The sequence below is a fragment of the Heloderma suspectum genome, chromosome 12, assembly GCF_057233095.1.
Source record: "Heloderma suspectum isolate Gila_16-S chromosome 12, 16-S_ref, whole genome shotgun sequence".
In the NCBI taxonomy this organism is placed as follows: domain Eukaryota; kingdom Metazoa; phylum Chordata; class Lepidosauria; order Squamata; family Helodermatidae; genus Heloderma; species Heloderma suspectum.
The window spans coordinates 11,324,445-11,455,000 of record NC_139469.1 but is presented as its reverse complement, the minus strand read 5'-3'; the positions used below and the strand labels follow the sequence as shown (position 1 = coordinate 11,455,000).

At 46.7% G+C, this 130,556-nt stretch overlaps 1 protein-coding gene and 1 non-coding gene across 3 annotated transcripts; one reads left to right on the top strand and one right to left on the bottom strand.

Moving 5' to 3' along the window:
- Positions 1 to 9,226: 9,226 nt before the first annotated feature.
- Positions 9,227 to 98,223, top strand: MAP2K3 (mitogen-activated protein kinase kinase 3). 2 transcript variants are annotated; one of them, XM_084818339.1, is made up of 14 exons: positions 9,227 to 9,470; positions 70,185 to 70,217; positions 71,157 to 71,226; positions 75,759 to 75,807; positions 79,919 to 80,032; positions 81,633 to 81,752; positions 82,790 to 82,906; positions 84,169 to 84,220; positions 85,086 to 85,213; positions 86,199 to 86,276; positions 87,952 to 88,091; positions 90,041 to 90,086; positions 94,325 to 97,071; positions 97,197 to 98,223. In XM_084818339.1, exons 1-13 carry the CDS (start codon positions 9,455 to 9,457, stop codon positions 94,406 to 94,408), a joined length of 1,047 nt encoding a protein of 348 aa, XP_084674465.1. In that variant the 5' UTR covers positions 9,227 to 9,454; the 3' UTR covers positions 94,409 to 97,071; positions 97,197 to 98,223. The 2 variants fall into 2 exon arrangements, with proteins under 2 accessions (XP_084674465.1, XP_084674466.1); XM_084818340.1 differs by lacking the exon at positions 9,227 to 9,470 and adding an exon at positions 48,659 to 49,191.
- TRNAP-UGG (transfer RNA proline (anticodon UGG)) lies at positions 77,171 to 77,248 on the bottom strand. Its single transcript has one exon. It is a non-coding gene; the product is annotated as a tRNA-Pro (tRNA).
- Positions 98,224 to 130,556: the final 32,333 nt, after the last annotated feature.

Below are 130,556 nucleotides of genomic sequence, written 5' to 3'. Positions count from 1 at the left end.
GTGGTGATTTTGGTTTTAGATTTCTACCCTATCTCTCCCCGCCCCGCCTTGCAAGGAAGCCAAGGCGGCTTACACGGTCCTCCTCCAACACTTCATTTTATCCTCACAACAACCCTGTGAGATAAATCCTGCTTGTGGGTTTCCAGTGGGAAGATGGTTGTCCACTGTGTGAACAGAATGCTGGACTGGATGGACCTTTGGTCCGATCCAGCAGGGCTCTTCTGATGTTCTTATGTAATTTTCTTCCTCTCTATTTTATCCTCACAACAACCCTGTGAGGTAGGTTAGGCTGAGAGTCAGTGACTGGCCCAAAGTCACCCAAGGAACTTCATGGCCGAGTGGGGACTAGAAACCAGAACTCTCAAGCCCCAGTCCAAGACTACAGCACACTGGCTCTCACTGGCTTTTAAAGCCCAGAAGGGGGAGACGGCAGTCCCTCCGGTCCCAAGTTGTTCAGGGCTTTACATACTAGCTACTGGCCCAGTAGCAAATAGGCAGCCAGTGCAGTTCCGTCAGCACAGGTGTCCTATGGTGCCGACAGGTTGCCCTGCTCAGCAGCCTAGCCGAAGAATTCTGCACCAGCTGCAGCTTCCGGAGCAGCCTTAAGGGCAGCCGCAGTAGAACCGCTTCCCGTCTCCCCTCCCTGGAGAAGCATTCAGCAGCCCGGTTTGCTCCCATTGTGTGTGCGCTGGTTGGAGAGGGCCTTGGACAGAGAAGAATGTCAGGAATGGAGGTGGGTGGAGAGAATATGGAAAAACCTCCCAGTCGGTGTGTGTTATTCACTCACGCAGCTCATAGATTCATTCTTTTCCTGCAAGGTCACCGGACCCTCTCTTGTGTTCCTATGGGGGGGGGGGGAACCACAAACAAGGGAAGGTCCTGTTGGCAGAATGTCAAGGAAGCAGCATGGAGCGGCTGCATGTTTTCCCAGCTCATCTTTTCCTTCCCACTGGTCTTTTAAAAAGCCCATTATACCGAAGAATGTTGGCAGTGGCGGAACATGGGCTGTTCACACAATACGTTAACCCGCACTCAGCGGTTGAGTGTGTGTTGTTTTGAACCATGGGTTGTTTGTTGAACCATGGATTGTCATGTTGTCTGAACGCAGCCGGGATGGCTTGTTAACCATGCAGTTGGGATTATTTTCTCGAACAAGCCACCTTAAGAACCCATGGTTTGTTTTTGGGTTGTTCAGGGTGGTTAACAAGCCACTCTGGCTGTGTTCAGACTAAACGATAACCCACCCTGCAGAAAACGTGCTGCATTCAGACAACACGATAACCCCATGGTTCAACAAACAACTCTTTCTTCAAAAACAACCTACACTCAGCCACTGAGTGTGGGTTAGCATGTTGTGTGAACAGCCCTACCACAACGCGCATTCCCCAGCATTCCCTGGCTGGGGAATGCTGGGAGTTGTAGGAGTTTTTTCCATCTAAACATGCATAGGATTGCTCCCTAAATCTGTTATTGTATTTTTAAATGTTTATACTGCTGCTGGTTTTTTATTTTGTCTGTATACTGTAGTTTTAAATGTAATATATATGTTATATGTCTCCTGTATTTTATGGTTTTAATTACTGTGAGCCACCCAGAGAGCTTCGACTATTGGACAGTATAGAAATGTAATAAATAAATAATTTAGGGTGCAATCCTATGCAAGTTTAGTCAGAAAAAAGTCCTACACCTCCCAGCATTCCCCAGCTAGCCATGAGAGGTGTAGGACTTTTTTTCTCGCTGGCTGGGGAATGCTGGGAGATGTAGGGCTTTTATCTGTCTAAACATGCATAGGATTATGCTATAAATAGGCCTGTGCAGATTTGGAGGTGAGGGAAGAGGTAGTGATTTTCCTAATCCCACTTTGTGGGCTCATGGCTAATGTGAAATTTGAGTCATAGCCATCCCAGCTCGCACACACAATGCAACCCAGTCCTCTTACATGTTTACTCAGAAGTGTCCCGTGGGCTCAATGGGGATTCCGCCCAAACACTCATGCTTTGGTTCGCAGCTTTAGGTTCTAAACTACACCAGCTTTCCTGAAACACAGATATACCCCTGACCATATTTAAAAATATATCTCAGTGGTTTAAAAGAAAATTCAATACCTTAAAAGAAGTGATGATATACATTAAAATACAATGATAATGCAGAATAATTGCTAAAACATTTCTGTAAAACATAAAAAACATGGTTGTTTTTATTATGGTTGATTTTCGGATTTACTAAGCATCTGAAATGCCTATTGTTGTCCCACTGTGTTTTGTGAATATATAGTCAGATGTTTAAGAATGCAATCCTATGTATGTTTAGACAGAAATGAGCCCTATAATTCCCAGCGTTCCCCAGCCAGCCACGTTGGCTAGAGAATTCTGGGAGTTGTAGGGACATTTCTGTCTAAACATGCATAGGATTGTGCCCTTAAACTGGTAGCTAAGACTGCCTAGTCTCCACATTGCTTTGCCACACCACTTAGATGGTTTGACATTTCCCACCGGGCACCTGTCAAAGCCACTCTGTCTTTAGCCTCATTCGAATTGGTGGCAACCAATAATTCGGCACTAGGTGGCAGAATGAACACAACTGAAAACAAGGCTCTGAGAGACTTTCTCCACTGAAATGCTTAACTCTTCTAGATGAGAATCTGCTCCTGAAAAAAACAAGGAAGGGCCTTGCAGTCCTGGTCTTTCCCATCCTTGCAGCAGCAACAACAACAACAGCCCTCTGAGGTAGGTCATGAGGTTCCCATTTAACAGATGGGCAACTATTTGAAGGCGAGAGTGATTTGTCGAAGGTGCAACAGAGGCTGGGAAGGTGGAGTTTGCCACAGAGAGAGAGAGAGAGAGAAAGAAACAAACAAACAAACAGAGAAAGCGTGGACACAAACAGCCTCCCAGGCTTCCTGGCTGGAATGTATACAGGAGAAACCATCACATGCACACACACCCTGGATGGTCTGCATTGCTGTTTCCCATCCTGCCTCCTGCTTCGATCACTCTCTCTTCTGGTTGACTCCCTGCATCTGCCCAGCCAGGTGTATGAGCAGAATCCTGGCACCCCGTTCCCTTGGCTCACGCCCAGGTGTCTGGGGGGTGGGCAGTGAATAGGGGTGCCCTGGCATGGGTTTTGTGTCTTCCTGTCTAGGGCCTGGTTGTCCACAGTGGGCATGGGAAAAGGATCCCACCAACGTCTAGCAAGCACAGGAACAACACATGAGACATGGCAATGGTGTTTACTATCAAAAAAGCCCCCAAACTCCCAATGTGCGTTAAATGCAAAGACATATTTAAAGTTCACATCTCCTTTGGCCCTCTGAGAGTGGCTTGCGATGCGTGCAGATTTCCTGCCCTGTGGTGGCTCGCAGCACTGCTCAGGGAATCCCAGACCTGACAGAGCTGCTAACCCAAAGAGCTTCTCCCTTCCATGCGTTTTTTTTCCCCACTGAAGGGAGGAATTCCAGCCCCGGGTAGGCATGCCACCCTAAGATGGTTTCCACCCAAGATTCCTTCTTCTTCCCTTCTGGCTTCTTTTCCCTATACACCTCTTAAGTTCTATCTGGAAAGATGGAAAGAGGAGGCAGACAGAAGCAGCGACCAGTTCGACTTTGGATCTCCATTTGGCACGATGGTCTGCGTGTGCAAGGGGAGTGTGCGTTAGCTCCAGAGGACCATTCCCTGGGACGGCAGACACTGGCTTCATCCATGGGCTGGAGAATCAAGGGCCGCTGGGATGCCTCCCCGCCTCCCAGGGAACAACACAGCAAGCGGGAGCTCAACCTAGCCCCATACATCAGCCACAGAAGGAACAGCTGCAAGGAGTGTGTTTGACTCTTCCCGGCCAGACATAACACCAATAAGAACACTGAAACTAAGAACTGGTGCCTGGGTTTTGCTTTTTTCCTCCTCCCTCCCAATCTCTTTTCCTTTTGTGCCATGACTTTTAGATTTGTACACCTGAGAGCAGGGGCGCTCTTATTAGTAATCTATGTAAGCCAGTCTGGGGGCGTTTTTGTGGGGGCTGAACCAGTGGGTAAAAATGCTGTCAATAAATACTTTTATCTTTGCTGTAAATCTGAGCTGCGGTGTATGTGGGTGTGTGGATGCATGCAGGCGTGTGCGGGTTTTTGTGTGTGTATGTGTGAGGTATCTTTTGCTCTGCTGTCAGTTTTCACGATGACTATGCAACCATTTCAGGTAATTTAGACATACTGACACTGTCAGTGAGGAGAATCCCCTCAGAATATCTGCATATCCTGTTACGTAATTATTCTACCGTTTGTCTACATCTTGATAAAATGTATGTACTGTGCAGTATTGTGGGGGAGATTGGTATCTGTGACGTACTTTGCCAATAAAGACTGAGTTGGGGACACTTCCTAAAGCCTTTCACATTTCTTTTCTTTTTTTTCCTTTTCTTTTCTCCATTACATTTATTTCCTGCCTTTCTTCCAAGGACTTCGAAATGGCATACATGGTCCCTCACCCCCCACCCCCACTTTATTCTCACAACAACCTTGTGAGGTAAGTTAGGCTGAGAGTTGGTGGGCAGCCCAAAGTCACCTAGTAAGCTTCCTGGCCCAGCAGGGTTTTGAACCTGGTCTCCCCAATCCTAGTCCAACCCAGACTTCCCCCACCCGGTGCCCTCCAGATGTGTTTGACTACAACTCCCAACACCCTGAGCATGCTGGGTGGGGATGATGGGGGGTGCAGTCATTTCATTCATTACATTTCTATCCCACCCAAGAGCCAAAGCTCTCTGGGCAGTTTACAAAGATTAAAATGCTAAAAATCCACAATATAAAACCCAAGTACAAAAATGTAACCATGCTGAAAATGTAACCAGTGCTGAAAAGATGACAGTGTTGGCACTAGGCAGATCTCACTAGGGGAGAGTGTTCCGTAATCGATGGGCGCCACCACCTAGAAGGCCCTCTCCCATGTTGCTGTCCTCTGAGTCTCCCTCTGCAGAGATGCTTGGAGAAGGGCCTCAGATGAGGAGCAAAGGAGTCCAACACATTTGGAGGGTGCAAGGCTGGGGAAGGGCTCCTCTAACCAGCACACACCACTGGCTCTTCTTAGAAAAAACAGCAACAGATTTTCGTGGCACAAGACAAGCAAACTTCATCTTTCCTAGATTATGGAGCTGCCTTATACCAGTGGAGGCCAGTGGCTCCGATTTTAGTGAGGCTGTGAATCCATTCTGGAGCCGTCCAAGGTGGGGGAACCTATTTTGGGGACAGGGTTCAGCGCCTTGGATAGCTCCTCTAAAGTTCTGGCTGGTTCTGACTAAAACCCAAAGTGGATTCACAGCCTCACCGAAATAGGAGCCACCAACCTCCACTGCCTCATACCAGCTCAGAGTATTTGTTCCCCTAGCCTAATGCTTACTCTGAGTAGCTGCGGCTCTCCTGGGTCTCAGGCTGACTTTCCCATCACCTGCTGCCACTGATCCTTTTAACCACAGATGGCAAATGCTGATGCTTGGCACCATGAAAATCATGTGCTCAGCCACTGAATTCCAAAGAGCTGTGAAAGCTTGACCACTACAGCAGACCGTCCTGAGCATCCTTGATTAACCCCAAGTTATCATCATCCTCTAGAGTTGGAATGAATTTACTAAGACTGAAAATGTGCACCCTCCTAATAGTAACTGCACCCCAACACTCCCAGTTATGGGGGTGGTGTTCAATGCAGTAAGTGTGTGTGTGTGTGTGTGTGTGTGTGTGTGTATAGATACATATAGGGTTGTGTGTGTGTGTGAGAGATTGTATATATATAGTGTGTGCATATTGGTGCTTGCAGATGGAGCGGTCCTGGTGCAAACCATCAGAAGGCATTGTGCAGCTATTCCATCATTTCTTTCTTAACACATTTTCTGGTTAGAAAAAGATGGAAGAAGAGGCAGGAAAAGTGGTGGTTCCACATGGACCCATGGCCCGATTGGAGTCCCCCAGGAAGAGAGCCTTCAGCATGGTGGCACCCTTCCTGTGGAAATCCCTGCCTTTGGAGGTCAGGCAGGCGCCAACGTTGCGTTGCTTTTGGCACCTCCTGAAGATGTTGCTATTCTGAGAGGCTTTCCCTGAGTGACCAGGCGCAGTTTATTATGTTCAGAATCTGTTCTTTTAAAATGTTTTAATTGTTTTAATTATGGGGTTTTATTCTTTTATCTTGCTCTTCACCGCTCTGAAATCTTTGATGTGGAGCGGTATATAAATATTGTAAAATAAATAAATACATACATACATACATACATACATACATAGGGAAACACGAGAGGATCACCAATGGATGAGAATGACATTTGGACCCCTGTAAAATTATGTGTATGAGGCAAGGGGATTGCACATTAAAAGCCTTGTCTGGAAGCACGCCCTCTTTCTCTCCGGTCTCTCACAGTGTGTGTGTGCGCGTGCGCGCGCATATTTAATTGGGCAAGTTGCACGTATCTTACGTTTCTCAAGAACAGTTAAGGCGGGGAGGACGGGTGGTTCTCCAGATGTCCTTGGACTGCAACTCCCATCAGCCCCAGCCAGTATAGCCAATGGTGAGAGATGCTGGGAGTTGCAGTCCAGCAACATCTAGAGGACCACGCCTTCCCCATCCTAAGCTACGGTGTGAGGGTTTTGCAAGTTTCAAAGCTGAAATGTGGCAATAAATGTGCTTGTGCTCTTGGGAGCCTGCTTTGAAACCCCCTAGAAGACTCAAGCGCAAACAAGCCCACAGTTGTAGCTGAGATGTTCTGTCGCGCCGCAATCGTGCCTGCTTGTCGAAGGGATGGACAGCCCGATCCTGTACACATTGGCCTCGAAGTGGCCTGATTCCTGGTAAAAGTGTGGAATGCATTCCCATGTAAGCGTTGCAGCTGGACTCTCTGAAATGCCTTGTTGCTAGCCGGTGTGGCGTTTTGAAAGAGCATAGCACTACTGGCTGATGAGTAAACAGGGTGACTGATGCACAATTGGGACGACTCAATATTTGGCTCTAGCCTGACTCCGCATGGCTGCTCCGCTGTGATGCAACGTTGCCAGGGTGTGAGACACAACATTTTGGTGCCACGCGAATGGGCCAGTGCACTTGGTATCACTTGGCTACGGCTGGATGGGATGGGATGATACGCCTGGATGTCATGTGGTGATGCAACACAGATTGCTTAATGGCAGGGATGCAGAACCTCTTTCAACCCAAGAGCCGAATGCCAGTCTTGAGAAGCTGGGCCGGTGGTGGTGGTGGTGGTGAATTCCAGTGGCAGTGGAGGCTGGTGGCTCCGGTTTCGGTGGGGCTGTGAATCTATTCTGGATTTCGGTCAGAACCATCCAGAAGTCTAAAGGAGCTATCAAGGTGGGGAGCCTATTTTGGGGATAGGGTTCAGCACCTTGGATAGCTCCTTTAGAGTTCTAGCTGGTTCTGACTGAAACCCAGAAAGGATTCACAACCCCATGGTCCTCCTCTGCTCCATTTCATCCTCACAACAACCCTGTGAGGTAGGTCATGCTGAGAGTTGGTGACTGCTCCAAAGACATCCAGTGAGCTTCATGGCTGAATGGGGACTAGAACCCAAATTTCCCTAGTCCCAGTCCAACACTCTTACCACCGCCCTGGCTCTATATTCTGGTGGGTGTAACTAAAATTTACACAACCAGGGTCACTTCCAGTTCTGAGCAGCATCCTTCAGCTCACATGGCAGCAGCATCTGGGAACCGCCATATTAATTTCTCACAATGCTACTGAAATAGTATGGTTCCAGGGCATTGTGTGAAATTTCAAGGGTGACTTGGAGGCCGTGGGCTCTCCCACACTGGAGCCATTCAAGACGAGGCTGGACAGCCGTCTGTTGGGGATGCTCTAACTTGGATTCCTGCATTGAGCAGGGGGTTGGACTCAATGGTCATATTGTTGTTGTTCAGTCGTTCAGTCATGTCCGACTCTTTGTGACTCCATGGACCATAGCACGCCAGGCCTTCCTGTCTCTCCCGGAGAGTGCTCAAGTCCATATTCATTGCATCGGTGATGCTATCCAGCCATCTCATCCTCTGCCGTCTCGTTCTCCTTTTGCCTTCAATCTTTCCCAGCATCAGGGTCTTTTCCAGGGAGTTTTCTCTTCACATTAGGTGGCCAAAATATTTGAGCTTCAGCTTCAGTATCTGTCCTTCCAGTGAGCACTCAGGGTTGATTTCCTTTAGGATTGGACCTCCTTGCAGTCCAGGGGACTCGTAAGAGTCTTCTCCAGCACCACAGTTGGAAGGCATCGATTCTTCGGCGCTCAGCCTTCCGTATAGTCCAGCTCTCACAGCTGTATGTTGCTACTGGGAAAACCATAGCTTTGATTAGACGGACTTTTGTCTGCAAGGTGATGTCTCTGCTTCTCACTATGCTGTCTAGGTTTGCCATAGCTTTCCTCCCAAGGAGCAAGCGTCTTTTAATTTCATGGCTACAGTCACCGTCTGCGGTGATCTTGGAGCCCAAGAAAATACAATAAAAATAAAACAGTCATATAGGCCCCTTCCAACCCTACTATTGTGATTCTATGACTGTTCAACCCACCTGCTTTTCCAAAAGGGAGCAGTGGGGCCGAGGGAATAAAATACTACCAACCAAGGACCACTGGAAGGCTCCGCCCCATGCCCCTAGGAAGAACACCACGGCAAGGGAGAAACCAACCTGACCCCATACATTGGCCAGGGAAGGAACACTTGCGGGGAGCTTGTTTCACCCTTCCTTGCCAGAAAAACACCTAGAAGAACTTTGAAACCAAGCAGTGACGCCTGGGCGTTGCATTTTCCTCATCCCTCCCCATCCCCTTTCCTTTTGTGTCGTGTCTTTTAGATTTGTACACCCGAGGGCAGGGACAGTCTTATCTTTCATCTGTGTCAGCCCCTCTGGGTGCCTTTTTTTGGGCTGGGTAAAACTGCCAAAAACGCATACAATGATAACACAACGGCGCCGGGCCAGGGTGGAAACGTGTTCCAACCCCCCAGCGCAGCTGGACACCAGCCAGGCTGCCGCACAACACCCGGAGGGGGAGCGCAGCCTGTCGCGTCGCCACCAGCGAGGCGCACCTGTAAATACAGAGTTATGGCAAGCACAACTGGCGCGGCTGGCCTTTCCTCCGGGGACACCTGAGAAAGAGGGCGGGGCGACGGGAGAGGGGCGTGACTAAAGCAGGCCCCGCCTCTTCGGCGCGGGGAGCCAATGGGGATGGAGAGAGGGCGGGGCGGCGAGGTCCCCTCTCCGCTCGCTGTTGTTGTGGCTGCGGCAAGTCGAGCGAGCGCGCTGGCGGAGGCGGCTGCGCTCGGTCCCCGAGGCTTGGGCGGGAAGTGTCCGGACGTGTCCCGCCGCGGCGGATGTTGCGCTCCGCGCCTCGGCTTTTCCCGTTGCCTCCGCGCCTGGGCGTTTAGCCGGAGCCGAGCAGGAGCCAGACCCGGGCGGGCGCGAGGCAGAGCAGACCCCTCCGTCTAGCCATGTCCTTCCCCAAAGGTAAGGAGGATCCGGAGGGATCTCTCCGCGGTGCGGATCGCCACAGTGTCCTCCCCTGTGGGCCGTCTGGGAAAGCGAGCGGTGGTTTTCCTGTTGCCTTTTACCGTGTGCGTAATTGTGCAGGTTGATTTTTTTCAAAACCTAGTTTTGCACCGGCTGGCGTTTGTTTTGACTGGGATTGTTGAGAGCGTGGTTGGTGAGAAGGGAGAGGATCTCGGCGGCTAAGCAGGGTCAGCCCTGGGGCGTACTTGGATGGGATTCCGCTGGGAATCAGGCGTCCTGCATTGAGCGGGGGGTTGGGCTCGATGGTCTTGCAGGCCCCTTCCCACCCTACGATTCTCTGACATGATTCTGTGATAAGTGCCTTGTCGTGTGAATCACGTTGACAGGCAGCGCTGCGAACTTGAGCGCGGCTCGAGGGCGGGTTTGCAAGACTGGGGGGCGGGCTGAAGATCGCTGTTCTTCAGTTCAGACCCGCTTCCTCTTTGGCTACAGGTGGGAGTGGCTTTGCGCTCTCAATATTATCCCGTGTTGCTCTGGGTCCATCATGTGTGTCCTCTGTGGCTGTAAACAGAAAGTATACACATAATATAGCACTTTATGCTGCTTGCATTATTTTTTTGTTCTTGCATTTGTTGCAAGCTGCTCCGGTATGAAAGTAGAAGAAAGACAACGTTTGATGTCCTGTGCCACTTACCTGGGAGCAAGACCCACTGAATTCAGCGGGACTTCCTTCTGTGGAAAGGGCGCGTGGTGTCAGAGGCTGAGCGTAGGGTTTCCCCGTCGGGTGCGCGGGGGAAGGTGCTCAAGAAAACCCGCTTTTCTCCAAATCAAGCCCTCCTAGAACAACCTCCACGCTTGTGGTTCCGTGACCAATGCAGGCCAAAAATTCCCGATTCCGAATGCGCCTGGGTGCGCTTTGAAAGAGTAGAGGGAAGAGGCGACACTTCTTTTCCTGTTTGTTCTGAAGAGGAGAGAGTTGTTAAGGGGCGTCTGATCTGTATTAAGTGTTCTCTTGGGCTCCTCTTTATCATCGTATTTCTCTTTGTTGTTCAGTCGTTAGTCGTTCAGTCGTGTCCGAACTCTTCGTGACCCCATGGACCACAGCACGCCAGGCCTTCCTGTCCTCCACTCTCTCCCAGAGTGTGCTCAAGTTCATGTTCATTGCATCAGTGATGCTATCTAGCCATCTCATCCTCTGCCGTCCCCTTCTCCTTTTGCCTTCAGTCTTTCCCAGCATCAGGGTCTTTTCCAGGGAGTTTTCTCTTCGCATTAGGTGGCCAAAATATTTGAGCTTTGGCTTCAGTATCTGTCCTTCCAATGAGCACTCAGGGTTGATTTCCTTTAGGATGGACTGATTTGACCTCCTTGCAGTCCAGGGAACTCGTAAGCATCTTCTCCAGCACCACAGTTCGAAAGCATCAATTCTTCGGCGCTCAGCCTTCCTTATAGTCCAGCTCTCACAGCCATACATTACTACTGGGAAAACCATAGCTTTGATTAGATGGACTTTTCTCGGCAAGGTGATGTCTCTGCTTCTTACTATGCTGTCTAGGTTGGCCATAGCTTTCCTCCCAAGGAGCAAGCGTCTTTTAATTTCATGGCTACAGTCACCGTCTGCGGTGATCTTGGAGCCCAAGAAAGTAAAATCTGTCACTGCTTCCATTTCTTCCCCTTCTATATGCCAGGAAGTGATGGGGCCAGATGCCATGATCTTCGTTTTTTTAATGTTGAGTTTCAAACCAGCTTTTGCACTCTCCGCTTTCACCCTCAACAAGAGGCTCTTTAGATCCTCTTCGCTTTCTGCCATTAGGATGGTATCGTCTGCGTATCTGAGGTTGTTGATAATTCTCCCGGCAATCTTAATTCCGACCTGTGATTCATCCAACCCGGCGTTTCTCATGATGTGCTCTGCATATAAGTTAAATAAGCAGGGCGACAATCTCTGCATCAGCACGATTGCGTCTGTCCCACACCCAGGTTGCACGAGGCCTCCCCCTTATAGTAGTCTCTTATGGCTGTTGGGGGCTCCATCCTTTAAGGGATGCCCTCCCTAACCTGGTGCTGGCCAGGTGTATTGCACAAAAACTCCCAGAATCCCAAAGCCAGCAGCCCCAAGGAAATAAGATGCTGTCCTTGGGTAGAATCCAACTGAAGTCCTACTTAGAGTAGACCCATTGAAATGAATGGGATGTAACTTGGTCATGAAAAATTTAAGTCCCATTCATTTCACTGGGTCTACTTTAAGTAGGACTTCAGTTGAATTCTATCCCTTGGCACCCCCACACTTACCACATCCTCTGTTTCCTTCTTCTCTGCGTGTGTTCCTCGGTGATCAATGCCTTACAGAGATGCCTCCCCCACATCTGAAGTTGATTTGGTCACTTCCTTTCTCCATAGGTAGTGATGTAGTGGAACTTGGGCTCTCAGGGTCAAAGCACTGGGACTTTTTCATTCACAGGGACAATCGTGTCATCTCCCGTGCCCACCCCTGGGGATTCCCCTGTTCCTGCATAGCTTAGTTTGCAATTACTGTGTAATCCTCACAGTAGCATAGCTGGGGTGGGGGAATGGGTTTCTCCAGCCACAATATATTGTTGTGATTATCCCTGTTGTATTTTGGGGTGGCTTGGTCTGGGAACAGGTAATTAAGACCCAATAACTTGACAAAACAACTAGAAAAGAGATATAAAATATGCACAGAGATGGGTCCAGTGGAGGCTGGTGCCTTCGATGTCAGTGGGATGGTGAATCCGCTCCAGGTTTCAGTCAGAACCAGTCAGAACTCCAAAGGAGCCATCCAAGGTGTGACCTTGGATAGCTCCTTTGGAGTTCTGACTGAAGCCCAGAGCAGATTCACTGCCCCACCAACACTGGAGCCTCCAGCCTCCACTAGATGGATCAACACAGCTGCCTATGTTTCTAGACTCTCCTTGGGGGCATGGCTGTAGCAACTGTCGTGATAAGCACCTGCACATCAAAATCTGCCACTGCACCATTGTTCGTAGGCTTTGCATTTCCCATACACTCTGAGGTCAGGCTATATACGCCAATGCAGACTGATAGGCTTTTGACACGTGGGACTATTTGCTCTGGGGCAGTAGGACCTTCCCCATTCTGTGCACTCTTCTCTAGGCCTTGGGATCATCTTGCTTCTCTGCACCCCCAAGAAGTTATAATATATTCTTTCTCCCTATGGGGGACCCAGTCCTCACTGAGCCACTGTGCAGCCTTGAGAAGTCACTGCTTTTCTGGTGGTTTGCTTAAAAAAATGTCATTGCCACTTCTCTATTGGCTACTAGTCCTGATGGCTATATGCTACCTCCAGGATCAGAGGCAGTACACCTGTGTACACCAGTTGCTGGGGAACATGGGTGGGAGGGTGCTGTTGCGCTCATGTCCTGCTTGTGGGTTCCTGGTCGACAGCTGGTTGGCCACTATGTGAAAAGAATGCTGGACTAGATGGATCCTTGGACTGATCCAGCAGGGCTCTTCTTACATTATACATAATCGATAAACACTTATAAAATTTCACAAAAGGTAAGATGGAGTCTTAGGGAGTGGGATGCATTGCCTTCCTTGTCCCTGCCCCGACTAGACCTGGCTTAGGTGTTTTTTTGGTCATGCTAGAATATGATGGTTTCATCGTGGCAAAGAGATGGAATTTGTGATATTGAGTTTATATAAAATTGTGTGCTGCGTTGTAAATGCATGTATGTACAGAGAGAGAGCTGTTCATTTATCAAACAAGTTATACCCCACTGCTCTTTATGAAATAGAAAATATGTGTAAAATACCTAAATTACATTAAAAGCTGTTCGAATGAACAAAAACCATCAAAGTGTATTGGTGAAATTATTACCATAGTACCAAACAAAAAACAAGCCAGAACAAAAAGAGAAATGTTCAGTGTGTGAGTACAGCTCAGTTTGCCACCATTAAGAGACCTGGTGTCAATAGCAGTGTTGAAAAACCAAGCAACTAAAAATAAATGTCTCAGAACAAAACCAAGGGCAGGATAAAACAATTCAGCATAAAAAACCAGGCAGGCAGACCTTTAACTCACATGGTGTGCAAAATAAAAAAAACTCTTAGTAGCTCGTGTGAAGCTTAAAGAGAGGGAGCCCAATGCAATCTCTAAATAATGTACATATCATAAGTGTGTGTCTGCCTCTGTATATCTGTGTAAGCATAAATGTAAGGGAGTGATTAGCGTGCCAACTTGACGGACCCAGATTCGAATTCCCACTCAGCCTTAATGCTTGCTGGGTAGTTCTTGAGCCAGTCACCACTCTCAGCTTAACCTCCCTTGCAGGGTAAAATGGATGAGGCTGGGAGAGCCTTCCTGCGCTTCTTGGAGGAGGAGTGGGATCAAAATGAAATGCCCATGTACACTTCGACATGTGTACAAAGACAGTGTGTAGAATTCCTTGCTTGTTCTCATGGCCTTTGGAGGCTGGGGGTATCTCTTTTCATCTTTATTTATTTATTACATTTCTATACTGCCCCATAGCCAAAGCTCCCTGGGCGGTTTACAAAGATTAAAAACATCAGAAATAAAGTATACAGAAATTAAAAGCCATTTACATTAAAATAAATACAAACAGACAATATACACAAAGACAACATATCTAAAACAACTTCAAGCAATCAACCATTACCATAAGACAAATCCAGGATCGATTAAAACTCATCATATTAACTCATTATAATATTAACTCGATTAAAATTCATCACCATAAGACAAATCCAGGATCAATTAAAACTCATCACCAGGATCTTTCCCCTGGGTTGTCAGTGCTTCCCCTCTGGCATATGGGGACTGGGGAGTTTTATATTTCTTCAGTGGTGTATTTTTGCTCTTACCATGCAGCAGCGCTGAGTTGTACATCAACCTTGGTGGGATGGGGAAGTCATGCTTTGTTTGGGATGCTTAATCATGTCTGCTGTAAATACTCTGGCGGCTTGTGTGGGGGCCCATCTGTCTGCTTGTTCCAAGGTGTGAACATTTTTGTCTCAATGGTCTTTCAGTGAACTGTTTTTTTGCTGTTTGTTGCTTGTTCAACAGTCAGCATTACTTTACAGCATGGATGGGGAAACCTGCGGCCATCCAGATGTTGTTGGATTCCAGATCCCATCAGCCCCAGACAGCATGGCCCATGGTCAGGGATGATGAGGGTTGTCGTTGTACCCCTCCTATACTTAATGCTCTGCCACTGAGCTGTCAGTGGTGCAGCCAGGTAATTTTAGACCCTGGATGTAAGGCGCAGTTGTATGCATGTTTAGACAGAAAAAAATCCTACATCTCCCAGCATTCCCCAGCCAGGCTGGCTGGGAAGTGCTAGGAGTTGTAGGACTTTTTTATGTCTAAACACACATAGGATTGCGACTTTAATGATCTAATGGGCACCCCCTTTAGATGGCAGCGTGTATTACTCCAGTTGTGAAGGAAGCAAATAACTGATATCCCCCGTCATCTAACTTCTATTCCATGCTCTAAAACTTATACATTCTTGTTATGTCAAAGCAACAACCTGTTTGCCAACTTTGATTTTTTTAAAAAATTCTAAACATGCGCAGTTTTGCATTTTAAACTCACTGAAAGCATAGCACCCTCATGACTACAGGAATCAAACCGAGTTTGCTTCTGCTGGCCTTCTCATTTACTGCTCTCTGGGTAGTCATTGGGGGGGGGGCTTGGGCTGTGGGCCCCTGAACTTCGACCCCAGTGTGAGCTATGCATCCCCCTGCCTGCCAGATATATGCTTCCCAATGTGAGCGTGCCCTTGAGGATATCTTCTGTGCAGGGACAATATGTGTTGTCATCTGCCAGTTAAGTTTTACATACAAGTTGACATGGGGGTGTAGAAGGGGAGGAGCTTGCAGCTCTCCTAATGATTGTCTGCTCTAGGGTGCCCCATAGAAGAGCTCTGGATTGAAGGATTTTATGGCGTTAGATGAATTTCCCATGCTAGTTGCATAAAAACGCGGTTGTCACTCGAGGCACATCTTACACTGCAAACTTAAACCAGTTTGGAATTGGTTTTAACTATGAAAGAAGTACAGGAGTTATAATCCTCTGTGTGGGTGCAGATAATTGTTTTGTAGAGATCCTAGTCCCTATATAGAACTACAGTTTCCAAGGTTGCTTTCGTAGGAGCCTTGACAGTCAATCCGGTCTGACACTGGTTTGAAGTGTAGTATAATGCTACTGAGGAAATTTGGGCAGCGGACACAGCAGTAAAACACCCAAAACTGTCCTTTTAGGCTGCAGTCCTATGTACACGTTCCTTGGAGGAAGCCCCAGTGAACAAACATAATGGGACTTACTTCTGAGTAAACATACATAGGATTGTGCTGTTAGAAAGTTTTGACTGGGCAGCAGATTTGATCTGTGTGTAAAAGAAATATACTTTAAGGGAATGTCCCTTGCTTGGGATTGCATTTGGAGCAAGAATGTGTCATTATTTGTTAATTCCCCACATCAAAGGCTGGGAAAACCTTTTAAGTACTCAGTTAAAGACTGAGGTATGCACAGCACATTGTTTGCATAGTTAGACATAACAGAGCGATTATTACTGCTCACGTAAGTGGCAAGAAGATACTCTGCTAGATACCAAAATATTTCTCATGTTTTCGTTTTCCTATTTGCCAAGTTTGTTTTATGGCTGTCTTGTAAATAGCTACTTGCCTAATCACCTGGGGTGGGTAAGAATCTTCTGCAGGTGACCAAACCGGGGAAGCTTTTGAAAATAGGAGAAGAGTTGTTCAAGTTTTGTGTCAGGCACAAAAGACTAACATACAGTGCAAGCTTGTACATGTCTGCTCAGAACTAAGTTCTGCAGAATTCAATGGAGCATGATCCACTGTGTAAGATTGCAGCCACAGGTATGTATGGGCAGACAGGTGACTACAAAAATATTGATGGGTGAGCAGGCTATTTGTTTTTGTGGACTACTAACTTTAATGGATTCATTTTCAAGGCTAGGCTGCAGCCCAAAATGCTGATGATTATAAATATTTCTAATTTTCATTTAAAAAGGAAACAAAGGAAGAACGCAGGCATCTAGATTAGTCATTGAAAGCATTGTTGCTAATAAATATTCAGCATCAGACAGCACCCAGGTCCCCCACAAACTATTTTAAAGGTGTGACCCCTGTCCAGAGGTTATGAATCTCTTAAGATCTTGCATCTTGAAAAATTAGCACCAAAAATTGTTTTATTGGATACTTGGTACATGGCTTGATTGCATGTTAGACTAAAGGCCTGTTGAATCAAATTGCTGAGGTTGTGTGTACATTAAAGGGGCCCTAGCTAGGGGAGGGGCTGTAGCTCAGTGGGAGAGTCTTTGCTTTGCATGCTGAAGGTCCCAGGATCGATCCCCGGCATCTCCAGGTAGGTCTAGGAAAGAATCCTGCCTGAAACCCTGGAGAGCCATTGTCAGTGTGTGTAGACATTACTGAACTAGACGGATGAATGGTGTGACTTAGTATAAGGCAGCTTCCTATGTGCCTAGAAGCGGCCTTGCATCCCACTGCAATCTGTATGGTGTTCCAAGAGTAAACAGGAAGGGTGACTTCCAAGGCTGAAGACTGAAGTTCCTCCGGACGTTCATCAGAGTCAGAGCTGGAGTGCCTCCCTGGGGCAATACCAGACATTTTCATTTACCCAGACTAGATGGTGGGGTAGTGACTGAAGATAAGTAGTGGTCCCACACCTTTGGAACAAGCTGCCATTGGAAGTCTGCTGTGCTCCATTATTGTAGACTTTTAAGAAGGCCTTGAAAACATGTTATTTTACCTTGGCCTTCTCTTGATATGACTGCTATTGTTGATGTTACTGCGGTTAACATTGTTGCTGGTTTTATTGTTGGCTTTTATTGTTTTTATCACTTTAAATATTTTAACTGTTTTTATGTATTTTATTGCTGTAAGCCGCCTTGGGAGGGCTGCTGCCCTGAAAGGTGGCCAAGAAATATTTTAAATACATAATTAAAGAAGGAAATAACATTTTTTTAAAGGGAGGTTAGAGAAATTCCTGGAGGGGGAGAAGTCCATGGAGGCAACGAAATGCTGCAGTATGGAGAGTTCAGGGTACCGGCCAGCCATGCTCCATTTCTAGGATACTCTATTCCATTCCCACTCCCCCACCCCAGTGTTTTGTTTCCACCACCACCACCACCCCAACAGCAGGTCCGCATTCTGTACCCACTGAGCAAACTCATTGCATTGTTTTTGGGGTTCTCCCCCTTAGGGTTTTTTCTAAAGGGTTTGTGTGTGTGTGTGTGTGTGTGTGTGTGTGTATACTTTTGCAAATCTTGGAGTTCCCCCAAGCATTCAGATACTTTCCTCTTGTGCCTATATATGGCTAAATTGAACCTCCATGTTCAGTGACTGTATAATTGCTGAGGAGCGAGAGCAGGAAACGGCAACATTGCTGTCATGCCCGGCTTGTGAGCTTCTCGGTGTCCTCTGTCTGACCACTGTTGGAAGCAGGATTCTAGATTAGATTGGCTTTCCCCACCCTGGTGCCTCCAAGCTGCCTTTGACTCCAGTGCCCATAATCCCCAGCCAGCATACGCTTGATTATGAGAATGCTCTGGATTAGTTATTGTCCAATTCTTATGAGCCGTGAACAGACTTTTTAACCAGCTGCAGCAGCAGCCTGCTTAAATATCTATCTATCTATCTATCTATCTATCTATCTATCTATCTATCTATCTAGATATAGATGTATAAGACACACAAAATGTTTATATCCAAAGGGCGGGGTAGGAAATAAATATATCAACCCGGTTGGATTTGGGGAAACTTCCACCTGCTTCACTGGCTAGAGACAACTAGAAGCTTTTGGAAATGTCACAGCGCTGGTGCGATAAAAACAAGAGGTTGTTATGTTTGGGACAGAATAACTTTCAGCACATACTTGGATGCCTGTCATCGCTCAGTTCCTCTCTGGCACGTTTGTAGACGTCTCTGAGAGCCTGAATGTGACACTGCAAGCCACGGAATGCGGTGGACTAAGTCATTTTGACCACTTAAGGAACAGCCACTTTGTATGTGGTTTTAAAATAAATGGAAAGGGATTGGGTCAGTTTGCCATTTAACCCCATGGATAAGTCTATCTCTTAAGCCATTATTTCTATTGAACTCATGACCACTGTTGTCGTGGTGGGAAATCTTCCACATTTATATTGCCTGGTTTCATAAAATTTAATTCGCAACACAATGGCTGCATTTGGATGAAATGATAAACTGGCCTAGGTAAGCCTCCCTCCCTCTCTTTCTCTCTCTGCTCTTGGAAGCTAATCAGGGTCCGCCCTGGTTAGTATTTTGATGGGAGACCACCTGGGAATCAGGCTTCCTGCACTGAGCAGGGGGTTGGACTTGATGGTCTTGTAGGCCCCTTCCAACCCTATGATTCTATGATTCTTCTGCCACGGGGAAAAGATCGGAAGATTCTGCTTCCATGTTTAGATTACCCACTGTTTAACATGTAGCCTGAACCCTAAACTGTGGTTTATCTTAACTATGGTCAGTGATAACAAGCCAGCTTCATAAACTACGGTTGAATATTGGCTTGTTTCCGCTAACTATAGTTTGTCCAGGTTCAGATGATATGGTAAGCTGTAGCTGATAAAAAAAATGGAAGGGAAAATGTTCAAACTCTTCCTCACAACTGTGAGGAAATGGCAGGTGAGTCTGAACCACCCCAATGAACGAGCACAATAAAAGTCAAATTGGGAAACTGGAATGGATAGAATGCTAGCCAGATCTAAAATCAAAGCTGAAATCCACTTTTTAAAGATGACTGCCTCTAGTTTGCACATATATTTACACACACAGCTCTTCCGCCATGCTATCTTTAGTATGCTAATAGTTTCCAGTGCCTTCATTTTTCACCTTTAAAATCTAAATAATGTAAGGGAAGTGTATGCTACTGAATTTTCACATCTTTAAGTATTTACAAGTACTGCAGTAAAAATAATGTTCAAGCAAAGCTTTGCATTTGTTTTGAATGTGACATCGAAGCCACACTAAGTCTGCAGCACTGCATACACACTTACTTAGGAATAACTCTCATTGAACTCAATGATGCTTACCTCTGAGGAGTACATTTACATTTAGGATTGCACTGTAAGTTGAATTCTCACCCCTGGTCAAATATTTCAGGTGAACTACTTTTGGCTATTAGGAATAAAGCTTTTAAACATATGTATGCAGCACATAAAATTAGCATGACATCCATTTAATCAACAGACATTTTTTCAGTAAGTCAAAATACTGGATCTCCATCCATTTAGGGCAGCAGAAAAAATTCTGGAAAACCCGTGCGTGACAAAGGAATGGCCCTTTTCCTGTCTGCTAGACAGGGGCGTTGCTAGGCACTTAAAAGACTTGAGGGGCAGGCCCATAAGATAAAAAATCCACACAGAATCTGCATATGCTATTTTATATCTATAAATGCAAATATAGACATAATTACTAGGATTTATTGTAAATTTCGTAGGAGGCAAATACTTTCAAAGAAAACCAATTCTTCAAACCAGTTCTTCAATTTGCACCCTGGCCAAGATCATTCCAAACCAATGGGAAAAAGTTTCTCTCTCTCAGCTTAATTTCTATATGGGGGAAGATTTGGGGGGGAGGGTGTTGCAGCGTGGCAATTCCGTTGAGAAAAACAAACAAACCACGTTCCGTTGGCACCAATAGACGCTCAGGGCCCTGCGGAATAGATCCATGGTCCTCAGAAATTGATTTGCGGCCGGGGCCCAGTGCCTAGCAACACCCCTGCTTTCAGATGTTTTGGACTACAACTCCCAGCATTCCTGGGCATTGGCCCAGGCTGTGGGAGTTGAAGTCCAAGACATCTGGAGGGTGTTGCATTGGGGAAGGCGGCTCTATTCTCTTCCAAAATAGCATTGTTCCATTCATGCTTCATGTGTCTCTGTGTGTGTGGTGGTGGCTGTATTAATATGAGCACACCTAACCCCTTGGCTGCCTGTTTCTCCAGCATCCTCTCCTCATGAGATTGGCATGCGTGCACTGCAGTGCGCTGGTTGCTGTTGGGAAGGCAGTCCTGGCTTGGCTTGTGCCTTTACAGGTGACTGGGGTGATGATGAGGTACTGCCCTGAGGAATTTTTGAAAACAACTGAACTTGAAACAGCTCCGGTGTGCTAATGGGAACCTGGATTTTAATCGGATGCCTCTGTGGTGGCTCACCGGATGGTTTATTTACTATCACATTTATTTCCCACCTTTTTTCCTCTGGGGCGGCTTACGTGATATATGGCACCTCCAGGATCAGAGGCAGTGTGCTTATGTACATCAGTTGCTGGGGAACATGGGTGGGAGGGTGCTGTTGCACTCAAGTCCTGCTTGGGGGTTTCCTGTGGGCAGCTTCTTGGCCACTGTGTGAACAGGATGTTAGACTGGATGGACCCTTCATCTGAGCCAGCAGGGCTCTTCTTATGTTCTTATGTGATCTTTTTCCTCTCTTTTTTCCTCACAACAACCCTGTGAGGTACTTGAGAGTCAGTGACTGGCCCAAAGTCACCCAGTGAGCCTCATGGACTAGAACCTGCACCTCCTGAGTTCCAGTCTAACACTCTAACCACTGCACCACACTGGCCTCTTAGAAATTAGGAATATTTTTCTTCTCCCCATAAGAGGGAGAAACCTCTCCCCCCATCTCCATTGCATAGAGAAGGGAAAGTAATGGCTACAGGCTACCCCATTCCCCATTGCATCCAATAAAGGCTCATGATAGCACTTCTTTACTGATTTATTTCTTTATTAAGGCCTTGAGGAAAGGAAGTGAGCTTGAGTCAAGATGGAAGCCAGCCTGTGTACCTTGTTTTATTTCTGGCAGGGCCATGTTGGTATAGTGGTTAGAGCAGCGTTCCCTCAACCTGGAGCCCTCCAGATGACTTGGACTGCAACTCCCATCATACTGGTTGTGAATGATGGGAGTTGTAGTCCAACACATCTGGAGGGGGCCAAGTTGGAGAAGGCTGTGTTGGAGTGTTAGGCTGTGACTGTGGAGACTAGCATTCAAATCCCCATGAGGCTATGAAGCTCACTGGTGACCTTGGTCTCTCATCCTAACCTACCTCACAGGGTTGTTGTGAGAATAAAAAAGAGGGGTCAAAGAACAATGTATACTATTTTGAGCTCTTTAGAATATAAATGCAATACAATCAATTACTACAATTCATTTGTATTAATTATAGTATTAATGATAGCACTAACAATAATATTAATGGTATTGATTATAATCAAATGGATGGTGTGTCTTACTCTCGTCAATAACTGCGGTAAGCTGCACAAAAATGATAGATAGTAGCCGTGTTGGTCTCTTTAAGAAAAAACCCTGCTGAAGCTTGGTAGGGCAATATAAGGACCAAAGACAATGTCACAAAGGAGTGAGTGAGCTTTGGAGTTCAGGCTGGTTGTTAAACAAAAGAGCAGGAAAAGGGTGGAGGAGGAAGATTAAACGCTGGGCATAGTGGGGAAAGCTGCAAATCTGCAGTTTGTAACTGTCTTCAGATGGAGCACAGGAGGTGTTACGCAACCCAGTTCTCTCTTCGTTTCCTTGGAAGTAGGTTCCATGGATTACAATGGAACTTACTTCCAAGGAAGTGTGCAGAGCTTAAAGTTGTGCAAACCACATTCAAGTGTGCACCCAACACTACTGGGATGAAGACACAAAGTCTGTTTAGCTTAAAAAAAAAAAAATCCCTCTATTTCCAATGTTTAGATATGAGTGCCGATGCTTATGTAGGCAAAATGATACGGTCCGCTTGCGATGGCGGGGGGGGGGGGCGGCTAGAGAGGGGTAGCCCCAAGGCTTGTGGAAGTCCAAAAAAACTTTAGAATGTTTTTTGGGGGAGTCCCAAAATTACCCCAAGGAGAACTGAGCCGAGCATGCTCAACGGCACCAGACTGCTGACTAATTTTGTGTGCACGTGTGTGTGTTGGGGGGGGGAGGGGAGAGAATGGAACTGAGTATTCCGGAGGATGCTAGGTTGACTGACCGGAACATTGAACAGGAGCATTACATGCTGCAATGTTGTGTGTGTGTATCTACCTATCTACCTATCTATCTACAGTGGAGGCTGGTGGCTTCTATGTCAGCAGGGCAGTGAATCTGCCCTGGCTTTCTGCTGGAAGCAGTCAGAACTCTGAAGGAGCTATCCAAGATGCTGAACCCTGTCCCCAAAATAGGTTCAGCACCTTGTATAGCTCCTTTAGAGTTCTGACTGGTTCCAGCAGAAGCCTGGAGCAGATTCACTGCCCCACTGACATCGGAGCCACCAGCCTCTTTTGTCTGTCTGTTCAACGCCCACCCCCCACCCCCAGCAGTTACTCAGATGTCTCTCAGCACTAAGCAAAGCACATGCCTCTCTTGGGCGGCAGAGAGGGGAAGTAAAGACAATAGGTGGCCCTTCTGTTAGCAAACCTTGCAGTGCATTTTAACTCTCCTGAATGTTGTGCTTTTATAATGACTTGTTCATCACTTGTTCTAAATGGCTTCAGGATTTGTAAAAAAAACAAGAAGTAGTATATAAACATTTTAAAATAAATAACTGTAGGCCATGGAAGCCAAATTGGGCAGTGTTTTCTAGTGGTTGGAGGGCATGTAACCTCCCCTCCCTAACAGCTAAGTCATGATGGTTCGGAAATGGTATGGGCTCTGTGGGGATATAGGCCCACTAACTGAGCTGAAAGACTCCCTGAGTGTGTGCCTGACCGTGCTGGTTTTTGCTTTACATTGGAACACAGAGTGTTGCCTTATAGCAGGAGTCTCCAATGTGCTTGTGGGGACCTCCAACGGCACCCACAAAGCTCTCTACTCCCTGCTCCCTTCAAAAAAATATTTGTAATTAAAAAACATGAGGGTGCCAAGTTCTCTTTCCTGCCTGCTGCTGGTCACCTTTCCAGGGGGCTGGAAGAAAAGGAAAGAATGGCTTCCTGGCCCCACCCAGTCATTTGTTCACACAGACTTCTCCCCTATGCTCTCTGTCTATCCACTCCCAGCCCCCAGCATTGCTCTTTCTCTCCCTTCCTAGCCTTGCTCTTTCTCTCCCTTCCTAGCCTTGCTCTTTCTCTCCCTTCCTAGCCTTGCTCTTTCTCTCCCAGTCAGTCCTTTACCTTCCTGTTTCTCTCCATGCTCGGCCCCTAGCCTCACTATTCTCCCCCCAGCCCACCACACCTCTTTTGACCAGCCGGGCCCCCACAACAGCCATTAAGTTACTAGCCGCATTGTGTGACTAGCCACGCATGGGAGCCATTTTATGATGGCACTCCTAGCAGTTTCTCAAATTCCCAATGTGCCCATGGGTCCAAAAAGGTGGGGACCCCTGCCTTATTGTGTGTCAGACCATGTCATCCATCTAGAACATAACATAAGAAGAGCCCGGCTGGATCAGACCAAGGGTCCATCCCGACCAGCATTCTTTTCACATAGCGGCCAACCAGCTGCCCACGGGAAGCCCACAAGCACCCTCCTGCAACAGCACCTTCCCGCCCATGTTCCCCAGCAACTGATGTACATAGGCATGCTGCCTTGGATACTGGAGGTAGCACATAGCCATCAGGACTAGTAGCCGTCGATGGCCATGGATTTGTCTGATCTCCCTTTAAAGCCATCCAAAGTGGGCGCCATCACTCCATCTTGTGGTAGCGAATCCCATAATTTAACCAGTTTAACTATCTAGCCTAGATGGCATGCAAGAAACCTGAAAGTTTTCTATGAGTCGCTTCCCAACATTTCAGCGTGAGCGGCAAATGCTTGTGCATGTGCTTAACTAGAGAGAATTTGCATTTCCTGCCGGCTGGTGTGTGACCCTCAGATGAGTCAGCATCATGTTTCTGAATGGAGGTGCTGATTCACCAGCAAAAGCCTGCCTGCCAGGCCTGGCTTCCTAGTCCCAAGACGAGGTCCTCCCTCGTCCTCCACGCCTTACAGGAGGAACAGCGCTGCTGCCTTTGGCTGTGGTGTGTGTTGAGGAGGACAGGCAGGGCAACCGGAATGTGCTGATCTGGCGGTGTTTTGCACGCAGGCCAAGCCTCGACATGCAGGGTGCCGGGAGACGCGTGGCTGCAGAAGTGGGTTTTCCAGAAAATTCTGAACTGCGAAATTTTGAATCAGGACATTTTCCAATTCAATTTTTTCTAATTTTAGGCTAATTTAGGGTCAGTTGCATTGAAAAAAAATCTAATTTTAGGCCAATTTAGGATGAATCGCATAGGGTAATCCTCACTGTGAAATTTTCAGTTTGCGCTGGAAAAACATTCTGATGCCTTCCAGCAGCCTTCTCCGACCTGGAGGACTCCAGATGTTTTGGACTATGACTCTGAGCATTCCTGACCATTGGCCATTCTGACTGGGGCTGATGGGAGATGTAGTCCAAAGCATCTGGAGGACTCCAGGTTGCAGAACGCTGGAAGCCTGGATTACAACTCTAGTTCTGCTTTTTCCCCCTAATAACTTCCACCTGCTTCCTGAAAAACGTAAGCAGTTACAGGCTGCATCTTTATGCTGGGAAAGGTGATGCAGCTTAGAAAGGATGGGTGAAGAAAAGTACTCTGCACATGATCAGCTGCACTCTCTCTTTTCTTAATATTTTCCAGAGCAGGCCATGACTCTGAAAGTTTTCTGGAGCTGGGTCTTGGTGGGTGACCAATGACTCAAATTAAAATAAGCTCTACTGTTCTTCGGTATTATAGGACCTGAGCAGAAGAAAATAGAACCACCTGTTCTGGAATCTTCACAACCATTTTATATATATTGATTGGGTTTTTCTTTCTCTCTCTCTCTACAGTACACTTTAGAAAAAGGCCTCTATGGCAGATGGGGAATTCCTCAAGTTGCTAGTCCTCAGGCAAATGTATTTGCATATATTTCTGAACTCGGGATGGGTGGCAGTGATTCATGTTAGAGAGATGGGGATTGCAAAATGCAGAATATAAGTTTGTGGACTACATCACCTTTCCCTAACCTGGCACCCTGTAAATGTTTTGGGGATTATGGGAGTTATAGTCCACCACACCTGAAGGGCTCTAGGTTGGAGAAAGCAGGTCTACTTCATGCTATGAAAAGCAAGGATCGCCCTTGTCTGCATGACTAGATTTTATGCTTGTGCCTTTCACAGTTGCACAATGAATGTGGCTTTAAAAAAACAACTTAAAATAAGAATCACAGACAGTGCTGATGCTACCAGGATGATGTCTGTTTCCACCTTTTTGCTGAGTGGCTTGCCAGTGGTTCCAGCAAGCCTAAACTGAGACTGTTCTAGCAGCCTGGATGTTCCAAACCTTTTGGTTGGGATGGAATTCTCTGAAGGGTTGGCAGGATGCCATTTCAGGACATCCCAGGAAGTCCCTGAGGCATAGCTAACTTCTTCCTCGTGCCTAGTCCCTATGTTTTCTGCTTTAATTTGATTAGGGTGTCAGACAGTCACCCAGAGAGCAGTTCAACCATTCAGTGATGCATAACTCTTGACAGTGGTCATTCCATTGCTCCTAACCATTGCACAGTCATATTCTACAGCCTTGGGAATTAATTCTGACATGCTGTAATTTCAGATTTCTGGATGTGATGCTTGCAGATGGAATGATAGAGAAAGGCGAGGGAAGTAGTTTGTTGTTTACCTCTCCCTGGCCCCAACCTGTTTGAATCAACACTGATAAGTCAAGCAGGCAGAATATTCCTTGCGTGGAATATATTAGGACTACCTGGAGGGAAGGTGGGGGCAATTAGATTTCTTTATCGCCTTTGTTTAGACCAATAGCAGCAACGAACAGCTGGATCTTCTAAAGTGCTGCTCTTCAGCTGAGCGACATGAACTTTAGGATTGTGTGGTACAGCCCTAGCTGGGCTGTACCATGTGATGCATGTTTGGATGCTTCCCTGTGTAAATGTTTCTTTGAATGTAGGTAAATGGCATGTTGGGGATAAATATTTCTGCCTAGCTTCTCCGTGGCATGCTAGTTTTCTTAGGTTCAGGGAGTTTTAGATGGGGGAGCATTCAGATGTGCAACTCTCTCCACAGTGGTGGTTGACAGTGGCAGAGTCTGCTCAGCTGTACCTTACTTGATTCTGTTTGAATGTGTAGCTTGTACACATTGTAGCTTAAATTCACAGGGGGAAAACATCAAGAGGGAAGGCAGCAGTATATCACAAAACAGAAGAAAAAAAGAAATTTTCAGGCACCTGAACAAAATATTTTATTCTGCCTGATGCATTTCAGAAGAAATTTCCTTCCTCAGGGGCTTTTTAAACAATATATCAAAAAGAATCCTTCCTCTGTATCTTATAACTATGGAGCATTTCAAGACAGCAAAAATACATAGGAAGGATTCTTTTCGATATATCTAAAGCAAGGCCCTGAGGAAGGAAATTTCTTCTAAAATGCATTGGGTAGAATAAAATATTTAATTCAGGCACCGGAGAACTTCTTTTCTCTTCTGTTCTAGTTCCCAGGGGGTGCTGTTGGGCTTCCTCTGCCAGTTGGACACTGGTAGTGGGCTTTCCTGGTGGTGGCAGTGGCGGGTAGACATGTAAATTTCCCACAATGCTTTGGGGCGTTTGACATGGTATCGCTCGTTCTGGTGCATTGTGGGAAACTAAAATGGTTGCCTCTCCAAGCACAGGGGACTCTTCTGTGGTCCTGGCAGCTGCCCAAGTGTACCGGCTGGTGGCGCCAGACCTGGGGGGAATGCACATCCCTATACACCTCCCCCTGATAATTTCAGCTACCATTTAAATGTATAAATGCATTGCCGATCAGCTATTGTGAACCTTTGCCTCTTGTTGCATCATTTCAGTAGAACTGGCTTGGAGCATTATGGCGCCGTAAAGGAAGCGTTAACCTGTTTTGGCAGCACGTGTGCCACGAATTGGAACAGCAGCCACTGGGCAAAACAAAAGGTGTGTTGCTTTTGTGAAGCATTGCATTTCTGTCTGCATAAAATGTGGCTGGTTGTCTTTCTGTCTTAGGTTTTCATTTTGTGATATTTTGAACGGAGCTACCTAATCTGGGCTACCTAATCTTTGTTTCTGAGCGACAACTTAATTTGTGTGCTTCCTTGGAGTTTTTCAAAACAATTAGCTAACTTCTCAGGTTGTTGGTGTGTGTGTGTGTTTTAAAGATCTTAGGAAACTAATGAAACCTGGATGTGGACAGAAGAAAGTTTTCTAGACAAACGGGAAACTTGAAATAGCATCAGATGTATGGGTACCAACTGGCCTAGAAGCTGCTGGATCGTTAAAAACACACACGCGCTCCCTACCATTCAGAGATAATTATTGGTGGTCTTGCCTAGGGTGGCTATTTCCAGATCTCCAAAAGAGAGGACAAGTGAAGACACAGGTTTGCATAAAATTTCCATATGCTAATTTATATGAATAGGTGCAGATGTCAAAATAATGATGAATTTTGATAGAAATACAACACATCTCCCCATCGCGGGGAAGGCCATGACCACTCTGCTCACTCAGCTGTCCAGGGTGCTTTTGATGGACAACTTCAAAGCCCAGTTTCTCCTTCTGATGGTTCTTTATCTTTAAACCGGACTTGGACTGGCCAACCCTTCATGTAGAGCAGGGGTGAACAACTTGTGGGCCTACAGGTATTGTTGGACTGCAACTTTCATCAGCTCTAACTATCCTATGGAATGGTGAAGGATGATGGGAGTTGCAGTCTAACATCATCTGGAAGACCATGAGTTGCTCACTCCTGACATGGAGGATGCCTTCAAATAGAGGACTGTCCTCTGAAAAGTAGGGCATATGGACACGCTATTGCTGCCAGATTCTGCCTGAAACAGGGAATTCTATCAAAGTGGAAGTGTTCCAAATGGCAGCAAGCTGAAGCATGAAAGGAGAGGGTGTCCCAAAATCCTTTGAGGCCTCTGAGGCAGGTTGCAGGTGGGGAGGTACAGATTATGTTACATCCACTCTGTCTGTGTTCATGGATTGTCAGGCATCTTTTCTTCTGTTGTCCGCTCATTGACGGAATTGGATTTTTTAAAGGGGTGTATGGGAATTTCATTCCACTTCCATAATTGTATGTTTTTGTTAATGTGCATTAGCATGAGTACAAATTTGTGCTGCTGCACATGTGCGTAGATGCGCATTAGCATAGGTGTGAATTTGTGCTGCTGCACACATGCGCAGATGTGCATTAGCATGAGTGCGAATTTGCACAGCTGCACACGTGCATAGATCTGCAGTAGCATAAGTGCGAATTTGTGCTGCTGCACACATGCGTAGATCCGCAGTAGCATAAGTGCGAATTTGTGCTGCTGCACATGTGTGCAGATGCTCATTAGCATGAGTGCGAATTTGCACAGCTGTACATGTGCGTAGATGCGCATTAGCATGAGTGCGAATTTGTGCTGCTGCACGTGTGCGTAGGTGCGCATTAGCATGAGTGCGAATTTGTGCTGCTGCACACATGTGCAGGTGCTCATTAGCATGAGTGCGAAGTTGTGTTGCTGCACGTGTGTGTAGGTGCGCATTAGCATGAGTGTGAATGTGTGCTGCTGCACGCGTGCGTAGGTGCGCATTAGCATGAGTGCGAATTTGTGCTGCTGCATACGTGCGCAGATGCTCATTAGCATGAGTGCGAATTTGCACAGCTACACACGTGCGTAGATGCGCATTAGCATGAGTGCGAATTTGTGCTGCTGCATGCGTGCGTAGGTGCGCATTAGCATGAATGTGAATTTGTGCTGCTGCACACGTGCGCAGATGCTCATTAGCATGAGTGCGAATTTGCACAGCTGCACACGTGCGTAGATGCTCATTAGCATGAGTGCAAATTTGTGCTGCTGCACGCGTGTGTAGGTGCGCATTAGCATGAGTGTGAATGTGTGCTGCTGCACGCGTGCGTAGGTGCGCATTAGCATGAGTGCGAATTTGTGCTGCTGCACATGTGCGCAGGTGCTCATTAGCATGAGTGCGAATTTGTGCTGCTGCACACGTGCATAGATGTGCATTAATGTGAGTGCAAATTTGCATTAATGTGTACTAGCACAGGTGCAAATCTGCGCCAATCTCCCCCTCCCCAAGGCAAAAACTGGTTCGCAAGTTTGTGTGACTTGGAAAAAGCTGGTCCATGCAGAATCTGCAGGTCAGATTAATAGAAATCTGAACTCATTTGAATCCTTTGTGGATTTGTCCAACATCCCTAGTTGAGGGGTGCATGCCTGAGTTAGCGCCAGGTGAGCGTAAGAGCTGAGGCTCCTGGCGTGGCAGGCATGCAGTGTGGAAACTAGCCACCATTACAGGAACCTGGTTTTCTGGTACGAGGCCCCTGAATTCACTCTGGTGCCAGGTAAGAAATCAGTAATGCTGGAGGGCAAAACAATGGGCCTGTGATTCTGTTAATAGAACATGATGTGTCAGAAGTGAGAGATATGGGTGGGGGAAGGCTTTATCTCTGTTGAAGCAGATGTACCAACTTGGTCCTTGGTAGGCAGAAATCAAAGCCTAGGAAGGAGAGGAGGAGTTCTGCTGGAAATGGGGCAAGATCCTGTCTGCTGGTGGGGGCTGGTGATAGTGGAAACGCATTTTCTTGTGGTTTGAGATTCTCCAGCAAGACAGGAAGGAAGGGCCAAGAAGTATCAGGTGTCTGAGTGTGTACAGCATGGCCATGGCTCTTCTTGAAACCCACCGGCTCTTCCTTCCCCTTTGTGTATAATGAATACGGAAGTGGCTCTGAAGCTTGGGACTGATCATGTTTGAGCTGGGAGGTTTTGACTTCTGGCTCTCCTCAGCAGGCAGAGGTAGTGGAGGCTGGTGGCTCCGATGTCAGTGGGGTGGTGAATCTGCTCCGGGTTTCAGTCAGAACTGTAAAGGAGCTAGCCAAGGTGTGGAAGCACCTTGGATAGCTTCTTTAGAGTTCTGAGTGAAACCCAGAGCAGATTTACCACCCCACTGACATCAGAGCCACCACCCTCCACTGGGCACAGGTAGACGTCAGGCTTACAGGATTTACTGTGTTGTTTTGACTAGGACTCCGAGGTCCATCCCCCAGAGCCAGATGCAAAATAAAGGGTTTGGAGGATGGAGGCAGCAGCAAAATGGTTCTCAGGCAGGTGGAATTCCGTGCCCCTGGAATAACCACAAATGTACGAGCTTAAATCTAGCGATGGAGGAATCTGTCTTTGGGTTTCTCTCCGTTTCTGATTTTTCCAGTTTTAAATTCAATTTGTCTCAAACTTCGGGAATTTCTCCAGCCTTATGTTTGGTTCGGCCCAAACCTTGAGATTTTTTTTTTTAAGCGTGCATGAACATTCATAAACAATTTTGTGCTCATTTCTCCCGGTCCATGCATTGTTCTATGCATTTTCGCCTAATATACACCTTTTTTTGCAAACAGTTTTCCTAATGTAATGCATTTTTGATGTTATCCCCCCCCTTTTTTTTTTGGCTTGGAGAACCCCATTGTAAAATTTGGAGAAGTTTGCATTTCTAAGGGTACCTGAGTTTCTGTTTGCATAGTGGTTCAAAAATGCGAAGTTAGGTAATGCGAACTGAACAAATGTCTCCCCATCCCTATTCAAATATACACCTGTTATTACAGCTCAGGGATTCTAACATCCTGAGATGGGGGTGGAGTGAGGGAAGCTTCTTGTTATCAGTTCCCTCTGTCGGTCTACAGAATATCTCCCAGTGATCTATCAAGAGGCCTACTTCTGCCCGCAACTGTTCTACAGTGTGTGCATTTTGCAATCAGCAACTGGCAGCCTCTTTGCAAAACCTGCCCTCTTCCCAGGTTGGTCCCTCTTTTGTTTCTGGAATGGCACCTAGGAGGACCTACTTTGGATATGACAATGGGACTACCTGGTACAGATCTCTATAGGGAGTACCTGGGATTGACCCTCTCCTCCCTGGCTCTCTAGCTGCTGACCAGATGCCTCTGAAGCCCTCTGAAAACCAACATCTAATCCAACATTAATCTATGCAAATTGGGCAGAGTAAGGGATAATGTTACACACTGTATTATACACAATATTACACATCGTAATATTGGGGTTTCTTGTAGTAAAACTTAGAATTCAGTCTGGAGTATCCGAAGGATGTCCTTCTCCCAAATGAACCTGCCCATTCAATTAGAGCTCCTCCAGATGGTGCTGAACTACAACTCCCATCAGCCCTAGCCAGTATGGCCAATGGGTAGGGATGATGGGAGTTGTAGTCCACAAACATCTTGGAGGGTCACATGTTTCCCACCCCTAATTTAGATCATCAACAGGGATACTACTCCGCCCCCCCCCCATCTCAGAGTTTATAAGGGTGGCAACTGTGATGGGGCCTTTTCAGTGGTGGTGCTCTGTCCCCCTCCAGAACTTGGTGCCTATCGTTTGAGTCCCATTGGTCCTCAGCTTGTGGTCTGGACCCACCACTGCATTGAACTAGCATTACTACACCATATACACACACAGTAGAAAATTAAGAAGTGGGTTCCATATATCATGGTTGGACTAAAGGATAAACCATGGGTCTGAATACGTTAAAGATTGCCTGGCACCCATCTTATTTTCACAGGCTTGTGTTTAAACAATTTGATGATCCTTGGTTTTCTATTAATGTTCGTTGTAGCTTTATTGTTAGGTTATGTACTTTTTTGTCAATTTAATATTTATGTGTTCATAAAAGAGAAAGCAGTAACAGAAAGAGCAGTCATTACAGAATGAAAAAAGAAAGCAACTGTAATTATAGTGAATATCAGAAGATGTAAGCAAGCAAATCTCAAGAGGAAAACATATCGAAAGTGGATGAAACCTTCTGAATCAAAACGGAGAGCTAAATCAAAATAGTTAACAACCATTGTCAAGCAATGAAAATTAGATCTACAATGACTGGAAGCAGTGCAGCATCAGGACTGCAAAGATGGGTTTTCCAAACAAATTAACAAAATAGTTGTGTATAGTTTGTGTGTGTGTGTGTGTGTGTGTGTGTGTGCAACTGAGTTCATGGCAGCTTACAAAACAAGCTAGTCTGGCTTTCTCGCCAAATGCTATAAATTGACTTGATGGAGTGTTATTTGTAAAAGAGCTCCCTGTAGTGGCTTAGGAGTCATTTTTAAAACCATTTAGAAAACATGTTGGCAGACTCAATTGCTGCTACTGCTTTTTTTCTTCTTTAATTGACCTATCCTTCCCCTTTTCTTTGCGTAACACTGTTCCTCCGGTTCCGCCCGATGTTGCCCATTTAATTCAAACTTGGTCAGCTGTCTATACTTCCTGTTGACTCTCTCCCTTATTGGCCAAAGAGCTCGATGTTTCGTAGACACCAAATAAAGCAACAGTATAAAAAGAGAGGATGTTGAGCAGCTGCTGTGGAAAAGAGTGCTTTGTGTGGGTGGCGGAGTTGTGAATGGGATCATAGTTAAGCTCTCTCTTATCTTTCTGGCAGCGCTGAGGTGTGTTTTGTGTGCTTTGTTTCCTTTTTCAAGGCTGAGCATGTTCCAGTCAGGAAAATCTCTATTTGTTGAATTGCAGATTAATGGTGTCTAGTGATCTGAACGTTCTCGCCAGGAACTCTTACCTTTTCCCCAGTGCTTCAGATTATTGTTTCTCACAAAGGGCTAGGCCTATAGCAAAAATTTCTGGGGTGACGCTGGGGACCTAAGGGTGCAATGGAGGTGGCGTTGTAAGTTAGCGTGACGTAGCACAGAACTAAACACAAGTCGTCCAATACAGGGGTTCCACCACCGTTTTGGGTTGGTGGGCACATTTGAAATGTTGAGGTTGTCACGGGCACTCTCACAAAATGGCTGCCAAGGGGACAGCGCTTGTCCATTCATAAAATGGCTGCCGTGGTAGGCATGGCCGGTCACAAAACACTCATTTCCCAGAAGGCAGATGGGGGAACCTAAGAGAAAAGCAACTTCCTCAAGAACCAAAATACCAAGCAGAGCAGAGGGCTGGGCTCCAAAACACAAAACCACTCCTTTTGAACCCAAATAACGGAGGACAGCATTTTGCTCTACAGCATGCCAACCTCCGAGTAAAAAATATTAAAAAATCTTAACAAAAAAAATTAAAGTAAGTGTGGGGGGGTGAAAGCCTAGTGAGCACCCAGAGCGGTGCCCATATGTAATATATTTAAAATCAAAGTTCTTAGAATGTTAAGAGTGGCACCACAGACTTGGCCATGTTCACAAGCAGTGGTAAGCCAGGATTCCGGAGATGCTGGTACCTGTAGCTCATTTGCTTCTGTTTGGCTCCTCCTACCAGTAGGAGTTGCTAAGTGATAAGCAAATTGAAATCAGTGTGTCGTCACGATCTGGGATCCTGGCTTGTTGCTTCCTCTGCATGCAGAGATCGTAAACCAGGGTTTGTTCTCGGCTTATGAATCCTGGCTTGTTTGGGAGCAGCAAGCCAGGGGCCAGGTTTGGACAACATGCTAAGCTTTCAGTTTGTGGTTGCTTTAGCTGCTCCTGTAGGTGGGGATGAAAGGGCTGCATGCATGGTAAGCCAGGATGCTCTGGAATGCTGGTTTTCCATTCCAGGTATTTATTGGCCTGGTTTGCACATGACACTGACCCCTTCATATGGGTTGTTAAATTCAGGGTTGTCAGGATGTGTGAACACGGTCGCACTAACAAACTGCTGTTTGTAAACCACAAACAACCCAGAAAGAGAAGCCATGTTTTGGGTTATGAATTCCGGGTTGTTTAAACCATGGGTGGTTGTTATGTGCGAACCCAAAACCATGGGTTGTTCATTAATTGTTTCGCCAGGCTACAGAGGTGGCAGGTAAGATTGGTCGAAAAACTCAGGTGCTCTGCATGCCAGAACTACAGTGCCGCAAAGGCTTTTAGGATACTGAGAGAGTGTGGTCAAAGCAAGGAAACAAACCAGGGACTGAGAAAACAAACCACGGTTTGTTCCATAGTGTGCCAGACAAACCCTGGGTAGGACAACAAACCATGGGTTAAACAAGCTATGGGTTAGCATTCTGTGCAAGCTAGGCCATTGTGCAATGTGTGGGAATGACATGCACAAAATGCACATCCCTTGTGCTTCCTGTTTGCTATGCTTTATTTGTGTTACCCAAAACAGAATACTTTCATTCCCCTTCCTTCCTAATGGGATGATGTGCAGGCTGCGAAGTGGCCATGTGAGATGATATGGAGAAGGGCAGGGAACAGGATGCATGAACTTCCCTCCCCACATTCTGTACCATTGGATGCCAAAGACCCTTGGGCACATTTTGAATCTAGGCCCAAATTAAAACACCCAATCTGTGATAAGATCAGTGCTTTTCCTCCCCGAGACTCGAAGTCAGGATGCACAAAGTTTCGGTGAATAGTTGGGTTTCCTTTGTTAACTTATTTTCCTTGAATTGTGCTTGCAACAATTACATGGAAAGAAGCTGAGGGATATTTCTCCCTCTCTCATCTTCTGGTGGTCCGACTTCTGTACTTGCCATTCCGCTGCCATTCTTGTTTGCTTTGTTCTTGGGTTCCTTCCTGGAAAATTGTGCCACCCCACCCCTCTGCTTATCCAGGGTTTCTCTCTTACACAAGCAATTTCAAAAACCAAGTGAGTTTTAAACCATGGTTTGTGGAAGCATAGTGTTAACTATAGGAAACAAGTTGCTAGTCCCTCAGGAGGTTCATATAGACCCATCCTGCTCTCCTCTCACAGATGGATCAAGACTGCGTTTTCCAAGCTGCCTTTGAATTGACTGGTTGCTTAATTTTTCTGCTCTTATATTCTGTATTGGTGGAATAAGTTATTCATTTATTACATTTTTAATCCTACCTTGAGTACATAAAAGAGCCATAAACAGTTCAACATCTGGGGTCCTGCTAACCTTCAGCGGGAGTCTACATGAAGTAAGTCCTTTTGGCTGATGGTGCCGACTCTGTGGTAGCCATAGTTTTAACTATGCACTGTGTGAAGAAGTACATTAGAACATAAGAAGAGCCGTGCTAGATCAGACCCAGGGTCCATCTAGTCTAACATTCTGTTCACACAGAAGCCAACCAGCTGCCCATGGGAAACCCACAAGCAGGACATGAGTGCAATAGCACTCTCCTGCCCATGTTCCCCAGCAACTGGGGTTACATAGGCATATGGCCTCTGATACTGGAGGAAGTATATAGTCATCAGGACTAGTAGCCATTCATAGCCATCTCCTCCACGAATTTCTCTAACCCACTTTTAAAGCCATCCGGGTGGGTGGCCATTGCTACATCCAAGGGTAATGAATTCCATGGCTTAGCTCTCTGCTGTGTGAAATAGTTCTTCCTTCCGAAGGTATCTTCCTCCAATGAGCCCAGGGCGCAGTGAAGGCTGGTGGTTCCAATGTCAGTGGGGCGGTGATCCACTCCGGATTTCCGTCAGAATTCTAAGGTGAGTAAAGTGAAACACCTTGGATAGCTCCATTAGAGTTCAGATGGAAACCTGGAGCAGATTCACTGCCTCCACAGCCAGAGCGGTGTCAATCCTCCTCGTCGACTTGCATTTTTTCCACACACCAATCCTGCGAGGTAGGTGAGGCTGAGAGAGTCAGGTTACCCAGTGAGTTTCATGGCAGAGTGAATCTCTTTATTGGCTTCTGTCTTTTTATTTTTCCTTTAAAACAAAAGTATATCTTGCTTTTCCTGCGTTCAAGAGCTCAAATCGGCGAATGGCAATCTTTTTTTTTAAAAAACACCAATGAGAATCAATACAAAGGTAGCCGAACATCCCAAGGGAAGAGGGCGAGAGGCAGGTGAACAAGCAGATTGCGATGGGGAAGAGGAGGAGCAACTCCGGGGGGCTCTTGTCAGTGGGACCCTGCAGGGGTGTGGTCCCTTTGCAGGTGCCCAGTCATGCTTACCTTGACACCAGCCCGGCTAGCCCGCATACCCAACAGTGAGGGGAGTTGGGACTTGCAGCCCAGCAAAACCTGGCGGGCCTCGTGTTCCCTCTCCCTGCTATAACCGTAGCAGCAGAGAGTCAGTGCCAGCCGACGGTGTTGCTGGTTTTGTCCTTTGGATTCCGCTGCAAAAGCAAAATGTAGCAGGGACATCTGGGCTTTTCTGCGCCTCCCGCTTAAGCAGCAAGGCTGATTCACAGACTGCAAGATCTTGAGCTGGCTGGGAATTGGATGAGCTTGATGTGCATGAAGGGAGAATTTGGTTTCCATAGAATAGAATGACACTTTTGCTTAGTCATAAGTGCGCGGGGGGGGGGGGGTGTCAAGCCCAATTTCCACGTAACTCTTGGAAACTCCCATAGCAATTAGAATTGTTGGTTGGTTGGTTTTTAAAGAGACTGTTTTTCTCCCACTCAAAGAATGTGATCGTCTCAGACCGTAAATGCTGGCCAAAGGTGATGCGGGTGACCTGACATTTTTTGGCCGAAGCTAGCAAAACGGGCTGTGATGTGCTCCCCAATCCAGCCTTTCCCGACTTGACACCCTCTGGATGTGACGGACCACAATGCTTATCATTCTCAGCCAGCATGCCCTGCTGGCTGGGAATGATGGGAGTTGAAGTCCATCTCCTTTCTCTCCCCTCCCGTCCCCTGCCCAGACATCTTCATCCCTTTTCACCTTGTTTGCAAAGGCCATATCCTCCCGTGAGAGCACAGGGTGAGCCCTTGCAAGATGGCATCAGTTCTGCCACCAGGTCTGAGACTTATTTTATTCATTTTATTTATTTATTACAATTATTCCCCCCTTTCTTCCATCATGGAACTCAAGGTGGCTACATGTGGTTCCCAGGTGGTCTCCCCTCCAAGTGCTGACCAGACTCAGACCTGCTTAGCTTCAGCATGGTGGCTGCCTCATGTGCCTTCAGACCATGCCCTGAGTTAGGGGGTAGCCCTTGGCAAAGCTTCCTTCTGGCGGGTGCCCTCTTACCTGAGTGGGCCCTGACCATGCTGGATGGGAGAGGGGAGTGCAGGGCCCCGAGGCTTTGCTTTGAGCTCACAGAGGCTGGTCCATGTAGTGCTAAACTCTGGCTTAGCGTTACCCAGGCCGTTGTGATCATGATGTATTTCTCTCTTGCAGGGGCATTGTTAGGTGCTTAAAAGATTCAGGGACCTAGGCCCCTGGGACACAACTCTGCATACTCTCATTTATACCGATATTTCTATCTGCACATTTAGAAATAATTACTAGCATTTCACAGGAGGCAAAGCCGGCCAATTAATTTCTCATCCAAATTGTCTAAGATAAAATAAACCGGAGAAAGGTTTGTTCCCCCCACAAACTTCATTGCCATGCAGGGCAATATTTGGGGTGTGTGTTGCAGTATGTGGGAAGGGGAGAGCTAACCCTGTCCTCCCCAGCTGCATTCACCCTTGAAACATCTCCCCCTCCCCCCGGCATGGCAATGAAAACTAAAAGCGCAATCCTATCCATGTTTCGACAGAAAAAAGTCCTACAGCTCCCAGCATTCCCCAGCCAGCATCGCATGCTGGCTGAAAATGGTGGGAGTTGTAATCCATCACATCCAGAGGGTGCCAAGCTGGGAAAGGCTGGATTGGGGAGCACACCACAGCCCGTTTTGCTAGCTTCGGCCAAAAGATTTCGGGCCACGCACACCACCTTTGGCAAGCATTTATGGCCTGAGCCGATCACATTCTTTAAAAATGGGGTGGGAGAAGAGAAAGACGGTCTCTTTAAAAACAAACCAACCAATGGCTGGCTGGGGAATGCCGGGAGTTGGAGGACTTTTTTCTGTCTAAACATGGATAGGATTGCGTGCTTAGTTGATAAAAACCCTTCCACCAGTGCACATTTGGGGCTCTGGGGAAAATAGATCTGGGCTTCCTGGGAAAGATTCAGGGCCGGGGCTCCTGTGGGCCCAGACCTAGTAACACCACTGTCCTTGCACCTCCTGTGTGTACCCTGCCATGCATATGTGCTCTTGCATCTAAAGTGCTTTCCTTTTTCGGTTTGGGCCTGTTGCAGTCCCCCCTTCCCCTCAGTGCCCAAAGAGAGTCCATCCAGAAAACCTTTGCTGCCCTGCTGCAGCAGGGCTCCCTGTTGCCTTCGGCCCTCTCCGGATGGCACGAGGAGCTTTATTTCCCTGCAGAAGGAGCCCTGGAAAGGCCCCTGTGCAGCCGCTGCAGCTCTCCGCCAAGCTTTGGCCAGGAGCCAGACCTGCAGTCTGCCGCTGAGTCACGGCTGCCTTCTGTTCCAGTTGCTCTCGCGGTTGCTCCCGCTTCTGAGAACCCCTTCCCTTTCAGGAATCGTGAGTGTGCGCTGTGAGCGAGGCTCAGAGTACCAGACAATTCAGAGCTCGCTTGGAGAGGACAGGAAGGTTGACAGTGAATGCCAAAAGGACAGAAAAGACAGAAACGACACCAGTGTGATCTAGTGGCTAAGGCTGTCTGACTGGGGCTCGGGAGACCTGGGTTCTAGTCCCCACGCAGTGACTTTTGACCAGTCACTGACTTTTAACCTAACCTACCTCACAAGGTTGTTGTGAGGATAAAATGAAGAGGAGGAAGTCCATGTGAGTCATCTTGCGTTCCTTACAAGAGGAAAAAAGGTGGTATATAAACACCGTAATAGATAAATAAGACAGAAAAGGAAGAGAGAAGGCAAGTGCTACAGTCCTTCCAGAACTGTACCAAATCAGATTGCATATAGGGAGATTGCACATTTGAATATTCCCCACCCCAGTCTCCTGCATCAAAAACTCCTTCTACATGGAATGAGATCTTATATTGTTGTTCAGTCGTTCAGTCGTGTCCGACTCTTCGTGACCCCATGGACCACAGCACGCCAGGCCGTCCTGTCCTGCGCTCTCTCCCGGAGCGTGCTCAAGTCCATATTCATTGCATCCGTGATGCTATCTAGCCACCTCATCCTCTGCCGCCCCCTTCTCCTTTTGCCTTCAGTCTTTCCCAGCATCAGGGTCTTTTCCAGGGAGTTTTCTCTTCGCATTGTTCAGTCATTCAGTCGTGTCCGACTCTTCGTGACCCCATGGACCAGAGCACGCCAGGCCTTCCTGTCCTCCGCTCTCTCCTGGAGCGTGCTCAAGTCCATATTCATTGCATCAGTGATGCAATCTACCCATCTCATCCTCTGCCATCCCTTTCTCCTTTTGCCTTCAGTCTTTCTCAGCATCAGGGTCTATTCCAGGGAGTTTTCTCTTCGCATTGTTGTTGTTCAGTCGTTCAGTCGTGTCCGACTCTTCATGACCCCATGGACCAGAGCACGCCAGGCCTTCCTGTCCTGCGCTCTCTCCCGGAGCGTGCTCAACTCCATATTCATTGCATCGGTGATGCTATCTAGCCATCTCATCCTCTGCCGCCCCCTTCTCCTTTTGCCTTCAGTCTTTCGCAGCATCAGGGTCTTTTCCAGGGAGTTTTCTCTTCGCATTAGGTGGCCAAAATATTTGAGCTTCAGCTTCATTATCTGTCCTTCCAATGAGCACTCAGGGTTGATTTCCTTATTTATATTTTAAAAATCCCGTTATACTGAGAGTATACATTATACTCTCGCAGAGATGAGGGTGCTACACAAAAGTCTGGTAAAAGAAAAATTGTACAATGTGCAATGAAATCAGTAAGGCAGCGCCATCAAAATACAGCAACAAACGGCCGGCAAGTATTTAAAATAACCCGTTCACATCAGCCCCTTTAAAAACCTAGGCAAACAAAGGGGGTTTGACCTGGCGCCCAAAAGACTGCAATGTTGGTGCCAGTTGTACCAGTTGTGGGAGGGAGTTCCACAATCCACCCCGCCCCGGTGCACCAGTTTATCTTAAAGCATGGGCAGGCTCATATAGGGAAGGGGCGCCCTCATCCTGCAGCCAGTCTGGTTCTTTTAGAAGCAGTGTAATTTGACGCCACCAGGCTATACCGGTGGTGACACTCCTGGCTGCCACATTCTGCATTAGTTTAAGCTTCTGAGTAGTCTTCGGGGCAGCCCCGCACACAGTGCGTTACAGTAGTCCAATTGGGAAGTTACCAGAGCGTGAGCCAGCGTGGCCCGACCATCCTTGCCCAGGAACAGTCATAGCTGGCAAACCAACCAAAGCCGGTAAAAGGCACGGCTCAAAACTGCCTTTCCCAAGCTGCGTGCGTGTGCGCGCACACACATATTCTGCGCAACCCAGATTCTGAGACTGAGATGCAACGAAAATGTGTGCATGTATATATCTGGCATAATTCTCCTTCTGTTTGCCCTGGAGGAAGGACATACTGCACTGAAGCATCCCCGCCCTTTGGAAAGCTTTCTCCTCTCCCCTCTGGTTTCCAGGTTTTCAACAAGCACTCTTTCTGCACACTGAAGCTGATCTCTGCAGACGTGGGAACAAGGAGAGGCAGACTTGTGTAGTGGTTAGAGTGTGGGACTAGGACTTTGGGGGAGACCCAGGTTCAAATCCCCACTCAGCCACAAAGCTCTTTGGGTGACCTTTGGCCAGTTCCTTTCTCTCAGCCTAACCTGCACCTCGTAGGGTTGTTGTGAGGATAAAAAAGGGGTGGTGGGCAGAGAACCATGGATGCCAACCTGAGCTGCTTGAAGGAGGGGTAAGATATAAATGTAATGATAAATAATAGAAATTTCTTTTGTTGCCTCCCCCTTTGAAAGAAGTTGGGGTGGGAAAACGAAATTCTCGGGATACCGAAGTTTTGAATTCTTGCAAGCGGTATTATATATATACTCTGCAGAACAGTATTTCCCTGAATGGTCTCTCTTTAAATGCGCTGTGTGTGTGTGTATTTGTGAGTCAAGATGGGTGAGTTACAGGTTTGATCGCTTAAAAACAGAATAAAACAACCCACCTCTCCCTGCAAGCAGAAAAAGAGCAAACTGGAGAAAAGCCTAACCTGAACTCTTATGCTTATTATATCTTTTTGAAGAGCATGTGTGTGTGTGTGTGTGTGTGTGTGAGGGTCTTTTTGCCAGAGGGAGCATTCAAGTGTACAGTTCCTCCCTCCCCACTTACTACCTAAATGGTACTGTCCAGGAACAGATGTATCCCTTGTTCCAGCTGCCCGTCCGAAACGAGTCAGGCTTCCGCAAGGTCCCTGAAACTCAGCAGTGCCCTTTCTTCCGGGTTTCTCTTCCCCTGCTGATGAAACTGCTGTGCCTACAATCTTTTGCAAGCCTTCTGGGTATGTTGAGCTTTGTACCAGGTCACCTTGTGTGGCTTTGCCACAGCATGAGCTGGAAATTTCTGCTGAGCTGGAAACATTTTCTTCTTTTTCCAGGAGTTTGTGAGATCACACACAGACCCAAAACCCCATCAGCAGAAATGTTTGAGGGAGCCAGCCTTGGGGGAAATTTTGGCATCCTTTTTTTTTTTTTTTAGCTTTTGCACTGCTAACCTCAGTGCCTCTGTATATGGAAATCTCCCTCTCTCCTGCTCATCTGTGTCCCATTATGAAGGGGGCTTAGAGGCACAGCCTCATAATGTAAGAATTTTGTGGTTACCTCAGCTGTGTTCTTTTTTCTTCTTTTCTCTGAGTCTCAATGTATATGGCTTAACTTAACATAACGTAATTGGGGCATTTTTCAGAGATGACAAAACTCTCTCTTTTCCCTCTCTCTCTCCCTCATGTTGAAGGTAAAACAATTTCATGCCCTATTGTTTCCTAGACTGACTCATTTTGGAATGATTTTTTTTTTTTTTAAGATGAGCAAGTTTCTCTAGCCGCCCTGAAACTTGGATTTTGGCGTTGATCAGGTGCTGAGTGACCTTCCTGTAAGCCCTTGGCAGGCGTAAATAAATTGTGCAGTTTGGCAACCTTTTTCGGGGAAGAAGGTGAGGAGGAACCACAAGCCTACAAAAAAAGGGGAAAAAAGTATTGAGCATCTGTGCAGAAAACTAGAGTTACAGCTCAAAGTTGCCAGTTATTTATTTATTTTAAAATCTATTGGTTACATTTTTATACCGCCCAATAGCCAAAGCTCACTGGGCTGTTCACAACAATTAAAAACATAAACTGCAAGACAATAAAATACAGACGATAAAATACAATATAAACGTTTAAAACTACAACATACAAATAAAAAATGACCAAACAGAAGCTGGCAGCAGTGCAAAATGTAAAAGGCAATACCAAATATAAAACAAACTGAAAATCTCAGGAGTTCAGAGAGCTCCTGTTGCATTAAGAGTAGCATGGAAGGGAAAATCCTGCCAAGTGTATGTCCTCTCCTTCTGCATCAGTTCTACAATAGTGGGAAGAAGTTGAACCTGACAGGAGTCTCCCTTCTGTGAAGCTCCTAAAGCTATAGGAGACCTGTCAGACTAGACCTGATAAGGGCCTGGTAGTCCTGATTTCTTGCAGTGAAAAACTCCAAATGTATTGGTCTGTAGTTTGATGTTTGTTTGAATGATCTTGTTAGCTGCTTCAGGTTCATATGAATATAAAAAAGATTGGTTTTTTCCCCCCAAAGGGCCGTAACGCAGTGGGAGAGCACACGTTTTGCATGCAAAAGGTCCTGGCTTCAAGCCCCCAACATCTCCAGGGCTAAGAAAGACCCCTGCCTAAAACCTGGAGAGCTACCAGTCAGGGTTGACAGCACTGGGCTAGATGGACCAAGGGTCTGATTTGGTATATGGGACGTTCCTAACATAATAAATTCTGCCATCAGAAAAAGCATCTCACGTAAGCTTGTAAACAGCCTCTCACCTGTGGTCTTTCCGGCACCAAGTGAAAACCTGTTTATTTTCCCAGGCTTTTTTAGCTCTTCAGTTTTGTTTTTCATTGCGTCATTGTGTCTGTTTTGGATCTTTCCCTGCTGCTGGTTTTTCGTACTCTGCTTTTATTTTGTTTTGAACTTTTTAAAGGTTTTATGTGACTTTTATCATGTCTTTTAGGGTTTTAATTTTTGTGAACCTCCTAGAGAGCTTTGGCTATTGGGTGGCACAGAAATAAATGCGGGGGGCAGTGGGCTGCTGAACCCGTTTCTTGATGTGGGTTTTTTGTGTGTGGGGGGGACATACACACGCATCAGTTCAAACAAGTGAATTGATTTCTCCATATGAAATGGAAAATGGCGCAGTTGGACATGCAGCCTTGCAAATAAGCCCACACAAGTTACTAGCCTTCAAAAATATATATACATTTTTTTTTTTCATCCTGCTTGGGTTGGCAGAAGAGGGCTGGAGGGCTTAAATACAAGGTGGACTATGAGAGCAGCATACCTGTGTCAGGGCATGAACATTTTGGATTCAGCTTAGGAGAGTGTGCATCTAGAGATTGTTTAGAAGTCCAGCGCCTAGAACATCTAGCAGCTTCATAAAGGCTTAAGAGGGCTTTCACCTGCTTATAGAAAACTTGGCATCCTGAATAGCGGCCATTGGCCACCAGGAATCCCGTGCTGGGGGCTGAGCGGGTGAGGGGCAGAGAGTTCGGTTCCTCTGCTACACACCCAGCTTAGCAACCAAGTGGACGGCAGGAAGCCCCCTCCCCTCCCCCCCCGACATAGAAATGCAGCAGACTACTATGGGAGAGAGATGGACGGAGTTGTCTGGCAGGACAGCTCCCAGCAGGCGAGCAAAACTTTCTGCAGGCTAATAACTTTCGTGGGCTTTATTTGCAAGGCTGGGTTAATTGTACACATTCCAGCAGATCAGTGCAATCCCCTAGATTTGCCTGTGGGATAGTAAACTGTGATAGTTGCCTGTGGGTAAACTAACATTCTCAAGTCAGACACATACAGGTTTCATCCTCAGGTGATGCATGGTGTGCCAGAGCAGGGGTTAGGGACTTCCTTCTTTCAAGACTGCGCTTACCATCTGCACAGGGTTTTTTTTCCCCTCCCTCTTCCCGCCCCATTCCTTGTTCCTTGTGTGTGGTGTCTTTTTAGATTGTAAGTCTGTGAGCAGGGACTGTCTCGTTTAATTGATTATATGTAAAGCCCCTCTCTAGGAGCCTTTTTGGCTGAAGAGTAACATAATAATACTTCAAATAAATAACATAAAATGTACTATTAATATTTAGAAAATAATTGTGTGTGTTTTCATTAATATGCTGCATCTCCCCGTCCCTGCTTACAGCTTATTGCAGAGAACTTCTTACAAACAAAACTGCTAAAAATACATTTCTTAAAAAGCAGTGGCAGGGGATCCCAGTTTGGATTGGGATTGTGATGTTTGGGGGTGCAGAGAGGGAAAGAGGGGTCTAACTTTTCCCCCATGCTGTGGCCCTGACTTCACTCCCCTAAGCAGATGTTGGGCACAGAGAGGAAAATGTAAGGTCTAAGCTTATAAGGTGCAATTCTATGCATATTTGCGCAGAAAAAAGTCCTACAATTCCCAGCATTCCCCAGCTATAAATTGTAGGACTTTTTTTCTGTTTAAACATGCATAGGGTTGCGCCCTAAGTCTTTATCTTCTGTGACTGATAGAAGCTTCGATGGGGTATGGGCTGGAAGATGCTTTAAGACAGGGAATCTGTGCAGAGGCAAAGAAGTAACCCACTCCCTCCACAGTGGGGCCCCAATCCAAATCTATCCCAGCTGGTGTTTAAGATTTAAAAAACAACCACATGCTGTAGCGGGGAATTCCTTTTTTTTTGCAGAGTCAGGGGTTTGGACTAGATGCCCTTTTGAGATCCCTTCCGGTTCTAAGGTTCCGTGATTCTACATCGCATCTAGTCTGACTGGCAGTGCAACCCTATACATGTTTACTTGGAAGGAAACCCCACTGTATTCCATGGAGTTCACGCCATTGCAAACTTGATCCCTAGTTAAGTGTGTGAGGATTGTAGCTTTAGGCTGCAACTCAATCCTCTCAGTTAAGTAAGAATGCCATAGGACATACTTCTGAGTAGACCTGCATAGGATTGTGCAGTTGGTCAGTTGATCCAGGTTTTTGTTGGATTGATTTAATCTAACTGATTTCAAATATTTCCGCCATAATAATAATAATAATAATACATATTAAGTATGTAATACGTTTATTGCTCAATCCAATGGTTGTTGCAAAATAATTAATAATACATTAATGCTTTTCTGCTGGCACCTTGTGATGCTGCACTTCTCCTGTCATTCCAGAATGGGCCTCTTTAAAGCTGTGCCCTCTTGTATAGTAAGCAAACCTGAATTGCTTCTGTTTTGTTTGTTGTGGTGATGGTGGTTAGAGGCAAGGAAGGTGGCATGCGTTGACGCCTTCAGGACAAACTGAACATGACCCCCCACCCCACGCGCACCGGCTGATACATGTGCAGGCCACGCAACATGGCCACATTGAGGCTTCCTGTCACAACGGCCGCCATAAATCCTGCACATGGTCCGTCTGTCTTCACACAAGCCCGTTGTATCTCTGCTCTTCCACCGCCCCCCGCAAAATACATGCATAGTGGCACAGGGTTACCGTTCCACTCCCAGGCCGGCAGCTGGCTTGTCCGTGTTCCAGAAGATCTCCGGTTTCACTCCTGACGCAGGTTGTGACAAGGGAGGCTGGACTACGGGAGTTTGGCGTCAACCAGATAGGTGAGCCGCTCTGAGCAGGAGGAAAGCCCCCCCTCCCGAAGATGTTCCATAGCTACGGGGCTACAGTGGAACACAAACAAAACCGTTCACGAGTGCTATGTGTGTGTTGCAAACAAATAAAAACTGGGGTGGTCTCTGTTGCTCCTGGCATGAACTTTCTTTTGATCAACTTCGAGTGCAAATTAAAAACGCGGGGTGCTTTCTTCGCAGGAGCAGAGTATGACTGCAGATGGATATGGATGGCACGCATGTGCACGCACACACGATTTTGTGACACCAACAGATTTCTGTCGACCTTCCCCCCTAACCTGGGGCCCTCCAGATGTTTTGGACTACAACTCCCTGCCATTCCTGACCTTGAGCTATGCTGGCTGGGGCTGATAGGAGTTGGAGTCCAAACCATCTGGAGGCTACCAATTGGCAAAGGTTGGCATAAGCTTTTGTGAACTTTTAAGAGCAGGTGAAAGTAGATTGGGGTCTACTCATAGATCTCAGGTTGAGCTGAAGTAGATTAGCAAGGGTTTCTGGCTCCCAATTGCTGAATAATAACAACAACAACTAAAAAGCTCCCCCCGCCCTTTAGTTATGTTGCAGCAAAAGAATGCTTCATAGGCAGGGGACCAGGAGTGGATTTTTGTGTTGGAAGGACTTGTGAGCTCACTTCTGATCACAATTTCCTGGGCTGCACTTGTGCTTAGAGGCATGCTGTTCCTTAATTCTCAGGCTATGTCCGTTGCTGGAGCCACTATTTGGTACCTGGCTGGCTCCAGTCAAAAACAAAGTAAATCTTGCAAGCCTGAAGTCTGCCCACTTCATCAGATGCATGAAAGCTGTCCTCTGTCTATCTGTCTATGGTCTATATCATATACCTCATATGGATATAGAAAAAAGGTAAGCAGTATGGCCAAAGCCATGACACGCAAGAGATACAGTCCGTGACCTTTCTGTACAAAGTTCAAACATATACGAGAAGCACACGTGGCCGTTTACAACCGTTGTGAAGGGAGGCTCGGGTTTAATTTACAGCCCGCCTCTCAAATTCAAGGTCTCCCATCCAGGCATCAGGCCCACTTAGCTTTCGCAAGATTGTTGCACTGTGTGCATCAAGCCACAGCCCTGTGATAAGACCATCTTCCAGCAAATTTTTCCTGCTCTGGATCAAGAAAGAGGCGCGCGCACGTGTGCACATGTGAGGTGCTTTATAAACAGCGATATAAATGATAATAGGAATAATAAATAAGCATCCTTACAATTGCAGCCACATTTTAATTTCCAGTTTATGATTGTGTTATAATTGCATAATGCCTGTCCTTTAAGTAACCACAGGGATTTGACCTTACTGCCGTGGCTTGATGTTTTCTCAATTGGTGGCCCATTCACTTTGATGGAAAATTGGGCAAACAAGTTATTCTAAAACGGTGAGGGCTGAAGAAGAACGTCAGGGATAGCAAATCCTCTGTGGAGCCTGCCCTCTCCCCGAGTGAGAATTCTACCCCTGGTTGGGAAGGCTCCCCTGGCTGCCCTCCTTCTCCCAGTGCCACTCGTGCAGAAGATCCCAGGTTCGATTTCTGGTATCTCCAGCTATAAAAGGATCTTGAGGCCAGGGCGCTTTCTGGGGTAGGCCAACAGCTGCCAGCCCGAGTAGGACAACCATGGGCTAGGGTGACTACCCTGATCCAAGGCAGCCACCTCTCCAGATCACAAATGTGTCCGGCTACTTCAAACTGTTGGGTGTGTGAGTGAATGTGTCTGCTTACATTTATTTATTTACATTTAACAATGTAAATATTACATTGTTTTTATTATATATCATTTAATCATAATGTGTTATTCTGATTCAATATTTATTTATTTATTACTATTTATTTATTTATTTATTATGGGGGCCGTGGTGGCTTAGTGGTTAAGACGCTGAACTGCAGACCGGAAGGTCGGCAGGTCAGCAGTTCGAGACCCGAGTGCCGCATGATGGAGCGAGCTCCCGTCTTCAGTCCCAGCTCTTGCCAACCTAGCAGTTCGAAAGCAAGAAATTGCAAGTAGATAAATAGGTGCCGCCTCGGCGGGAAAGGTAACAGCGTTCCGTGCACCTCGGTGTTCAGTCCTGCCGGCCACATGACCACGGAAGCGTCTTCGGACAGCGCTGGCTTAGAAACGGGGATGAGCACCGCACCCTGGAGTCGGACACGACTGGTTGGGGACACCTTTACCTTTACCTAATTATATTATGACTTCTCCGCCCCCCTGCAAATGACCCAAGGCAGCTTACAATACTTTTTCATTTCATTTCTTTATTTATTACCGTTATAGCCTGCCATTTTTCCTCCTTAAGGAACCCAAGGTGGCATACATAATCCTCCTCCTCTCCATTTTATCCTCACAACAACAACCCTGCGAGGTGGGCCGGGCTGAGAGGCTGCGACTGGCCCACAGTCACCCAGGGAGCTTCCATGGCCGAGCGGGGATTAGAACCCGGCTCCCAGCCCAACACTCTCGCCACTACCCCACACTGGTACATTTCTCTCTTTTTATCCTCACCACAACCCTGTGAGGTAGGTTGGTAAGAGTCAGTGACTGCCTCCCAAAGTCGGCCGCCACTCGAGCCGAGCAGGGGACTCGAACCCGCGCCTCCCGGGCCCAGAGCCCAACTCTCGCCCCGCTGCACCACGTGGGCTGCCCCATCCAAGCCGCCCCGCCCGCCGCCCCTCCTTTGGCCCCCCTCCAGTTTCCTGCCTGACGTCACGGGCCGTCCTGCCTCCTGCGGCCGCTTTTGCAGCTCTTTTTACAACTTGCGCTGCGTTTCAAATGTAATCCGAGAAGCCCCCAAAACAGGGCGAGCTCAGCTGCCGACGCCTGGGGACGAGAAGGGCTTGACTACGGGGAGGGGGCGAGGGTTTTTCCGCCCCCCCTCCTTAACCTCTCCGTTTTTTCTATTTTTAATCTAGGGTGGGAAAACACTCGAATTGCTGTGAATTTTTTTTTTAATTATTATTTTTTGCTGCGGGTTTCTGCACACCAAGCGTGCAACGGAGAGTTTAAGGGGGAGGGGGGGGCGCAAAAGAATAAAATAAAAAGGCATCTAAATTGACAGTAGAACGACTAGTCCCCAAGAACTTTGGAGCATGCATCTGTCCCTTCTCCAGTAGCCGCCGCCGCTTTTTGCAGCTTAGTGCTTTTTTCCTCCCCCCCCCCCTTTTTGCACGGCAAAAAGGAATCTGTCCTCCGAGGCGTGGAGGCGAGATCTGTCCTCCGATCGCAGTTCTTTCGCTTCTGGGAAACCACCATGGACAGAAAACAAGGTAGATGTGTTGCAACCGTTTGAAGGAGGAGGAAGGGAGGGGGGATAAAATAATCCCCAAACCTACCCCGGGGGGGGGGCGGAGTTCGATTGCAATGGCGATATTTTCTCAAGATAGTTTAAAATGATTGCAATTGCTAACTTTTTTTTTTTAATGCAAGGAGGAGCTGCCTTGCTATTAAAAAAAAAAAAAAAAGTAGCCGGGAGAAACTTGCATGCTTTTTTAGTGGTGGAGGGAGCAGCTTGGAGGAGGGTGCATCGTGCGCGTGCAAAAAAAAAGAAAAAAAGTTATGCACCGGGATCCGGGGGGGGGGGCGGGGAGGATTGTGCTTTTCCGTTGCACACTTTTTTTCTCCCTCCCCTGGCTGCGTTCTGCAAAACATTTTAACTCTGCAGGGTGGTGATTGGTGGGGGGGGGGAGCGGGGGCTATCAGAGTTAGGTTAGTGGTTGACAGAAAGGTAGACCTTTCTGGGGCTGCTAGCTGTGTGTGTTTGTGTATCGCTGTGCTTTGCACAGGCCACTAGGACTTGGAAGGGGTCTTTGATGACCTTTCTTTTCCTCTTTGCCTCCCCCCCCCCACTTCCTATTGCACTTCTGCAAACAAAAAAGACCCATTTGGTCTTGCAGCAGAAAGCTTGGAGAGCTGGATGGTATGACGGGTGGAAGCTTCCAACCCCCCACCCCCACTGGTTGCAGCAGCCTTGCAAGTTCTACAATTCATTGAAAGAGAGAAGGGCAGCTCCTGTGTTCAGATTCTAAAACCAGACATCAAGTCATACCACTTTTCCTGGAATCCCTTGCCCCTGTTTCCAAGATGCGGCTCAGTTGTGGTTCTTCCATTGGTGCAGGGCGTGCGTCCAAATCATGTAGACAGTGTGCATAGATACGACTTACAAGATGTGGATTTGTTGTGCGTGTGTGTGTATGTGGGCCATCTGAATGTGCAGACAGGCGTAAACACCACCTCCTACTTTGTCCGAGTTGAGGGCGCTGTGAGCCTTCATGCATGTCTGCTGGATTAGTGCAGGAGTGCAGAGTTTTGGGTATCCGAGGAAGAATTCCTGACAACTCATTTTGTGTGTGTATGTGTCTGCATACATACAATAATGCATTAAGCAAGTTTCTGGCTCTCATAGCTGCAGAAGAATAGTTTACCGGTAGTACATTACAGTTTGCAAATATTTATTTATTTAGAGCATTTATAGCGCGCTCTTTGGCTGGAAAGGCTCACAGAGCAGCTTACAGATCACTAAAGACGGTTTCAGCCCTCAGGTGTAATAATCTAAAAGGGCATGGCGCAAAAGGAAAAAGGGATGTGGAGGATAAAGGAAAACAAGCAAACTCAGGCACAAGTTCTGAGTGTTATAGTGACCACATGCACCACAGGTTTATTGATTGATTGATTGATTGATTGCATTTATACCCCGCCTTTTTTTCCTCTCGCAAGGAACCCAAGGCGGCTTACATTATCCTCCTCCTCTCCATTTTATCCTCACAACAACAACCCTGTGAGGTGGGTTGGGCTGAGAGTCTGTGACTGGCCCAAAGTCACCCAGTGAGCTTCCATGGCTGAGCGGGGACTAGAACCCGGATCTCCCAGCTCCTAGTCCAACACTCTTGCCACTACACCACACTGGCTCTCCTAATAATGGCTGTAAGGAAGCTGGACATTGGTTGTCCCACCAACCCCACCCACGAAGCACATCACGCAAATTACATAAAATGCACCTTGCACAGTTTGGTCATTTACCAAGAGGTGCTTTGGCTTGTCGCTTCTGTCCTCAACCATATTCCTGCCCCTGCCTGCCTGCCATGCAGCTGTATAAGCTCTGCATTGATCTTAGCGCTCAGAACACTTCTCACCAGTTTTTGCGACGCTCCTGTTAGGTAAGCCAGTATCTCTTAGCCTCCCCGCTGCAGGTGGACCAGCTGAGACATAGATGATTGACCAGAGACCACCAAGAAATATTTGAGGTGACATTTGAAACCTGGGCCCTTCCTGTTCATAATTCAAGTTCTGAGCCACTATAGCAGCTCACAGGCGTGGGTTTAGGCTGGAATGTGTCCTGGCAGCTGTAATTATGGGGAACTTTTTGGAGGAGGGGAAATACGCCCTCCTCTTGCCGCTGCCCCTTCCCCCCAATCCCATGCTCAGATACTTCTTGCACTTTCAGTATAATCCTAGTCGAAGAGTGCCGGAGTTCCATGCAAGGGGATGCACCTTGGGGAAAGTCATTGGCCTGTTTCACTACGGCCCATCTCCCCTTCCCTAATCCGGTGACGTAACTAATAATTTTGGCATCTGAGGCAGGCCCCCAACTCACCCCCCAGCCCCGTCAACCTGGGAAACCTGGCACTCCGCAAACATTTTTTAAAAAAAGTCTGGGGCATAAAGAGGAGATAATCCCTGTAGGTAGCATTTGGTAAAATCCTGAGGTAAAATTGGTAGAATCCAGAGGTAAAATCGGTAAAATCCGGAGGTAAAATTGCCCGGCCATCTTGACAAATGTGTCTGGCTACTTCAAACTGAAAACAAAACATTACTGCAATTGTGTTTATTTTAATTTATTTATTATGTTGCGTGTAACCCTTTTTAACCCAAGCTTCCACCACGGCTGTGCAATAAAAACAATCCCCCCCCCCCATGGGAATATCAAAAGTCTAAAAACATCAAACAAAACACATTTAACCAACAGTAGCAGAATAGTGATCAGAGAGTGTCATCCTCTCTCTCCCCACTCCTGCCCCAACTCACATCATAATAGCGATTTTTTACTTGGTGTTGAACCAAGCTGTTGAAGATTGGACACCAAGCAAACCACTTGGGAAAGGGACTTCCAAAGCTTGGATGCCACCACTGAGAAGGCCTGTTGGTAGTCACCACCCACCTAACTTCCAATGGTGGTGGCACCTGGAGTAAGGCCTGACTTGAGGCCTGATTTAGTCATTGTCTAATAGCAAACTCCAGTGGCGAGTGCCGACAGGATTGTAGCCAAAACGGGTCTGAGAAACAAGAGAAAGGTATTGGCATGCTCAGAGGAATCCCGAGTTTTGCAGAAGTATCATTCCCACTTAAACAAAAAACAAGACTGCAAAAATACATGCACTTGTGCAAAAACAGTGTAGTGAGGACGGAGCACAAAATGCTGAGTGATTATTTGGCTGGGAGGGGGAGAGTGCAAGAGGGTAGGGTGCAAGAGGGTGCGGCTGGCTGGAACCTTGAACAGGAATGCTACATGCTGCAACATTTTGTTACAGGTCTCACTTGTACCTTTACTATTATTTATCCCTCCTTTCTTTAAGGGACGCCACCTGCCTGTTAGATTTTTCAGACTGGTAACAGAAGTCTCCTGGCCTCTGCTGATCTTTCCTATCACATGAGGCATTGATGAGAGTGGATTTGATTCAAAGCCCTTCACTTACCACATTGAGATCTGTAGGCTGGAAGAATTCCAAGCAAAATCCCCCCCCCCCCCGTTTTCTGTAGCATCGCCAGCCCAGAATAAAATTCAAAAATGAGGGATGTATCGGAGCTATAATCTGAAATGTGTGCCAGGAAGGCTGGGATCATTCCAGGTGCATGCTTTGCAAAAAGCGAACCCCTCCTCTAGGATTTTGGAGAGACTCGACTGTATTGCTGATGCCTAAAGATTTGGTGCTGGCAGCTAAACACTTAATTCCGAGTTCTTAGAATTGGAACCGATTTTCTCTCCCTGAATGACAGTTCCATTACAACTAATGGGAAAGCAAGCAACCTTAATCTTTTGGATGATTTGGGATGCATTCCTGGAGTGTTTCCTTTTTTTTTTTTTTTACTGCAAACTAGAGAAATTAGAGGTGGGCCTAACAGCAAAAGAAAAAATAGTATGTTAGAAGTTAAATTAAGAACAAATCAAAAACATGTTATCTAGAAAAAATGACTGCTGTCTTCTTGATTGTTTTGGCAAGACAAGAGGATAGAATCTAGGGTCCGGCAAAGTTCTCCATTGACCCATCAGATATTGCCAATTGACTGCCTATTTGTCTGTGGTGAAATGATATTGCCCAATATTTCACAGAGTCAGGAATGCTGCTCGGTAGGTGGCAGTTTATCTTTTAAAATTTGATTATGGTGTCATGTGTTTGTGAGGGTGGACGTGAGGTTTGCTTTCCCCATTGTCCTACAGCAGGTTGGGACAAACCTATCGGCATTGCACAGGTTCTCCTATTAGCTATGTGCTGTAATCTCCGAAGAGGAACACCCATCTGTGGCAAAGGTTGCAACTTAGGACCACCCATGACACCATCTTGCTTTCTGTAGGGACCTTGGAGTACCCCCTGTATGTGATCTGACTGTCTGCTCTATAAAGTTCCTGTGAGGGTTGGACACTCTAGAACCATTTTAAAATGTTGATCTAATTGTTTCAAAGTAACAGTTAATTAACTGATGTTTGTAATTTAGCATAAGTATCAGATCCCTTAAGGATGAGTATGTGTGTCTAATGAAGTTCATGTTTTAAAAATTCTTAGACAATATTCAGTTATCTGTTCGTCCAGTCACTTGGCCAGACCTTTTTTGACTGGTCAAATGCTTGATCCTAATACAGCCACATTTCCTAGGATTGTAAATATCAATCCTTACTTGGTCTCCTGTTTGGATTGCTTGGTCTGCTGTGGCAAATCGAGGATTGCCTCCAGGTGACAGAAAGGCCATGCTCTGACAATTTTGCTTGCCATGGTGAGAGGGCCACTGCGTTCTCACAGGTCATGAACGTTGTACCTTCCTCCTCTGCTTAAACCTGTAGAGCAGGGTTTCAAAACTCAGGCCCAGAGGCCAAATCCAGCCCACCTGGCATTCTAATCCAGCCCTCCGTGGTTCCCATAATAGCGATTCCCCTTCCACTGGCCTTGCCCCCTTTCTCCTGACCATCGACTGTTTGCTTGTTTCCTGGCTTTTGTGTGGTTTCTTCTCCATTTTAAATGGTTGAAATGCCTCTCCTAAGGCTTAGTTATTGGCCTTAAGAGCTTTAAGCTAAAATATGCTGGAATGAGGTCCCAAGAGCTTCTCTGAAGTGTAATTCGGCCCTCAGGCTGAAATAGGTTCAACACTCCTGCTGTGGGGATCGTCTGGCAGTTGCCCATTGATCCCTATTCCCTCTCCAGTTCCAAGCTGGGATGAAGGCCTAGAGGGTTGTTTGACAACCATGTGATCAAGGTGTCAGGAGCATCTCCTCTGCACAGGGCCAAACCAGAAAGTTATTTCTCCATCCTTTCCTGCTCTGGATCAGGAAAAGCACTATATGACCTGGGTAGGGGGCTTCCTTGGCTTGTGCTGCAGGAGGCAGCAAAGTGGTGGCCACAGTTATGTCTTGGCTATCAAGGCCAGCCAAAATTTGTAGACCTTCCCCCCTCCACCCCCCAAGCAAAGGTATCCCAAGTTTCCTGCCTTTTTCCTTGTAGGCCACACTTTACTACCACTGGCATGTGTGGGGTAGGTAGTGGAATGATTAAAGTAAGTGAGAGTTCTTCTTCGTGATCTCCGTGATTCACACATCTGGGCTATGTGCATGTGTGGAACAGTCATTCGGAACATTCTAGAGCTGAACAGAGGTGGGAGTCTTACCCTCCTTGTCTGCACATGCTCCAGGCGTGGCTCCCGCCTCCCTCTCCATTCTTTTTTGTCTGCTGCAGCGATTAGCAGCATCTGGAACATTCTCCACTTCACAGCATTACTCTTAGAAAACAACAACTTGTTCTTGTCCCCTCCTGAGATACTGAGCAGAATTCTCTCTCTCTCTCTCTCTCTCTTTTGTCTTTCCTATTTCTCTTGAGTTCTCCCTTTTGGGTTTTGCTCTTTGGGGTTCATGGCCTCCAAGGCCTTCTTCCCACTACAGCGGGAAAATACCATTAGCCAACGGGCATTCCTCCGATCTTCTGTGCCTTGGAGACATGCACAGGGTGGATTCCTGCACCCACTGCCAGGTCTTTACTAAACAGGCCAGAAGGAATAGAACGACATGTCTTCGTGCCGTCCTGTGAGAACAGGCCCTCAAGGCGGCAGATACAGCTGTACTGAATTACCTCTGCACATCGCTGCATCCTGCATTTGCAAGAAGCCAGCTCTATCTCTCAACTTACTGTAGCACCCCCATCCATGGAAAGTGTTGCAGGGCAGTTGTCCTTGTTCTGAGGAGTACCAGACCTTACTCTGCAGTCGGCTTCTGCTGTGACTTCGGCAACCCAACTGAAAACCGAGCTCTCGATACAGCGGTTGAGATCAATAAGGGCAAAGCGACTAAGTCCCCAAACAAATGCCCTGCTAATCCCCGGCACCGGGATCAAAGAACAAAAAGACCACCTGCAGGATCCATTCAGATGACGAGCCAACAACTATGCCTGCACAAAGACTAACATCCACGGTATGCGTGGTGTCACAATCTCCACTCCAGGCACTGACTCCCAATTCTGGAAAAACTGCAACTTCCATAGAACCGTGACTCCCTTGAGGATGTTCAGTGTATCGGGTTTATATCAGAGAGCGAATCCAGGCCGTGTTTCTCCCAGGAACCGTACCAGCCTGTTCCTTGGGACCATTCCCTACATAAGGACAAATCCCCTAGGAACTGAGAGACCTAGCCAGCTTCCTCAGCTTCTTCTGGATGCTTTCTCTGGCATTACTATGATATGCCCCAGGGTGGTGGTCATAGACACCCTTACTTCAGTAGATCCTTACTACTATGAGGACAGTTCACCATTGTGACAACACCACTCCCCATAGCAGTATCATGACTATAAATAAATAGAAATAAAATATAAGGAATGCCTGTTGTTACCACCCTCGCCACCATCACTTTTACTCCCCTCGTTATGTGGAATGATCAGAGGCACCTCCTACCTGTGTGCTGCTGACTTGCATAGTTTCCAAACAACCTGATACGCAGCTACCACAAACTGCCACGGTACCTAGATCCACCTGCTTACCGCTCGCTTGCCATCCTCCTCTTCCGGCCAACTTCTTCCAGGACATAGTCCTGACAAAACTCCCGGGACTGACGGCACTGGCTGCCACACCTTCAGTAGCTCCCTGAACTGAAACACGGCTGGTTACTAAGCTGGAAACGCCTGCCAGCCCGTGTTCCAAGGATCGCTCTTCGGGGCAGGACGACTGTTCCTCTGACTCATCCTGCCAGTCATATGTAGTGGATTTGACCTTCTCACCAGATTTTCCTGTGGGAGAACGAAACCCTCTCTCTTTTTGTCGGATGATGTCAGGCCATATGCAGGACAAATTCTGCAAGTGGCAAAATCCTTGGGGCTAGTGATCAAAGCCCTACCAGCCATGGTCACTGAGCTGGTTTTTAAGAAGGTACAACCAGACCCCCCACCCCCCATAACTAACCCTATGCTCCCAACAGTCTTGCGCGTCATCATGTAGTCATGGTTGAAACCTTCTGTGGTCCTCCCTATGTCTAGAAAGACAGAAAACCTACCCTGGGTTCAAGAAGAAGACTGCTCCTTCCTCTTTAAGCACCCCACTCCTAACTCTAATTGTGGAAACATCTCAGTCCAAAACTAAACAAAAGACTCATTCCGTTGACTCAGAGGGGAGAAAATTAGATTCAGTGGGGCTCCGAATCTCCTCCACCAGGAGGCTAGCACTGCAAGTAGCCAACTACAAGGCCTGGGTGGCAGCCTACCAACAGTTTTTGTGGGGAAAAGCAGCGGCCTTGTTTGACTGCCTTCTGGAGGATGTGGAAAACCTGGCTATGATTTTTCAAGCCTGAGCTCACCACGTGGTGGGTTGTGGCTCCAAAGCTGTGGCAGCTGCCATCTCTTTACACCGTCACGCCTGGCTTCATACAGCAGAGCTTCACCAAGAAGCCCAATCAAGAGAGGACTTCCTGTTCGATGGTGAAGGCCTCTTTAGCGCGTCCACAGACAAGTCCTTGGACCACGCCTGTAAAATGAAAACATCCTCATGAAAGTTGGGAATGGGATCCCAGTCCTCCTCGGCCTCCACGAGCTGTCCACCGCCATATGGGCTAGACTAACAACCAGCTCGGTGCCAAACATCTTTGAACAGACCCTCTAAACCAAGGTTGTACGCCTCATTTCAGTCTAGGTGATCCTTTCAGAGCAATCACCACCAATGTACATGGGACAAACACCCCGACTAAGCCAGACATTGCTTTTGATTCCTACAGAGGGTTCTGATCATTGCCCTCTCTCACCCAAAGAGACTCGGACCTTTCCTTGCTGTCTGGGAATTCGTCACCACAGATACATGGGTACTTTCCAGCGTTGTGTGGGTTATCTGAAAGACTGTATTCTCCCCTATGAGCCTACTCATGCCCTGAAATCTTTAGGGGAGGCCCTTCTCTTGGTTCCGCCAACAGCACAGGCTCGTCTGGTGGGAACACCGGAGAGGGCCTTCTCAGTGGCTGCCCCAAGGCTCTGGAACTCCTTTCCTAGGGAGGCGAGAGTGGCACCCTCGATATGCTTTCGCTGGCATGTAGAAACCCTTTTTGTTTCAGCAGGCCTTTGGGGATAGCTAGTCTGGACCTGTGAGAATATGACGGATAGATACTATGGTTATATTTCTCATTGTCTTTTAACATTTTGATATTTTATACAATTTTAACATTATTGATGATTTAATTATATTTTTAACTTTTAACTTTTGTATATTTCTATTTATAGGATTTAACTGTACAAGTCTTAATATTGTAAAGCCGCCTTGAGTCCCAGTATTGGGAAAAAGGCGGGATATCAGTAAATATAATAATAATAATAATAATAATAATAATAATAATAATAATAATAATACATTGAGTTTGAAGTTACCCCTCTCATAGGAGTCTTCCATGCCACTCATCATGCTCTGGTTCTCAGAAATGAAATCACCATGCTTCTAAGCAAGGATGCCATAGAAAGAATCATCCCTGCTCAAAGGCTCACTGGTTTTTCTCCAGATACTTTACAATCCCCAAGAAAGATGGAGGCTTTGGGCCTGTATTCAACCTCTGGGATATCAGTCACTACATCCACCCAAGGAAATTTCAAGTGACTACCCCCTACAACGTCAGGGAGACTGGTTCGCTGCTATAGACCTTTGCAACGCTTACTTTCACATCTCTATTCACTGTACCTCACCTTGTAGTCTCAGGTTTGCCCTGGGCAACAAACTCTTCCAGTTGGAAGTTCTCCCGTTTGGGATAGCCATGACACCGAATGCCTTTGCACTGTGCCTGGTGGTAGTGGCAGTTCACCTGAGACCAAAAGGAATTGTTGTCTTTTTATATAGAGACGACTGGTTCTTCATAGCTTCCTCCATCCCACCTCCGGGCCAACGTAACCGTAGCTCTGTCTGTCGCTTCTGGAATCTCTTGGCCTGCAGGTCAGTGAGGAGAAGTATTGCCTAATTCCTTGGCAAACATGCCAGTTGATAGGAGGACTCCTCAACTCCATTCGGGTCTGCGCCTATGTACCTGCAGACAGAACGGACACATTAAGACATCTTCTTATGAAGTAAAAACCCTCCCCAAGTGTCAAGCAGTCACCATCTAGCTCTTCCTCAGCCTCATAGCTTCAACCACAGCAGTAACACCTTTGAAACACGTCTCCACATGAGACCACTCCAGCTGTGGTTCCTCCGAGCCTTCTGTCCAGAGTTGAATCCCAAAACTCACCTCCTGACCCGTCCCACTCTGGTCCAGCATTCCCTGGGCTGGTAAATGGTCCTGAAGTATCCCTTACAGGAACTCAGCTTTCAGCCTCCTCTCCCGTCACTGACGGGGACTACAGACTCGACTCTTTCTGGCTGGGGCCTTTCTGGCCTTTGCGGTTTGCTCAGGGTGAATGGATTGGTCTTGGCAGGAAAGAACCCTCGACATCAATCAACTCGAACTGCTGGCAGTCATAAAAGCCTTCCGGGCACTCGAATCATGCATCTTTGCACGATCTGTCCAAATTGCCACAGATGACAGCGCAGTAGTTGTCTTTTATATCAGCAAACTGGGCCAAGTGAAGTCTCTCTCCCTCTTACTGCTCACCCTGAACTTTGAGGACTTCAGCATGCCCTACCATGTTTCCCCCATTGCTATCCATCTCACTGGAATGTGAATCTCTCTGGCAGGTTCACTCTGCGTATTGCGGACTACTCCTCACAAGTAGGAACTTTCTCCGAAGGTCTTGTCCAACCTCTTCTACATGTGGGGCTCCCCCACCATCAACTCTTCGCCACAGCCCTGAATGCACAGTGCAATGCTTTCTGCATCAGGGCGGGTGCTACCCAGACTCACTGGGTGATGCCTTCTTCTTCCACTGGGGAAACACTCTGACTTCCCCCCTTTCCTCTCATCACTTGTCTTGTGGACAAGCTACAAGAGGACTGGGCCCACTGCATCCTAATAACCCCATGCTGGCTGAGACAACCATGGTTTGCGACAACGCTCCTAATATCCGGCCACACTTTCCTACACCTTCCTCATCGTCCGAACCTGCTCATGATGGACGGGGGGAAGATCAGCCACCCAGATCTGGAAACCCTGCACCACACTGCGTGGAGAATGAGCTACTTCATTAATTCTCCACAGATGTTTTGGAGGTGATGGCTGCTTCCTGCAAGCTCTCCATTCGGGCCTCATATGCTGCTGAATGGAAGGTACTCTCAGCCTTTCTTGCCCCTCTGGGACAGGATTCGGAGTCTTTCAGTCACCCTCAAGTACTGGACTTCTCTGTTTGAAGACTGAGGGTCTAATACTCTCATACTAAGGTTTACTTAACTGCACTATCAGCTAACCATAATAAGGCGGAGGGCCACTCTCTGTACTTGCACCCTGATGTTAAATGTTTTCTTCAAGGACTTGATCCACCAGTCTCCCCACCTGTTCCGGCATGGTGCCTGTTGGTGGTGCTGGCTCACCACTGCAAGACCTTTCGAGCGTATGGGTACAAGTGACCTAAGGCTCCTCATGATGAAGGTGGCCTTCCTGGTTGCTATCACTTTGACACGTTAAGCGAGTGAGAAGAGTGCTCTTCACTGCGGTCAACCATTTCTGGTATTCCACAAGGATAAGGTAGTCTTGTACCTAGACTGCTCCTTCCTTCTCAAAATAGTCTCACTCAGGACATAGTGTTACCATCTTTTCATCCTCAGCCTACCTCGCTGTTGGAGGCCGCACTTCACTCCTTAGACTTTAGGAGAGCGCTGACATTTTCTTTACACAGAACATCATTATTCAGAGCATCCCCTCTTCTGTTTGTCTATCACTCTGACCCCAAAATGGGACACCCCGTGTCTTCATAGCACTTTGCCAAATAGGTCCTGTCAGCTATACTCCTCACTTACCAATTCACATGGCTTCCGCCCCCTCTACAAGTATGGAGCCATTCAGCAAGGGCCGTAGCATCCTCCGCTGCTTTCCTCAGGGACATTCCGTTCCTACAGCTGTGCAGTTCTCCAACTTGGGCTGAACCATCTTCCTTTCTCAAACTTTGCCGCCCCCACATCAGGACTTGGGTGGATGCAGCGTTTGGCAGGGCAGTTCTCTGTACAATTTTGGCATGCTGTCTCCCTCCTCCGGTAAGCCTCTTGCTTTTCAGTTACCCATATGTGTGAGTCACAGAGACCATGAAGAAAGAGGGGCAGGTTGCTTAGCCATAACTGTGGTTCTTCGAATGGTCATCTGTGAACTCACACAACCCACCCTCCTTCCCGCTTCGATGCTTCGCTTTCTTTTATTCCTCCGCTGCGGAGGAACTGAGAGGCCGACGGGAGCCAGCCCTGGAGCCTGCGCAGAGGAGGTAGATGGGACTCGCGGCTCTAGAATATTCCAAAGGACTGTTCTGCAGAGATGCATAGCCCAAATATGTGAGTTCACTTGAAGAACCACAGTTACAGGTAAGCAACCTGTCCTTTCATTATGGCACTGTATCGGTAGCCACCTTGCCAGTCTCCAGACCAAAAGGCAGGTTTTAAACATTATTATAATTATATTTTATTATGTTATATTATTTTATTATTATGTATAATAGTATTATCTATATAATATTGAATGTGTGTCTGTCCATCTGTCTGTCTGCGCCATAGCACCATGACCATGAAACCTAGGCACCTGAAACTTGGCATGCATACTTCAGGGACCCTAGGGATGTGCACCTTGGGGCTATTTTGTTTTTAAAACCCATTTATTGATTGTAATTAATTTAAATGTGTTCATATGGTTGAAGCCTGCAATAATATCTTCAGCCACCAGGGGCAGACTTCCTTTACCAGCACACAGCTTTGCAGTCCATGCAGTTTGAAGCTGGAGAAATTAGTAGGACAAGGGACGCAGTTATATGCCTGCCCTGCCCCGCTGCTGTGGGGCAACCCTTCCTAGGGGAATAGACTGGGCAGGACACCCCCCCAGGGGGGGAGGGCTATAGAGGTGCACCATGGGAGGGGCCATACCTAGGTGTGCTAGTGGGTGTGGCTTAACCCAGACGGGGCGGGCACAATGTGTCTGGCTCTGACAGCTGCGTAACTTTGCTTGAAGACTTCGCGCTGTCAAAATAAGGGCTATTCCAATCCATGCAAAGCCAGGCCTGCTGGCTAGTCTGTTAATAAATAAACGTACGCTGTGAGTAAAGCCAGCTTTGTAAAAGCACAGCGTGTTGCAAGTGTCCTTCGTTCCGGTGGTCTGTGATGCTCAGAAGCACATTAGGAAGAAGGAAGACTCCAAAACCGAAGCTCAAAAGCACATTAGGAAGAAGGAAGACTCCGAAACCGAAAGGGTGTATGGGCTGCTAATTGGTTAGACAAATGAGCAAGCCCTGATTGCTCTGTGATTCTTATAGCAATCTCCCTTTCCTTTCCGTCTTCCTTCCTTCCTTCCTTCCTTCCTTCCTTCCTTCCTTCCCTCCCCCTTCCTTCCTTCCTTCTTCTTCTTAATGGCCTGTACTTGATGTGTAATTCCTGTTGGAGGGGGAATTTTAGGCCAGCTGGAATTTTTCTTTCTTTCCCCCTCTTGTTGTTTGTTTGTCATCCAATGCTTGCTCATGCAAGTGTTTGGAGAAGTGTCAGCTGAGTGTAAATCTCCTTGTGCTATTTATAGCTTTCCTTCATCCAGCTGGGCTCCTGTGTGTATGTGTGTGTGAGTGAGGAGGAATACCAGGAGGAGAAAGCTGCAGCCTCCGTAAAGCAACCTGAAACTGTAGCCCTAGCATTGTTGACAGGCCTTCAAACCCAAAAAGGTGGAATTTCCAGCTGAGCTTGTTGGGTCACTAAATGTGCATATTTTCATGCATGCTCCTGGCTTGAGGTGTTCGCAACACCTATGGGTCAGAAGGGTGGAGATTTCAATGCAACATGAGGTAACAACCCATCCTTCTAATCCCAAAGTGTTGCAACAGCACTGAGGAAAACAAATGTAACCAATAAGTGAGGTTTCAGGTGGTCTTTTCATTTTATTTTCATTTTGAAGTTGCATCCTGATGAACTGCCTAGGGTGAGATCATTGTCCCGCTTGCATTTGTGGAATGACAGTTCTGGTCTAGGCTCTGGAGCCCTGAAAAGCTGGGAATTGCTTGGAAGCATGGTGCTAGTCCTCAAGATGGTGGAGGGACCGCTCAAAACATGCCAAGTATGGGCCTGAAGATTCAGAAGCCTATGAAAGACTGGATGCCTCCGGGGTTCCAAGAACAAGGGCGTAAACAGGGCTCTGTGTATGCTGCGGTACTGCAAGAGCACGGGAGAAGTGCAGAATGTAGTTGTGTATGCAGTATCCGGTTTCTTGAGAGCTCAAGTTCACCTTAAATAAAAGGAAGCAAGCAAATGTTTCTAGATCTCAGGGTTCTGACGATATGCTTGAAAGGCGCGTGGATGATGCCTGTGAAACTTCAAAAGTCTAAATTAGCTTCTGAATAAGCATTCTACAGGGCCCAGGCTTTGGCACCCTGCATAGCTTCGTCCTCTTAGGTTACCAATCTGAAAATAAATTATGCAAAATTAGTAGATGTTGCAGAATTAACTAAGGGAAAAATAACCAGCTGGCCTAGTACGTTTATGCAGGTTGCAGAATTTCAGCTCTTCCTGCTGCAGAATTTCAGGTTCCCTAGGTGCAGAATTTTCTTTGTTGTTGTTTATAGACCTGTGCCAGTCTGTCGGTCCCTTTTCTGCCCCTTCTCTCGGATCCTTCCACATCACCTGCGCCATATTGGCCACCATAAAGAAGAGCATGCAGAAGGCCTCAGGTTTGATCCCCAGCATCTCCTGGTAGGGCTAGGAAAGGATCCTACCTGAAATCTTGGAGAGCTGTTGCTGCCAGTATCGACAATTCTGGGCAAAGGTCTGACTTGATATAAGGCAGCTTCCTATGTTCCTAACTGTAGTTTAGACTCCAAATCATGATTTGTATTCCAGAAATAAGGCAAACCATGGTTTCTACGGTTTTCCTCTTTCCTCCGCCTTTCTCCTGCAAATAGCAGCCTCTGATGCAAAACTCCATCCAAAATCATGATTTGCCAGATGCAACACCGAACGACACAGTTTGCCCAAGATGTGGTTTGCAAATCAGCGTCGAATTCTAGTGTCGGATCCAGGTTTGATGGCCACTCGCACGTCACGGTTTGTCAAATGCTGCTGGTTGATCAGACATTGCTACAAACCATGGTTCGGTGTTGCATCTGAACCATCTGAAACGCAGCTCAGGGCCCTGAGCAATTTGCAGCTCTCCTGCTATTGTGGAAGAGTGGAATGCAGTCTTCAAAACCCGCCTGACTCAAGAATTTGCGGCAGGGGTTAACCAGAGAGAGAGATTATCTGGCACCATCTCAAAAGCGTGCAATTACATCAGACTGGAAAGCAGACAACAGGACAATGGCCATTTATGAAGGACCTTTTCTGTTCTGGAGGAGGCGGTGCTGGTGGTGGCAGGAGAGTTTTCTCACTTTAGCATGCAGGAACTCAGAGAAGCTGTTAAAACCATACGGGGCCTCCTCTGGACGTGTTTACATGAACAAAGTATTCTGAAATACACAACATCCTTCATGCACCTCTCAGGACAGACTTGGGGATTGCTGGCCAATATAGAGCAGTCGCATTTGCTTGCTTGCTTATTTATTTATTTATGATACTTCTATACCGCTTAATATAAAATCCCTAAGCGGTTCGCATACAAATATTAAAATCACATGTAAAATACATCCTTAAACACAATTCTAGTCACAATAAGAGTACAGCACAATACAAGGAGCAGAAAGACGGAGCAGCAGGGTTAATTACCGTCAAGTACAAGCCAGGGAAAGTGTCGGGGAACAAGTGCGTTTCCAGGAGGCGTTTGAAAAATGCCACATTTTCTGCCTCCTGAACTGAACGGCAGAGGGTTTTTGCAGAGGGTGGTGCTGCAACTCACTTTTGCCAAATCAGGGGTTCCTCAGTTCAGAAGAAATCTGGAATGGCAGAAGGCCCCACCCCCTTCCCCTGGCCCCACCCCTTTCCCCCTGCCTACACATCATCTGGGGGGTTCCTGGCTTTTGTGCAGCTTTCCCCCCATTCTCAAAGATTGAAATGCCTCTCCTAAGGCTTAGTTACTAACAGGAAGAGCTTTAATCCAAAATATGCTGGTCTTTTTGGCCCCGCCCCTTTTGCATCTAGCCCCACCCTTAAGAGCCAGGGTGATCTCCTTATAGAAAGCCAATGTGGACTAGTGGCTATAGCAGCTGGGTATGGTGGTAGCTGTAGTCCAAAATAACTGGATGGCACCAATTTGGGCAAGGCTGGGTTAGAGTGCCGGACTTAGAGAGTCCTGGGTTCAAATTTCTGCTCATTGCTGAATTTACCGGATGACCCTTGGGCCAGAAATGTTCTGGCAACTTAATCCACTTCCAGGAAAAAAAACAGGCATTAGTTTAACCCAGTTATCTAGCAGCTACGTTTTCCCCCTATTTTTTATTCTGGAGCAGGTGCAGGGCACTTGATACGAATTGGGACCCTAGCATAGGGGGTAGCGGAGGCTTTAAAGATCCTGATTGGAGCCCTGTGCCTATGCTAGAGTAAAAACAAGGGGGAGACGTAGCTGAGGATATAATTCGGGGATGAAGAAGAGAGATGGACACTCACATATCATATGTGCTGGTCTGAGCTCCTTGGAACAAGGGTCCACAACTTACCACGGCAAGTACTTCAGAAGCATTTGGCGAGCATCACAAGCCCCAGGGAGATACAAAGCTTGGAGCGACAAATACCTACCTTTTTCCCATCCCCAAAGTTCAGAGGGAAGCTAGGATTTGTTTCAGCTCCAAGCTAGGGAGCGAGGGAGGCAGAGGCAGGTCAGCTCGGAACACCCAGCAAACACAGAGCCAGGCTCCAAGCTGGGGGGGTAGGGCAGAGGTCTCTCTGCCCCCCACCCCATGCATTGCATAGAGTCACCACCACCAGGATGTGGGTTGAATCTGAATATTTTCTGATACCCGTTGTTTTTGATCTGAATCCCAAATACTTTTCCAGTAGGCAAAAATAATTGAACTGAAATACTTGATGGGGAAGGGAATAATTAATAAAGCAAATGTAATGCGGTTTGATTGTTATATTCAGACAAATATAAAGCTTTACTTGGGAAGTATTTTTACTTGTTAGAATACTTGGAAATACTTTAAGGCGCAGGAGCTCAACAGCATGCGGTTTCCCTTCCATTGTTTAAGCCAGGGCAAGGCAACTTGGTGCTCTCCAGATGTTTTGGACTACAGTTCCCATAAGCCCTAGCCAGCACAACCAATTGTTGAGGAATATGGGAGTTGTAGTCCAAAACATCTGGAGGGCATCAGATCGTCTACCTCTGGTTTAAACATTAAGGGGAAAAGATGGAGCCACTGAAACCCCGCTAAAATACTAATTTTAGCACACAAAAAGATGTGTATTTATATTTCATGTGCATGTGTGAGTGCTTCCTGGAGATAGCCACTTGGACAAAAAAGATATATTTAATTATAACTTTGAAACTGCCCAATTTGACTGGTGCTGCAGCTCTGTATTATGCAGCTAATTAATTATATTGAAACGACAAGGCACTTTAGAAACTGACACGTTTTGCACGTAAATTTTCCTGCCCGCCTTCATGCCCACACTCTCCAAAGCCCTAAACCTGGGAGCGTAGAAGGTTTAAAAATATTGACTAGCAGAAACTTGGGGGTGGAAAACTGGACCAGCTAGAAGCCGGCACAGGCTTGGCTTTGCCACAGACTGAAAGGATCGTGTGAGTAGTGGCTTAGTCACCCTATGTGACTAACCGCAAGGCTGGTCTGTCTAGTATTGGGCCCTGTAAATCTTTTCATAGCTCAGGCTGGACGTTCTCTACTTCAGCATTTTCAAAGGCAAGGAAAACCTCTTATCCTGCCCTGACTAGATGCCAGATTTAAAAAAGAAATTCACATCTGTCAACATATATTAGTCAACCCTGATGTTAGGAACATCTGCAGAATTTAGAATACTGCAGGGGGAAGACAATAGGAAGCTGCCTTCTACTGAGTCGGACCCTTGGTCCATCTGTCAACTCTGACTGGCAGCCATGGCTCTCCAGTGTTTCAGGTCAGATTCTTTCTTAGCCCTACCGGGAAAAGCCAAGGATTGAACCCGGGATCTTCAGTGTGAAAAGCATATGCTATAGCCCTTCTTTATGGTGGGCAATATGGTGCAATTGACATGGAAGGACCTGAGAGAAGGGGCAAGAAAGAGACAGACAAACTGGCATGGGTCTGTAAACAACAACGAATGAAAACTCTGCATCTAGGCCATCTGAAATTCCGCAGCAGGAAAAGCTGAAATTCTGCAACCTGCATAAACTTACTAGGCCAACTGGCTTATTTTTCCCTTAGTTAATTCTGCAGTGCTTATTAATTTGGCATAGTTTATTTTCGTATTGCTAATTGTTGGGGTAGGGCAGGGAGCACTGCAGGCCAGTGAAACCAATTTCAGACAGGGGGCTTCCCAACCCCTACTGCAGATGCTGACGATTGAACGTGGTACCTTTTGCATGCAAAGCAAGTGCTTGTCGCTCCTTTTAGCACAAACCATGTTTTGACATTACATCTGTGTCAGAGTTGCCATTGAAATCCTGGAGCCAGAATTATTACACTGCTGGACTATAAGGAAGGCTGAGCGCCGAAGAATTGATGCTTTCGAACTGTGGTGCTGGAGAAGACTCTTACGAGTCCCCTGGACTGCAAGGAGGTCAAATCAGTCCATCCTAAAGGAAATCAACCCTGAGTGCTCATTGGAAGGACAGATGCTGAAGCTGAAGCTCCAATATTTTGGCCACCTAATGCGAAGAGAAAACTCCCTGGAAAAGACCCTGATGCTGGGAAAGACTGAAGGCAAAAGGAGAAGGAGACGGCAGAGGATGAGATGGCTAGATAGCATCACGGATGCAATGAATATGAACTTGAGCACGCTCCGGGAGAGAGCGCAGGACAGGAAGGCCTGGCGTGCTATGGTCCATGGGGTCACGAAGAGTCGGACACGACTGAACGACTGAACAACAACAACAACACCTCTCTTGGCCATTACCAGGCTCCTGCTGCAGAATTGTTGTCGGATGTAGATTCTGACAAGTGCTGGGCCTGTTTTTGTTCTTGTGGTGGTGGTGGTGGTGGGGTGAGGCTTTTTAGGCTTTATTCAGATGGGCCATCGTGGTGCAGGCCCAGGGTTCAACAGATCCTACCAAAGTCAAGGCACAAAGCAGTTTTGATGCTGGATGGATGAGATGACAGCTGAGTTCAGGTTATGCTTTGCAGTGTAGGATTTGTGGGTCACTTGTCCACTTGCGTAATTAAATCTGTACTTCTTAAAAAAAAAAATCAGAGGAACTGGTAGAAATTTGAAACTTAAGAGGCAGAGATGGTGGCGCTATCAAAAAGATTCCCAATTATTTTTAATCACTTAAATAATTTTTGTAAGATACGAAAGCATGTGAATCTCTGTGTGTGTGTTTGTGTAGAGATGTGATGTGATGTGAAGAAAAAAAACCAGAGAAATTCAGCCCCCCCCAACTTTCCCAAAAGACCGGGGGGGGGGACACCCTGGTTCCCCCCCCATTTTCCCTGTGTGTTTTTTCAGTCCTTCACCTCTCCCCCCCCCCCGTGTGTGTGTGTGTGAGAGAGAGACAGAGACAGAATATAGGTAGATGAATGGATGTGGATTTCGTTGTATAATGCCCTAGCTCTTTTTTTAAAATTGGAAATATTTATCTTGAAGGGCAGTATGTAAATTCTCAAAATAAATACAGTTCTTTAAAGGGCTACCCCCGTTCAGCCAAAAAATGTACAGGGTAATTCTAAGCCATTCTCTTAGGGTTGTTGTGAGGATAGTGTGTGTGAGAGAGAGAGAGAGAGAGGAAAAGACTACGAGGACGACATGCTTTGAGCTGTTTAGAATAAGGGTGGGAGAAAAATGTTTAAAATATGAGCACAGTTCTCTGCTCTGACAGCCTAGGAAAGCCAAGATGCTGAGTTTGGCACCTGGTCACGCATGCTGGAGTTCTCTCTCCCCTCAACCCCTGCTGCTGCTGTTGTGTGAAAATACAAAAGCGCCCCCTTCTCGAATATCAGTTCAGTGGGGCAGCCTAGGAACACCCAAGACCAAAGTTTCCATCAGCTCGTCTCCTTGTTGGGGATCTCGGATCCTCTCTAGAACCAGCGACGATTGCCAGTTATGCAAGTCATGGCCAGTTGGAGCCGATCTCGGGGAAACTCTATGACCGGGACAAGCACTGCCCCCATTTGCAGTTGCTGCTGCCCCCGTTCTGAATGAAAGGCTTGTGTGAACTTGTGAAAAAAGGCAGCGTTGTCCCAAACTGGGTCTCCTTATCTGGTGGCAGCTGGGTTTCAAAATGCTTAGAGGTGCAGTGACCTCTAGCGGTCCAAAAGGTTTGAAGGAGTCACTGAAAAGGAGCTCTGGAAGTCTCCTCTGCCATCCCCTCTGGATTGACAGTTTTCACCCCCCAGCATGCCCAGTCCGGGTTTGTACAAAAAGCACCCGGATTATGTTTTATGTTTTATTTATTTATTTATTTAAAGTATTTTAGTGGTCCCTTTTCTGCCCACCAAGGCTCTCAAAGCAATGCACAGTGATGTAACATGCAATAAAATATAAATAAAATAAAAACAACAATAACAAGATGAATTAAAACAGCCTCAAAACAATTTAAAAAGCCAAAGGCCTGGAGGAACACGACGGTTTTCACTGCTTGTCTAAAACCCCACAGGGATGGAGCTGTCCCTGCAGGGAAGGGAGTTCTGCAGTTGGGTTGCTGCTGCAGAAAAGGCCCTGTCTTTTGTGCAATGAATATTGAGTGAAAGAAGTTAGTTCAATAAAACAGGCTCGCAGAACAGGCCTGTGTATGTTTTCTCAGAAGAAATTCCCGTGGATTTCAGTGGGGTTTACTCCCAGGTACAACTGTGTAGATGCGCAACTTAACTGTGCATTGAGTAGTATATTCAACAGTTTGCTTGGAAATTAATTTGATTATGTACAGAAGCGTTATTTATTTATGTATTTGTTGTAATTTTTTGGCCTGGTCCTTCGGTCGCAGAATGCTGCTAATGTATGTTTCTGACTAGGATTTTCTGTAGCTGGATGGTGGAGTGGTTAGAACTGTAGCTTTTAGTTACATCGTACTTACACTAAAGGAGTAATCCTAAGGCATATGTGTGATGTGGTGGGCCTATTTCAGACAGGGCAGGGGAGGAATTAACTAGTTGGGGGGCCGATCCTGGGGCCTTTCGGGGGAGGTGAAGGAGTTTTGCATCCAGCAGATCAAAGGGGAACAGTAGATGTACACTGATAGAGCTTTTTGCATAATGGGGATCTCCACTGTGGAAGTGGCTCTCCCCCCAGCCCAGTGGTACTCCTTTCCTCTAGCAGCAGGGCACTTTCACCCTGTCCAATGCCCCCCCCCCTCCCTGCTCCAGCCAGCAGATAGGAGACTATGGATTGCTCTGTTAATCTTTTGTGTTTCTTCCCACACCCTCTCTTATAGATCCTAAAGGATCCTTGGAAAAGCGCAAAGTAGGTAAGAGAATTGGAGTTCAACAACATTTGTAAGCCTACAAGTTCCCCACCCCAGCCGGGTGGAACTGCGTGGGGGCTGTATTCATTGTCCTAGGTGCCATCACTGAAAAAACCATGTCTTGCATATCCATCCAGGAGGTCATAGCCTAGAAGCTGACATTTGAGCCCTTGTCCTATTCTGAGTATCACCCAAACAGCGCAGCAAGATTCAGGCTGCAATCCTATACCCAGTTTCCTGGAAGCAAGCCCCATTGAACTCGGCTCCCCATGGGAAACCCACAAGCAGGACACAAGTGCAACAGCACCCTCCCACCCATGTTCCCTGGCAACTGGTGTCCATAGGCATACAGCCTCTGGTACTGGAGGTAGCACATAGCCATCAGTACTGGTAGCCATGGATAGCCTTCTCCTCCACAGATTTGTCCAGTCCCCTTTGAAAGCCATCCAAACTGGTGGCCATCACTAGGTCCTGTGGTAGCGAGTTCCATAGTTTAACTATGCGCTGTGTGAATCCTTTTATCTGTCCTGTACCTTCCACCAATCATCTTCATGGGATGACCCCACGGGGTTCTAGTTTTATTAGAGAGGGAGAAAAATGTCTCCCTACCCACTTTCTCCAAACCAGGCCTAATTTTGTACACCTCCATCATGTCTCCCCACAGAGAGTGACTGTGAGATAGTTGGGGTTGTGGTTGAGCACGCTGTGGTTGGACCTGCCTAGTGTAATGACAGCCTTCCCCAGCTTGGCTCCCTCCAGGGGGTTGTGGACCACAACTCCCATCAGCCCCAGTCAGTAGCCAGGGATGATGGGGATTGTAGTCCAAAGCATCTGGAGGGTGCCAGGTTGAGGAAGGCTGCTTTAGTGATTACACCCCAGTGTAATTCTCTCATTCCCTTGTATCTTCGTTTAAAACAAAAACATGTGTCCTATTTCTTCCAGTGTCAAAGAAGAAAAGGCCGCCCATCTTGAGAATGCCGTCGGCCACCAGGCAGCCATCTGTCCCTGCCACGTAAGATCTGCTCTGTCCTAGTCTTGCAAATCCCTGATGTGTAATCTGCTAGCATAGGCAAGAAATCCAGGTGGCATCGATTTCTCTTAATTCAAAAAAGCAATAGCGTTTATGACCACCTAGGTCAGGGATGGGGAATGTGTGGCATTCCATGTGTTGGACTATACCTTCCGTCTCAGTCCTGACCGTCAGCTATGCTGCTATGGCCAATGGTCAGGAATGTTGGGAGATTCAAGTTCCAACAACATCTAGAAGCCGATAGATCCCTCACCTGGATCCTTCAAATGGTTCATTGTAGGTGTATTGCTCATGAGGACACCAGTGTCGATGCAAATAAAGTGGACTGTGCATCTCCCATCAGCCCACTGTCATTATGAAGGCTAATTAAGGGTGCACTCCTATGGCGCACTCCCAACCAAGTTTGAAATAAATTTGCATACTTCCCAAAGCTCAATGTAGATGCTTTTCTAGGGTATTGACGGAAGTGTGAGACAGCTTTTTAAATGGTAGTAAGCAGATGCTATATTGTTGGAAGGAGAGACCATATTCGATAGCGCCCTTGAGAATAACATAGCAGACCCAAAATAATGTTGAAAAGTAAGCAAGCATGCTCTTTGTCAAGGGCTCCTTGGAGGCCTCTCTCAGTCTAATCCAATAGCCAAGTCCAGACACAGACAAAGGGATTCTTTTCAAAGCTTTATTCCTCTTTTACAACTTAACAACTCTACTGTTAGCAACTAGATATGAGCAGCAGAGTACCTATGCCCTACGTTGGAACAGTTGGTCCCCGTTTGAAAGGGAATCACTGGCAGACCCCTGAACTTAAGGGCTAGGGAGAGTCCCTCCCCTTTTCCCTTTGATCCTCTGGGCACAACCGTTGTTTGCATGCCAACCAGGCACTACACCTCCTTTCCGCTCCCTCCATTTGGCGCCACTCTTGGCGTCGTGCGTCCATCAAGTCTGCTTCCCGCGCTCTGTCACTCCCAGGTCTGCTATCTAAGCTAGGAATGCTGGTGGGAGGAATCTCCGTCAGCTGTTGGCCCTGGGAAAGAGGCGCGTGCTCCTCTCCCAGGAGCGACTGCTCTTCCTCCGAATCAGAACTACTCTGGGATTCTATGGGCTCAGTGTCCACCCTGACACTCTTAGTCCTTGGCTGCACCGCTTAAACTTGGGCACCTGCCAATTAATTAGCTAAAGCTGAAGTTTGATTTACTGATTAAATTTATATCCTGCTTTTTTCCATAGTGGAACTTGGGGTGGTGTGCATGCTTAGATGTTTCATTTCCAGGCACTGCCCAGATTTGGACCCAAGCCTAGCCTTGTATTTAAGTACTACCCAGGTCACCTATGGCGATCAGGAATTCCATTCAAACGAGTGAGCGGCTTGGTGGAGAAGGGACACAGTGCTCTGCCTCTCCTCCATGCCCAGTACAGAAATGCTAGTTTTTGTTTTGTTTTTTTGCGGGCTAGTAACTTTTTAAAGGCTTATTTACAAGGCTGCCCAGGCCTGCTGTATTATCTGAAACTTCAGAACAAACCTGGAAGTCTTCTATTAGCAATGTTTTCCTGTTTTGTCCAAGCCAGGAAACTATGGTTAACGGCTTCAGAACAAGCCAGGATATGAAGCCAACTTCAAACCATGGCTTCATATCGTGGCTTATTCTGAATCTGTTAACCATAGTTTTCCAGTTCAGATGAAATGAGAAATTATAGTTAATGGAAGATTTCCCAGTTTATTCACTAACTTGCACAGAAGGAAGAATGAGGGGGCTACATGTAGGACCAAAGAGTATGCTCTTGTCTCAGCTTATTAAGTTGAGATACAATCATCCGTTCGCAGCCAGTGTAAAGTATTCAGTCGAAGATTGTGTGGTATGTACCTGTGGCAACAATGCTCTATTTCCTTAGGACGTTCCCCCTCATTTATGCACTCAGTCAGCTAGTTGATTTTTTTTTTTTTTTGCATAACTTAACAGTTTTACCAGAAAAGATACAGTTGCACAACAAAGATTGAACAAGCCACTCAAAATAATCCCACTCTTCACGGGCACAGCTTACCGCAACAGTTTTTAGGACCTTTGGTCTAATCTTTTTAGTGGCCACACAGGATAAATCTACTTGATTTGTTTCATAAAGATCTGGATCTACAAGTAGTTCACGTGTTTGCTCAGCCAAAGTTCTACCTCCCAACAAAGATGTGAGAAATCTTTTCCTGAGACTGGTGTAGAATTCACAGAAGACTATATCATGAATAATACCTATTTGTGCGGCTCTGCATATACAAAGATGTTGAAATATGAGGATATTTGCATACTTCTCACCCAAATATGAGGAAGGCATACTCTGGAAGCATAATTCCATGAATGCCTCCCTTAGCTCAGAGTGAGTCACGGTTAGTAAAAGAGGGAGAAATTGCTCACTCCTACAAAGATGGTACCACCTACGAAATCCTGTTTGTTGAATGGTTTCCACACCTTTCTAAGCATCCTGCGAGTATAACTGATCTCTAATTTAACCTTAGTTCCTCTTTAAATGAAAGGAAGCCAGTGAGAGAGAACAATAGGGCAGCCCTTCAAAACAAAAAGCCCAGACACCCCCGCTCCTCTGATCTAAATGCAAAGTTTAGCCAAATGGTGGTCAGGCATATTGATCGATCTTTTCAAATAAAATTGTCTTGTTCTCTCTGAGAGAAAGCAGTGGCAGCTCTGCTTTAGCACAAAACAGAGCAGCTGAACTAGAAGGAAGGGATAGAATGCATCTTAAAAAAATTATTCTGTATAACCTCGAGGTCATCTGTTTACCCAAGCCCCAAATTTTTGCACTTGAAAGAATTTGTGCTAAGATCTTCCCCTCAAAATATTTTCAATGCTGGCTGTATCAGCGGACCTCCCCTGGTTTTAAAGGAGGTATTACATGCTTTCACCACTTGAGAAGCAGCCAAATTAATAGCCTGTTTATGTGCTTTCCAGGACAGCTCCTCTGAAAAAATATGTCCAGATGACTATTGCGCAATACAGTGATTGAGCACTGCGCAATACCATGCTCATAAGATAAGCATTGCACAATATAACGATTACCCGGGAATCATATATGTTTTGCGGTCTTTTAGCAAGCAGCATTGTTTTAAGCTGATCAAAACTGATTTTAAGACGTTCAGTTCTACAATAGCTCCCAGCTTTTTAAATAGCTTGTGCATACCTATCTGTTCCCCAATCGGGTGTCCTCCAGATGTGTGGCTGGCTGGGGGATTCTGGGAGTTGTAGTCCAATGCATCTGGAGGGGGCACCAGGTTGAGGAAGGCTGGTGTAAGGGATAACAATACCATATTGTCTGCATCAAATAGGTCTTACGTTGTCCTTTGGGTGGGGGCAGGAAAGGAGGGCGTTCATCCCCTAGATTAATGTAAAAGAGGTGGGCCACTTGTTGTCCTCCTGATGTTTTGGCCTACAGTTCCCATCAGCCCTAATCAGCATAGCCAATGATGAGGGATCAAGGGAGTTGTAGGCCAAAACATCTGGAGGGCCAGAAGTTGCGCACCCCTAATGAGTAAGAAAGGTGCTGTCAAGCACCCCTCTTACCCCCACAGTGTTGTAATCTTTTCCGTCTGAGTACCCAGAGAGTCAGTATGTGCCTGCATACTTGTATGGGCATAAAGCTTTTGGACTAAAATAAGAATCTCCCGTCAATATGTGTGGGATCCAATTTATTCCATATTCTGCTCCTGTTTAACAAATCGAATGCGGATGAAAGATCAACGAAACCAGCAAATGTAGATTTCAAAGAACCACGAATTGACTGCTGAATTGGATGCCGCAACTTCGATCTGTCGTACTGATTCCCTTCCTAAAACCAGCTTCTTCACATTGGATTAACTGATTAGTCTCAGCCCAGTCTAATAAGAATCCAGAATAAACTTTACAACCAATATCTATTAAACTAACAGCTCTGTAATTACTGAGGTTTGTCTTGCTGCCTTTTTTAAAAAAAGGGGAGCACAATATTATTTTCCCACCCCTGGGGCATATAACCTGAATAATTAATATAAGGGAACAATCTTGAAAGAATAGGCACCCACTAATCTGGGTTAAATTTTGAAACATTCTGGTGTCAACATGTCTTCACCTGTAGCTTTACCACTAGAAATCTAAACTTCTGATCAGCCATTACAGGGGCATATCCTGGATTATCCTTCCGTCGTAAGGCTGTTATTGCTGCTTTCCACATGACTGCTTTTCTCCTGACTCATGGGAAATAGCTTGACAATAATCACCCCTCGCAGAAGATGTAATCTGGGCTTCTGAGATAATTCGTACATCTCTGAGATAAGATGGAACCATCAGGTGAAACCCAGCTCTTGTCACAGATACTTAGAATATTCCGGCACTAAACCTCTCACTTCTTAAGGGAGTTTTGCCTCACCATCCTCCTGTTCCGAGTACCCATTTGATGCTCACTGGCGACTAAAATGCGAAGTTGGAAAATAGATATTGCACTGGTTTGTGAATGGTTCCTTTACTTTGTTTCCCTTGCAGACCTCCAAGGAACTTAGATTCCAGGACCTTTATTACCGTCGGTGAGAAGGTAGGTTTTTTTCCCCCTCCGTTACTATTTTGGCCTTTATTACTTTGTCTTTACTTTGTGCTTTCAAAAGAAAAGAAGCAGACCTGATCAGGCAGGCTGAGGAATATGGACTTTGATCTTTGTGTCACATCTCTCTCCTTGGGGTGGGTACTTGGGGCAGGGTCTAAGCCAGGGGTGGACAACTTTGGAGGGAAATTGCAGCTGCTGAATTTTGGCGGCAGCAGCAGCAAACAAGTTGCATTTCTCCTCTAAAACAATTCAGCGGCTGTTTGGTAGTGACGACGCTTTGGGAAAGGGGGGGTCTCATCTGTTGTGGGGGCTGCATGTTCCCCGCCTGTAGTCTAAACCTTAGTGGACTGTTTCTGTTTGTGCTGATGTCCTCCTCAAGGTGCTGTCGGAGGTGAGGAATTTTGCCAGCCCTATTTGGAGATGCCGGGGATTGAACGTGGGACCTTTTGCATGCAAAGCAGGTGTTCCACCACTGAGCCATGGCCTTTATGTCAATCCTGTTCTGTTTTCAACTGTAAACTACCCTTAAGCAATTAAATGCTTAAATAAAATGGTGTCTTCTCTCTCTCTCTCTCTCTCTTTTTCTCTCTCTCTCTGCCGAATACTCCGAAGCATCTCCACTAGCCAGGTTCGGATGATCTTTCCCAGCTTCATGATTTTATGAAGTTGGGAGCGACATGGTTTACAAAGATGGGGATGCCCTGGCCCTTGCGTGTCAGCTTTGACATGTCATTCCCGACTTGTATTAAGCCAGAGTTCCCCATTAATATCTGAACTGGGGAACTCCCTTGCTTAAAGTCAGCTAACAACAAACAAGGATAACAGGCCACAATCGGATCTTGGTTTATAACTCTGGGAGAGATTGTCCCAACCTGGCCACCAAATGAACATGGCTATGATGCTGCCTGTGAATATCACCTTCCTTCACTTTCCCCCCCTTGTCAGACAAAGTGTCTCCCCCTCCCTGTGATGTTTTTATTTCTGTTAGATGGGGGTGGGTGGAAGGAGGGCGAAGGCCAGTGGCATAATTTTTGGGTAGTTCTGGGCAGCTTTCTTCTGTTCCTCTTTTGTCATTTTTCCACTGGGCATGTGGTGACCCATCAGGAACCAGTGGTGGTGAGGAGAACCTCACACTCACAACACTGGCTAGAAATAGCTTTTCCCTCTTTGGCTCTCTTGTTACCAGCTGTCCCTTGAGCTGCCTATCGTTGTGCTGAAAACAGAGGCCTTCATTTTAGGAACCTCGGAAACTGCCTTATACTGAGTCAGGCTTTGGTCCATCTAGCCCAGTATTGTTGACACTGACTGGCAGCAGCTCTCCAGGGTTTCAGGCAGGACTATTTCCAGCCCTACCTGGAGATGCCAGGAATCAAACCTGGGACCGTCTGCATCCAAAGCAGATGCTCTGCCCACTGAGCTACGGCCCATCCCCTGAGCCAGGCTTCTACTACTCCCACATAAGATGGAAGGGAAAGGGTCTGATTTTAGATTTCCCAGAAAGCCACAGCCCCCTTCCTTGGGACTACATGAAGGACTTTTGGGTCAAGGTTTGCCTTGCCATTGTGACAAAGAGTTCTTCAGTGTGTTGAGATGTCCCCAGTTCAAGTTGTGGCATCCAGTCCACGTGCAAGGGGGCTGAAGGCAAGCTGCCTGTCAGGGGCTCCTTGGAGGCCTCTCTCAGTCTAATCCAGTAGCCAAGTCCAGACACAGACAAAGGGATTCTTTTCAAAGCTTTATTCCTCTTTTACAACTTAACAACTCTACTGTTAGCATCTAGATATGAGCAGCAGAGTACCTATGCCCTAAGTTGGAACAGTTGGTCCCCGTTTGAAAGGGAATCACTGGCAGACCCTGAACTTAAGGGCTAGGGAGAGTCCCTCCCCTTTTCCCTTGGATCCTCTGGGCACAACCGTTGTTTGCATGCCAACCAGGCACTACACCTCCTTTCCGCTCCCTCCATTTGGCGCCGCTCCCTGCGTCGGTGTCGCGCGTCCAGCAAGTCTGCTTCCCGTGCTCTGTCACTCCCAGGACTGCTATCTAAGCTAGGAATGCTGGTGGGAGGAATCTCTGTCAGCTGTTGGCCCTGGGAAAGATGAGCGCGCTCCTCTCCCTCAGAATCAGAACTACTCTGGGATTCTGTGGGCTCAGTGTCCACCCTGACACTGCCATGTCTTAGCTTCAGCTAAGAATCTGTAATATGGGATAGTTAATACAGATCTATCTCAGTGAATATTATGTATTATATACTTCATTATTTCATTTCAGAGTTCTGTGCTGAGTATTAATGCCTCATCTCCTGTCTACTAGGGGTTCTGCTCAGTCCCATCCTCTCTGAGGCTTCTAAGATTTCACCAGGCAATGGTCCTGATATGACTGTCTTTGTCTTCAGGACTAGAAACGTAGTTGTTTTTTCAGTGGCAGCTGAGGTTCTCGGGAAACCAAGCTGTATGTTCAGAGCCAGTTTCTGTGTCTGCACGTAGTAATTGTGGAACCGCAGATTCTGCACAGCTCTAGCTGGTTGAAAGGGCAAAACCAGAAGCGGATGTAGAGACGTCCTGGGACCCCTCCGCAGGGCTTATAGGAGCCATGAGAACTTTGAGAAGGGAAACGCTGTAGAAAGCCCCGCTTCCTTCCTCTTTTTCTTGTGACTCCTTCTGCACAAGAATAAAGCCATGCATGTTCATGCCTCAAAGTCTACAGCAACCAAAGAGCGTGATGTGTTTGTGAAACCTTCATCCACCAAGGATCGTGCGCCTAGTTTTCTTACCACGCCGCTTCTCTTCCAACGCAGTGCATTTGAGCCCTGGATGCAGGAAGATGCGTGTCTCTGGATGATGTCACCGGTGGCATAGCAGAGCCAGGGCTCTCAGGGATGTAGTAGTACTCCTTTATTAACAGGGATGGTGCTGTCTTGGCCCCCCGACTTCCCTGTCCCCTGAGCTTAGCTTCAACCCTCCCACTAGCTGGGGGGAAGTGAATTTTCCCAGCCGCAAAATATTGTCCCCTGTTGTAACGCAAAGCAGTTTGGGATGGCTTGGTCTTGAATGGACAACTAAGGTCCTTTAGATTTACAAAAGAGCAGCTTCTGGTGGAGATGAAAATGGCTACTACTGGTTTGTTGTGATGCGTCAACACAGCTACCTGCAATTCTGGATCCTCCTTGGGGGTGAGGCTATGGGCGCTGTCATGATGAGTGCCTGCACTTTGAAATTTACCACCATACCACTGGACGTGACTTCGAGGAATGAAAATGCATGGGTGGTGGGGTGGGACCATGGCTCAGTGGCGGGGCAGTGGCTTTGCATGCAGAAGGTCCCACGTTTGATCCCCGGCATCTCCACGTAGGGCTTGTCGTCCAAAACATCTGGAGGGCACCAGGTCGTCTACCTCTGGGATAGGCAATACTATGAAAGATGGACCGATGTTCGGACTTGATATATTCCTTATGCGCCATCTGCGCATGCCGCTGAACGAGGTGGTAGATGAACCGATGTTCGGACTTGATATATTCCTTATGTGCCATCTGCGCATGCCGCTGAACGAGGTGGTAGATGAACCGATGTTCGGACTTGATATATTCCTTATGTGCCATCTGCGCATGCCGCTGAACGAGGTGGTAGATGAACCGATGTTCGGACTTGATATATTCCTTATGTGCCATCTGCGCATGCCGCTGAACGAGGTGGTAGATGAACCGATGTTCGGACTTGATATATTCCTTATGCGCCATCTGCGCATGCCGCTGAACGAGGTGGTAGATGAACCGATGTTCGGACTTGATATATTCCTTATGTGCCATCTGCGCATGCCGCTGAACGAGGTGGTAGATGAACCGATGTTCGGACTTGATATATTCCTTATGTGCCATCTGCGCATGCCGCTGAACGAGGTGGTAGATGAACCGATGTTCGGACTTGATATATTCCGTATGTGCCATCTGCGCATGCCGCTGAATGAGGTGGTAGAGTCCCGAGATGGTAAAGTGGACTGTACTGCTTCAGGTTGTACGTGGAGATTTAACTGCTTCGAATGCTTCTTGCACATTCGAAAGCTACAGTTGTGTTGTGTCTGTGTGTGTGTGTGTCTGTCTCCCGACCAACAGAACTTTGAAGTAGAGGCCGATGACTTGGTGAGCATTTCAGAGTTGGGAAGAGGTGCTTACGGCGTGGTGGAGAAAGTGCATCATGCGCAGAGCGACACTACTATGGCTGTGAAGGTAAAAACAGTAGCCCCAGCCAAGCACTTCTGGAATGGGGTGTGAGACTGTATTTAATGGAAAAGTCGGTGGAGTTAGGGAGATCCCTCCCTCTGAACCCGTGGAGACTGGTGGCTCTGTTTTCGGTGGGGATGTGATTCCATTCTGGGTTTCAGTCAGAACCTGCCAGAACTCCAAAGGAGCTATCCAAGGTGCTGAACGGGGTTCAGTACCTTGGATAGCTGCCTTAGCATTCTGGCTGGTTCTGACTGAAACCCAGAATGGATTCGCAGCCCCACCAAAATCGGAGCCAACAGCCTCCACTGCTCCCAACATTATGAGCCTGCATGGAATCCAATGAAAAGGTTTGGTGTACAGCATTTAATCTGAAGTATCTGCAGCTGCCTTGTCCAATGTGGTGCCTTCCAGATGCTTAGAACTACCTTTCCCATCATCCCTGCTCATTGGTCATGCTGACTAGGGCTGATGGGAGTTATAGTCCAAAATATCAGGGGACCACCAGGCTCGGGGAAAACTGGCATGTGGTATCTACTGTCTCTCATTCATCCAATCCGGCGTGGGGGCTTTTTCTGGTCATTAGTAATAATAATTCATTATTGCTACTAAGACATTGATGGCGTAGCAGTAACAACTTAACAGGGCCTTTGCAGAGTAACATGAGCAACTAAAGCAGAGGTGAGCAGTATCTGGGATTCAGGGGGCTGTATTGCCCCCCCCCGAACCCACTGGGGGCCTCACCCCTGCCCCGCAGCCACCGAATTTGCCATGGTGGCGGCCCCTCCCCCACCCCATGCGATTTTGGGAGGAAAATTATGGGAAAACACTCCTGGAAAGTGTTTTCTTGCAAAGTCACTGGCTTTTTTGCTGTGGTAGTAAATTCAGTAGCGATGACAGCCCCCCCCCTGCAAAAAATGTGTGTTGCCCCCCCCATGTACTAAAATAGAGGGAAGGATGGAAGGATCACATAATGAATATTTCTCCCCATTATCTCCAGGTAACCCCCTAAAATACGGAAGTGCTTCATATTTGAATACCTTGACTGTTTCCAAATACGGGAGAGCATTCGTGCTTGCTCGTTTCAGTGTGTTGCCCTCTGCACTGTTAAGTGGATGATGCAATAAGATCCTGATTAACGAACGTCTGTGTCCATGTGGCATGGGTGCAGTGGAGTCTGTTGATCATGTACCCCTGTGCTGTAATCTGCACAAAGACCGCAGAGGGAAGCTGATTTTGCCCTTATTAAGAACCTGTCTCCCAGGATGACCTTCTGAAGACCTGGTGATGTTCTGTTTGAAGGATGATTCATCCTATGTCAGTGGGAAGCTTGCTAGGTTCTTTCTCATTTCAGTGCAGACAAGGGGGGGAAATTATGTTGGCCCCATTTTACAATGTATTGGTTTTACTTAATTACTCTTAAGTAGCTGTATCTTGCTTTTGTACCAGAATTTGTGTTGGTCCGTGACCATAATACACAAAAACAATAATGAATATTTCCGATAGTTGGGAACTTAACGAGAGACTTTGGAAGGGTGTAGTGGGCCTTGCTGTCTGGTATGCTTTAATTTTACGTTGTATTGTTCCGTTCTTTTGCTCTCTTCAGAGAATCCGAGCCACTGTGAACACTCAGGAACAGAAGAGGCTCCTGATGGATCTCGACATCTCCATGAGGACAGTCGATTGCTTTTACACCGTCACTTTTTATGGAGCCCTTTTCAGAGAGGTGGGTGCGCAGCAGGAAATACACAGCCTTTGCTGGCTGTCCAGCATTTGTTTAAATTGGCTGCATGTGTTCAGCCACTGAAGGTCCAATTCTGGGGCCGGATGTGTATTCCCCGTTATTAACTCCTGCATAACTTCAAGACTATCTCTCCTTGTATCAACCCTCATGCTGACGGTGCTCTTCAAATCGGGCCCTACATCACATTAATCAGTATGAGGTTAAAGCCGTAGCCTTCAGTAGCAGGGCCTTCACAGTGGTGGCCCTAAGGCTGTGCAACCATCTTCCCCCTGAAATGCAGGATTGCCCTCAGAAAGGGCTGCATGGTGTACCTTTTTGGCTGTCGTTCGGCCTTTCTGGTTAAGGATTTTGTCAGGCAGCTGTTGGAATTTTTTGAAGGCCTTTTGTTTTGTTTGTTTGCTTGTTTTTTATTGTGTGTTTTGATGGTCAATCCAGGCATTGTGCCAAACCATGGTTGAGTTACCCGTAGTTAAAGCCAAAGCCATGGTTTGAACTTCCAAACATGCAGCAGACAAACCACGATTGACATAGCATTTTTCAACCTGGGGTCACCAGATGCTGTTGGACTACAACTCCCATTATCCTTGGCCATAGACCATCCTGGCTGGGAGTGATGGGAGAAAATTCTGGGAACCCTAGGTTGGGAAAGGTTCTCTTACGCAGCTTGTCTGCTTTTGTCTTCTGTAATCGCGGCACTTGGGTTCAATCCTTCTGGATGGTGGCTGGTGGCCAGGGCAAGGGCTGTAACTATGGTTTGTTCAGACATCGTCCTTAAACCCTAGTTAGTGGAAATCATGGTTTCTGATTCTGGTTTGCCAGCTAGTTGAAACTGTGGTTTGCCAATGTCGGTGTCGCACTGAACCGTCCGTAACTTGGCTTCCTTAACTGTGGTTTGTTGTGACGCCTGAATTGAGGTTTTACCATTTTTGGAAGCTGCTTCGAGCTGCGGAAAAGCAGCCCCAAATATTTTAAATAAAAGGAATTAAAAAATAAAAGCCACTCTTCTCTTTTGTTCTCAGGGCGATGTGTGGATCTGCATGGAGCTGATGGATACATCTCTGGACAAATTTTATAAGAAGGTTCTGGAGAAGAAGAAGGCTATTCCCGAAGACATGCTTGGGAAAATAACTGTGTCTGTGAGTGGGGCGCCTTTGCTTTGGTGAAGCAGTGGCTTTGTTTGGACTGAACCATAGTTTAGTGTTACAATAACAAGCCTATCTCCCCCCCCCCCATTCCTTCCTCTCTCTTCCAGTGTGGCTGCGAGAAGGACATCAAAAGCTTCTGTTTTTAGTTTGTGTGGTTTATCACGTCATCCGAACCCCAAACTGTAGTTAATTTTAACTATGGCTTGTGGAAACAAACCAGCTTCATAAACCATTGTTTGACACTGGCTTGTTTCTACTAACCATAGTATCAGCCCAACTTAACCTGCAGTTTTGCCTGGGTTCAGACGGTACAGCAAGTGGCAGTTAATTAAAAAAAAAATGGAAGCAGAGGTTCCTATCTCCTCCTCTCGGCTGCATCAAAGGAGTGTGGGGATTGGAAAAGCCCAGGAGAAGGCTAAGCTTTTTAGCGTAATGCTAAACTGTGGTTTGCTGTTACATCCGAACTGGCCCATTGTCTCTTAACTGTGCAACCTGCCCATCTTTAGCAAGTCAGCCTGGTAGTGTGCATGGCTGTAGAGCATAGAATTCAGCAGCCAACACAGAATAGAAACCTCGTTTTTCATTTAAAATTGGGTTGAAGTTGGAACATGGAGAGAGCACTTTAAAAAAATGTTTATACCCTGCTTTTCCTCCAAGAATGGCTCCCAAAGCTACTTGCAATAAAATCCATACGAAGGTACCATATTAGAAATGTGTTGATGATTTGGACCGAGGAAAGAGGCAGTCTCTTCTGAGATACTTCAGTATCAAAATACAATTGAAACCCTTTGGAAATATATTGGCCAACTTGTATTTTGTGTTCTGCATGTTCGGTTGCTGTTCTCTGCCCTCTTTGTGAAGCTCTGCAACAGGGCAGTTGCACCTCAGACATGCTGGACAAATCCGACTTGCCTGGGGTCCCAGTCCAGCCTCCCTGGGTTCCCAGATGGCCTTACCTCTTTCCCCGGCCCTGCCTCCTTTCTCCGACTACCTATTGTTTGGTAGTTTCCTGGCTTTTGCACATCCCCTGCCCCCCCCATCTAAAAAGTTGATATTCCTCTCCTAAAGCTTAGTTACTGCCACTAAGAGCTTGAAGCGCTGGTGTTTTGGCCTTGCCCCTTTTGCCTTCAGCCCCGCCCACCACTGGAATGTGGCCCCTGAGAGCTTCTCTGGAATGGAATTTGGCTTTTGAGCTGAAAGACCCCTGCTCTGCACCTAACAGACATCCCACCTCTCTCTCTCCCCCTATTCAGATTGTTCGAGCCCTGGAGCATTTGCATAGTAAGCTGTCTGTGATTCACAGAGGTTGGTATTATATGTTGATATCTGTGCAGTAGACATCTTGTAAGGGCTGTAGGGGAGAGCAAGAGCTCACAGCTCAGCGCTAGAGCAGCTGCTTTGCATGCAGAAAGGTTCAGTCCCTGGCATCTCCAGCTAAAATACAGCGGGGCTGGCGAAAGACGTCACACCGCCTGAGACTGGACACCAGCTGCCAGTCAGAGCAGACAGTCCTAGGGTAGATGGATAAATAGTAGTTAAGCTTCCTAAGTTGACTGTATGTATATCACTTGCACTGAGGGCCACCCAAATAATTTCCATTCTGCCTCTCTGGGCATAACCCTTCATATTTGTCGCATACGTTCCATAATTTTGATTTGAGTGGTGAAGGCTTTAGCAAAAAGGTTGGTGCATGCAACATGTTGGGCGAGCAGTATGGAACTCCTTATGTACCTTGGTTAAATATGTTGGAAGTCCCCCTGTTTTTCAGCAACAGGTGTGGGGTGTAAATATATTTAATAACTTTAAGCCCATGGAAGGGCATAGGAAGCTATGCAGCCCTGTTCAGAATCCTTAGGTTTCTGATCTTTTCCACAGGTATGGTCATGAGGACTAGGAACCTGAGAAGTGAGATTATAAAAACATTTTTGTATTTTTACAAAGCCGCAGCTCTGACTGTACCAAAGTTCTGGTGCACCTGGATGGGTTTTTCCAATAAGCAGCCTCCTATGACTGTAGTCTTGTGGGAGTTGCAGCTGGCTGTATTTTTTGAACATTAGTTAAAATGGTGTGCAGATGTGCTGCTTTTCTTGCAACGGGGGTAAACATTCCTAGCTGATCCAGAGAAGGCAGCGTTCATGAGCTTCTTGTGTGCTTCTCTCCACCCTTACAGATGTGAAGCCGTCCAACGTCCTTATCAATAAACAGGGGCACGTCAAAATGTGTGACTTTGGAATCAGTGGTTACTTGGTTGATTCGGTTGCGAAGACCATGGATGCTGGCTGCAAACCTTACATGGCTGTGAGTTTTTTAGCCACTAGTGGGGCATCTTTCGCTTTTCTTCTAGCTCCCCCCACACACATACACACACACTCCATTTTCGGCATTAGTTTTTTTTCCTTTTCTGCTGAGTTGTGTTGCTTTGCCTGGTCATTTGTTTGCCTTTCCAGTGGGGTGTATCGGAGGGGGGCTTTTGAGCTGCACTTAAATGGATTTGGTCTGATCCAGCCATTCCGTGCTATAGCTTTGGCCCTCTTTATTGAGTTTAGAAAAAAGGCGACTAAGAGACGGACATGATGGAGGTCTTTAAAATCATGCACGGCACAGAGGTAGTGTATAGAGAATCCTCACTGCACACCCTTCGGGGGGCGGGGTGTGTATCTGGATGGTATGCCTGCCACGTATGTTTGTTTTAAGCATATCTATATATCTCCCTCCACCAAGAAGCTCAGATGGTGTGCATCAGAAGCGTGGAACCTGAGGCCTGCAGGCCAAATCTGGTCTGCTTGTAGTCCCAATTCGGCACTCCAGGTGGCCCCCCTTCCCTGGACCAGCTATCGTGTGGTGGTCCTGGATTTTTGTGGTTTTCCCCACATTCTAAAAGGTTGAAATGCCTCTGCTAAGGCTTACTTATTGGGAGGAAGAGCTTTGAGCTAAAATAAGTTGGTATTGGCTCCTCCCCTTTTGTCTTTGGCTCTGCCCATCCCTGGAAGGTGGCTCCCCAGAGCTTCTCCAAAATGGAATTTGGCTCTTGGGCTGAAAGAGGTTCCGTATTCCTGGTGTACATGGTTCTCCCCCTCCCCCCGGCAACACAGACACTTTTGTCTTCTCCACAAGCCTCTGAGGTAGGTTGGGCAGAGAGAGAGAGAGGGTGAAACTGTCCCCAAGGTCTCCCAGTGAACTTCATGGCTGAGTGGGGAATTTGAACCTAACTCTCCCTGTTCATAGTCCAGCCTCTGTGTAGACTTGGAGTCTCCTTGATTTCTTTTCTTCTTTCCCTTTGCAGCCAGAGAGGATCAACCCTGACCTGAACCAGAACGGGTACAATGTGAAATCAGATGTTTGGAGCCTCGGGATCACTTTGGTAAGACACCTAGTAGGCGTTCTGTTGACACAGAAGGCAAGACTGTTTAGCTACGTGCTAAACATTGGCCCTGTTCTAAGCCATATATGAGCCTTTTCTGCTGAAAGGGGATCTGTACTTCTTGGGTTTTAAAAACCCCACGCTCAGGAAGCATGAGAACACGCGGGCTCCATGAAATGTGTGTTTTTTAAGAAATCTAAATGAGGGAGAGTAAAGATATGTCTGAATTTGTATTCAAATTCAAAACTGAGGCATTTGGGAGAAAGGTGTTCATTCGTTTTTTAAAAAAAGATGGGCTTCCTTTCTCACCATAAGCAGTCCAACACATCTGTAGCACACCATGTCGAGGGAGGCTGATGCAGCCCATATTACAAGATAAAGTAGAACTGTTGTGGCTGAGAGTACCTTTAAAACTTCTCGTAATTGGTGACCCATTTCCGAATCGAGGTGAAGCGAGTTCACCCAGAAATAAGCTAGAGGCGTTACCACATACATCCTTGCCCTGTTGCGCGAAGAACCAGAAGGGGATTTCACCTCCCTGCTTTTGTGTGTTGCAGATGGGTTGTTCTCCAGCAGGTGGCAGTATCTGCTGCCCAGAACAGACAGCATATGAAATGATATTTTATAGTCAAATTTAAGGTGTGAGCTGGCACAGGATTTCTCTTAATTTTTCAAAGCCCCCCTCCTCAGCATTCCTGAGATTTGGTCAGCTCAGATCTCAATAAGGCAAGTCAAAAATTCAGAGACCAGTGGAATTAGCAAGGAGCCAAAGGTGACCCAGAAGTACAAAGTATCTCCAGGTTCAGCAAGCAGAAATCCCTTTCACTCAAAAGCCCCTTAAACAGCCCCCCCACACACACACACACACTCACTCACTCACAGACACACAAAGCTGTCCTTGTCGGTTTCACCAGCAAAAGAAGAAATACTCTTGCATTATTCAGCTGTCTTTCAACACTGTCCCTAGTTTTATCATTGTACTTCTTGTATAAGGGGAAACTTTTTCTCTCTGTGTGGTTTTATGAATGTATCAAAGTTGTCTTGCCTCAGGCCAGACTTGCTTATGCATCTCGCCCACTATTGTCTGCTCAGACCGGCAGCAGGGTTCTGGGCAGAGAAGGATCTCTTTCCCATAATTTGCCACCTGATCACTTTGTAACTGGAGATTTCGTTTTTCATTTCATTTCTTACATTTCTATACTGCCCAATAGCCAAAGCTCTCTGGGAAGTTTACAGAGATTACAAGTCTCTGTAATTTAAAATTTAAAATGCAGTGTTATCCCTAATACAAAACTGGTTTAGCTACGACTGTATAAACAGAGCAGATGCACACGTGCGTGCATACACATATCCAAGCAATATCCTATAAAAACCTATCATATGCTGTCAAATGCCTGGGAACAGAGGAAGGTCTCAACCTGGTGCCGAAAAGATAATGTTGCACCAGGCGGGCCTTGCTTGGGAGTTCATTCCATAATGGGGGCCGCCACTGAGAAGGCCCTCTCCCTTGTTGCCACCTTCTGACCTCCCTTGGAGGAAACACCTGGAAGATGCCCTTGGGCAATGAGCATAGTGTGCAGGTAGGTTTGAACCTCCCTGTACATCATGGGTAGGTTCAAACCTAGGATTGATAGGGCTCTGATTGAATGTTATGTTGTTCGTCTCTCCCTCTCAGATTGAGATGGCCATCCTCCGTTTCCCCTACGAATCTTGGGGGACCCCCTTCCAGCAGCTAAAACAGGTGGTGGAAGAGCCCTCACCTCAGCTTCCTGCCGACCGCTTCTCAAAGGACTTTGTGGACTTCACGGCACAGTGGTGAGCACCTCCTTTCTCCCTAGAATGGTCTGCTTCAGTGCTGCTGCTCTTCACACACCGCTTCTCTAAAGCACAGCACTTGTGTTTCAAAATGTTCTGCAGCCTTCAGTGCCTCCCCATCCGCCCAAGCCATCTCGCTCTTTCTTCTTCCTTGGTTTTTGTTCTGAAGAATAACGTTGCTTTTCTTCCCGTTTTGAATTGCTGCCCATCCCTTCCTGCACAGCCAGTCCTAAGCACACCACGTAACTGATATTCAAAAACACACCAGATAATACTAGTCCAGCTCCATTTGTTGGGATCAGCCATGTGTGTCAGAATACGTGGGAAAGAACCCCGAAGGATGATGTTTTGTTTATATAGCGCCCCTCAGTGGTGCATGATGCTTTTCAGAGTCAGGGCTTGCAGTCTAAAGTTCAACCTGGAGAGTCAACAGAGGAAGGGGAAGGAAGGCAGGGCTAAACAGGGGGAGAATCCATTTAATGCAGGAGGTGTTGAACCTCAGGTCTGAGGGCCCATATCCAGCCCATTTGGGGTCCCAATCTGGCTGAAATGTTTGCAGGAGCAGGGGAACTTCCAGACAGTTGAGAAAGAGCCAGATTGTTTGACAGAGTAAAGGAACCTCCAGACGGCTGAGGGTAGTGGATGAGTGAACCTGCCTAGAGCTTCACTGCAGTCAGACCCTAATCGCACCTCCCTCTGGTGAAATGGGTGGCAAAGAGCGACAAAGCCTTTTTGGTGGTGGCATCTTGGCTGTACAGGGTCCTAAGCCTATTCCTGTCAATTTACTCAGGGCCCATGTTGATGTTTGTTTAGACGCCAGTGAAAATGTTTGCTATCTTGGCGTTGTATATGTTCTGTTACTGGTTCTAAATGCATATTTAATGTTATTCATGATTTCTTAAAAACTTGTTTTCTGCTCCTGGCTTTCAACTGTTTGTCTTCTTTACATAAAAAAAAATCTATCCCTCTTTCTGATAGCGTCTAACAGTAAATCGCCACCTCTCCAGCATTTGAGAGAAAAAACATAGGGACACAACTGGGACCCCTCCTGTTTTCATGACCACCCCGCTGCACTCCCTCTCCCATTATACATTGCTTGAAGAGTCTTTTCCACCTGGTTCTTTTCTGTAATAACCTCACCTGCATGACTTTAAAAAGCAAGCAACTAGAACCTGCAACAAAACGGCCCTGTCATTTGGTAGAGTGAGGCAGCTGCCTTACGCAGCTGGTTTGGGATTTCATGTAGGGGTAGAACATTTTTAAATTATTTATTTGTATTATTATGTTTTCATTACCCAAGCAGGGCCCATGTTGGTGATTTGGCAAACCTCAGGGTTTCTCTGAGCATGATGATAAACTCCTTCTTGTTTTTGTTTTGGCTCTCTTCCTGTTGGCACTCACCACCGGAGTTTAGTATTGAAGGGAGTGACATGCAGGAAAAACATAATCGCTTTACAATCTGTTATTAGCAGTTCATAATGGACTTTACCAGCAGGTGAAACAGCTGGCAGTGGCCTCATTGTTTGTGCCACATGAATTGACAGATACATCTAACACCCTCTCACCCTCCCGCAGGTCAGATTTACCTTCTATAGACCTGTCATAGCAGGCTAAAGCCCTAAGACAATCTGCCCCAATTTGGGGGCCTCCAGATGTGTTGGACTAAGATTTATCATCCCAACAGACATCCCCAAAAGGCAAGAAATAAGAGCAGTGACTTCTAAGAACAGGTAGAAAAAAGAGTAGGGCTGCCCCTGATAAATAGGGAAGGTTTTGGAACACGTGTAAATTGAAGCATCATTTTTCCAAGTGTCAATAAAATGCAGCATAAAAATTGACCACTGCTTGTAGTGGAATAATGGGGTTGCCTTTTCCTTGCCTGCCCTGGTTTTGTTTTAACATTGATGACTAGAATAATGGAGCTTTTTCGGTTTTTCCTTTTTTTTTAGTTTGAGGAAGAATCCTGCCGAACGAATGAGCTACTTGGAACTCATGGTGAGTCTCTCCCATCTTCTTGGCCTCTTTTTGCCTAGTGTGTGTGTGATGCTAAAATCACAGTATGTGAGTAAAAGATGCTGTGTTACAGTAGGTAATGTTTGCTTCCCCCCCTTAAAAAAGATGAGAAACCCTGTGTCAAGGAAGGCCATATCCTGCAATCAGAGCTCATAAAGCAAAAGGGCATGTTAATTTGCTGTATTTTGCATTATCTGAAGCTCAGACCAAGGCATATTTATTTAGAAGCGTGGCTTTTCCCCCCATTTATGAAGTCTCTCAAATCAAATTTCTTTGTGCTCCAGAATAAAGTTTATGGTGCAGCAGTGTAAGATCAATAGGCAGTGGTTCTTTTTGGATATTCAGAGGCAACGAACACACCAATAGGTGAAGGAAAGAAGTTTGTTTAGCTTGAATAGGGCAAGAGAATAAAACAACACAGAATAATGGCAGCAAAAAGAAATTACAAGACAAGATCAGCAGCCTTCGCGCTGGGAGCCAGCGTAGCTGCCCCTCCCCCATCAGCTCAACAAACAAGCACAACGGCACTCTAGACATGGGCAAGAGAACTGGTGTACCACTGCCTCCTCGATATGCAGTGGTCTTCCACATTTCCCCCACAGGCAGGGGAGACCTCGATGAAATAGAAGTAGAGAAACGTCAGGTGACTGTTGAGGGGGTGGGGGGGATCATCTTGGGGAGACGGCTTCTTTGCTGTAATAGTTCATCACTGTAATTGAAGGTAACTGTTTACTGTGTGATACGAAGAATCTTGTTAAATCAAGAAGAATGGGGAACAGCTTTTGAAGAGGTGACTAAATAACTAAATGACGAAGTAGTCATAATTAATAACATTTAATAACTAAATGCAAAATAGTAATAATAATAGACAAATAATAGATAAATAATAATAGATAATAAATAAAGGATGACTAAATAACTAAATGAATAAACAGAAATAATTAATAACATTAGCAGCATTTCTACCACAGTCTTCAGCTATAAAAGGCTCCCAGAGCAGCTTACAAAGATCAGTAAGATAGTCCCAGCCTTCAGGGGATGCCTAAAAGGCACAGCACTAAAGGAAAGGGAATTGGGAGGGAGGAGGGAAAAAAGCAAAGCCAGGCACTCGTTCTTAGCCACAAAGTTCTTGTTCCTCCTGGCAGGGGCGAGGGAAGCAAGCTCCTTCTCTGGCCGATGGATAGGGCCAGGTTGGTCTCTCCCCTGCCGTGATGTTCTTTCTGGGAGGCCGGGAGAGCGGCCTTCCAGCGGCCCTCGGTGCCCTGCCTGCTGGCAGCCTGTGCCCTTCAGCTCTGCAGTCCCAGGGCAAGGTAGATGTACCGACTGGGAGTGCCTGTAAGATGAATAAGGAGCGATCCGTGCTGCTCCTTTAAAATAACAAGTAAGAACGACTGTGCGGCCAAAAACTGGCGGCAGGTTTTATATCTACGTGACAAACACCTTGTCAGAGTCGCCTGCCTTTTAGAGGTGTCTCCAGGCAGAGGGTGGGACCAGGACCAGTGGGTTCAAATGCCAAGAAAAAGGATTTAGACAAGCATTAGGATGAACTTCCAGATGGAATGAGCTGTTTGCCAGGGGTACAGGCTGCTTCGAAAGGTGGTGGACACTCCTTCATTGGAGTTTTTGAAGCAGTCTCGGAGGCCGTTTATTGGGGTGGCATAGTAGAGCCAGGCCTCACAGGGTTGAAACACCAGGACTTCTTTTTTGTGTGTGATTTTTTTTAAAAGAAAAACACAACACAACAACAACATAACACACAAAACACATACACTAAAATATCTCTTAAGATTATAAGTTATCTGCCTTTGGCTCCCTTTGCACAACAAATGCTTATTGTTATTCTCTACTTCTTATCTTAGTTGTATATCACTGAGTTCACAGACATTATCTCCTTTCTCCTAATTTTAACAACAACAGAAAAAAGAGAATCAACCATCTCAGAGTTCAAAATCCACATACATAGATATCATTTTTCTCTATTTCTTGTACAAATTCTATAAAAGGTTTCCAATCTAACATAACTTTAGTTGGTGACCCTTCTTGAATTATAATAGTAAGTTTTGCCATCTCTGCCAGCTCCATCATTTTCATGATCCACTCGCTCACAGCTGGTATTGTTTCATTCTTCTACTTTTGTGCACACAGTAACCTCGCAGCCGTTGTCATGTAGAGAAAGAGAGTTCCCCCCTTCTCTTTTACATGTCTATCTGTTAGTCCCAATAAAAAAGTTTCTGGCTTTAGTTCTATAGTGGTCTTTAATATTCTTTGAGCTAAAGACTGTATTCATTTCCAAAATGTTTTAGCTTTTTTACAAGTCCACCATAAATGATAAAACGTTCCCTCTTGGTCTTCACTTTTCCAACATTTTCCAGGAACACCTTTATACATTTTAGACAATTTAAACAGTGAAACACCAGGACTTCTTGATTGGCAGGGACGATTATCTCATCTGCCACACACCCCATAGACTTCCGCGTTCGCTCTGACCTTGGCCGCAATCTTCACGGTACCTTGGGCTGTGGAGGCTGGGTGGCTACAATGTCAGTGCGGCGGTGAATCCCCTCTGGGTTTCAGTCAGGAACAGTCAGAACTCTGAAGGAGCTCTCCAAGGTGCAGATAGGTCCTTTAGAGTTCTGACTGGAACCCGGAGTGGATTCACTGCCCCACTGACAGTTGACTTCCATTGAGCTGGGGCAAATTGGATTTTCCCATCAACAATATACAGAGTGGCCCAGAAGTAGGTATACAGTATAGTTTATTTGCATTTTATTACATTGTTTATTACGTTTACATTTGTTTAACACTGTTTAATCTCTAAGTGCTCGAAATGTATTCCATTACATGACGTTCATTACATTTACATTTACACTCAGTCTTCCCAACTGTCATTCTGACTCCACCCACACATCTTCTACTCACACATTCTCTCCCTCTCCCAACAACATTCTAAACAACGGTATACCTACTTTTGGGCCACCTGGTATTGTTATAGATACTGATCAGGGGTGTAGAACCTCAGGCCTGGGAGCCAAATCCAGTCTAGGGGTCCCAATCCAGCCCTCCAAGGTTCCCCAGAATGCCAGGCCCCCATCCTTAGCCCCTTTCCCTTAACTACCGATCGTTTGGTGGTTTCCCAGCTCTTGTGCAGTTTGTTCCAAATTCTAAAAGGTTGAAATTAACTGCCCTGGTTAATGGCAGTAAAAGCTTTAAGCTAAAATATGCAGGGATGTTTGTTTTCACTCTGCCCCATTTGTCTTCAGACCTACCCATCACCGGGAGTTTCCCCAAAATGGAATTCGAACCTTGGGCTGAAAGCAGTTCTGCACCCCTGATATAGATCATTACAGCTGCCTGGATTTGGGGACTCTCCCTGGGGGCATGGCTATGGGGACTGTCATGATAAGATTCAAAATTTAGCACTGCACAGTTGCCTGCAGCAGTAGATTTCCTGAATTGGCAGGGGGTTGAATTAGATTGCCTTTGAGTTCCCTTCCAACTCTGATTCAGAGCCGGCCCTACCATTAGCTAAAGTAAAGTGGTCACCTGAAGCGGCAGATGCAGGGAGGTTGTGGCAAGGGGATGGAGGAGAGACCTGTGTGCTGTGTGGCCTGCTCTGCACCCCCTAAGTTAGCTTGCTGCCTTCAGGTAAAGTGGAGGATGGTATCCTATCCTCATTGTCGAAACCAACTTCATCTGCCAGGCTCATTGGCTTTTGGTACATAGCTCGGGCAGCAAAATGGCTTGGGCCAGTTTTGCTCTGATTCCATGAGTCCATCCCCAAGAAGGAACGGTTTACTCCCCTCCTGCACTTGCTGCACCCTTGGTTGATTTGCTCCCCAAATCCATTAAAAAGCCACCAAGCGCACTGTCATGCATTTGGGTCCACCCGGGAGCCCCCAAAGTCTTTCAGCTCACCTTCTCTTGTCCATGATGTCTGGGGCCTGATAGGAGTTGTTGGCTAGATTGGGGAAGGCTGCTTGACAAGAACGCCAAAGCTGAAAATAATCTAGCTGCTAGATGACTGTTTTTCTTTCCTAAACTTGGATCCTGAATTGCATTGTGGGTTAGTTTGGTGCCAGCCGAAAAATGGCTGCCAATATCCTCCCCACAATATTTTTGTGACTTTTGCCAGCTGCCACTCGCACCAGACGTGACTGTCCCCCCCCCAAATCTCCCCTCCCCAGCTAAAGCCGTCCTGTTTTTTCCCTTCTTTCCGGCAGGCCCACCCGTTCTTCACCCTGCATGACACCAAAGTGACTGATATGGTCTCCTTCGTAACAGAAATCCTTGGAGACGACTCTTAAGTTTTTGCAGACCTTGCCGTCGAACAAAAAGAAACTGGCGCAGCGTGCTCCTGGCTACTGCTGCCAAGGAGGGAAGGAAATAAGGAACTCATTAGCATTAACGGTGGTTTGCACAAAACGGAATGAATGTCTTCGTCGCATCCTCCCCCAGCCAATTTTTTTCGGCATCACGTTGGACTTGTGCGATTTATTATTGTCATTTTTAGGGTCTCTGTGAACGACACATTTCTACGTGGAGGAGTGTAGCCCAGAGTGCAGTCGCATGCTGTCTGCTGAGGGTTATCCTGCCTTTGTCGGTGCTCAGTCCCCCATCTTGGAGGGGTTTGAGAAGCACCTCGTGTTCCTTTTGAGGTGGGTTACCCAAAGCGAGCACTTCTGGATGCAGCCATGCGCGTTGCCAGGGGTATGCCATCCCCACTCAGAAACTGTCAACATGCAGCGTGCTGAAGCGTACGGAGTCCGCTACCCTGGGTTGACTGATGCGCCTGGCAAAACCTTGTGGTACAGTCCTACCAGCAGAGGGTTGAGGGTTTTTTTAAAAACAAAAAATGCTTCTCCACATAAAAACTCACTATATGTAGAAAACCAACCCTAGAGGGAGTGGGCCAGATTAGAACTTTTTTCTTTATGGTCTGTACTAGTCTTCTACATTTCTTCTGTTTTAACATGGAGGAGCATTTCAACATGCAGTTTCCCCTGTCGGTGCAGGAAGGATTCTACCCATGGTTTTATAAAACATGTCATTTGATTCATAGGCATCCCTTTCTAGTTTGGTGTCACACACACACACACACACACACACACACACACACGGTCCCAGCAGTTACTTGTAGGAGCTGGATTTTCACTTGGCTGTAACCAGGTGTTGCCCCATCGCTTTCTCCAGCTAACTCCAGATCTCTCTTCATAGGGCATGGATTCATGTGCCCAAGATTGAACCTGGGCCCTTTGCATAGCTGCCTGGGGGGATGCTGGGAGTTGTAGTCCAACACATCTGGAAGGCACCGTGTTGGGGAAGGTGCCCAAAAGGCAGCGATAACCCTATAGGATAATTCCCCCCCCCCCACCACCAGCTTATTTATTTAGGATAATTCCCCCCACCCCAGTCACAGCCATGTGGCGAAATGGCAGCTTCTTGGCTACAGGCTGGCATTTCAGAGATGCTGTGGAGTCCGCAGATGAGCTGGAATCTTGCGCAAGGACACAATCGCTTGCAGGTTCAGACCCCTAGCTGGGAATGCTGGGGATTGAACCTGGAACGTTTTGGATGCAAAGCAGGGGCTCTACCTACTGAGCTACAGCCCACTTCTGACTGGCACTCTATATCCATTCCCTCCAGCAAAAGTGCACACCAGCTCATTGGGCATTTGAGAACATCAGAAGAGCCCTGCTGGACCAACCCAAGGGTCCATCTAGTCCAGCATTCTGTTCACACAGTGGCCAGCCAGCTGCCCATGGGAAACTCACAAACAGGAAATGGGAGTGGAACAGCACCCTCCCGCCCATGTTCCCCAGCACCTGGTGTACATAGGCATACTGCCTCTGATACCAGAGCAGGCATATAGCCATCAGGACTAGTAGTCATGGATAGACACATCCATGGAGAATAAGGCTAACTCCCTTTTCAAGCCATCCAAATGGGTGGCCAATGCCATCGCTACATGTTCTGGAAGTGAATTCCATAGTTTGACTATGTGCTGTGTGAAGAAGCCCTTCCTTTTCTGTCCTGAATCTCCCACCAATCAGCTTCATGGGAGGACCTCACTGGGTTCTAGTATTATGAGAGAGGGAGAAAAATGTCTCTTCCTTTTAAATTGTGATCTAATGGATGAAATGTGTTTCTTACCCCTCACCCCACCGCCCAAGGACTGTAAAAATCTGTAAGGACTGTAAAAATCTGTTGTTGAGAATTCAGCCCACTTTTTAAAAAAAGAACTGCTTCTTTAACCTTTCTCTCTGCCTGCTTCCCCCCTCCAGAAATACTAACAGTGACTTTGTGCAGTCATTTCTTGTTTTCTGTGGAGTATATCTCCCTCTCCCCCACCCCCCACAAAACAAGCAAATGATCTATATTTTTATTTCCTTTCTAATATATTTGTACATATAAATTATATTTTGAAAATTCAATTATGCATAGATGGGAAGTAGCTTTGGCAAAACCGCCTTCAAACATATACAGAGTGTTTCAGAGAATTGTAAAACAAAAACAATTTATTTTTTAAAAAGGCCAAGGGACCCTTGGAGTAGTTGCTTGTGGGGGTTGTATATTTGTGTGTATAAAAATCTGGGTTGTTTGTTTTTTAAAAGCAACCCTTTCTAAAGACATATCCTTGGATGCTTATAACTGTGTGTCGATCTAAAAGATCGAAATGCCTCTCCTAAGGTTAATTACTGGCAATCAGAGCTTTATGCTAAAATATGCTGGTATTTTTGCCCCTCCCCTTTTTCCTCTGGCACTGCCCACCACTGGGACGCGGCCCCCGAGAGCTTCTCTGATACGGAATCTTGGCCTTGGGGTGAAAGAGGCTTGGCACCCCTACTCTAAATGTTGCTGGACTGCAACTCCATCAGCTTAAGCCAGTACAGCTAATGGTGACAGGAGTTGCATTCCAACAAAGTCTCAAGGGCCGCAAGTTGCCCACCTCTGTTCTACCTAATCAGCAGCTGAGGCTGGTGGCTGTGATGTCAGTGGGGCGTTGGACCCACTCCAGGTTTCAGTCAGAACTGGTTCTGACTGAAACCCGGAGCAGATTCACTACCCCACTGACACCAGAGCCACCAGCCTCAGCTAATAATCTGGTCCGGGGCTCTCGAAAGAACGTAAGAAGAGACCCGCTGTATCAAACCAGTGGTCCTTCTGGTCTTTTTTTCATTGTGGCCAACGAGATACCTGTAGGAACCCCACAAGCAAAACATGAGGGCAGGAGTCCTGCTGCTGTTCTGCAGCTGCTGGTATTCAGTGACATCCTGCTCCTCGGAGGTAGCATTTAGCCACCTCTCCTCTTCGTCCTTGGCTTTGCCTGATCTCCGTTTTTGCCACACCCTGTGCCAGTCAATTCCCTAAATTAAGTATACAGTGTATGAAGAAGTACTTGCTTTTGTCTGTCCCTAAATCCCTGCTTTCCTTGTTTTTAATCCTCTCTTTTTTATTTTTAACCTATGGATTGCTTTTAATGTCTCCGTTTCCCCTGTCTCATGTTCGGGCAAACCACTGCACTTTTTCTCATGAGATGCCCGGCAAAGCATAAGGCAATGGGCTTCGAATCGCAGCTGATGCTGTGCACCTGTATAATTTTTATTATTGTCTACTTTGAATGGTGTGGTTGTGGCTTGAAAGTTTTTTTCTCCTCTTCTCTCCCCCCCCCCCCCAATTTTCTTTAATGCTTTGGTGGATTATTACTTTTTAATTGCATGGTCTTGGATTTTAAGACTCACTTCTCCACCCGCCGCCCCACCTGCCGCCCCAATTAAAAACTGATTTGGGACGGCAAAAGTCTCTGTACTGAACCCGGCAAATGAAATGGCCACTCTGCAGAAGAGGTACATGAGCTGGGTGTCTATGGAGCAGAGATGGCCTCCTGCATTCTGAATTGATCTTAATTTGGAGCATGCAACTAACTCCCAGGTACACGTACAGCTTCCTCCTTTTCTCTCTCCACTTCTTCCATCTTCCCTCCTTCCCAAATAGGAGTTCCCAGTGGAGATGGCAGATGGTTTGTTTCTAGGAAGGGAGAGCGTGGGTGCTTTTATGATTTGGAGGGTTGTCTATATAACTAACTTGATGGTTGGTTTTCAATAAAATAAGCCCCAAACCCAGTTTCTTAACGTGGCTTTCTTGAAAACGCTGAGTTTTAAATAACCAAGTTTCCATTGACGTGTGTTCTTGTTTTGAATACTTGGCTGTTTGCCAACAAGACTCACATCTTGTTCTAATTCCCAGATTTTGGGGGGGGGGGGGGACCAACATGGGCAAAGGGAATATTCCATTCGATCAGCTCTTTCGGCAATGACTGTGATGTTACTACTTGTTTGGCAACCTGAACCTTGAACCAGAGTTGACGTGGATCTTTGCTGCAGTATTTCCAGGCCAACGTATAATAAAGTGTCCCACCAGGCGGCTTACAAAGAAGATTAAACATGCAAGTCTCGAACAAGAACAATCTAAACCATTTAAAACTAAAACCAGCAGTAAAAGGCCCCTCGACTTATTTGCAGATGCTTGGTGGAACGCAAAAGTTGCCTTCGGTCTCCAGAACAGAACCAAGGAAGAATGCGGATGACCTTTGCATGGAAGTGAATACCATAATTATGTGTTAACTGGAAGTAGTGCCAATCAGTAAGCAGTAGTGATGGTGAGGAGGAGAGGCAATCCTTTCTTGATGATGGGCCCCCCTGCTGGGGTGTGGGCCTCATCAGGTGTCTGGCCATTCCAACCTTTAATGGCACCATATGCCAAACCCGACTTGAGTAAGGTGTTTGGCCCTGCTTGGCCTTGATAGGCCAAAGCGTAGGTTCCATATTTGTTCTTGTCTGGTTGCTTGTGCTTCACAACAGCTGTGACTGTTTTGGGTTTTATTCCTTGCCTAAGCTGCCGTTGCCCCATTTCAGAGGCAGAGTATCCCCAGTGGGTGGCTGTCCAACCAGGGCCAGTGTCAGGGGTGAGCATGGCTGGGCACTTGCCAAGGGCCCGCACCCCAGCAGGGGCCCACTGACAAGGGCTACTTGGGAGTTGCTCCTGTTCAGCACCGCAGCCTGCTTGTTCACCTGCCTCTCGCCCTGGACTAGACCACGGTGGAGGTGAGAAGGAGAGGCAGTAGATGCTGTGGCTCTGCCTGACAAGCAAGAAAGTTGTAGCCATGCTGAGAAAGAGGAGGAGGAGGAGCAAGAGCGGCTGGTGACCATGGTGGTGAGAAGGGAGACTCGCTGATGGAAGGGGACCATTAAGTTGTCTTCCCCAAGGGCCTTCAAAACCTGGAGCTGTCGGCGAAGAAAAACCCACCCACCCCTATTGGTGATTGCTTCTAACCGTCAAGACGTTTCTCCTAGTGTTCACTGAAAATGCACCTTCCCATTACTTGAGCCCATCAGATCTAGTCGTGCTCTCTGGGGCAGCAGAGGAGAAGTCTTGACTTTCCATATGACAGTCCTCCAGGTTCAAGACGAGGCTGGACAGCCGTCTGTCAGGGATGCTCTGACTTGGATTCCTACACTGAGCAGGGGGTTGGACTTGATGGCCTTGTAGGCCCCTTCCAACCATGCTATTGCAGGGACTGAGGGGAGATAGGATAGCGCTCTTCAAGTCCTTGAAAGGTTGTCACAGAGAGGAAGGCCAGGATCTCTTCTCGATCATCCCAGAGTGCAGGACATGGAATCATGGGCTCAAGTTACAGGAAGCCAGATTCCAGCAGAACATCAGAAAAAACTTCCTGACTGTTAGAGCAACATGGCAATGGAACCAATTCCCTAGGGAGGTGGTGGGCTCTCCCACACTGGAGGCCTTCAAGATGAGGCTGGACAGCCATCTGTTGGGGCTGCTCTGACTTGGATTCCTGCAATGGGGGCAGGGGGGTTGGACTCGATGGCTTTGTAGGCCCCTTCCAGCCCTACTATTCTGTGATTCCGTTTTTTGAGGTGCACCGCTGCATCATCTCATTTGATGCCTTCTGAATTAGGTGCCGTATTTTCTACTGATCTTTTATTTATAATAGCAGAGCTTCAAAAGAGGGAAGCAGGGTAGTTGGCGTTTTATTTTTAAACACTTCTGGTGATTCAAGTTGCTTAATGTCCTCGTCGGTGAATATTATAAACATCGCTCGGGACTAGGGAAGGAAGTCCCATTTGCTGCTCTCGTGAAGGGATCTGCCGATTTTCCCAGTGCGTCTGTGTCACAAGTGTCCAACCAGGAACGGAGTTCGTTCATTATGTATGAGATAAACCAGGGCTGCAGAAACGCAGGCCTCGGGCGCCAAATGTGGCCCTCCTGGGGTCCCAATTCAGTTCTCTGAGGTTCCCCAGAAGGCCCTGCCCCCTTCCCCCAAAGCACCAATCATGGGGGGGGGGGTGCCTGACTTTTCTGCAGTGTTCTCACCATTCTAAGAGGTTGAAATACTTCTTATACGCCTGAGTTAGTGGGAGTAAGAGCTTTAAGCTAAAATATGCTGGTATTCTTGGCTCCACCCACCACTGGAATGCAGCCCCCGAAAGCTTCTCCAAAATGGAATTTGTCTCTTGGGCTGAAAGAGCTTCAACACCCCCTGAGATAAACAGATACGTATTTAAAACAGGCAATCATAGATCTGTATATATCACAAAATACTTCTGCACCATCATGTATTAGGAAGTTTTCTTTCCTTTGATCAACCCAATAGAAAATTTAAAAATTGTATGTGAAGGATAGATCATATGAATTCATAAAGCTGTTATCCAAATCACTTCTGCCTCATTCATTTTTAACGTATCATTATCACTGGATTCTGTCTAATATTGTGGTGGTTGATCATATTATTCTACATAAAATTTAAGAAAATTTCCTCATAACGAATTAGTCAAAGATGCCACAAAACTTCATTATTTGAACAGAGTTGATGTGGAACTTTACTGTGGTATTTCCGAGCCAAAGTGTAACAAACTGTCCCACCAGGCAGCTTACAAAGAAGATTAAACGTGCAAGTATTGGACAAGAACAAAACCATTTAAAGCTAAAACCATACAACGATTATCCAAATCATTTCTGCCCCATGCATTTTTAATGTATTGTTATCACTGGATTCTGTCTAATATTGCGGTGGATGATCATATTATTCTGCATATAATTCAAGAAAATTTCCTCATATTAATTGGAATTAGTCTAAGGTGCCACGAGACTTCGTTGATTTTCCTGCTCCTGAGTGGTTCGAAACACCCACACCGAGGCTCTGCTGGAAAGGTAGCATCATCCCATCAGCAACAAAATTGCCCATGCTGCAGACGTCACAGCTCCATCATTGCTTCTTCCTCTTGGAAGCTCTGATCTAATCGGGCAGATCTGAAAAGAGAGGACTCCAACTGTTCCAGCATTCAATGCCGGCACCAAATCAACCACTGGGTGGTGGTATCGGCTCACTTTTGCCTTATGTGCCACAGAGTAAAGTTTCATCATTTTTAATTAGTTACTGCAATTGGATATCTCTCTGTCTAAGGAGCTGGAGGCAACATAAAAATGGAATAACGGCATGTACATCTTCACAACAACGCTGAAAGGTTGGTTAGACACAGGGAGAGAGTGGTTTGGCACAAGACCACTTGGGTCTAGAGTTGAAAGTGATTTGACGGGGCTGTGCTCCCCAGGGGGTACACACATTTTGTCCCGTTCACCTCTAGTCAAATAGAACTACAGTTCCCAGAATTCCCTGGGAAGAAGGAGTGATTGCTACATCAACTTAAGTCCATTTAGTACACTCTTAAAAGTTCTGAGTAAGGGAGGTTAGGCCATTGACAGACTCATATTTAGACTGGAATTTGCTTGCATTACTTTCCAAGTCATTTCAGCAACCGGCCATAACTACATCTTGCAGCGGTGAATTCCACAAGTTAACTATATACATCATTTGAGTATGGATGGGGGAGAAATTAGTTCAGTTCTCATTTTAATGCGAACTGATCTAATTCCGCACTTTCCTCAACCAATGCACCAATCGAAGCTCAGTTATCCTTTGAAATTTGCACTACCCCAAATGTTGCAATGCCGTTCCCCAATTTTTTAAAAAGCGTACAAAAGTGTGTACATTAGAGGAAAGTTCACGCAAATATGCAGAGATGAGTGAAGATAACTTCAAAAACGTATTATACTTGGAAAAGTTCTTACAAAAGTGTATATTTGGAGAAATGGATACAAATTTCCATGTAGATTTTTTAATAAAAATCTCAAAGTTTGGAATGAACCTAACACCTGACTGGAAAAATGAGAAACTGAAGTGGTCAGATTTGTCCGTCCTTATGTATGTGAGTACGAAATGCCAGCTTACCATTGTCAAGTCAACAGCCAATGGTTTAGCTACGACATTTTAGACCCTGGATTTAATGCTCTAGATGGCCATGGATATTACTTCAATTGTGAAGTGCTCAACTCATGTTTCTCTTCCATCCCTCTCCTGTCGTTTATTTATTACATTTTTATACTTCCCAGCAGCTGAAGCTCTCTGGGCAATTTGGAACAATTAAAACCACAAAATACATCATAAAATACAATATAAAATGTAAATGTTTAAAACTACAGTATAAAAGTACAAACCAAAATAAAACCTAGCACCAACACAGAGATTCAAAATACAGTAACAGATTTAAAACAACAGAGCTAAAAGACGAAAATGCCTGGGGAAAATAAAAAGGTCTTCACCTGGTGCTGGAAAGAGCACAATGTAGGTGCCAGGCGAGCCTCTCTGGGAAGCTCATTCCACAGCCAGGGTGCCACAGCAGAAAAGGCCCTCTTCTTGGTAGCCACCTACCTCACTTCCTTTGGCAGGGGCTCCCAGAGGAGGACTGCTGAAGATGATCTTAGCCTCCAGGCAGGTACATGTGGGAGGAGACAATCCTTCAGGTACACTGTTCAGGGATTTGAATGTTAATACCAGCACTTCGAACCGGGTTTGGAAATGGACTGGCAGCCAGTGCAGATGGGAAAGTACTGACATAATACAACCATGTTGGCCAGTCCCTGTTAACAGTCTCAGGGCCCTGTTTTGGACCAGCTGAAATTTCTGGATCATTTTTGAAGGCAGACCCATGTATAATGCATTGCAGTACTCCAGATGAGAGATTATCAGAGCATGGAGAGATTATCTCCCACACAGGAGGCATTCAAGATGAGGCTGGACAGCCATCTGTCATGGATGCTCTGACTTGGACTCCTGCATTGAGCAGGGGGTTGGACTCGATGGTCTCGTAGGCCCCTTCCAACCCTACTATTCTATGATTCTATGGATAACTGCAGCTAGGCTATCTCTGTTCAATTAAGGGCATAGTTGGTATATCAGCTTCCATACTTGAAAACTGCTCCTATAACAACAGAACGCTTTGTACACCCTGACTGAAAAGATAAACTACTCTGAGCCTGTGCTGGGCATTTGAAACTCGCTTCAGTCATAGCGCCGTCACGACTACAGCAATAAAATGGTGTTTGCTTTTGCTCCTCGTTCTCTCTGGGTGGACATTTGGGGAACCCTTAGGCTGTGGGGCTGTAAATGTTGGCCCCAAAGTCCAACGCGAGTGGGACCGTCGCCAACTGCAGCTTCTGTTGTGTGAACCTGGTTCCCGCGCCCTGTTGCTGCTGTTGAGGTACGGGAAGCAACGATGCACGTTGCTGGCTGTAACACAAGTAGCCTTTTGTCATTGTTGGGAGGGGGCATTGGGTGGGAGCAGGGGCGGAGGCGTGCGCTATTGTGTTCCCCGTACAAGGGGTTGCTGGAGGCAGCGATGGTATTAGCGGAGGCACCGCTTCCGCCATCACAGGGCAAAGCCCAAAGTCACCAGACTGTGTAATTGAAGCGACCCCGTCTCATTGTCCGGAGGGTTGTGAGAAGAAGGAGAATGCCAGTGGGACGATGGCTGTAGTGGGGAGCAGCTGTCTGGACTGACTGGTCTGCTCGGCCTTGTTCAGCCTCGGGCTGTGATTAAGATATGGAAAAACACACCGAAGACCTAACACTAGCGATGTTTGAAAGCGTGGTGTAGAGGCGCCACTTGCGAACGGACCTAGGTCTGCTTTGACTGTAGTTCATGTATAATTTGTTCTTTTCTTTCCTCTTCCGAACGTTGCAATATTTGAAACATTATAGGTCTTTAAAGCATGTCATTATACTTGCCGTGTTTCCCCCCTAATTTTTTGCTGTTCCTGTTTTTTGTTTGTTTTGTTGAAACTTACAATAAAGAATGGATATAAAAAAATACGGAAAAACGAAAAGAAGGATTTGGATCCATAGGGCCGGGGGGTGGCTGATTCTTTCTGGCAGCGCTAATAGGGCCATTCCCCAGGTGGCCAAGTGTCGTCTTTACAGTGGGCTGCCAGAAGAACCGTCCACTATTTGAAAACATCCTCTATTTGAAGGGTTGTCCTGTCCAAGTCTGGTTTAAATCTAAAGAACTTATACAAATGGTTACCCATCCACAGTTAGAGCCTGAACAGCAGACTGAACAGGAAGACACACAGGTGAGGTGTACTGTATTTCCATTTAAAATTTAAATTTAGATGCAAAGTTGGAAACAATGATTCTAATTTGCATTTTTAAATTAGGATCAGTGTTTCTGAATTGGCATCGATACACTGAGTGTAATTTTTGGTGGTCGTTCAGTCGTTCAGTCGTGTCCGACTCTTCGTGACCCCACGGACCATAGCACGCCAGGCCTTCCTGTCCTCCGCTCTCTCCCGGAGCGTGCTCAAGTTCATAATTTTTGATATAAGTGCAATAAATAAATCATACATACATATAAGATGAGCACATGCCATTTTTATGCACATCGCTGTCTCTTTTCGCGGGGGGAGGGTGTGATGTGTTTCCTCTTTGGGGGCAATTCTAAATGGCCATGGTACCTTCCACCCATATTGTGCAAACCTGGATTTGTGACCAAACATACCAGGGTTGGGGGACTCTGCAGGCCTCCAAAGGTTGTTGGAATCAATTTCTCATCAGCCTGGCCAGCCGATGAGAACTGATGGCAGCAGTAGTTCATCAACCTTTGAAGGGCCACTGGTTCCACGGCCCAGAAGTGTCCAGTTGGCTGGAAGCTGCAGCCAACCCTAACTCTCTGATGATGAATGTCCTTGTACAATAGGTAGGTTGTAAACCACAGTTGTCTCATTCATCCGTTCCTTGAAAAAAAAAATGTAAGTGTACACCAGGACTGGGCAGACTTCAGGCTTGCAGGATCGACTTGGTTTTTTTCCAGAAGACTGTGACCCACCAACGGGCTCCTGGTGCAAAAGACACAGACATCGAGTGAAAGAACTGGGAGCCCAGGAATTTGTTTTGAGTACCAGAACTGAACGGAGCTCACAGCCCTTCCATGCAAAGCCCCACTCCTGGTTACTCCAAACGGTCTTTGTTTCAACAGTATGTTTGGGGGCATTGGGCGGGGGCAGGGGGAGAAGAGTTATTGTACTGCTACTATTGTTAAACCAATTGGAAGTGAGAAATACTTTTTGGGCACAATCCTATGCATGTTTAGACAGAGAAAAGGACTACAACTCCCAGCATTCCCCAGCCATCAAAGCTGGCTGGGGAATGCTGGGAGTTGTAGCTTTTCTCTGTCTAAACATGCATAGGATTGCGCCCCTAATTTATTTTATTGCATACATTTCCCACCATTTCTCTCTCTCACTCTGTTTTATCCTCACAACAACCCTGTGAGGTAGGTTAGGCGGAGAGTCAGTGACTCGCCCAAAGTCATCCAATGAGTTTCATAGCAGAGTGGGGACTAGAACTTGGATCTGAGTTTTAGGTTTGGATGGGCTTGGCTTATTTTTGCTTCCTGATTTAGATCCAGACCTAGTCATACTTAGAGTAGACCCATTGAAATCAGTGGGTCTTGGGTTAGTCATGACTAACCCACCTCTCATTAACTTCAATGGTTCTACTTTAAGTATGACTATACTTGGATCTGACCGTCTTGTCTCTACTGCTGAGCTGAGTATATGCACGCAAAAGACTAAAAGCAAGTGAATGATTGTAAACCCAGCTTAAGTTTTTGTGAGAACACATCCTAGGGACATCACACAGGAAGCTGCTTCCTTATACTAAGTCTGCTGGGTTCACACAACACACTAACCCACCCAGTGTGGCTTGATGTTGAACCTTCGGTTATTGTGTTTCGGAATGCAGCACATTTTCTGCAGGGTGGATTATCATGTTGTCTGAACATGGCACATTTTCCTCAAGGTTGCTCATTAACCATTCAGTGTGGCTTGTTAACTACCCTGAACAACCCAACAACAGGCCATGGGTTTTCAAGGTGGTTTGTCTGAGAAAAAATAAGCCACACTGCATGGTTCATAAGCCACCCTGCAGAAGACGTGCTACGTTCAGACAACACGATAATCCACCCTGTGGAAAATGAACTGCGTTCAGACAACATGATAACCCATGGTGGGTTAGCATGTTGTGTGAACCCAGTCGGTGTTGCTCAGTATTACTGACTCTGATTGGTTGCAGCTTTCCAGGGTTTCAGGCAGGGCTTTCCTAGACATAGCTGGAGCGGTCAGGGATTGAACCTGGCTGGAATTTCTTGCATGCAAAGCGGAGGCTGTACCACTGAGCTGCAGCCCTTCGGCATGCCTCTTGGAAAAAAGCAGGCTCAGACTGAAACAAGCCAAAGGCAAAGGGCGAAATCCCAGAAGGCTGAAGTCTCTGCACCTGTTACTTACAAGTTACATGGACCTTGGTTTCCCTGTCCTTCAATTACAAACTTAATAGCTACATCAAGGAGCATTAAAAATGCATCAGGTCCAGTAAGGAGAGGAATGGAAGAGAGAGGGTGTGTGTGTGGGGGGAGGAATCCATCATTTTCAAATTATTAGCTCAAAGTGTTTTATTTTCCCCTTCCTTTCCTTTCTTATTTTAGATACTGGCAAAAAGAAAGCTGTTTTGCAAAGCCCCCCAGTGTATTTGTTCCCTGCTAATGATATTACTGCAGAATCACTGCTGTGCCAAACAGAGAACTTAATTTAATTGAGATTTCTCCTCCTTCAGTGGACCTGAATTCTAAGGATGCTCACACGCACGCACACATGTGCACGCACGCACATGAGATGCTTCCTCAAGAGCAGTAAGAGTATAAACTAGCCTTCCTCAACCTGGTGCCCTTCAGATGTGTTGGACTATTCATCATCATCATCAACAATAGTTTTACCCCGCTCTACAAAAAAAGGCTCCCAGAATGACTTACGAAGATGAAAAATGAGAGCGTCCCTGCCCTCAGGCTTACAATCTAGAAGCCATGACACAAAAGGAAAAGGGATTTGGAGGGAGGAGGAAAACAAAACAAAACTCAGGCACCCGTTCTTAGTTTCAACGTTCTTAAAGTGCAATACAAAAACAAACTGCCAAAGTGCTGGCTGGAGATGGTGGGAGTTGTAGTCCAACATATCCAGGGGGCACCAGGTTGGAGAAGTCTGCTTCATAGCATGCATAATTTTATAGCCACCTTTTTCTTCCCTGAACTAAAAAGGCCAACACACAGGTTTTCATTTGGTCCACATTTTTAAATGAACTAACCTGATTTGCACTACCCGAACTAATACGTGGATTGGAACACAGTTATTCTTCAATTTTTGCACTTCTCAGAATTTTAAGATACAGTTCTCAGCTTAAAAAAAAAAAAAAGAGTACAAAATGCAAACAAAAATGCACATTTTAGGTTAAAATGTATAACAAAATGCATATTTTAGAATCAAATGTGTACAGCAATGAGTATTTCAGGATCAAATGCATACCAAAATGCCTAGAAATGCAAAGAAAAATGTGTATTTTGTGAAAAAAATGTAAAAAGAATAATACAAAATTTTCTGCATTACAATATCAATAGTAAAGGTGATCAATCAAAAAAGGATTCTGCCATGTTAAATGAAAATCGGGGTGAGTGGGTTATTCTAACCTTAATAAAATTGAAAGGGTTTCACCAATCGTCCTGAAAATTGCACATGCCAGACAGAAATGTCCATTTTACATAACCTGAAAATTTCAGGGAGATTGGTTACAGACTGAAGGAAAAGGGTAGTTAACAGTAAACATATATTATAGATTGCTGTGGGAACAGGATAGAACAGACTTATGAATGAAAACATGCAAAGATGACACAGACTAGAAATAGATGGTTCCATTCCTCTCTCCCACAGTCCTCTGTGGCTGTATTAATGTGTCAGTACAGGTTGTCTGACCTGTGCAATGAACAAGGGACTGCAAATAGAAGGTTGCCAGATCTAGATTCTGAAACAGTTCCTGTACCTTTAAGACAGAGTGAAATTTTCCTCTATTCACTGCTCTTAAAAGTATAGGAGACCTCTTGGGTCCCGAGCTGCTTACTCAAACTGTTCTTGGAAAATGAAAGGGCCACATTCTTTTCTGCAGGCCCTGCACCCATGTCTTTAACAGCAGCCTGACACACTGCTGTTAATTTAAGAAAGGCCAAGGTTTTCAGTTTGGTTTATCCTGATGCGAAGAAAAGCTTCAGCTGCTTGATTTCTGTGTGCAGGGTTGCTGTTAAAGGCATGGCAGCAGGGCCAGTAAAAAAATAAAGAAGTTGGCAACCTTCCTTGGAATTAGCCACAGGGTATTTAAAGAAAGGTTATCACAACATGGGAAGGCTATTTGTAGACCTGGAAAGGCCCCAAGAAGACATGTTTAAGCTATCAGGCCATCTCCATGCAGAAGAACCTGAAGAGACCTTTCTAAAAATAATACCCAGGGTTACCACTCAAGACCCTCTGCTAAAATATTTCTTCCTTCCCTTGACAAAGCATGTTGTGTTTGGAGGTACTTTGTCCCTTCCCTTGTGTTTTGTTTCTCAAAGAGTCCACCTCTGATGTTTTAGGACAGAAAAGGGTTGCCATTTTTTTTTGTTTCTTTCTAGCAAGGCTCCTATGCCTTTAACAGCTGTGTGACAGACAGAAATCCAGTTCATGAAGCTTTCCCAGTTCTGGAATAAGCATCATCTGATGAATTTCTACCTGTTGCATAGCTGTTAAAGGCAGAGCAGCGTTTCCGGGGGTGGGGGCGGGGGCGGGGGCGGGGGGGACGGGACTGGCAAATCTAAAATGAAGTATTGCACTGCCAAAAGTAATGGAAAAGATTTACTGGTGTTTGAAAACAAACAAACTCTGCACTATTTTTCCTCTGCTTGCATCATCAACATAGCACATTTCTATTTATTTACTACATTTATAGGCTGCCTTTCTTCCAAAGTGCTCAAGGCTTCATACATGGCTCTTCACACACACACACCAGTTTGTCCTCACAACAACCCTGTGAGGTAGGTTAGGCTGAGAGTGTTCCTCACCCAAGGTCACCTGGTGACCACCCCAGTCCTAGTCATGTCTGTGTACAGTACACACACCCATTTTTGATCTTTTGCTGCCAGGCCTATAAAGCCCTTGCTTCCTTTCCTCTGTGTGAAGTGAGTTGGGTTGCTTGACGTGCAAATAAGTGTAAGAGGAGAGCAGGGATTAGTGGAATGGCTGCTGATGTCACAGAGGCATTGCTAGCTCTCTAAAGCAAGGGAAAGCAGTTATATTCCCTATGCAGTTCCAAGGGGCAAAGAGGCAGTTAGGGCAAGGATATTTCCCAGGTGAAAATTTGCAGGTTGCCTTAACACGGTCAGTTCTATTAATATACTCATTTCTTACATTTATATCCTACCTGTCCTCCAAGGAATTCAAGGAATGGTGGTTCCCCCCCCCCAAGTTATCCTGGAAAAAGTACAGAAAGGGGCAACTAAAATGATGAAGGGGTTGGAGCAACTCCCCTATGAAGAAAGGTTACACAATCTGGGAGTGTTTAGCTTACATAAAAAGCGAGTAAAGGGAGACATGATGGAGTGTCAGGGTGGAAACTGAGCAGATAGAACCCCAGAGCAGTTCTGATTCTGAGGAGGATCAGCAATCCATGGGAGAGGAGCCAGCTCATCCCTCACAGGCACAGCAGCTGGCAGAGATTCCTCCTGCCGGCATTCCTGAGATAGATAGTGACCCTGGCAGTGAAAAAGTGCGGGAGGGGGGCTTGCTAGATGCTCGACACAGAAGCAGGGATTGACGAGCAATGGAGGGCGCGGAAAGGAGGCGTAGCACCTGTTTGGCGCGTCAGCAATGGACGCCCCCCGTGGACCCAAGGGAAAGAGGGAGGATCTATCCCTAGCCCATAAGTTCAGGGTCTTCAAGTGTTTCTCCTTCAAATGGGGACCAACTGCCTACCCGGAGCAAAGGCTACTCCGCTGTTCATTGCTTAGCCGCTGGTGATTAGCATCTGAAAGAGTCATTAAGTTGTAAAAGGATTAAAGCCTTGAAAAGAAACCTTCCTTCTGTGTCTTGAGTTGGCTATTGGAGTGTACTGAAAGAGGCCGCTAGGGCGCTCCTGACATGGAGGTGTACAAATTATGCCTGGTGTGGAGAAAGCAGACAGGGAGACATTTTTCTCCCTCTCTCATAATACTAGAGCCCAGTGGGGTCTTCCTGAGAAGCTGATGGGTGGGAGATTCAGGAAAGATAAAAGGAAGGACTTTTTCACACAGAGCAGAGTCAAACTATGGAATTTGCTACCGCAAGACACAGTGATAGCCACCAATTTGGATGGCTTTAAAAGGGGGCTAGATAAATTCTGGAAGGAGAAGGCTATCAGGGGCTACCAGTCCTGATGGCTCCATGCTATCTCCAGTATCAGAGGCAGTCTGCCTATGTACACCAGTTGCTGGGGAACATGGGCGGGAGGGTGCTGCTGCACTCATGTCTTGCTTGTGGGTTTCCTTCCCATGGGCAGCTGGTTGGCCACTGTGTGAACAGAATTCTGGACTAGATGGACCCTGAGTCTGATCCAGCATGTTCTTATCCTCTTATGTTCTTATCCTCACAACAACCCTGTGAGGTCGGTTAAACTGAGAGGTTGTGACTGACCCAGGTTCAACCAGTGAGTCCAGTCCTCTTCTGCTCCACTCAGCCATTGCGTTCTGATGGTACCTTTCCCACCAACCCTGGCAAATGAGTTGAGGAGAATGCAGATCGATGGCCTTGGCAGACATGTGGTATGCTTTTATAGAAGATCTACTGTTTCCTTAAAGTTTTCTAGAGGGACTGAGCAGCACTCACCCCCGCCATCAGAAATATGTTCTTCACTTCCATATAGGCATCGCCAAGGTCTTAGAAGGTCACCTTTAATTGGTACGATAAAAGACCATCTCCTTTATTAGGTCTTAGGGAAAATACAATAACCCAACCATGTGCCATTACACTTTATGAGAGGAGTGAGTGGGGTGGGGAAATGCAAAACCCTTCACCAGTCTTGGGGGGGGGGGGAATAATGCCATTATAACATCAAGCAGAGATGAACAAAACTAGTTTTCATCCTTTGTCTGCCACTGTGATGGTGGCAGGGGGGGACCTGCTGTGAATCCTTTTTTTAAAAAAATCTCACTTGCAGATTGCTCATTGCTGAAATCAGAACACACCAGGGCTGCATTGGTTTGAAAAATTATCCTGTTTTTGATAGCGGTGTTGTTGAAAGGCCAGGAGAACAGTCTATTAATTAATTGGTCTCATGAGCGAAGGTAGACAATAATCCTCAATGGTGGGGAGAAGGAGTGAATGGGGTGATAGATTTAGGAAACAAAGAACCCCAAGGGGGATACATTTGACAGGGCAGTATCCATCCGTGCCATTCCGCTGGCGCAAATGACATTACACTAGTGGAAACTAGGTTCCGAACTCTGCGCAAGAGGAAAATCCAACTTCAATTACTTTTGCGCAAGTAGTTACACAAGTGTAATGCCCGAATGGTCATGCAAGAGGTGGTTCCGTAAGAGAGTTCTTTCATAGAATCGTAGGGTTGGAAGGGGCCTGCAAGACCATCGAGTCCAACTTCCTGCTCAATGCAGGACGCCTGATTCCCAGGTGGTCTCCCATCCAAGTACTCGCCAGGGCTGATCTTGCTTAGCTTCCAAGGTCAGATGAGATCAGGCACATCCAGCCCTCTGACTCTCGTATCGTATCCAATGTGATCTTCTCATCCTGGGATGAAGTCTCTCATGGTGGATGCATCATAGTTACAAAGCCGTGTGGTGGCCGCTGTTGCCGTGTTAATCCAAAGAGGCTCCTGTCGCTTGGGAATGGATCAATAGCACGCTGGCAGGCTTCTTGACAGCTACCGGAAGCAGGAAAGCAGATTGGGGGTTATGGAGTTGAACAGCATCTTATTGATCCGTCCAGGCGAGACAGCTCTCTGGGGATCTGGCCAGTGGTAGAGCAAAGGAACAGCAAACAAGGCTCTCTGCCACCCCCAGCTTATGTTCCCATGTCCCTATTAACCAGAGCCACAGTCCCAAATGTTATGTGTCCTGGTGACACAGAGCTGTAGCCAGGGTGGGATTGTGTAGCTGGGAGAAAGGGCGTCTCCGGGGAGACATGGTGGAGGTGTACAAAATCATGCCTGGTGTGGAGAAAGTGGACAGCGAGACATTTTTCTCCCTCTCTCATGACACCAGAACCCAGCAGGATCCTCCCATGAAGCTGATTGGTGGCAGATTCAGGACAGAGAAAAGGAAGGTCATCTTCATGCAGCGAAGAGTCAGACTATGGCATTCGCTACCTCAAGATGCAGAGATGGCCACCGATTTGGATGGCTTTAAAAAGGGAGTTAGACACATTCATGCAGTTTGAGGCAATGGCTGCTACTCCTCATGGCTCTATGCCACCTCCAGGATCAGAGGTGGTCTGCCTATGTACACCAGTTGCTGGGGAACATGGGCGGGAGGGTGCTGTTGCCCTCCTGTCCTGCTTGGAGGTTTCCTGTGGACAGCTGGTTGGCCACTGTGTGAACAGAAAGCTGGATGAGATGGACCCTTGGGTCTGATCCAGCAGGGTTCTTCTCATGTTCTTCTGTGGCTAGTGGGAGTGCCGCCCCCTGGGAACACCACTCACGTTGCCCCCTCTGGAAATCTGGCCTTTTAATTGGTGATAGGACAAGCTCTCTTTCATCCTTCTCCAACCAGGTGCCCCCCAGACCTTCTGGATGCCAGCTCCCATCAGCTTGGGCTCCTGCCAGCTGTTGCAAGTGCACACAGCTCCAAGGGCTCCTGGGCAAGCCCTGGCAGCTCCTGATATGACTGGTGTCCAGGGTGGGGTGTCACTGGACTGGCTGCCCTCCTTACATTGTTTAACAATCAAGCCTTATCCACAAAGCGTATCTGAGTGCCTGAGGCCGGCGTCAAGGGTAGGCATGGTTGGGCACCTGCTGAGGGCCACATCATAGCAGGGGCCTGCTGAGAAGAGCCCCCTGGACTTGCGCCTCCTCTTCACCATGGCAACCTGCTTGTTCACCTGGCTCTCATTCAGGCCCAGGCAACCGTGGTGGTGTGAAGGAGGAGGAGCAGATGCCACGGCCTGGTTGCTCACCGGTTCTCTGCCTGTCAAGCAAGCAAGTGGCAGCAGTGATGAGGAAAATAAGAAGGACCAAGAGTAAGGTGACACAGGTGGTGAGAAGGGAGACTCACTCAGGGAAGGGACCCATGGAAGGTGTCTTGCCCAAGGGCTTTCGAAAACCATCAGGCCATGTTGGAAAATCAGTGTACACCTTTGAAAGCTGTCTTCTGACAGCCCAGGCAGGCCTCCAGCATTATCACGCCAAAGAAAATATCGATAGCAATCCAGTTACGTTGGTATTTTTAACTAGGCTTTAACATGTGGTTGCTTTGTGTTAAATCAATTTAGCTGAAGACCGGTGGCAGCGGAATGAAGATGAAAAGGTAGCTCCCGAGGGCATGGAATCAATTCTTTCTGACCCCAATTCTTTCTTCCTCCCTTGGAAGATGGTCCAAAGACATCCGAGATGGTGCCGGGGGAGAGCGTGCATTCCGGCAGCATGGAGCCCCTCGTTATAAAACCACACACACACCCTGGCAAAAAAAGAGAGAGGGTCTTGTGGCACCTTCATTACAAACGGATTTATTATTGTCTAAGCTTTCATGGAGTTAAAATCGCTGGAAGAAACATTAACAATCTCAGATATGCAGATGATACCACTTTGATGGCTGAAAGTGAGGAGGAGCTGAGGAACCTTATGATGAAGGTGAAAGAAGAAAGTGCAAAAGCTGGGTTGCAGTTAAACCTCAAAAAAACCAAGATGATGGCAACCAGCTTGATTGATAACTGGCAAATAGAGGGAGAAAATGTGGAGGCAGTGACAGACTTTGTCTTTCTAGGCGCAAAGATTACTGCAGGTGCTGACTGAAGCCAGGAAATCAGAAGACGTTTACTTCTTGGGAGGACAGCAATGACAAATCTTGATAAAATAGTTAAGAGCAGAGACATCACACTGACAACAAAGGTCCGCATAGTTAAAGCAATGGTATTCCCCGTAGTAACCTATGGCTGCGAGAGCTGGACCATAAGGAAGGCTGAGCGAAGGAAGATAGATACTTTTGAACTGTGGTGCTGGAGGAAAATGCTGAGAGTGCCTTGGACTGCAAGAAGATCAAACCAGCCCATACTCCAGGAAATAAAGCCAGACTGCTCACTTGAGGGGATGATATTAAAGGCAAAACTGAAGTACTTTGGCCACATCATGAGAAGACAGGATACCCTGGAGAAGATGCTGATGCTAGGGAAAGTGGAAAGCAAAAGGAAGAGGGGCCGACCAAGGGCAAGATGGATGGATGACGGACTCGACCTTGGGGTTGCTGGGGGTGGCGACGGCCGACAGGAAGCTCTGGCATGGGCTGGTCCATGAAGTCACGAAGAGTCGGAAGTGACTGAACGAATAAACAACAACAACAACAACAACAAGCTTTCACAGACGGAAGTCCACTTCATCCAACGCATGTGCTCTGATGTAGCGGACACTTCAGTCCACAAAAGCTTCTGCCATAATGGATGTGTGAGTCCTTCAGGTGCCACAGTGAGATTCGTTGTGTCTGCTGTTACAGGAGTGATATTGTGAGGGCTAAGGTTGGTAAGGCCTGGGTCACTGTGCAGGAACAGTGGCCTTGGGAATGCCTAGCTGGGCCAGACAAGTTGAGTGGTCCACCAGGACAGGTTGTCTACCGTCTTTGAGTTCACTGTGTGGACAGGGAGATGTTTCAGTTTGACGTGAGGGTTAGGGTTCAAACTCAGGTTTGGATCGGTAAGGCCTGGGTCCCTGTGCAGGAACAGGGACCTCGGGAAAGCCTAGCTGGGCCAGACAGGCTGAGTGGTCCACTGGGACAGCTTTCCAACTGTTTTTCAGTTTACCATGTGGATGGGGAGATGTTTCAGTTTGATGTGGGGGTTAGGGTTCAGCCTCAGGTTAGGGTTAGGGTTTGTAAGACCTGGGTCCCTGTGCCAGAAAAGGGGCCTCAGAAAAACCTAGCTGGGCCAGACAGGCTGAGCAGTCCACCAGGATGGCTTGCCTAGTGTCTTTGAGTATACAGTGTGGATGGGGAGATGTTTCAGTTTGATGTGGGGGTTAGGGTTCAGCCTCAGGTTAGGTTTAGGGTTGGTAAGGCCTGGGTCTCTGTGCAGGAACAGGGGTCTTGGGAATTCTTGCTGGGCCAAACAGGCTGAGTGGTCCACCAGCAAAACTTGCATCTTGTCTGGGTTTCCAACATGGAGACAGGAATCCCATCCCTGTGTTGGAAACCATAGACACAATAAAGGTGGTCCTTGTTAGACTCATCTGACCATGCCCATGCTTGGGATTCTTGCAGGCACATTCAGAGGCACAAGGGTGTAGAATTGGCACCATACATTCCCTCAGGCTCATTTCACATGTTCAGAAGTCAATGCCTCAAGAGGGTTCTTGCCTGGCCTCAACTGGCACTGGCTGTCCGAGAAGGGCTTTGGTGGATGATCATAATGTTCATGTCAGTTCATACGGGAGAAGGCTGTGCATAAGGCACCTGGGTCCTTGGCTGTGAAGAGCTTTCCAGATCCAAACCAACACTTTGAGCATATCTACACCAGCCTAAAATCCCGCGTTTAAAATGGGACTTTCTGCTTCCATTTTAAATGCAGGATCACAACGACTCCCTTTTTCACCCCCTTCCTTTCCCCCCTTCCCCCTCCTTCTCCCCGTATCTGAGTCTTCCATTATCTTTCATTGACCTCGCTCCTCTTCTTGCCACTTTTCCTCCTTTTTGGGGGGTGGGGGAACTCAAGCGGAACTCAACGGGGTAATTTGATAGCTCATTATCTGCGATCTATTTAAAAATGGAACAAAGGGCATTTCGTGCAGGAGACGCCCTGGAGGTTCACAGCGTCATCTAAAGAGCCCGCAAATCCCTGTGATTAAACCATCTCAATAGCAGGATAAAAACCCCATGTGGAGGAGCCCTTTGGCAGAATGTTGGGGGCTTGTAAAGAGCAGTGGGGGCAGTTATAAGAGGGACAAGCAACGTGAGGGACGCATGTGGCCCCCTGGCCTTTTTTGCACCCCTCCCACCCCAAAATGCTACTGCTGAATTTGTTGTGACAGTGGCAGCGGTGGCAGCCCCCCCCCCCATGATTTCCCTTGAAAATAAAGGATGTGGGAATTATGCGCTCTCTTCACAAAGAGCACGGGGCTCCTGGAAGCCTCTAGGGAGCTGATTCTGCTTATAAGCAATGTGCACGTGCCCCACACACCTTGTTTTCAAGGAAAATTGTAGGGGTTTTCCTCCCCTCGCGAATTCAGCAGCCGTGGCATTTTTGTGACGTCGTGTGGGGGCAATTGAAGTTGGCTCTTTATGGTACATCTTATGACTCTGTTGCTCATATGGGAGGGGTTAACAATCTCTTTCCCTGCCTGGGCCACACAGGAGTGCAAAGGTGGCCAGAACCAACTTTGCTAGACACCCCTCCCCCCAATTAACAGTGTTAAAAATTAGTTGCCAACCAGGGCTTGGATCCTTTCAGATCCAAGTTGTTTCTCTGTACAAACACAGGTAAGTTCTCTTCTTGCTGAGGTCACTTTCTAGTCTTGAATAAAGGCAGTGTTGTATAGTAGTTAGAGTGTTGGACTGGGACTTGGGAGATCCAGGTTCTAGTCCACACTCGCCCATGAAGCTCACTGGGTGACTTTGGGCCAGTCACTGTCAGCCTCACCTACCTCACAGGGTTGTTGTGAGGATAAAATGGATAGGACGAGGACCATGCGAGCTACCTTGGGTTCCTGGCTAAAGGGGAAAAAGTGGGATGTAAATGTAATTAATAATAATAATAATAATAATAATAACAATAATAAATAATCCAGGTGCTCTGCGTCAGTTTCCTCCCTCCTCACCTGTCCCTCTGTTCCCCTGCTTTTGCCATGCCGCCACATCTACAAAGGATTTTACCGTGTATCCTGCAGAACCACCTAGTTAATTAAAACATCAACCCAGGCCTGTGGAAAGTAAAGGAGCCCCACACTGGGAAAACAGATGGTGACTTTTCGTCTGGTTGTCACCACATGTCAGAAAGAGCCAACCGGGTTGAAGGCTCTGAAAAGGAGGTGTAAGTTGAGGAGGGAGTTAGAGAGCTCTCTCCATTGCGGAGAAGCCAATTACTGGTCAAGGGACTCCATGTTCGGCCTGCAGGTTCACTTCAAATTAAAAACTGTTTTACTTCATTTCATCATCCTCTCTCTCTCCCTCTCCCCCTCTCCCCCCCTCTCTCTCACACACACACGTGTGCACACGCACAAAAGAGTTGACTGAGGGTGGGCAGGAATGGCATGGGAAGTAGGATAAGGATTCAGCTCTCAGACCCCAAATCGGTTTCAACTAGTGCTGTGCTGAATATTTCTCCCACATTTTTTGACCATTCTCATTCAATTCGATAGAAGAGAAATTGCTTTTGAAAATAAATTCAGCGGTGAAGAAAATAAATTCAGTGCATTGTGATGGATGCAAACTGGGGGCCAGCCTGCCAAGACAGTTGATGCTGTTGCAGTATCAAGACCCCCCAAACCCTTACCAAAAAAAGAAAGAAGCCCTGCTACAAAGCCTGTCAGTGGGGAGCCCTGGACTACCTGGGAGAAACAGTGGAGAATTTCTCCTCCCCGTGGAGAAATTCGGTGAACTTGTCTCCCAAATTTCTCTGCCCACAAGTCAGGTGGGGAATTTCAAGAGGCCGATTGCGCACAGCACTAGCTTCAGCTCTGATTCTACGACAGCAGTGGGGAACCTCAGGCCAGGGAGCCAAATCCATCCCTCCTGGAGTTCCAGTTTGGGCCTCCACAGTTCCCCTGATGACCACATCCCGTTCCTGCCAGCCACCAATTGTTGCCTGGCTTCCCAGCTCCTGTGCAGTTTTGTTCCAATTCTGAAAGGTTGGAATGCCTCTCCAAAGGCAGTCAGAGCTTTAAGCTACAATATGCTGGTATTTTTGGCCCAACCCCTTTTTGCCTCTGGCCCCGCCCCCTTTGCCTTCAGTTCTGCCCACCACTGGAATGTGGCTCCCAAGAGCTCCAAACTAAATTTGGCCCCGAGGCTGAAAGAGATTCCTCACCCCTGTTCTATGAGGACCTTATTCTTCATTCATCAAAGCAGAGGATATTCTTGGCCCCGGCCCCATCAGCAGGAAGGTGCTTCACTTTTTCCTTCCAGAAAGAAATGAAACAGGCGACTTGCTTGGCTTTGCTGGCCAGCTACCTGAGCTTTGAGTTCCTGGAGTGATCCATCATCGCTACGCCGCAGGAAATGTCAGGAACAATTAAGAGAGACCTATGGCATTAACTTCATCAGAATCAATCTGTCTTCTTTAATGAAAGTCCGTCGGAAGAAAGTGCTGATGTTAAGTGTATTCTTTCTTTCACCTTCCAGTTGTCGGTGTCTGCCTGCAGTTTCCATTCAAAGAAATAGCAGCATAAGCCCATCCATATTCATAATTGGGGAGGGGGGAGAGTTTGCAAAATGTCTGGGCCAGCCAGATTTTTCCTAGGAGCCAGTGTAGAGAAATGGGGGTAAAATCTAACATAAGTCCTACTTAGACCCATTGAAATGAATGGGACTTAAGTTCCTGGATATTGGCTTCCTGCCCTCTTCAGCAACCTCTAGCCAGGCCCAGTTTGTAATACATAACTGGTGGCTAGTTGGCAGCACCTGGATTTTTGCCACCTTATACCTAATCTACACTGCAGCACTTAACTGCTACAGGGAACACTTTGTCGCATCCCACCACCTTCCTGTCAGGACAACCCCAGAGCTTGAGGACATTTCAGAGCAGGATCCTGTAGCTGGCCCTAGTGGCTGCAAGGGTCGGTTGGTAGATGCTGACGGCTCTCCCAAGGCCACCAGCTCAGTGATAGCTCAGTGGGCAGAGCACCTGCTTTGCATGCAGAAGGTCCCAGATTCAATCCCTGCCATCTCCAGGTAGGGCCAGGAAAGAAGCCTGCCCAAAACCCTGGAGAGCCATTGCTGCCAGCCAGTGTTGGCAACACTAGACTAGATGGACCAACAGTCTGACCAAGTATAAGGCAGCTGCCTACAATGCCCCACTCAAGGAGGCTGGGGCTTTAGAAGAACTGAAGCAACTTGACTGGTCCCATGCCCATACTCCAGGTCCACCATTTTCTCCCCTAGGAACAAAGGTGGCAGTGCATCTGGACAGAAGCCCAGGGTTGGAGGTACAGTGCCTGTCTTGCAATGCCTCAAGTATCATTGAGTCTGGGAGGTTTGAGGCCTACACAAGCAAGGAAAAGAAAAAGTTCAGGCCTAGAGGCCTGGAATTTATTGTTGGGAGAGGCTATCTCTGAGAGGAGTAGTTTCATTTCCACAGTTAAGTTTCAGTTTCATTTCCCTAGTTAAGTTTCATTTCTTCAAGTTTGCAGCAGTACTTTCAGTTTTGAGGGAGGAGGGTATATAAAGAGAGTGAGAGAGCCAGTAAGAACAGAGTCGGGGAGACCAGAGCCTGAAGAGGGAGCAAGAAGCAGCAGCCTGGAAAAGTGTAAGTGCAGTTGGGTAAAGGAACTTGCGTTTTGCAACTTTTATTTTCTCTTAATCACTCAGCTCTATAAAGGTAAATACTTTTAGTTGTGGTTTGTTGTGGTTAAACCTTGTGTCTAGAGTGTCAATCACCCCACATCTACAGCCTAAACTCCACATTACTGGAAAGGGGAAGGTTAAAAAAAGGAAAGTGGGACTCTTAAGGAGGCAAGAGATCCTTAAGGAATTGCTCAGGGGGTCCAGGTCATAAGGGGAATCTTGGCAGAGTCCAACTCATGAGGAGGAAGCAAGTTCTGGATTGGGGCCCTAATGACAAACCAGGAAGTGATGGGGCATCATCATCCCCTATGGAGCTGCTCAATTGGACGCTAGCCCTTGCTGAAGGGCTTGCGTTCTCTTTCTTAACGGTGCTCTCTGCTGGACAGCTCCCCTGCTAGCCTGACCTTAATGATCCTTGAACCACCAAGTCTGCATTGGATAGTGACACCCAACCAGGCTTCTAACATCTGTCAGGCAAGAATATTCTAGAATTGTTTGTAGAGACTTTACCCAAACCATCCGGTGCTTTGTTATATTTAGCACTTAACCAGATGAAACACAGTCAGATGAAATTTCTTGAAGTGTTTTTCAAAAGGACAGGGGGAAAACCTCGTATTCATTAAGAATGAAGGGGGAGTTCTCTGTTGCTGTGTGCTCTGCAAATAAGATGTAAATAATTTAGGATCAAGCCTGACAATTAAGGGGGGAAAACCCTTCCTCCCCTCTGCCTGTGATTAAATTTCAACAGTGAAACCAAAATCTGCCTTTTCAGAGTCGTAAAAATATCTCCAGTAAAAACAACTTGGCTCTCAGCCCGAATATTGATTTGTAAATGGGTCCTCTTGTCGCTCATGGCTTGTAGCTAACCTTATTTAATATGGGTGCAATTGATTCCATCTAAAGCTCTAGATGCAGAGTTAAGTGGGATGTTTCCCCATGTTTTGGGAATATGCTATTTTTAAATGAATCTAGCACATGTTCAAGTTCGTACGCAAAACATTTTGTACATTGGTACCCAGGGAGTAGGGAGAAGAGAGTCCACGGAATCAGGAGACGTACTGAAATATTTAACAAACCTCCCTTTTTATTTCTCAAAATGCATGTTTTATTTAGTGAATCCCCTAGAAATGTAATTTAGATTCTGCTGTTGATCCACCCCAAGGTCTTTGGTCACAAGACTCACAACAGACAAGCAAGTGCTGAAGCTGCTAAAAGAAATCCATTGTTGTCACTTCTGAATGCTCGGCTCTTTCAAAACAATAAAAAAAAATGGCTGGATTACAGGATTGGCAGTGGCAGTTTAGAAAAGTTTGTTTGTTTCAGTTGACGACTAAACAAAGGGATGGACGAAATCCCAGTCCAGAATTCTCTTTTATCTTGGCGTATGTTTTCATCCGTTGTTCAACTGACAAGGCCGCTCCTTTGAAAATGTAATTTGATTAAGGAAGCGATCCTGTGGGTATAGGCGGCCGCCTTCGAACGCGGAGGCAACTGCCTATCCAATGCAGAGCAGGAGAAGCACGGAGGGGATAATTCCCTCCGCACTTCTTCTGCTCTGCATTTGTGGCTAGACAGCTGATTTCGGCTGTCTAGCTGGGGGAGAGTAGGAGTGGGAACCTCATATCCTATGGCCATCTAGCCACTGACTAGCGGCCATAGGATTGCTCCCTAAAGAAATTCGGCTGGATGTTCTAAGAACATAGCAAGCTGACTTACTCGATCAAGCCTAACTTATGGTCCCTTATAGCCTGTGATCAAGTTTCCAAGTACCTGAACTCATAGTTGAAAAGCTAACTCAAGTCTTCTTCTTGATATGACACATACATTTGAAAGGAGAAAAATAACATTTGAAAGGAGAATAAACTATTTGGGTGCATCTCCAGTTCACAGACAAGATAAAGTGAAAAGGATGCATTAGCAGAATGGAAACTGGGGTACATTAACACGATCCTTTCCCCCTCTATTCAAAGGGATGTTCAAAGATGAGTGCCATTGTTTTTGTAGCCAAAACAGCACCTTCCACAGACAAGCGGGAGGTATCAGCAGGCACTGGGGAAACACCAAGTTTTGCAGAAGTGCAAAAAACCTTTAGGGAGAAAAAAAAAACCAAAGGGGGTAGGTAGAAACACCGAAAACAGACCAATGGGAGCTGAGCTTCCTCAGTGGTCATGGAATGTTTAGTGACAGTTGAGGAGGGAAGAATGGAAAACCAGGTAGGTGGGGAAATGGAATGGAATATCAGGGAGGAGAGTGTGGCTGGCTGGAACAGTGAACAGGAGTTCTCCACACTGCAGCTTCTTGTTGCAGCTGCCACTTGTCTTCTTAAAGATATGTCTGTTTATTTGTATTGATTTAGGACGTTTCTCTACCACGTTTCAGTGTGGATTCTTCCAAAGCAGAATAAAAAAACAAACAAAAAGCCGGTCATATATAACTACATTTAACATCTCAATGTCAAACAAAATAAAAACACAAACCAATGAAACAAAATAAAACCCCAAACCAAGAAAATCAATAAACCACTGAGAGCAGCAATAGAATTGAAAAGTACTGCCAGTAAGGGTTAATTCCTCAAAGCGCAGAAGAACAAGGTTGTGAAAAATACACAGAATGAAAGGGAAAAGGGATCTGTGTGGAGAAAACCAATTTGTTTAATGCCAGAGAACTAGCTTATGCCTGCATTCATTCTAACCAAACACTGAATCGCTCACCCCAAATATCTTTCTTTCTTTTTAAAACTACTATGGGAATTGCGAAGGGAGCTCTTGCCTGTTCTCCTTGTAAAAAGAATCGCAACGCAGCTGGGCAATATTTGCTGATCTGGGCTTTAGAGAAAACAAGTTAATAAGTCGAGGATGTTTTGGGCCACCGTTCGGCACCAATCATTTCATGGCTGATTCACCACCAGGAAACAGGGTCGGCCCAAGACATTTTGCTGCCTGAGGCAAAGAACAAGATGACACCACCTCCCATTCCATGTAGGGTGACTTGTAGGGTGGAGAGTTGTGAATCGCCAAAAAAGAGGACAAAAGAGGACACCAATTTGCCCCCCCAAAAGAGAGAGATATTCTGATGTATATGAACAGATGCAAATTCAGAAATTATTATTATTGTAATTAAATAGAAATACAGTATATTTCACCACAATGTAGAAGACTGTGACCAGTGTGCCTGGCCCATCTGCGGTCCAGGTGCTATTGATGGGGAACTTCAAGGCCTCTGCTCTGCTCTCTCTCTTTACAGTTGTTTATTTTTATACTGGACCTCAACTGGGCAGCCTTTCAAATAGAGGGCATCTTCAATAGAGGACTGTCCTCTTACAGCCCTGCAAATAGAGAACTGTCTTCCGTAAAATAGGCCACATGGCCAGCCTAGTAAGCTTAAATACCAGCACCGAATGGCAGAAGTGCTCTATTTAGGAAAATGTAATGACACTGTTTGTAACAGAGGCGGAAAGAGGTCAATTTTCCCATCCTGATGATGGACTGATGGGCATTGTGATGTGAAATACCTCTGTCAGAAGGAAGCAGTCCTAGGAAGGAATGCTGTTTATTGCATTTCCTACTCATAAATTCCACCATAGAACTTAGTCCTCCCTTCACCCTGTACAAGGAAGAGACTATCTTTGCTCCTTTAGTTGCTTTGGGGTATTTCTTTTTTTTAAGTTAAAGGCTGGAGAACACATTACTACAGCACAAAACTACAGTAACCCACTTTCCTGCCTTTCCTACCCATGTGCTGACTTAATCAACATGCCGAAAGTGTCTTGAACATCTTGTGTGATCAACGTCTATGAGTATTTCTGTTTTCCTCTGATGTGTTTTGAATTCATATACTTGGAGTGGATGCTCAGAATTCTTAGCAGCTTAGTCAAAATGATCTTGTGTGCAGTGATCCTGAGTGTGCACTCTTGCTTAAGAACATAAGGGGTACTGTCCAGTGTTAGTCCTACATAGAGTAGACTAACTGAAATGAATGAGATTTAAGTTAGTCACAACTAACTTAAGTCCCATTCATTCTGTGGGTCTACTCCATGTAGGGCTAACACTGGATATTACCTGTCAGGAGCGCCCTTGCTGCCTTCTCAAATCCTCAAGTAGCCAGAATCAACACACAGACGATAGGGCTCTTTTAGGCTTTATTTCCATTCAACCTAATGACGCTTACAGATGTTAATTGCCTGAGCCTAATGAGGGAAACTTTAGAGAGCTGCCTACCTGGGGTTTCTAGCCTTAGGGAATCAATTGATCTCCGTTTGGAGGGCAGAGGCAGGAAACCTCTGAATTTAAGGGCTAGGAGGTGAAAGTCCACCCCTTTCCCGTGGAGCATCGGGGCGCAGCTGTTGATGTCGTGCCAAGCGGGCTGAGCACCTCCTCTCAGCGCCCTCCATCTCCCGCTTGTCCCTTCACCGGCGCCTAGCGTCCCGAAGCTCCAGTTGTCCCTCCCCCTGCCTGCCAGGGTCGCTACCACTCTCATGAACGTGAGCAGGGAGGGACTCTCCCTTCGGCGGCGCCTCTGAACAGCACGCGGGTTCCTCTCCCACACTTTCTATCTCTTCCTCAGAATCAGAACTGCTTTGGGGCTCTATGGTCTCTGATCCAACCCTGACATTACCCAAGAAGCACCAAGGGAGACTAGGTCCACCAAGTTCAGCATTCTGTGCTAATCCCACTAATTCAGCAACCATCAGGCCCAAGGCAGACCACCCAAATTAGCCAGTGGTCCTAGCAGGAGCTGCATACAGCTCTTCCATTTGCTGAGCCATGGAACTACAGGTGACACCCTTCTCTGTGGGGTACCTACAGGTCCTGGACTGGCTCTGCCTGCTCAGGCAGGCTTCTGGACAGGAAGGAGTATAAGAGGGCTTCCTTTTCCAGCAACAAGATCTTCCCGAGCTCTGGAAATCATACCTTCTGTTTCCTATGCTCAGAGATAAGTGCTGTTGCATATATAACCAAAACAGCACCATTGTCAGGGGTGCTTCTGAGCGCAGGGAGTGTGAGAGTAGCTCAGAGTCTGAAGAAGAACTGCCAGACATGGGGGAGGTATGTTCCCAGGCTAGTCCAGACATGGCGAGGCAGGCTCCTGGGGTTTCAAAGGTCCAGCTGGAGGAGGAGGGTCCCTCTTCACACCCCCTCTTGAGAGGTAGCGAACAAGGAGAGGTGGGGTTTGGGGAGTCTGACTTAATAGACGCCAGGCGCAGGTGCAGAGCCAAGAGAGAGAAGGCTGAGGCGGAACTCAGGAGGTCCTCCCAATTGGCCCTGCGCGAACAGCTGCGCTTAGAAGCCTCACGCGAGAGAGCGAGACCTCCTCCCACCCCTTACGTTAGGCTAGTGAGCCTGCCTTTTCTTTCAAACAGTGGGCAACTTTTGTAGCTACCTTTTGATAGGGATGTTGGAGAATTCCACCACGGACTCCAGTGAGGCCGGATTCTAAAGAATCTGGCCCCCTGGAGTCCGTGGCGGAACGGAGCAACCCCCCCCCCACGGAATCCCCCCGGGACGGAGTCTACCTGGCGGCGGATGTGGCGGCGGCGGCGGCGGATGCAGCAGTGGATGCAGCCGCTGCCAGGCTGCTGCGGCCGCAAATGGCGGCCGTCGTAGCGGCCACCATTTGCGTCCCTGCAGTAGGCCGTGATAGGCTACATAAATACTTACATAGCCTATCACAGCCTAATGCAAGGACGCAAATGGTGGCTGCTATGACAGCCGCCATTTGCAGCCACAGCAGCCTGGCCGTGGCCGGAAGTCCGGCTGCAACCAGGCAGGATTCCGGGGGGGAGGACCAGATCACCTCCCCTCCCTGCGGACCCCGGCAGAGCACGGTCAGTGGGGTTTCGTACACCCCTACCTTTTGACCCCCCTGAACGCATTTCCTTGCAGTTTGAGAGTCGCTGGGAATTTGCATCTGTATAACCCTTTGTGGTAATGGAATTAAAAGCTGTAGATTGAAGCCTTTTGTCTGTGTTTGATTTGGTGTTTGAAGGGGGCAAAGGGAATCCTGACAACCATCCACTAACCTGTGGTTATCCTTTGATCTTGCCACCTGGTTTGTCCTCCAGTTCTGACTTCTAATTTGCTTCTCGGCTTTGCCTCCTGGGTTGTCCTTTGGCTCTGACTGATCCTATGGCCCTGGCTTGTTGCACAGTTCCTGGTTCCCAGCTCCTGGCACTCTTCAGACGGATTCCATGGTTCAGCCCTGACAGGGCCCCATCCCCTTTCTGCCTATTCTGTTCTAAAAACAGAACAATCCGTGACAAACCAAATGTTGACTGACCAGCCACAGTTTTATTGTTACTCTGTTTAAAAAAACAAAACAAAAACTTTTTAATATGGAGTTTTACTTCTTTTATCTTTTACACATTTTCTCTTTTATTGTTCACTGCTCTGGAACCTCTTTAGATGTGGAATAGTATATAAATGCTGCAAATAAATAAATGAAGTGTTTCGTAGATTTTCTGCTTCTAGTCCATATGAAACCTTCCTGTGCATCACAGACAGCTCTGTCCCTGATCGACGGCCACCTTTTGTCTGGTATATCACTTTTCACATCCACCCTGTTGCTGGCAAAAGGATCAACTAATTAACTAAGCCAAATACATTATTAATTTCACGCAGCATTGATGTTGAACAGTCATCAAGAGTAACAGCGTTGCTTAAGTCTCGGATGCCTATTTGCTGAAAGAGGCTAATTATGACTTAATTGCTTGTGTAATTTTGATAGAATGGTGTGACAGAAGTGGAGACTATTCTGCTGAGAGGCCCCACAGATCTCAGGAGAGAAAAACCAGCTTTAATATGTCTTTATTGACTGCTTAAATTAAGACATCGGGGACACAGAGTGGCAGGTGGGTTGTATTGGCAATGGATCTTTCTGGTGCATCCGTGGTGGATTTTTTTTAATGCACTGCCAGCTGTCTTGTGGTATCTACAGTGTGGACTGTCTATGTTCCAAGACTCCCTTTTGTTCCCCATTGTTCTGGAGTTGTCACAATGTTCCTCTAGTTGCTGTTGTGTTTTGTGTTCAGCTGTGGCCTTTGTTGGCAGACATTTGACTCATCTCCCCTGACCTCGTCTATGCTCATAAAACAGTGTCCAGGCACAGTGTATGAGGAACCAACATGAGTGTTACCATCTAGAACTGTAGGTGCATCCCCACAACCAGGGCCAGCCCTACCATGAAACAGAGTAAGGCAGTCGCCTCAGGCAGCAAATTTGGGGTGTCAGAAAAGGGCAGCAAATTATTATTTCCCTTGTTGCTATTGTATTTCTACTGCCATGGAGGGGGAGAGGCATGTTCTGCCACATGTACGGAAATAATTCAGCTAATTTTGGTGCTGTGCACCTTGACTTGAGGAGGCGAGGGGGGGGGGGCTCCATTTGCTGCTCTGCCTCAGGCAACAAAATGTCTTGGGCCAGCCCTGCCCACAATAATCTGTGCCGGTGGAAAAAGAGGGACAACACAAAGATTACAGGCATGTAGCCAATGGTGCAGTTAGGGGCAGATGTACGGGAGGGGGCACACACAGCTTTGTGATGGACTGCATGCTCTGCATGCCAAAGGTCCCAGGTTCGATCCCTGGCATCTCCAGGTAGGGCAAGAAAAATGCCTGAAACCCTGGAAAACCGCTGCCAGTCAGTGTTAGCAGTACTGGGCTAGATGGACCAAGGGTTTGAGTCAGTATAAGGCAGCTTCCTATGTTCCTATGACCGTTGGGCCCAAGTCCAGGGCCCTGAAGTATAACCCCCACCCAGAGGGCAGCAGGTGATGAGGGGAGCAGAAGCAAACTCCATTTAATTCTGCTAGTCTTGATGGGGCTATGGTTTAAGTGAGTTTCAAATGCCAAACTGCACATGCTCAGAGTATTATTTTTAGTTTTTAAAATCAGAGTTGGCAAAGAGTTTTGCTGTTATAGAAGCAGTTTTAAAACATGGAATGGTGGTTGGAAGGGGATGGAAAAGAAACGTGAGTTGTGCGCTTCACAACGGAAGTAATATCCGTGGCCATCTAAAGGGGGCACCCTTAAGACCCATTAAGACCAGGGTCTAAATGTCCTCACTGCACCACAGGCTGCTGGCCTGTGGCAGCAAGCTGGCATTTCTTACTCATATGCAAGGATGGACGAACCTGACCATTTTAGTTTCCGGTTTTTCCAATCATAAGTTTGGTTCATCCAGAATTTTGAGAAAGTTTCTTTTGAAGTTTGCTGAAAATTTGTACCCATTTTGCCTAATATACATTTTTTTTCAAGAACTTTCCCAAAGAGAATACATTTTTGACATTATCTTCACTCATCCCTGCATATTTGTGCGCACTTATAGAAGCAGTTTAAAAGCAGGGACTGGCCGTTGGAAGGGGAAAGAGAAACACTGGGCATTTCTCTTTCCCACTCCACTCCAGCTCCACAACTGGAGTAATACACATGGTCATCTGAAGGGTGCCCCCATAAGGCCATTACATCCGGGGTCTAAAATGTCCCAGCTGCACCACTGAGGGTAGTCCAGAATTACCATTCTGGAGGGTGTTTTCTCGATAGCCAGGAAAAAGTTGGATCTTCCATGAGCATTCTGAATGGGAGAAACCAAGTGAGACTGTGGGCTCAGGTGACATACATACCTCTCTCCTTTCTCACACCTCCAGATGTAAGCAAGATCTGTGTGTCAGGGAATAATAGAAGGGCTTAGAGTGGGGATGTCAGAGGAATCTGACAGCTTTCATCAGCTCGGCCCCCTGGACTTTGGCTCACTTTCCCACGAGCTGGCCTCTACTTGGAGTCAGGCCAGCTTGCGGATTTTAGTTTTTTTAAAAAAAATTGTGTAAACAGCGATTTGCGCAAATGGCTGCTGCCATTTACACAAATTGCTATTTATGCACATAAAAAGAACCCCCTAAAAGTTCCTGGATTTCTGTAAGAAACCCACAGCTTGGCTTGCAAATGGCAGCCAAGTCGGAGCACTACAGAAATCCGGTGAGCCCATAAAGGGCCGGATTTCCTGACGACCGACATTCTGCAGGGCCAGAACGAGGTTCTTTGCTTGTGAGAGTTCTCCACACACACACTCTGTCTCTCTCTTGTTCAACTTGTAGATCTGTACATCAGCCTTTCCTGACACACCGCTCTCCAGATGTGTTGGACTACAAAGTCCACCACTGGAGTGTGGCCCCCAAGAGCTTCTCAGAATTTGAATTCAGCCCTTCTGGCTCAAAGAGGTTCAACAGGCCTGTGTTATGCAGTTTGCCTTGCTGTGCTGAATCTGAGGTTAGAAATACAATAGGTTTGGAGTGATGCCCAGCCTGAATTTCTGGCAAGAATGTGAAAGGACATGATTCCTTTGCCATTGGTTGTGCTTCTCTAGGGGCAGTAACTAAGCTTTAGGAGAGGCATTTCAGTCTTTAAGAATGGGGAGGAGGAGTGCACAAAAGCCGGGAATCTGCCAAATGATCAGTGTTTGAGGGAAAGTGGGTGAGGCCAAGGAAGGGGACATGGTCTTCTAGGGAGCTCTGGAGGGCTTGATTTGGCATGCAGGCACGCCAGATTTGGCCCCTGGGATTACAATTATCTGCACCCCTAGATTACAGCAAAGTATGTATGTATGTATTTACATTTATATCCCACCTTTCTTCCACTGTGGAACTCAAGGTGTCTATATGTGGTTCCCAGGTGGTCTCCCCTCCATGCACTGACCAGACCCAGACCTGCTTAGCTTCAGCACCGTGGCTGCCTCATGTGCCTTCAGACTATGCAAGGTAACTAACCAGATGTCTACAAGAAGACCTCTCCTGTCCTTGTTCCCCGGTGACACGCGACCCCTGAATCTGGATCAGAGCCATCCAGTCTGCAGCCATCACAACTCGTAGCCATCACGATAGTCTTGGTTGCATCCGGGGAAGAGGAACAGGTGAACGGGAGCCAGAATTAAATTTCTAGGACAACAGTAAGAATCCTAAATGGTGCCTTTCCCCAGAAGGGTAAACAGGTACATGGGGTGGGGAGAGAGAAACAGCCTGCCAAAGGCATGCAATGGCTAGGCCTTCCTAGGGCGGCAGGGTTTCTTGTTCATTATAATGTGAAAAAGGAAGGGCTATAGCTGGAAGAGAGCTGTCATGTGTCACTCACTGTGTCAGGTACTAAGGAGCTGTTGTTTCGTGTGGATGCTAGTGTTTGGTATGAAGGAGAGGGAGAGAAAGAGAGAGACTGGGGTTCAGTCCAAACAGAGGTACTGTTTAAATGGGATAGGGTCAGTGGTCGCATCAGGACAGGACACACGGTGGGCAACTTCAAGGCCCCTGGGCGCTCCCTCCTTAGGGTTATTGTTAAACCAGACTTGGACTGGACAGCGCTTTGAATAGGAGACAATTTCATATAATAAAAGAGCAGGACCAAATAATTCAGCATAAAAACCAAGGGAGACCTTTTGTCCTGCTCTTGGTTTTGTTGTATGAAATTGACTTTAGGACTGGGGCTCTGGACATCTACCCCGAATTTGGCAGTAAGATGGCC

Bases quoted from the DNA above. Each gene is read 5' to 3' on its own strand.
- MAP2K3 (XM_084818339.1), top strand. The intron at 70,218-71,156 runs GTAAGAGAATTG...TATTTCTTCCAG, and splicing joins CTTGGAAAAGCGCAAAGTAG to TGTCAAAGAAGAAAAGGCCG. The intron at 81,753-82,789 runs GTGGGTGCGCAG...TTTTGTTCTCAG, and splicing joins ATGGAGCCCTTTTCAGAGAG to GGCGATGTGTGGATCTGCAT.